The sequence below is a fragment of the Simochromis diagramma genome, unplaced genomic scaffold, assembly GCF_900408965.1.
Source record: "Simochromis diagramma unplaced genomic scaffold, fSimDia1.1 OVJJ01000641.1, whole genome shotgun sequence".
NCBI lineage: Eukaryota > Metazoa > Chordata > Actinopteri > Cichliformes > Cichlidae > Simochromis > Simochromis diagramma.
In genome coordinates this window covers 197559-339294 of record NW_024387440.1, presented here as the reverse complement: position 1 = coordinate 339294, position 141736 = coordinate 197559, and the positions used below count along the sequence as shown (strand labels likewise).

General features: G+C 42.2%; 11 protein-coding genes and 1 long non-coding RNA gene across 14 annotated transcripts; 6 read left to right on the top strand and 6 right to left on the bottom strand.

Annotated features, from left to right (window-relative positions):
* Positions 1 to 26926: 26926 nt before the first annotated feature.
* LOC120722526 lies at positions 26927 to 39535 on the top strand. Its single transcript, XM_040013539.1, has 6 exons — positions 26927 to 27122; positions 31157 to 31483; positions 33787 to 34110; positions 37239 to 37571; positions 38419 to 38463; positions 39462 to 39535. Exons 1-6 carry the CDS (start codon positions 26984 to 26986, stop codon positions 39533 to 39535), a joined length of 1242 nt encoding a protein of 413 aa, XP_039869473.1. The 5' UTR covers positions 26927 to 26983.
* A 2566-nt stretch (positions 39536 to 42101) lies between these two features.
* On the top strand, positions 42102 to 44846 carry LOC120722517. The gene is made up of 7 exons (XM_040013532.1): positions 42102 to 42297; positions 42378 to 42437; positions 42691 to 42783; positions 43190 to 43231; positions 43328 to 43357; positions 43433 to 43594; positions 44097 to 44846. The coding sequence occupies exons 1-7, from the start codon at positions 42244 to 42246 to the stop codon at positions 44337 to 44339; spliced, it is 684 nt and encodes a 227-aa protein (XP_039869466.1). The 5' UTR covers positions 42102 to 42243; the 3' UTR covers positions 44340 to 44846.
* A 333-nt stretch (positions 44847 to 45179) lies between these two features.
* Positions 45180 to 51039, bottom strand: LOC120722510 (zinc finger protein 239-like). Its single transcript, XM_040013521.1, has 2 exons — positions 50841 to 51039; positions 45180 to 46800 (listed from the first exon to the last, which is right to left on the bottom strand). Exons 1-2 carry the CDS (start codon positions 50910 to 50912, stop codon positions 45742 to 45744), a joined length of 1131 nt encoding a protein of 376 aa, XP_039869455.1. The 5' UTR covers positions 50913 to 51039; the 3' UTR covers positions 45180 to 45741.
* Positions 51040 to 52178: 1139 nt separating this feature from the next.
* Positions 52179 to 54871, bottom strand: LOC120722516 (motile sperm domain-containing protein 1-like). 3 transcript variants are annotated; one of them, XM_040013529.1, is made up of 6 exons: positions 54762 to 54871; positions 53714 to 53993; positions 53556 to 53631; positions 53260 to 53477; positions 52996 to 53151; positions 52179 to 52470 (listed from the first exon to the last, which is right to left on the bottom strand). In XM_040013529.1, the coding sequence occupies exons 2-6, from the start codon at positions 53916 to 53918 to the stop codon at positions 52442 to 52444; spliced, it is 684 nt and encodes a 227-aa protein (XP_039869463.1). In that variant the 5' UTR covers positions 53919 to 53993; positions 54762 to 54871; the 3' UTR covers positions 52179 to 52441. The 3 variants fall into 3 exon arrangements, with proteins under 3 accessions (XP_039869463.1, XP_039869464.1, XP_039869465.1); XM_040013530.1 differs by lacking the exon at positions 54762 to 54871 and adding an exon at positions 54457 to 54747; XM_040013531.1 differs by lacking the exon at positions 54762 to 54871 and adding an exon at positions 54251 to 54432.
* Positions 54872 to 55790: 919 nt separating this feature from the next.
* Positions 55791 to 61931, top strand: slc25a11 (solute carrier family 25 member 11). The gene is made up of 9 exons (XM_040013525.1): positions 55791 to 56052; positions 58058 to 58210; positions 58302 to 58419; positions 58556 to 58644; positions 58736 to 58826; positions 60402 to 60492; positions 60573 to 60672; positions 60750 to 60801; positions 61558 to 61931. Exons 1-9 carry the CDS (start codon positions 55988 to 55990, stop codon positions 61711 to 61713), a joined length of 915 nt encoding a protein of 304 aa, XP_039869459.1. The 5' UTR covers positions 55791 to 55987; the 3' UTR covers positions 61714 to 61931.
* Positions 61932 to 66679: 4748 nt separating this feature from the next.
* On the top strand, positions 66680 to 67354 carry LOC120722518 (nuclear factor 7, ovary-like). Its single transcript, XM_040013533.1, has one exon. The coding sequence runs from the start codon at positions 66730 to 66732 to the stop codon at positions 67279 to 67281; it is 552 nt and encodes a 183-aa protein (XP_039869467.1). The 5' UTR covers positions 66680 to 66729; the 3' UTR covers positions 67282 to 67354.
* Positions 67355 to 80420: 13066 nt separating this feature from the next.
* LOC120722525 (zinc finger protein RFP-like) lies at positions 80421 to 82215 on the top strand. The gene is made up of 3 exons (XM_040013538.1): positions 80421 to 80616; positions 80718 to 81262; positions 81521 to 82215. Exons 2-3 carry the CDS (start codon positions 80735 to 80737, stop codon positions 82121 to 82123), a joined length of 1131 nt encoding a protein of 376 aa, XP_039869472.1. The 5' UTR covers positions 80421 to 80616; positions 80718 to 80734; the 3' UTR covers positions 82124 to 82215.
* Positions 82216 to 94042: 11827 nt separating this feature from the next.
* On the bottom strand, positions 94043 to 95984 carry LOC120722509 (nuclear factor 7, ovary-like). Its single transcript, XM_040013519.1, has 2 exons — positions 95622 to 95984; positions 94043 to 95520 (listed from the first exon to the last, which is right to left on the bottom strand). Exon 2 carries the CDS (start codon positions 95501 to 95503, stop codon positions 94115 to 94117), a length of 1389 nt encoding a protein of 462 aa, XP_039869453.1. The 5' UTR covers positions 95504 to 95520; positions 95622 to 95984; the 3' UTR covers positions 94043 to 94114.
* A 14672-nt stretch (positions 95985 to 110656) lies between these two features.
* Positions 110657 to 114289, top strand: LOC120722514 (interferon-induced protein 44-like). Its single transcript, XM_040013526.1, has 10 exons — positions 110657 to 110674; positions 110959 to 110994; positions 111166 to 111192; positions 111289 to 111306; positions 111434 to 111467; positions 112208 to 112409; positions 112591 to 112740; positions 112969 to 113137; positions 113462 to 113562; positions 113675 to 114289. Exons 2-10 carry the CDS (start codon positions 110967 to 110969, stop codon positions 113837 to 113839), a joined length of 894 nt encoding a protein of 297 aa, XP_039869460.1. The 5' UTR covers positions 110657 to 110674; positions 110959 to 110966; the 3' UTR covers positions 113840 to 114289.
* Positions 114290 to 121913: 7624 nt separating this feature from the next.
* Positions 121914 to 123481, bottom strand: LOC120722505 (nuclear factor 7, ovary-like). The gene has a single exon (XM_040013516.1). The coding sequence runs from the start codon at positions 123376 to 123378 to the stop codon at positions 121984 to 121986; it is 1395 nt and encodes a 464-aa protein (XP_039869450.1). The 5' UTR covers positions 123379 to 123481; the 3' UTR covers positions 121914 to 121983.
* A 7672-nt stretch (positions 123482 to 131153) lies between these two features.
* LOC120722519 lies at positions 131154 to 133760 on the bottom strand. The gene is made up of 4 exons (XR_005693499.1): positions 133497 to 133760; positions 133033 to 133134; positions 132299 to 132493; positions 131154 to 132063 (listed from the first exon to the last, which is right to left on the bottom strand). It is a non-coding gene; the product is annotated as an uncharacterized LOC120722519 (long non-coding RNA).
* A 4967-nt stretch (positions 133761 to 138727) lies between these two features.
* On the bottom strand, positions 138728 to 140350 carry LOC120722508 (nuclear factor 7, brain-like). Its single transcript, XM_040013518.1, has 2 exons — positions 140307 to 140350; positions 138728 to 140205 (listed from the first exon to the last, which is right to left on the bottom strand). The coding sequence occupies exon 2, from the start codon at positions 140186 to 140188 to the stop codon at positions 138800 to 138802; it is 1389 nt and encodes a 462-aa protein (XP_039869452.1). The 5' UTR covers positions 140189 to 140205; positions 140307 to 140350; the 3' UTR covers positions 138728 to 138799.
* Positions 140351 to 141736: the final 1386 nt, after the last annotated feature.

Genomic DNA, 141736 nt, shown 5'->3' with positions numbered 1-141736 from the left:
TGTTAATAAAGTTGGATCAGTTCAAACAGTTTGTTGCTCTGCTTGAAAGCAGCAGTTTTTCTAATGCACCACCTTCATGTTTCCTTCATATTTGAATCCCCCTGTAGATGCTGACAGGTAACCATGTCACACAGAGCTCAAGCCTTTGAATCCAGCTGTGACTGTTGATTTTCTATTGAATGGACTTTTTCAAATCCAGCTGTAGGCCTGTGTTTGTGAGCTCATTAACAGCTGTTTGTTTAGAGAGACGTGGTCCTCACAGGACAGCCACTACAAACATATGATTTTATAGAATATGATGCATTACTGCAGATTCAACACAATAGAAAGGATTTGAAATGAGCTCAGCCTTAAACATGTGCAGCAGTAATATTGATCCACAGACACTGATGGGAACATTTTTCTGCACAATAAGTACTTTGACTTTTCATACTTTATGTACAATTTGCCAGTACTGCAGTTTTGTGTGTAGTGAGGTGTTTTCATGGTGTTTTCTTGGTGCTTTTACTAAAGGAAGGCTTCTATCAAATTCTTCCACATGTTGTCAAACTGAGCTGTGTGATGAAGTGAGTGTGACAGAAACACTCAGACTGTGTTTCTCTGCTTCATCAAGTCAAATCTGGTCCTCAGAGACTGAATAAAGTCCTGTCCCACTAACAGCAGCTCCAACAGTCTGTTCACTGCTTTCTTCCTGTCAGTCTTCATCTTTCTGCTGCGTCTCCTCTTCACACTGACCACTTTCTATCTAACAGTGAGCTCCCAGTGAAGCAGCAGCATTCAGCCTGTTGGAGGCAACACAAATGTCTCCATCCAAGCTCATGTTGTGCTTTGTTGTCCTCTCAGTCCCCCAGGTGGAGGTGGATTCAGGGGTGGAGTCTGTCCAGCTGCCCTTCAACACCACACTTCACCTGCCTGAAGACGCTAAAGTGGAGTGGAAGGACAGTGATGATGATAAGGTCCACGTGTATGAGAACGGCTCTGACCAGCCTGAAGAACAGCACCAGGTTTACAGAGACCGAACGAAGATGAATGAAGACCTGCTGAAAACTGGAGACCTCAGTCTGACCCTGAAACACCCCACAGATGGAGACACCTGGACCTACACCTGCACCGTCTACAGCAGGGAGGGAAACATCCTGCTGAAGAGAAAGGTGGAGCTGAAAGTCAGAGGTCAGTGCTGTAGATACCGGTCAAAGGTCAGAGGTCATGCAGGAGTTTATTCTCTAAAAGCTTTTAGTTTGAATCTATTTTCAGTTCATTCAAATAAAATAAATTCTTTGATGTTTTGATCTAAAAGCCAAAAATGTCAGGCGGAGCAACTGTGTGTTTAAATGAACTAAGAAGACCATTAAAATGATCCTAACTTCAAAATAAAAGCCTCTGGCATGATGTGAGTTTGGATCAAATCAATAGTTTTGTTAGTTTAGTCCAAATCAATGTAAATGTATAAATATCAATAGTTTTAAAGCTGCTGAGATCATTCAAACACTTTGATCCAGTCATTTGGATGTTGTCACATGTCAGGGTGGAGCAGCCATAAATACGAGGCTTTTATTGTGAAAATGCTGAGTGTGATGATCCAGAGGAGCCCATGGGGTGTTTGTGGCTGGATGCAAAGGTTTGTAGCTCTCCTTGTAAAGAGAAACAGCTTGAAGCTACAGAGGAGCGTCTGCAGAAGAAGACAGGGGAAAGAGGAAGAAGCTGAGGCCGCTGGAGAAAAGACAGGAAAAGGAAATCAGCTTCATTTGTTGGAGGCCGTTTGTTCATCACACTGAAATATTCCCACTTTAGAGACAGGAAACAAAGTGAAGTGTGGATTGATGTTTGTCTCCATGATTTGGGCCCTGGAGTCATTTCTTCATCTCCCACTTTAAGACATATTAATGTCAGCCTCACACGTCCCACAGTGTTGAGGAGCACTTGGTGAGGGCTAGTTCTTTAAGGTTCAGCAGCTAATAAGATGGTGTATCGGTCAGGATACAGGAAGGAGGACAACAGGCTTCCACTTTGCCGGATTGTCACCGCCAGCTGTTTTATTGCCACCTAGATGCTCAGTGTTGCCAGCAGTCTGTAGTAACAAACAAGTTGCCATGAGTATATAAATATATACAGCAACAGCTTCACTAAGATAAACATAAAGTGTTCTCCAAAAGTTCTGCTCTAAAAGGAAACTTTGAGCTGGCTCTGTGATTGTTGTAGTCAGAAGGATGGAGGCTGGATCTTTGATGAGTGCTTGCACACAGGCTGTCTTTAAGTATTCTGGGACACAGCCAGAGGACAGACAAGTGTTCATTATTGGAAGCAGCCGAGGGGCAGGGACATCCCAAACTTCACTCAGCAACTTTGGAGGAATCATATCTACACAGCTTGATGAGCGTTTCAGTTGTGCCACAGTCCTTCAAAGCTCCTCCACAGAGACTGGCACAAAAGAAGATCAGATATGGTGGCTGGGGTCGGGGACATCAAGAAAAGAATCAGGAGCTGCTGTTTTGGATTTCCTCTCATTCATTTGATGCTTCAGAAAGTTTAGAAAGTGAAGACGTTCCTCACTCGATGCCGTAATCTGATGAAAACTTGCAGGATTTCAAAGACGCTCCACTGAGCTCCAAAGAGCTCTGGGCTGTGCTTATTAGAATGAATTAAAGGAGAGAAATAGCCTCGCCTCCTTCACCTGTTCATTGAAAGCAGTCATTCATGCTTTCATCTCTTGATGACGCAGCTGAAGATTCACCTTCTTCCGTCTCCTTTCTGCCCTCCGGCATTGTCTTTTCAGACTGTGAATGTCTTTGTGGATCCAGGGCAGCGAGCGAGCACCACGTTTAGTCCTGATCTTAAAGGTGCAGTTGAATCTAAAGTGGATGTACAAAGGAGGTTCAGATCATTCAGAGTGTTTGTGTGTGTGAGGGAGGAGGAACACCAGTGGTGGTAGAAACACTGATGAACATGTTTCTCCTGCTTCCTCATGAAAAGAGCGTCAGCGTACTGACACAGCTGCTTTTGCCTGATCACTTGGAAAAATGATCTCAAACAGAATCCATCAATGATCAGATAGAAACACATCAGCTCAAAGCCTGGAGTTCATACTGAAGCCCACAGTTATATGTAGGCCAACAACACGCTGTTTGAAACCAATGAATTTACTGTACTGAGGAACTCAAATGAGTCAGTAAGATCATCAACATGGATCTTAAAATCAGCAGCTCAGATCATGTGATCACACATAAGAACCATGGAGCAGGAAACATCTGAGAGTTCAGCTGCAACTCTGATGGAGTCTTAGGAGGGCGGAGATACCTGCACAGATAGGAGCTGTTTCACACTTTAACAAGCAGCACCTCCAAACTACACCCTTCATCCACCTTAATAGGGGAGCATTTGAAGCCAAAGCTCCACCCACCCAGCCACTTTCTCTGGGCTGACTGAAACAATCATAGGTGGGGTCAGAGTTCACAGACTACACAGTCCTCTCCAGATTTCATCATGTTTCTGTTCAAAACATCAAATCAAGCTGATGGGAAGTTGTAGAATCCTTCAGAATAAAAGCCTGACTATTCAGAGCTCCAACATTAAGAAGAGCAAAGTGAACCAAGGTGGATGGAGGCAGCAGAGAAACTGTAGGGTGGAGCTGAATGCTTCATCAGTGAGATGATGCAGCAGATTTCCTCCACCTTGCACAAACTGTCCTGTTAGTTATTATGACTGGAACATCCAAAATGTCTCCAGAGGCTCCGAGTCCAGCTGAACATGTATTAGTGTTTAGAGTGGAACTGAGGTGATAGGGACTAGGACCTGGGGGACGTCAGTCAGTGACGGAGCGGTCAGCAGGTGTGGGCAGGTGTGGACAGGTACTTGATGGAGTGTTTCCTGCTGGACTCCATATGATATGTTAGCAGAGAGGATCTGGCTCCTGATTGGTTGAAGTGGAGCCCATCTGCTGCAGAAAGATGCCTCCTGTCCCAGAAAACATTGAAGTTGTCTCTAAAGCCCAGGCTGTGGGAGTCACACACAGAGGAGAGCCAGGTGTGGAGGCCGAGCAGCCGCCCAAACGCCCCACGGCCACAGGTGGGAGTGGGGCCGCAGATACAAACACTACGGTGGGCTTGTTTCACAGCCTCACAAAGACACACAAAGTCCAGTTTGAGGAAGTGGGAGCGCTGTTTGGAGTCCAGTTGGTGCCCATGTGGATAAGGATGGTGTCGGCCTCCGGACGGGATCGTATTCTGCCAGGAAACTTGTCTAAAATGTCCCAGAGCGTCGGGCCGGGAAAAGACAGAGCGCACGCCTCCTTTATTGTGAAATTCCTCACCATGGTAACTGAACACATCAGCTGGTCTGCAGCAGGTCATGTTCAGAGTTTGAGGCTCAAAGTGTCCCATTTTCACTGATTGTTTCCCGACGACATGCTTCAAGTGTGATATGGATCCTCTGCTGAAGGAATCTGCTTTCTATCCACAACCTGTTGATCCGTGTCTGACTAACAGCAGCGCAGGAAGCCCTGCAGTTACAGAGAAACTGTCTGAGTCGCATTGTTGCTGCAGTTTACCTGCAACTGCTGTGAAGAAAAAGTCTCACTGTGTTTGTGTTTGGTCCTAATCTGCTGCCTGTCTGTTTGACATGCTGGATTTCCAGCTGATAGATGACAGATTAGAAACTGATCAGTCTATTGATCACACAATATTCCATCAATAGAATTGATTGGACTTTGATTTGTGTAACAAAGTGATTTCCACGTCTCCTTCATGATGTGACAGTGTCAGAGCTGAATGCACTTGTAGAGTATCATGTTTTTATGGCTCACATTTAAAGTGTTGCAGCTCTAATGTACAGCTGTCATATTAGAAATAGAAGCAGCTCTGATTTTAGTGCTCAAAGAAATCTATGAAGTGATGAATTCACACATGAACAGTTTTCTGCAGCGTTCCTCTCGGCCTTATTTGCAGCTCCACTCTTGTTTTTGCTCTAATAATTATTTCTCTCCATGAGCTGTTTCTCTGCCTGAAGGAGGCGCCACTCCATCGCTTCATTTAGTGCAGAACAAGAGTCACATGATGCTGCTCTGAACACCAATCACACTTTGTACAGCTCATGTTGTGCTTGTTGTCCTCTCAGTGTGTCAGGTGGAGGTGGAGGAGGGGGCGGAGTCTGTCCAGCTGCCCTTCAAAACCACACAAAACCTGCCTGAAGATACTAAAGTGAAGTGGTGGGAGGTGGGTTCATACAACAAGCTTCACCTGTATAAGAACGGCTCTGACCAGCCTGAAGAACAGCACCAGGTTTACAGAGACCGAACGAAGATGAATGAAGACCTGCTGAAAACTGGAGACCTCAGTCTGACCCTGAAACAGCCCACAGAGAGAGACAGTGGGAGATACAGATGTGGAGTCTGGAGTCATGGAGACATCTTCATCTTCTTCACCAGGAGATACAAAACAGTGCAGCTCAAAGTCAGAGGTTTGTATGTCTGCGTGGGTGTGTGTGTGTGTGTGTCTGTGTGTGTGTGTGTGTGTGTGTGTGTGTCTCTGACTGTGTTGTGTCTCCTCTGCAGGGAGAGTTCAGGTCCAGGATCAAACAGGGGACATCAGGAACAGAAGCAGCTCCATTGATCGAACTCCTCTGATGGCTGATCAATCAGTTTGATCTGTGTGTTCTTTGATTATTGATCAGTGATGTCAGAGTGGAGTCAGTGTGATGTTGTTGTTGTGTGTTTGAGACTTTTAGTGTCCATGAAGGTCTCTGCTGCCGTAGATCCTCTGAACTGTGACAGAGGTCTCACTCTGGAGGAAACTCTCAGCACTTTCCAGCAGCTCCTCCATCATGGAGGACGTTCCCTCACTGTAACAGGTGGAGGAGAGAGGAGAGGAAGCACAGGTGGATCCTCTGAGGAAGAGGAGCGTCCTACAAACCACATGATCACATGACCAGAGGGGCGTGGCCTTCAGTGGTAGTAATAAAGGAACAGTCCACATGTTCCACTTTGAAGGCTCATGTAGTTGCGAATTTCTGTTCCAAGCTTTGAAAAAATAATTCTTCCACTTCTTAATGTGAGCTGTTCAGATTTATGTCTGACTCGTACATACAAACAAAAGATGTCAAGGTCAAAAAATATTTGCTGCTACAGCGCACATTTCCATTGCCGTCCTGGCTCACTCTAACCTGCTACCACACATGCACTGTAATGTTTTCTTACCCGACACAAATTAAACGCGCAGCATTTATTCTCTAACAACATATTATACAAAATCAAACATGTAACATAATAACTGAAACAGTATCAAAAATATTTCTCTATAGATTGGCTCCAACAGCTCATCTCCAACAAAGCAGACCTGTGATCACTTTGACTCAGTATGATGGATTGTTTGGATTTGTCTTTGTTTCTCTGGCTTTTCTTGTGTGTCTGTGTGTCTTTGTATGTTGGACTGAGTCATGTGACCTGCCCAGGGACTACACATGGAAATGAGCAGTTTAGCTCATTATCCAGATGTCCATGAACATGAACACTGTTAGGGAGTTTTTATTGTTTTATTTGCTTATGCTTCAAAAGTTATGTTACACATATTTCACCAGACACAGTTTTCTGAAGAAACAGGAAGCTGACCCTGTGACACTGGGATTTACCGCAAGAGACCAGCACAGAAATACATATCCGCAGAAGTTGACTTGCATTATATTATTCTTAGAAATTGACTTGCAACACACATACTTTGTGACACACACACACACAGCTTGCATGCAGACAGCATCAGGACCTGCGTAACAGGAAATGTGATTATATTTGCATATTGACGATGTAACCTATAAAAATAAATGAATACTGCAGTTCGGTGTGATTTGCTCTGAGCTTTTCACCCGTGCAGCACGTTAACCTACACAAGTGTCTCAGTGTTGATTATTCACCTGACTGTTTGTTAACTGAAAATCTCTGACAAACACTGTCCCTGTCAAACAAATCCAGATACAAAGATCAGGTCTGCTGAGCATCATCAGCGTGTCAGCCGCTAACTGCATCTTCAAATGAATAAATGTGTCTGATCAGCGGTGATAAGAGGAGAGACGCTGAGCGAGTGACATGACAAAGACCTTCATTTATTTGAATATCAGAGTTTTTAATGAATTACTGCATAAACACTTGAATTACTGTCTGAGCTGCTGCAGTTTCCTGCTGCGTCCACTGGGTGTCAGTAAAGCTGCAGGTTCCTCACCTGGTGTCCCTCAAAGTTAATTCAGGGTGCAGTTTTGGCTCCAACATTTTGAGGACTACACGGTCGTGCTCATTGTTCACTTTATTAGGAACCTATTCCTGCTGTAAAGCTGAAGATTATGTAAAAATATGACGAATGAAAATATGAAACCTTCTGATCAACTAATGTAGAACAAATTAGTGTATAAGAGACACTCATTTCATGCTGATAATCAACCAATACCAACACTGCTGTCAGTACTATTGATCCATGGATCGATACAGCCACTCATATCCTGGACCTGAACAAGCTTTATAGAGGAGCTGGTGATCACAGTGAGTGAAGCTGCAGCTACAATGGCAGTGGACAAATAACAGTTATTAATTTTCACAACACATGAAAGGCAATAACTGTTTGAAAAATGTATTTTTTCCTCCTTCCTCTGATTATTGTTTCATGGATGTTATCAGCTTGCTGTTCTGATGAGTTCACAGCAAACATGAAGCAAAGGTCCTCCTCGTCAGTCATGCCACTAATGGAATATTCTCTCCGAACAGCCAACAGGACAAGGAGAACTCCGACCGACAGCTGGAATCAAGTTCCACAAACATCTTTTCACTTCTTACAACTTTGGGGTCCTTAGGGACTAAAAAAGCGCCATACAAATACAGGCCATTTACATCTCTGTCCTCTATTTCTGTCTCTGTGATTCAGCTTCTAATATAATATAATATAATATAATTAGGAGTGGGAATTTAAAGCGGTAATTATGATTAAGTCATTTGAAAAATATAACACGTAAAAGAAAATAACGCATTTAATGACACTTTGCATTCCGAGCAAAAGGGAACTTTTGACAATGCTAGATGTCCTGGTTATGCTGATTATGCTGATGCACACATAGGAGCTGCAATAATCTCAGAAGAAGTATTGTGAGTCCGATGGGTTTGTTATTTTTTGCACTAAAATGTTCAATGATCACACTGTTTTAGCCTAATGTACAAAATAATGTTGGCTAAGGTTACTCACTTAAAGGTGAAGTTGGTCAAACAACCTTTTATGTTTCTGTGTTATTTTTTAAGAAGAAAAACTCCAATTTATATTCAAATTTTAATCATTATTATTTAAAGGCAATATCATTTTTAAAATGTACTTAAAGCACTTGAAATAGCACTTTATTTTTAAGTCTGCCCGATTTTGGCCAGAAATATTATTTTTGTTTCTCTGCTTTGAATTGAAATGCTATTTAAATGCTTTGTTTACGGAAATTTTAACAATAACCTACAACACAACCTTCATGAGCATTATTTGAAGTGGGTTTAATAAACACAAAACAATGTGGAGAGAAATATCCCAGCCAAACACTAGGATGATCTCTGCCCAACAGCCGCCGCCCTGGCATCTTATATACACACAGAGAAAGAAAGACCTTGTTTTCTGCTTAGCGGTCACCTAGAGATTATCCCTGATAAGCAGAAGGAGTCTCACTATCTGTCTAAGGAGCATGGAAAGAAAAAAGCACCTGGACTTCATTAAGTCGCTTAAAGACGTTTCACCTCTCATCCAAGAAGCTTCTGCAGTTCTAGGGTCAAATGGTGGAGAGTCAGAGAAAACGGGTGTAGGCCACAATCAGCCAAGGTACCTTGGCTGATATAATGTAATATAAATGTTTTACATGTGCTGCTGTTGTGTTGATGGTGCAGAGATGCTGCAAAGAGTGTTTATGATATCGAGCACAAAGATGTCTCCGTGCTTCAAGATTCAAGATTCAAAGTGTTTATTGTCATGTGTCACAAGAGAAAAGGCACTTCTTTGTGCAATGAAATTCTTTCTTTGCTGTCCACCCACAGATGCAGATTAATATATACAATAGAAATAAAACATATAAATACAAATAGTACAAATAAATAGCTGAAGACAGAAAAGGAGACAAAATATGGAGATTTGAAACAGATGTGTGCAAAAGACCTGTAGCTTAATATGCTGGCTTAATATGTAAGATGACCTGATGTGCAAAAAGAATTATTATTACTGTTCAAAATGGGTCAGCTGTTCAAGAGTCTGATGGCAGTGGGGAAGAAGGAGTTAGTGAGTCTGGATGTTCTGGATTTCACGCTTCTAAACCTTCGTCTCGAGGGTGAGGTCCTTAGTGATGTAGACGCCAGGTACCTAAAGCTGCTCACCCTCTCCACTTCAAGGCCCTGGATAGACAGTGGTGGGTGAGGCCTCCTCTTCTTCCTCATGTCCAGTATCGTCTCCTTTGTCTTGTCAGTGTTGAGGGTGAGGTTGTTGTCCTCACATCATCACACCAGACCGGCCTCCTCTCTTCTATAAGCCGCTTCATCTCCTCCAGTGATGCGACCAATCACTGCAATGTCGTCTGCGAACTTCAAAATGATGTTGTCCTTGTTGGAGGTGAAACAGTTGTGGGTGCACAGGGTGTAGAGGATGCAACCTTGTTGGACACCAGTGTTTGTAATAATGCTGGCTGAAGTCCTGTTGCCGATCCTGACAGACTGAGGCCTGCCAGTCAAAAAGTCCTGTAGCCAGTCACATAGGGTGGGGTGCAGGCCGAGTGTCGCCAGCTTGTGAGTGAGTTTGTGTGGGATGACGATATTGTTTTCTTTGTCTTTGTTTTCCGAGTGGGAGAGTGAATAGTGAAGGGCAGCTGCGATGATGTCTGACGTGGACCTATTGGACTGGTAGGCATACTGCAGGGGGTCCAGAGTGTCTGTGATGTTGCTCTGGATGTAGGCCAGCACCACTCTCTCAAAGAACTTCACAATGATTGGAGTGAGTGCAACTGGTCTATAGTCGTTCAAGTCCTTCAGTCTGTGGCTGGTGTCCTCACCGAGTGTTGTTCCTGCTGTTTGAGGTGGATGAAGCTCCTGAGACGGAGCTGTGAAGGAGCACAAACACCTTCAGACTGTTTCTCACATAAATGGAGCCAGAGTGCAGATGTGTTCCTGATGTTCACTCATTTGATGTTTGGAGGATCAGTGAGTTCAAGTCCACACTGAACCTCTTTAAACAAAGTCCCAAAGCAGCATCCAAAGCTCACTTATTCTACTTTGTATTTTCTACTGACTTTTAATTGGATTTCATTTGGACTTTTTCTTCGGCTTCACTTCAGTTTCAGTGAGTTTCCTCAGAGGATTTTCTTCTTTCACTTTAGTTTGGATTCTTTCAAATGTTTCCTTTTGATTGGTTTCAGTCTATCTCCAAATAAACCTTACCTTGATGACTGAGTAGCTGGGTAGTGCAATGGTAAAACTACACATCTTTGAAGCAGGAGTTGCGAGTTTGATTCCCACCCAGTATCCAGTAAGGATCCTGGCTTCACCCCTCATGCTAACCAAAAAACCCTGGAATGGCGTGGCTTTGTCTGCAGCACACACACAAGAACATTTCACTACACATCGTTCTCTGTACGATACTGTATATGACAAATAATAAAGCTTGTTTGTTTGAGCATGCATCAAGACAGTTTAAAAATTCACATTTTTATTTATTATGGCAGAATGATTGATAGGACCAGATGGCCGTGCAGTATAAAGTGATCTGGGAGAAACACCACTGTATATCAGTGAAGCAGCAACATGTTTTTGTGGTGTTGCACTTTGTAGACGGTCCCTGAGCACTTCTCTCAAACTCAGCTGCACCTGGAGACAAGCAGGGTTTCTTTCACCTCCACCTTAATGTTGGGATTCAGATGCTGATGGTGTTCTGATAACCTTTCTTATCTGTTATTGATCCAGTTCAAATATGTGGCATTATTTCAAACTTATGTGGTTCTTTCAATAAACTCAAACCAAATGGAGGCTCTGCTCTTTCCACGGTGAATCACGCACCCACGCCCTGGAGGGTTTATCAACTTCTAGTTCAGCCTCTGAGCATGTTGAACCAGTTTACTGGATCACAGCCCAGCAGGAAATCCTCTCTGTTCGTTAGCAGTGAGGCAGGAATGGCAGAGTTTTGAGATGTGGATTCACTCAGTTATGAGCGGAGTGATCAGGACTCTGTGTTTGCTGTCCTTCTTTGAAGGATGATGAAAAACTTGCTGCCGTTCCTGCTCCTCGGTAAGAAACTCTGTATATATTTAAAAGTCTTGAAGTGAGTAAACTGCCTATTTCAGGCAGGAAATGTTTACAGCAGCCATGGAAATATGTTTCATGGATACCTGAGTAAGAGTCAGTTACTGGATTGGAGTCTGTTAACTGTTTATTGGTTAAATTATTTAGTTTTAAGCAATTCTACAAAGTTTTTTTTTTTGTGCAGATGCATCACAGTCAGTCAAGTAGAGGTGAAGAGGGGGACGTGTGTGTGTGTGTGTGTGTGTGTGTGTGTGTGTGTGTGTGTGTGTGTGTGTGTGTGTGTGTGTGTGTGTGTGTGTGTGTGTGTGTTGGGGAAAGATCATGAGTAGCAGAAAACAGAAACAGGTTTATCCACTTGAGAAAGAGCAAGAGGCTGAAAAGACATTTAACATTTAATTTCACTAATATTTTCTTTTTTGTGTTTCTTAAATCTGCACAGACATTGAGATAAGAACATTGTCAGGAATTCTTGTGATCATGATAATGTGGGCATGTGGTAATCTGATATTGTGACAGTCCTAATCTACATAATTAGTGTTTTTGCCAAGGTCCGGAGTCTGGTGACTCCATGTTTGTGTTTTTTGATTACTAAAATGCTTCGTTTCATTCGTTTCTGGATATATTTTGGTAATTCCTCCTCCTTTTGTTCCTGTGCTGTTAAGTGTTTCATGTCTCTAGTATAGGTTTGGTTCTCTTTATTGATTTCTGCTTGTGTTATATTTATAGTTCCTAGTTGCTAGTTTTCTGTCCCACGTTTAGTTATTCTCATGTTGCATCTGTTTCCCTAGTCAGTCATGTCTCCACATCACAGTGTGAAGTCTGCGTCTTTGTAAATGCCTCTTGCTTCCTGTTTTATTTAGACAGTCTTGCATCCCACGTTCAGTGTTTTGAGTTTTGCTTCCTTTGGTTCATCATGTCTGATTATGTTCAGCTATGTCTCCCTCTGTTGTGGAAAATCTTAAATAAAATTGCAACCACCAGATGAGCATCTGTTTTGAAGTGAGGTTTACTAAAAAAGAAAAACACAGCAGTGGAGAAAACATTCAGGTCAAACACCAAAATGGTTGTCTGAATATTGACACCGCCTGAAACTCTTTTATACCTTCCCAAACACTCTCAAAGAAAGAACATCATGTATCCACGTGCCTGCAGTCCAGCTCATCCTTGACCCCCTCCCACTCTATGGATGGATGTCTTGAACTTTACAATGGGCCCTCTGTGAAAGTGCAATAAACCCACTTGTGATAACATCATACATGCATACATACAACTGGTGACAGGAGTGATCTTGCTTTACTAAAGTGATATGATTAAAATATGTGATTAATACATCAGAAAAGAAATCTTCCACCACACCTCGTAGCCCTCTGTGTATATATTGTGGGTGTTTCCTTTGTTCCTCGTTGGGTTGTCTGCTCATCGGCCATTATTTGATTCCTCATGGTTCCAAGTCCCCAGGTTGCTCCAATTTCCTCTATTGTGGTTTTCTCGTGTTTAGGTTTTAGTTCGTTTTTCTCAGCTCCCCTTCCTTGTTGTTTTAGTAGCTTTTTTGTGCAGTTTTTTTGTTCTGTTTATCTGCGCTTGGGTGTACTTCTCTCCTCTCCACATGACCTGCCTTTGCCAATCATGAGTAGCCTGGGATGATTTCTTGCCCTAAATTATTTTCCAACTTCTTATGCAGTTCAACAAACTGACCACCAGTGGCGTGCACAGACATTTTGGGGGGCAAGTGCTCCAGGGGGGGAAAAGGGCACTTTTTGCATATGTGGAAAACCTTTTCTTTTTATAATAAAAAAATCGCACAGGTTAAATGCAATTTGACTTTTATTTCAAAACATTCTCTAAAAATCAAAAATCACACCACAAAAAGATAAAATCTGTATCCAACTCTAAACCATATACATACATATTCTCAAGTGTCCATTAAATGGAGTGTACTGCTCTAAAGAAGCATCCTTCTTGGTGCCATGTCTTTGTAGATGTTGATGACCTCGTTGTAATTGATCTCCACATCTTTCTCAATGGCCAACAAGAGGAGATCAGACAACCTTTCTTCTCCACACAGACTTCTTAGTTTATTTTTGATTATTTTTAGCTTTGAAAAGGATCTTTCAACTGTCGCAGTTGTCACTGGTAGTGTTGCGTAGATCTGAATCATTTTGACAAAGGCAGGAAAGATCAGCTGGCCATTGTTTTCCCTCAGTATCAGAAATATTTCTCTGAGGTCTTTTGAACTAAAGCTGGAGTGGAAGACCTTTAATTCTGTTTTGAGCTGGTCCTCATCTTCTCCATAGAATTCACAGAGGATGTGGACAGCTTCAATGGCTTCTGGGTTTGGTGGGCCTACCCAGTTAGCATGCACAGTTAAGGGCTGGAAGGACTGAATGATTCTGGCCATTGGGCTTCCAGTATTGTCCCCTTTGAACCTCCTGTTCAGTTCCCCAGTCATGATGTCCAGAAAGGTGAAATATACACCACTCCTGAAATATGCCTCCACTGACTCAAACTGAGCACCTACTTGAGACACTGTGGTGCTGTGTTGGAAACGCACTGGAACTTTCCGCTTTCTCTCCTGACCAGGCACCACGGTAGGTACTGGAATGTTGAAACTCTCTGCCTTCTCTGATGCACATCTAAATATCTCTCCAAATTTCTCCTCAGACCTCATGGTTTGCAATGTGTGAAGCACACCATCAATTACCTTGTAGGCAGTGGAATGGTCCAACCCTTCTTCCTGCAGAGAATCTGATGCCAAAGCAGTGACTTCGAATACTGGTGTGGTGATTTCCATGCAGAGAATGAACATAAAATTAATGGCATTTCTGTACATCTGAGCATCACCTTGGGCCAGGTTAGGTGGGTCACTGTCACTGATGTCATCAAGGAGCATCAAAATGGCTTTCAAATTTCTCTGAAGTGCCTTCAGTGCTTTTTCCCTGCAAGCCCATCGAGTATCTGACAGCTACTGGAGCTCCATAACACGTTGTCCAGGAAAGAGAGACTCCTGAAATTTGACCAAGGCAGCATGACGCTTTGGGGAGCCTGAGCAAAAGGCATACAATTTCTCCACCAAGTTGAAAAATGTCACAAAATGCTTGCTGGACTTTGATGCCTCCACTAGTACCAAATTGAGGCAATGGGCTTTGCAGTGCACATAGAGGGCCTTCTCATTGTGTGCACGGATTCTAGCTTGGAGACCTTTATACATGCCACTCATGTTGGCTGCTCCATCATAGCCTTGACCATACATGTTCTTCATCTCTAGGCCATTCTTTTGCAGAAGCAAGAACACTGTATTCTCCAGCTCCTGGCCTGTAGTTGTATCAACATTGCACACTTCGATGAATCTCTCCTTTATTTGCATATGATGAAAATATCGCACAACAAATGACACTTGCTCTTTGTGTGAAACATCAGAGGTTTCATCAAGTAGAATGGAATACATTTCAGCCTCTTTTATTTCACGTTGTATCTCCTTCCTGATGTAAGTTCCTAGTGCTGCAATGATGTCATTTTGACTTCTGTTGGAAAGCAGTGACACCTGGGGCCTTGTCTTGGTGGCTTTAACTGTGGCAATTTTTTCCAAATGCATTTTCAGCACACTATCGTAGCGGGAAAATACATTGACTAATTCACGAAAATTGCCACGGTTATCACTGGACTCACTCTCATCATGACCTCGGAATGCTTGTCCCTGACGTGCAAGATACACTGTTAGGTCAATTAATCTTGTCAGGATTTCTTTGTTTGTCTGCCTCTCTCGCTCTCTAACTTCCACCCCTTTTACATCTGAAACATCAAATGCAGACTGAAGGGCCTTTTTCTGGAAATTGATCCATCTAACCATGCTTGTCATGTGCATCTCTGCGCTGGAGTGTTGTTTGATTTTTTCAAGAGCAGTACTCCACTTTCTGATGCCATCAGTTGTCCAGGCTGTTCTGCTTTTATATTTTTCATCCGAGAGGAAAAGCCGACAACTAAAACAATGCATTGAATTAGCAGTGGGTGAGTATTCCAGCCACACATTAGCAGAAAACCACTGTTTCTGGAATGATCTCCCCTCAGTTTTTGGGTAAGGTATATCAGGCTGACATGGGCCCACATTGCAGCACATTGAAACGTATCTGTCATTGCGCTTTATTTTAAATGTATGGATGTGTGTTGGATCTGTTGGGTATTGTAAAGCTGCTAACTTTGACATTATGTGATCGATCTGTTCTTCCTCATTGTGGTCTTCAGAGAGCACTACATCAGTGTCTGTAGGCCTAACTGAACCTGTTGCTGCATTGGTCGCGGCTTCATCTGTTTCTATATCTCCCTCTTCTGCTATGCTGGTAGATGGCATAGAGCTGCTTCCCTGCTGTGACTGACTACAATGGAACAATAATAATAATAATAGTATTATTATTTATCATAATAATAAGCTTAAACAGATAGTTTTAATAATAACCCATACTGCAAGTCTTGTAACATAGAAATAACTTTCGTAGGTACAAAATAATAGTTAGCTCAATGCCTGCTGATTAAGTTCATTAAAAACTAAGTGTGAACAGCTTTTAAGATTTTTCAATAGAATTAACTGCAAGGAGCAGGTTACATTAAAACATTAAAATAGAACCTGACTCTGCCCTTGACTCTGACCTTTCATCTTCATTTTCCTTTGCTTTCATCCAGGAGAGCAGAGAACTGCTTACCTGGGCTGCCTGTTGTAGATCCCTTTCTTTCTCCTTTCTCAGCCTCTCTTTCCTAGGCATTATGCTTGCTGAAATTAGTAAATAAATAGACCAAAATGTATGAGAACGAATAAGACTGACTGTGGTCATTACAAGAACAGGGCAGAATGGTCGTTTTCACAGGCAATTGGGAACTGCCTATTTTTCCTTTAGCAAATTAATGTGTTAATGTTGCCAATATGTTACACCAAAAAAAATTAACATGTCTAACCAGTGCTTCTCAAAACTTTTAACATGCACCACCCCCAACACCGTACCCTTCAAACTACCAATAACAACGTCACTGTTCTGTCACAATCAGGTCACAACACAGTGCGTAAATGTCTGCGAGCATCGCTGAGTCAGTAACAACCAGTTAGGCTAAAGACTGCATCTTTAGACAGTTGGACGGTGTTCTAACTTTCTCACAGGAGACACCTACTAAAGACAGTCAAAGACATTAATTTCAATCTTACCAAAGTAGGACAGTAGTTGACGTTAGTTATGGAAAGGCTAATCCACAAAAACGGAGAAACGTCCATAATTCTATTATTCATAATCATGTCAAGGTTTTAGGTTTTTCTGCAGTTCCATCTCTAAAAAGTGTGATGTCTTCCCGTCACTGACTTCAGTTTGAAAACTTTGTATTTATTCACAGATTTCCGTGAGATCATCCTAAAATTTGTAACGAAAAATAGGCTCAAAAGAGCCCTCTGCCTAACGGCATGTAGCCTATAGCATAACGTGATATTTTCAATAGTGTATGCAAAAAGGTCGGAATTGATGGAGAGTGGGGTTGCCTAAATGGTTTAGGTTACATTTTAAATGTGTCGTTTTTTTGTTTATCCATATGGATGGATGGAGGGGGCAAACTGGCAAAGTTTGTCATGTGCAGTTTCTGACAGGCTACTTCACAACAAAACAATTGCAGGTTGGTCTTAGAGGGCAAACAGAATAATTTCACCCGATTCATGGGTTACCTGACTGGTTGGGAAGGGAAAGAGCTGCCGTGTTGTCCGCCGTGGCTCCCAGTCGCTATAGTTAGCCTACTATGCCTACTCCAAGTAGTCCTATGTCATGCCGCTGCTACACGCCTCACAACAAATGAACTGCAAGCGTGTTCACGTGACACGGTGACAGTGAAAAAGCGACAGGGTTCGGGTGTCTTTGAAGAAGGGGCACAAATCAAGCCATTATTTTCACACCTTTTTAAATCGCGCAGCTTTAAAAAAAATAAATACAAAATCACGTCTTTCAAAGGGGCACTTTTTTGGACTGAGGGCAAAAGGGCAAGTGCTTCAGCACCACCTCGTCTCTATCTGTGCACGCCAGTGCTGACCACATTCGAAAAGGGAAAGGTTTTTTTGCCTTTGCCATCAGAGCTTCATGACAGTGAGATTACCAGACAGAAAAAACAGCAAATCCACATTTTTGCACAGATTTGGCCTCTTAAAGGCATGTGGGCCTAAACTATTGATCAGCTGTTAAACAGCCTGTTTCACTTTAAGCGTTGTTTTCAATAAATCAAATGCTCAAAAAATGTTTTGTCTCATTCCCATTTCTTCTTGTTGCATGTTGAAGCTCAACTTGGAACCTTGTTAAGATCCAAACATGAAAAATAAGATTTTTTTGCCATTTTTGAAGTGTCTTAAACTTTGGATCAGGACTGTAAAATAAAGACCAGGAAGAGGTGTATATTCCAACATTAACTGTAAACTTAGCAAAAACCATTTATAATTAAATACACCAAATGATTTTACTCTCCTGAAATGAATAACAGACCATGTTTTGCTTTGGTGGAATACAACCTACAGACTTCCTGCACAGCATGGAGTTCATTTATGTTTCTGTTCCTGTCCTCAGTTTCCCAGCATGCCCTGTCTGTGGTGGTGGAGGTGAATGAGGGGGCAGAGTCTGTCCTGCTGCCCTGTGAGTTCTCAGGTTTAATACCTGAGAATGACTCCACCGTGATGTGGACTCACAAAGATCTTTATAACAAATCTGTCCACCTACGACGAAAAGAAGGAGATGATCTTGGAGAGCAAAACCAGGGTTACAGTGGGCGCACATCAATGAGGCCTGATGCTCTGAACACTGGAAACTTCAGCCTCACTCTGAGAAAACCACAACTGACTGACAGTGGCAACTACACCTGCTCCATCAGTGATGGAAGAGAAGAAAGGAGACTGATAGATATACAGCTGCAGGTCAAAGGTCAGACACAAACCCAAATATTTGCTGTACTTATAGGTCAAAAGTCAGCGCTATGGACAAAGGTCAGGGGTCAAACTAAAGGGAATAATTGGTCAAATGTAAGGCAAAAAAAAAGCAAAGACAAAAATGACTGGGTAGGTGGAGAGATTGAGTTGGTTTTTCTTTGGTGTTTATTCTTCGCTCACCTAGTTTTACACCACTCTGAGAGCCTGATTCTGCTGGAGGGTCTTTACCTTTTAATATTAAGCACCTTGAGATGATTGTTGTTCTTCTCTTGTGGTGAGTGAAGAGTGAATGATGGCAGAGATGAGTGGAAGTAAGGAAGAGAGCCAATATTTCACAAGTGCTGTAGGCAGAGGATCAAGATGAGATGTGGCCGGCTTTGATTTATATATGAACTGAGAAATGTCAGATATATTAGGAACATGAAAGGTGGGAAAAGGTTCAAAATGGAGAAAAGGTTCTGAAGAGGGGATAGACACAACATTCGAACTGAGTTGCTGATGAATGTTATTAATGTACGTGGTGAAGAACAGCATCAATGAGTTAAGGGTTTCAGCTGAATAGAGTGTGGTGGGTTAACCTCAGGGCGTTGAAGACGTTTGTTGAGAAGCGAAAACAGGATCCTGGTGTTACCCTCATAAGAACTGAGTTGACGCTTTGTTATTGTATGATTCTCAAACACGTAGCTTAAAGCAGATAACTGATAAGCTGGAGAGGAAATGGCACAATATTAGAAGATCATCATTTAGCCTGGAGAAATAGTTTGTTGCTTTATAAGAAAGTTAGAACACCTTAGTATTCACACACAAGTCTGTGAATATATTTATAATTTCTTATTTACTTTTTCCATTGGTCAGCAGTTACATGAAACTGTTAAGGGTTTTTGTGTGTGTGTGTTTTGTTTTGTTTTAAGAAATGTGTCAGAATCAGCGTTTCTTATTCTAACCAGAGATTTTAATGATTTGACCCCCAAAACATTTATTATGATCTCTCAATTGTTGGTAACCATAGCAATGGTTCATAGAGTTTAGCTGCCATTCAAAACAAAAAGAGTCAGAGAATATTTTTATATGATTAGAGGATAGAGTTAGAGATCAGGAATGTAGCTGTAGGTCAAAGGTCATGTTGCTATTTTCTTTATGTTTCTCTACAGAACAGTTTCCATCCTGGGCCACAGCTCTCTTGGTTCTCCTGGTTCTCCTGGTTCTTCTTGTAGTTTCTGGAGGTCTCACATATCATTTCCGGCACTATCTCATGTCAGGTGAGTGTCTCCTCCTACACTACCCATAATGCCGATGGTCAGCAGGTGTCCTCTGGTGGCTCCTTGACTGCGGCTCACACAAACTTGTTCCAGAAGCTGAAAGAGTTGAGAGTTACAAACAGCTGATACAGAGAGCTGAAGAGAAACTTCCAGGTTTGTTCCAGAAGTCAGAAAACCTCCTTCAGACTCAGTCATTGATCAGTGAAACAGCTCCACAACATGACTTTACTAAACAGTGTGTGTGCTTCACTGCATTGATCTGACACAGAGGCTGCATGTGGACAAGCTGTTCTTCTTCTGTGGTGGTAAACAGCAGCTGACATGGAAACATGTGCTGACAGTAAATGTTGCAGCAGCTTCAGTAAATGTTCCTCCTTGAGTTGTGCTCAGTCATGTGGTGGAGAGCTTCAGATGTTCAGACACATGAGATCTTCATGGTTTCTGTGCTGATGTGTGTGAGACATGGCCGACTGTGGAGGCTCAGTCTGTCTGTTCTTCTTCATCCAACATGTCTGCAGCACTTTACAGGACGCTGCAGACTAGTTACCAAAGAACGAGTCAGGAACACATCAGGAACAAACTGAGACTGAACTGAAACTGAAATCTGACTGAGACTAGCTTCTTTTCCATTAGTTACTTGTCCATTAATCGGATCGACTGGTTTTACATTGCAATCCAGTACTACCCAGAGTGTGTGGTTGCCATCATAGTAATGCTGCAGATACAGATACAGCATCTTTCACTGGCTGCCTCACTCTTGACAGGACCATCACAGATAACTGGTGGATTCCTGACTGATTTCTGGCTGACCTGACTCTAATGACATCCTCCACTTGTTATGTGAACAATGTTAACATGAATGTTAACAGCATTTATGAAAACCAGTGGTAATCTTGTGTGCATCCACTAGGGAGAGCAGTGCTAATTAAAGTTAATTAATTAATAAAGTTCATTCATGAGTTCTATAAATATAACAGGGGTTATGCACACTGGACAAGCAGAAAGCAAAATGTGATGTTTGCATTCTATGGTTATTGATAAATAATGTTTCATGAACATGAAAGCATGGCATGGCAATTTTTCCCCCAATAAATTAACAGTCATAGGAGTAAAAATCACAGTCCTGCCTGCTTACTCAAGTTGTCTGCCATGTAATCTTAGTACAGTATAATACTATTGTGATTTATTTTTATACTCTGTTTCAAAAACCCACTCCAAATCCAACAACTGGTACATGTCCCCCAAATAAGAGCCCAACCTCCAGTATGTATGTATTTAGTTATGATCAGAATCAGAAATACTTTATTGATCCCGAAGGAAATTATGGGTTACAGCAGGCAGCATGCTGGTTGGCGCATGCTCACTCACAAAGGAACCGTCCGACCAAACATACTTACACAACATCACATTGGGGAGACAGGTCAGAGAGGTAGGCTGAAAAGAAAAAGAGCAAAAATACACAACATGAGGTAAGAGGGGGAGAAATAAGCTCCGCCCAGACTGAGCTCCTGATGGGAGAACAGTTTGAGAACAGAAAAAAACACCTCAGCACAAAAGCACATGACAAACAACAGGGGTGGGCGAGAGTAAGCCAGTGTAGACAGCACATCCAGTTCTGCAGCATGCGCTGGGCCCAGACCTGCCGTCTGACCTCGGCTTTGGAGATAAGCGTTCATCATATGCATCATATCATCATCATATGCAAAATTTGTGGGGAAGAATCGTCTGAATCCTGAAGATGAATAAATAAATAAAAACTTTAATAACACAATTTGCTAAAATGTATTAAATAAATGTCTTAACAGTAATTTTACTAATAATGCATGGATTGCATTGTTTTAAAATGCAGTAAACTGATGACTGTGAACCCTTGTATTTTTGTTTAGCTTTTCTTACTTGCTCTGTACATCTCTAACTTAAGTGTAACTTAAAAATATATACAAAATATACCAAGTAGAAATTTCTACTTGGTGAAATGACCTGACAAAACATGCTGACACACCTTTTAACAAAAAAACTTTCATATATAAAACATGTACTACATGAAAGACAAAAAAAAAAAAAAAAACACCCAGAACGACACAATTAAAAACAAGTTTTTCGTTGTTCCCATTTCCAAAGACCCAGGCCAGCCCCCATGAAACATAGCTCAAAAAAGCTGATAAGAGTTACACACCCACGCACATCTATCAAGCTCAATCAGAATCAGCATCAGAATCAGCAAAAAGCACAATATATACAAATCACTCAATAATAAATATCAAGGACTGGTAAGTTAACACTGGTCTAATGCTTTCATTTAGCTTGAAAAACATTCTCCAAAGAACAACTTTGAAACACCTTCATTTAGACAGCAGAGCACTTAAAAGAAGAAAAACTAGATAAAAGTCTGGCCTCTGAAATAAACAATATAGAAAAATTATAAGTTGCTGAAGACTTTTAAAATTTGTAAGAATTTAAATAAATCTAAAGAATAATTTCAAATATTAAATTGAATCTAACAAAAAAATGAAGGCCATGCTCATGATTCAAACCGGTGTCTTAGCAAGTAACAACTCAGAAAACAATTCAGAAATGTCTGAATTGTCAAACTGCCTGTAAAGTTTTATCAATTTATTTTACATTTTCAAAACTTGAGTTTTGTTAACATCACCTCATACACACAACTTTTGTTATGTTTTATTTGGTGACAAGGTTTACATTGAAAGTTCAAAACATATGAAATTCAATTCATTTTTATGTAGTCCCAAATCAAAACAGTGGCATTAATATTTTTTTGTTTTTTTGTATTATAAGGCAAAGAGCCAACAGTGATACTGAGAAAAATCTTCTATAGCGAACCATCCAAGTCAAAGTATTTTTCAAGAATGTGCCATTTCTCTGTGACACTCTACAACTGAGTAAATGTTTATTTTGAAAAGTAGACACGTCATAAGGGATAAAGTCGGCCTCTGGCCGAGCTCAGAATGCTTTATTGTACTTAAAACCGTACAATAATTTGGAGGAAACCCCAACAATTAGATGATCTTTTTAACAGCAAAAATGTGTCAGAAATGTCATATCCTGGTTAAAAAGACGACTCCAAGGTTCTTCACAGTGTTACTGGAGGCCGAGGTAATGCATTCAGCGTTACTATCTATTGAGACACCATGTTTTGTTGTGTTTTTTAGATTTTTAGGGCACATTAACCTTCGTTTTATATAAATTTGGGAAAAGGAAATTAAAGTTAATTTAGGCCTATGTCATTAAGGCGTGGCTACAGTTTAATTGTCATCTTTCATTATACATGAAAAAAAATCTTTGTATCGTCTGAAATGAAAAAGTATGCAGTGTTTTCTTTTTTTAAGACTTTTATTTAACTTTTTTTCCCCCCAACAAATACAAGACTGCTTCACATCCAAAACAGTAACACTGCACAGCACTAGAGTATTACACATTCTCCAGAGTCCACAGAGAACTTGTGATAATTTATGTCCAGAATTGTTGTCCATTAGAATCCAGTTTACAGGTTATTCCCAGTGCTTCCAGTGGTTTCTTCCATTTGTCCACAAAAATTCGGGAGCTCCCATCAATATAATGTCCCAGCCTGATCAGAGTCATAACTTCAATGATGGGCGACTTCCATAGAGAAATGGAGGGAGGCTCAGCCCCCACCCATCTCAACATAATGCTTTTCCTGGCCAACATTAACAGTGACTGAATTACATGCTCATGTTGTACCAGTGAGACAGGAATATATCCCAATATACACATTAATGGGTTTTCTGTCACCTGATGACCAATGGCTGTACTAATATTGGCGCAGACCTCTTTCCAAAGTGACTGAATAATAGCACATTCCCACAAGCAATCTAGTGCCCACTCTGGCCTTACACTTGAGACAATTTGGAGATGTTCCCATATTATACTTATCATAAATATACAGAGAAATATGCACATTGTGCAGGATTTTGTACTGCAGTTCTTTTAATCGGTTACAAACAGAGATTTTAGATGGAAGGAGCAGGATTTTGTCCCATGCCTGTATATCTATTTCACATTTAAGCAGTGTCCCCCAAGATTTTCTCAACCATGCCAGTTTATCCACAATTAGGGCATAAATCTCTGAATAAAACTTTGATACAAAATGTTTATGCTCCCTATTATCCAGAAGAAATCTCCAACTGAAAAGAGGCTGTTGAGATTTGTAATGATTTAGCATTTTTTAACACATAATTTCTCAATTGCAAATACTTATAAAACTCAGTCTTTGACATAGAATACTGGGACTTCAAGGATTCAAATGATTTAAACTCACCATGTTTAAAGAGGTCATAAAACCTCTTCACACCTACTTTATGCCATCCCACAAAGCTCCACCCTATGTTTTGCGGCAGAAGGTCTGGATTATTTATAAATGTTGACAAAATATTAAACGGAAGGCAGTTTTATGTTGTCTATCCCCAATTTTAACTCCATGAACACTTGGATTTTGTCTAATGGCCAAAGGCTCAATGGCCAAAGCAAATAATAGTGGTGACAATGGGCTACCTTGTGCTGTACCTCTGCTCAATGTAATTGGGGAGCAGTGTTGGGGAGTAACGGAATACATGTACCGCCGTTACGTATTTAAAATACAAAATATGAGTAACTGTATTCCGTTACAGTTACCGTTTAAAAAGGTGGTATTTAGAATACAGTTACTTTGTTGAAATAAATGGATTACACTGCGGTACTTTCCTGTTTCATATTGTCGCGGGTCAGGACTGTTTGGGTTTTGTTTGACAGCTACGTGCTGTTGTTCCAGGCGGCAGCGTTACGGTTGCCATGGTTACAGGGCGACGCTCTCACTCTCTCTCTCTCTGCTACTGTGTGTTTCCTGGGTGACAGAGCGCCTTTTCGTTGTTGTTGTTGTTGTTGTGCTAAGCTAACAGGCAGAATGCTACAAGCATAGCTCTAAAGAATGTAGCATCATGGGCAGTGTAGTCCGTGCTGCAGGGAGAATGGACTGCCGTACACGTTATGGGTCTGTGAGCGCGAGGAGGGAGAAAAAGGGGAGTGGAAAGGTACGAGTTGTCATCGAGCAAAAACGGGAGCTGGAAGCATGTAAATATAATAATAACCACTGCAGCCAAGAAGAGTGCCTGACGAGCCCAGTTGTAAGTAAGCTATTAAGACTCGACTGTACACCGTGTTCGTGTTTTCCTCCGAAAACAATAAGTTCTGTTGGAGCAGCCTTTCAACGCCTCTCTCTGTCTCTCACAAGAAAAGTTGACCCACACAACAAAGTAAAGCTATTTTTCGGCTACGAGCCGACAGGGACCCCGCCGTATTAGTCAGAGGTCCCTTTACTACAGTTCGGAGTCGCAGACCTTCAGTAATAGTAATAAATCACACAGCAATAGTACATTCACGTTGTTGTAAAAAGCATGATAATATATTAAGTAATCCAAAGTATTCAGAATACGTTACTGTCATTGAGTAACGTAACGGAATACGTTACAGAATACATTTTGGGGCATGTATTCTGTATTCTGTAATGGAATACATTTTAAAAGTAACCTTCCCAACACTGTTGGGGAGGATAACAAGCCGTTAGTTAACACAGATGCTATTGGTGATTTATATATAATTTTGATCCACCCCAAAAACTTTTTCCCAAACCCAAATCTTCCTCCCCTTAATAAAGCCTGTCTGATCAGCATGCACAATAGAGCACATTACGTTTTCTAGCATGAGAGCCAGTATCTTTGAAAGTATCTTATTATCAGCACCAAGAAGGCTACTAGGCCTGTAAGATGAGCATGACTCCGGATTTTTTTCTTTTTTAGCTATCAATGTTATATTAGCCTGGTACATAGATTCTGGGAGTTTCGATTCCTCGAATGCTTTATCAAAAACCCTTAGTAATAAATTATTTAACTTCACTTTCATTACATTAAAAAAATCTACTGGGAAGCCATCTGCCCCAGGACATTTCCCTGACTGGAGTGCAGATATAGCTTTATCCACCTCCATCAATGTGTGGGTGACTCCAGCAGCCACATGGACACTCCAGCAGGCTAACCTGATCTTGAGAGAGCTGAGGGAATACTAAGTCGTTTAGGAAAAAGCCTGAGTTAAGCCTTGTTAGGTCCATCTCAGACTGGTATAAGTTTGTATAGAGTTCTCTAAAGCACTCATTAATCTGACGGTTTGCTACTTGCCTTTCACCATTCACATCCACAATAGCTGTGATAAAAGAACTTGATGGAGTATTCCTTGCAAGACGAGCCAGAAAGCGGTTAGGCTTATTAGCTGATTCAAAAAGCCGTCGTCTGGCACAAACATCTCTTTCAGCCTTTCACATTATCAAATTACGCAAAGATGTCCTGGCAATATTAAGCTCACTTAATGTTTCAGCTGATTTTGTTACGTAATATTGTTTCTCCAGCTTTCTTTTATATTATTCTCGACCTCTAACTGCCTTGTTAATCGTTGTTTTCTTTCATGACTTGTGTATGAAATAATCATCCCTCTCATGTAAGCCTTATAACTATCCCATAAAGTTCTCAGGTATATCTCCTCTTTATCATTTATTTCTAAAAATAATGTTGTTTGCTCTGTTATGAAATGTATAAATATCTCATCCAAAAGAGACAGTGTGCTCATCTTCCAAGACATGGAGGCTCAATATGTCTCATGGGTTGAACGGTTAGGACCACAGGAGCCTGGTCAGAGAGACCTATATGACCAATATTTACCTGCTGAACTAACTGACTGATACACTTGGACATAAAAATATAATCTATACGAGATGCTGACAAGTGAGGGTTAGAGTAGAAAGTGTACTCCCTAGATAATGGATTATAGTGTCGCCAGACGTCCACAAGGTTGAGCTCATTTACAATCTGCCAAAGGGCTTTGGAATTTATGTCAAAGTAGATTGTGGGGGAAGTTTATCCATTTTTGGGCATAAAACACAGTTAAAGTCACCCGCTAATATTATATTAGCACAGTCCATGTCCACTAACCCTCTCAGATTATAAGGTGGAGGTGCAGTGTTTTCAAATAATGTTTCCTCAGGAAAGTATCTATACAGTAAAAAGTCCCAGCATAGAACCCTGTGTAACTGTGTGATTAAGTTGCAGAAGACAGTTCATTTACGTTAAAAAAAATTAGAGCCTATCAAACACACATGATTAAACCCACAGCAGTGGAATTACCATAATACCCAAAGTGTGTTCTAGTTAGAAAATGCTGTGATCATTTTTTTCAAATGCCGTATTGAGGTTGAGGACAGAAATAATTTCTGTGTCAGAAGATGATGATTAGTAACGTTCACTACAGCTCATGTTCTGCTTTGTTGTCCTCTCAGATTATAAGGTGGAGGTGGATTCAGGGGTGGAGTCTGTCCAGCTGCCCTGCAAAACCACAGTTAACCTGCCTAAAGACGCTAAAGTGGAGTGGAAGAACAAAAACAACAGGAAGGTCCACGTGTATCAGAACGGCTCTGACCAGCTTGAAGAACAGCATCATTTTTACAGAGGGCGAACAAAGATGAAGAGAAACTTACTGGAACCTGGAGACCTCAGTCTGACCCTGAAACCCCCCACAGACACAGACACCTACACCTGCACCGTCTACAACAACAGGGGGGAGGTTCTGATGAAAAAAGAAGTGCTGCTCATTGTCAGAGGTCAGTGCTGTAGATACAGGTCAAAAGTCAGAGATCAGACTTATGGATAAGACAACGACCAAATCCACCTGAAAAGTCTGCAAAAAGAATTTTCACCTGTTCACAGTGGGGGACTTTGAGTAAGCCCTAGTAAATAGTTTTAGAGTATATGTACTTTACATATTCTAATTTTAAAATTATTATTTTGCTAGCTAGCAAACTCACGGGATAAATTTTTGAAATGCACTGAGTGTGATGCAATACAGCGCTATTATAGCAGTTAGTTATGGCATAACAGCAGTGTTAGCCAGGTACTTAACTAGCCAACTCAAGGCATTCTGATTAAAGGCTCAAAGTGAAGTTGTCACCAAGTAGAATATGGTCTAGAACTGGTTTATAACTAACTGGTACCAAACGGAGAGAGCATATAACCCCACTTTTAGCTTCTTTACACTGGCTTCCTGTCTCCTACAGGATCCAATTTAAACTTCTACTTTTTGTTTTTAAGTCACTTAATACCCGAGCCCCTCCTTACCTGTCTGAGCTCCTCTCTGCCTATGCTCCAGGAAAAACCACGAGGTCTAGATCAAAACTAATGCTGTCCATCCCACGGACTAACCTCAAATCACGTGGTGATAGATCCTTCTCTGTGGCAGGTCCCAGACTTTGGAATAGTCTCCCCTTAAATATTAAATCTGCACAAACACTTGAGCAATTTAAATCTTTACTAAAGACACATTTCTATGCCCTGGCCTTTAACAAACTATGACCCAAGCATTTTGGTCTTATTTGAATCAGTTTAGTTATTGTTTTAATTCTTTTACTGTCCTTTTATTGTTTTTTACTGTTATTATTGTATTACATTGTTGCTTGTTAATACCATTTTTATATTGTTAAGCACTTTGTGCAGCATCGGCTGTTTGAAATGTGCTATATAAATAAATTTGACCTTGAGCTTGACCTTTATATTTTTGTGTATTGCTGCGGCTTTTTCAACTATTAACTTGGAACCTTTGACAACACCTTTGGGGGAAATAATGGTAAATGCCTGATGCATATGTGCACAAAGAATAGAATTTTGTGCTACTGAAGTTCCCCGACTTTCATTCCAAATCTGTTTATTGTGAGCACCTACACGTTAAACAACTTAAGCATTATAAATGGCTTCAAGCTCACACTGAGGCACTATCAGCCACTGACACAATAGACAAATATGTTTGTATGTGAATATTTCATACTTTAAGGCTCCCTGTTTTTTTTAAGGGAGATGAACATTACATTATAATTGCGCATAATAATATCACAGATGATCGATTAAATAAATAGATTTTAGATAGATGCCTGTGCATTCTTAAAGTCTTATATGTTGAACTGAAGTATGTCATCTGTTCACAGCCCCTCCCAGTCAGTGCTGTTATCCACGCCTGTCTTACTGTGTATTATTGTGTATAATAGGCAGTGTATTATTGTCTTCAACAATAATACACTATATGCATATAAGGCAAACTTTTCCTTTTGCAGTATTTTTGTGTGGTGCATTTTTCTATGTTTTAACAAAAGGGTAACAAAGGTATTTAACCCTTCATATATGAAGGAAGGATGATGACAGGATTTTTTTTCTTAAGTATTTTTATTCTTCTTTAGGCACAATTTACATGTCCACTTTGGTGGACAACATATGTTTTGACTTATGAATTGAATATGGAGTGACACATCAGTGTCCAATGTAGTTGTTTATGTGCAAATATACCATCAACATTGACACAAATACAAGAAAACAGCCTGTAAATAGCTGTCCACTGAAGTGACCACTGTGCGTGAAAGGGTTAATGACCTTATAGTACCATATCACCCCATTAGCTAACTCTCCCTCTCTCTCCTTTACCCCATATCATGTCTGCTGCAGATGTACAAAGTCATTTACTGGGCGTTAATGTTTGCACTAAATTACCACACTGTAAATACTGTTATATTATCTTATACTGTTTGCGCTCAAACTATCATATTGTAAATACTATTATATTTTCTTTGTTATTTACTGTGCTAAGTGCCTTCCTTTTACTTTATATCGTATACTTTTACTACAGTTATTTATTACCATGCTGCTTCTTGTTTTATTGCTGCTGGCCTTTGTGAGCTACCAAACAAATTTCGTTGTATAACTACAATGACAATAAAGTTCTTCTTTATCTTATCTTTATCTTCGCTCTCGCTCTGCAGGCCTACTTGTTGTTCCTAGAGTATTTAAAAGTAGAATGGGCGGCAGAGCCTTCAGTTTTCAGGCCCCTCTTCTGTGGAACCAGCTTCCAGTTTGGATTCGGGAGACAGACACTATCTCTACTTTTAAGATTAGGCTTAAAACTTTCCCTTTTGCTAAAGCATATAGTTAGGGCTGGACCAGGTGACCCTGAATCCTCCCTTAGTTATGCTGCAATAGACGTAGGCTGCCGGGGTATTCCCATGATGCATTGAGTTTTTCTTCTCCAGTCACCTTTCTCACTCACTATTTGCTTTTTTTGTTTTTTTATTTTGTTTTGCTTTTCTTCAGTCTGTCCCATTTGGTTCTTTTGCCATCAGAATTATTGTCTAAAGGCAAAGACAGATGCCCAACAGATTTACTTTACCAAATGGACCAACCGGCCTTGCCGTATTGGTCTATTTGATTCACCTTTGCTTTTATTTTTTATTTTATTTTATTTTCACTTGCTACACAGGACAGACATGAACGTGATGAAAGGCAAAACAAAAAACAACAAAACAAACAGACAAAAAATACATATATCGATCACCTGGATCACCTGTTGAGAAAGAAAAAAGAGAAAACAAGCAAAAAAAGAGAACAATATAATAAACAACAACATCGTGATGATCTATGTGAATATAACAGTAAATACTAAATATTAAACATTATTGTGCAGCACGTAATATCGACAGCGCACAGTGTGCTTTAAGGTAGGAGCCAAAAAGGGTGTAGTTTGTGTGTGTGAGCACCCGTGTGTACACCTGTGAGCATGAGCGTGTTTGTTTTTAAAAGGTTCCTTCATGTAATGATCTGCTAGAGCACAGGTGTCGAACTCCAGGCCTTGAGGGCCGGTGTCCTGCAGGTTTTAGATGTGTCCTTGATCCAACACAGCTGATTCAAATGGCTAAATGACCTCCTCAGCATGTCTTGAAGTTCTCCAGAAGCCTGGTAATGAACTAATCATTTGATTCAGGTGTGTTGACCAAGGGTGAGATCTAAACCCTGCAGGACACCGACTCTCGAGGCCTGGAGTGCGACACCCCTGTGCTAGAGGGTGTGGGGGGCCACAGCCCCGTCCTCCAGGGCATGAAGCAAGTATGGAGGAGATCAAGACTCCAGACATCCAGAGGCCCTCAGAACACAAGAAACCATGGAAGACCAACAAAGGGGCAACTCACTATTTGTTAATAGACCTCTCTGCAGTGAATCATCTCTCTTCCACAGCATGTCTTTTAATACTGTCTCCCATCTCTCGCCCCAACCGGTCGCAGCAGATGGCCCCGCCCCTCCCTGAGCCTGGTTCTGCTGGAGGTTTCTTCCTGTTAAAAGCAAGTTTTTCCTTCCCGCTGTCACCAAAGTGCTCGTAGGGGGTCATATGATTGTTGGAGCTCACACTGTGTGTATTATTGTAGGGTCCAGCTTACAATATAAAGCGTCTTGAGGCGACTGTTGTTGTGGTTTGGCGCTGTATAAAAAAATGATTCAAATTGTGTCTTAAATGCTGCCAGTGCCTCTCTTTGCTTTAACCAACCTTTCTCTTTATTTCTGAGCTTTTTAAGGACTTTAACTGATGCATCAACCTTTGAAAATGGAAAGAAATCAGTCAGATTCATGGCTGCATCAAAGTGTCACATGTAGTTCTCCACATCAGCTGGATTATATCTATAGCAGCAAACAGCAGCTGATGCACAAATCTTTGTCTGTGTTAATAAAGTTGGATCAGTTCAAACAGTTTGTTGCTCTGCATTCAGCCTGTTAGAGGCAACACAAATGTCTCCATCCAAGCTCATGTTGTGCTTTGTTGTCCTCTCAGTCCCCCAGGTGGAGGTGGATTCAGGGGTGGAGTCTGTCCAGCTGCCCTTCAAAACCACACTTCACTTGCCTGAAGATGCTAAAGTGGAGTGGAAGGACAAAGGCAGCAGGATGATCTATGTTCATCAGAACGGCTCTGAGCAGCCTGAAGAACAGCACCAGGCTTACAAAAACCGAACGAAGATGAATGAAGACCTGCTGAAAACTGGAGACCTCAGTCTGACCCTGAAACAGCCCACAGATGGAGACAACAGGACCTACACCTGCACCGTCTACAGCAGGGAGGGAAACATCCTGCTGAAGAGACAAGTGCAGCTAAAAGTCAGAGGTTAGTGCTGTAGATACAGGTCAAAGGTCATGTAGTGTGATTGAGAGTGAATCAGTGTGAGTGATGGAGGCAGCAGGAAACTAACAGGCTGACTATCTCAGTGAAAGACCATCTCTGAATTGAGGACTAAGGGTACATTCTTTGCCATCTTACTGTGATTGCAGCCATTCACCAACTTTCTGCAAATGGTACTCATGGCCATTGATCAGTGGTCTTTGATCAATGGTCATGAGAATTTGAATATTAATGATCAAGGAACTGACCTCCCAGCCCATTGTTCCTTCAGTGAGCTGGTTTCAGTCATTATGCAAATGTCCTGTTTATAAGGTTGGGGAAACCTACAGTCAGCTGAGACTGAAGAAGTCACTTGGATGAGTGACGAAACGTTTCTCCCACCAAAAAATGCTACATCCACTTAAACAGAATCAATCGGTCTTTTTCTAGGAAAACTCCCTGAAATGTAAATCTCATTGAAACAAGTTCAGTGTTTCACAATAAAAGCCTCTTTAAAGCATTGATTCTACTCTGCTGTGGACACAGACAGCTAGAGACCCACGGCTGAGGAGTCCTTCCTGTTAGACCTCTTTGAAATCCGCTTGAAATCTGCCCGGTAACAAAAAAGGGAAAAGTGGATGTCCGCACAGCCCCTCACACTCCCCGTCTGATGACATTTAAGATAAGATAAGATAAGATAAGATAAGATAAGATAAGATAAGATAAGATAAGACAAGACAAGACAAAATTGATCCCACAACGGGGAAATTTTTGCGTCACCTCAGCTCAGGTACAGATATATGAAGGAAATACAAAAATACTTAATTTATGTCGCTGTGACCACGCAAACACCACAGTGTTTGTGTCCACTGACATGTTAGAGTGCTTGTACTTTGAAATGCACACAGGAAATGATGTGTTTCCATAAAGAGTGTAGTGCAGTAAATTTAAGAGATCAGGGCCAAAACAGACTGATGGATTATTTTGACACCACTGTTTGATTCTTCTATCAAATAGAAGAAGAAGAAAAGTTCTCTTCAGCAGGGGAGGTCAAAGGTTAAAGGAGAGAAAACACACAGTTCATGGAAATGAAGTAAAGGCCTTCCTCATTGTGATGACCTTTGACCTGCTGCCTGTTATTTTCACTCATTAACGTGTGAAAGCAGCAGCTAGCAGCAGCTTTTAAGGTCCACTGTTTTCTTGCATGTTACTTAATGCAGGCGGTGATGTTGTAAAGCAATGAACACTTTAAGGGCAAATTTCCAAAGTGGGAATATGATCATGGAGACAGAGGTTCAGGTTTAGGTGGAGTAATGACCCACCTGCCTCTCTTAAACAGCTACTGCTTGATGGCTGTTCAGTCATGTCCATTAATCCGTAAATGCCTGTTTCTAATCACTGATTTATTCCATACATTTATCCCACTTTACACAACAGTTACTGAGAGAAGTTAATTTCAGAAGATGTAAATCTGTCAGCAACTGTGTCACATTTCAGAGTTTAACTAACTTCCTTACAGTACATGTGCATTTCTTCATAGTCAGAATAAGTCAGCACATCAGCCTGAGACAAGAGTAAATGTAAAAAAGAAGAAGTTTTCATCCAGAGGTCTGTGGTCCAGACAATTTCCAGATGTATTGATATATAAAATTTGGTTATGCTATTCAGTGGTTAGACACCAATTGCCTGTTACATCAGTATAGAATAACAGAATAGAATAGAATAGAAACAGGACCTCTGCAGTCTAGACACTGATGGTGGTGAAGATAAGGCATGGATGGAGCACTGAGCCGAGGTTGGGATGGGGAGGAGGTGGGTTGCATAAAGGAGTCTGCAAAGGAGAACAAAAGATGAGCTGTGAGATTTATATCACACAGAGGAGGCTGATTGGCCTGAAGAGTGTGGGCAGTGAGATAATTGGACTAGAATAATGATGGCAGTTTTGAGTTTGATGGTATGGGAAAGTGGAAGTTAAGTAACAAGCAGCCAAACACCTGGAAAGCAGACAGATGAGTGAATACAGATGTTCCTTGTTGAACTTACACATGAGCTTCATTTCATGATCTGCAGAGTCAGTATGAAGTTTATTCTGTTTAGCGTCCAAAGAAAGAAAAGAGCTTCCTGTAGATCCTTGTAAATGTGATGTCTGTAAGATGTCTCCTCTCTCTTTGTCTGAATGAATGTTCTTGAGCAGCTCAGCTCTGTGCTAATAACTACTTTATTCCACATCTGTCTTCATAAAAGTGAATAACAGTGGATCATCTCTCATCTAATCAGCATTTCTAATGTTGTGTTTGTTGTCCTCTCAGTCTGTCAAGTGGAGGTGGATTCAGGGGTGGAGTGTGTCCAGCTGCCCTTCAAATCCACAGAAAACCTGCCTGAAGACGCTAAAGTGGAGTGGAAGGATGTGAGATCCAGAACGGTCCATGTGTATAAGAACGGCTCTGATCAGCCTGAAGAACAGCACCAGGTTTACAGAGACCGAACGAAGATGAATGAAGACCTGCTGAGAACTGGAGACCTCAGTCTGACCCTGAAACACCCCACAGACTGGGACAGCGATGATTTCATATGTGAAGTTTGGAGGAGTGGAAACATCCTTAGAACAAAATCACTACTGCTTAAAGTCAGAGGTTTGGTCCTTTGTTTGTCTTGTTTTCCTGGCTGCCACTGAGGACAGACTTTCTGGACTCTGACTCACACATCATTTCTTCTTCTCATGTTTCATCCTCAGCTCACATGATTGCAGACATGAGCATGAAAAGCTCTGACAGGAAACTATGTCCGGGCTTTTCATGCTCATGTCTGTGTCCATAAATATCTAAAAATCCTCTGTTCCTAGTCACCAAGGTGATTTCAGTTGCTGTTGAGAAGGATTCAGCCCACTTGTATTTGTGGACACACATATATATATATATATATATATATATATATATATATATATATATATATATATATATATATATATACACACACACATATATATATATATATATATATATATATATATATATATATATATATATATATATATATATGTGTGTGTGTGTATATATATATATATATATATATATATATATATATATATATATATATATATATATATATATATATGTGTGTGTGTATATATATATATATATATATATATATATATATAAATTCAAATTCAAATTCAAATTTTATTTGTCACGTACACAGTCATACACAGTACGATATGCAGTGAAATGCTTGGACAACTGCTCGTGACCCAAAGAAAACAAAAAAAGGAAAGGCTATGAATAAGATAGGAAATAAATATGAAAATTTAAAAAGAAAAATTAAAAAGGGTAAATTTAACTAGGAAGGAATAAAATATAAATTAAGGTTAAAAATGAAATAACTGTACAACACAAATTAGAATGAAGGGTAAATTTAACTGGGAAGAATAAGATAAAATATATAAATTAAAGTTGAAAATAAAATAACTGTACAACAAAATACACAATACACAATATAGAACTATATAAGAATGTATGAAGAAATCTAAATATAAATAAATATATACACAATAACAGCAGCTGTACAAGTATTAACCGGAAATGAAGAATATAGTGACCAGTGTTGTGCAAAAACAAAGTCCAGAAAGTCCAGTGTGTGTGTAAGAACCATATGTGTGGGTCAGTAATATATATATATATACACACACACATATATATATACACACACACATATATATATACAGTGGGGCAAAAAAGTATTTAGTCAGCCACCGATTGTGCAAGTTCCCCCACTTAAAATGATGACAGAGGTCAGTAATTTGCACCAGAGGTACACTTCAACTGTGAGAGACAGAATGTGAAAAAAAAATCCATGAATTCACATGGTAGGATTTGTAAAGAATTTATTCGTAAATTAGGGTGGAAAATAAGTATTTGGTCACCTCAAACAAGGAAAATCTCTGGCTCTCACAGACCTGTAACGTCTTCTGTAAGAAGCTTTTCTGTCCCCCACTCGTTACCTGTATGAATGGCACCTGTTTGAACTCATCATCTGTATAAAAGACACCTGTCCACAGCCTCAAACAGTCAGACTCCAAACTCCGCCATGGCCAAGACCAAAGAGCTTTCGAAGGACACCAGGAAAAGTATTGTAGACCTGCACCAGACTGGGAAGAGTGAATCTACAATAGGCAAGCAGCTTGGTGTGAAAAAATCAACTGTGGGAGCAATCATCAGAAAATGGAAGACATACAAGACCACTGATAATCTCCCTCGATCTGGGGCTCCACGCAAGATCTCATCCCGTGGGGTCAAAATGATCATGAGAACGGTGAGCAAAGATCCCAGAACCACACGGAGGGACCTGGTGAATGACCTGCAGAGAGCTGGGACCAAAGTAACAAAGGTCACCATCAGTAACACACTACAACGGCAGGGAATCAAATCCCGCAGTGCCAGACGTGTTCCGCTGCTGAAGCCAGTGCATGTCCAGGCCCGTCTGAAGTTTGCCAGAGAGCACATGGATGATACAGCAGAGGATTGGGAGAATGTCATGTGGTCAGATGAAACCAAAGTAGAACTTTTTGGTATAAACTCAACTCGTCGTGTTTGGAGGAAGAAGAATACTGAGTTGCATCCCAAGAACACCATACCTACTGTGAAGCATGGGGATGGAAACATCATGCTATGGGGCTGTTTTTCTGCCAAGGGGACAGGACGACTGATCCGTGTTAAGGACAGAATGAATGGGGCCATGTATCGTGAGATTTTGAGCCAAAACCTCCTTCCATCAGTGAGAACTTTGAAGATGAAACGAGGCTGGGTCTTCCAACATGACAATGATCCAAAACACACCGCCCGGGCAACAAAGGAGTGGCTCCGTAAGAAGCATTTGAAAGTCCTGGAGTGGCCTAGCCAGTCTCCAGACCTCAACCCCATAGAAAATCTGTGGCGGGAGTTGGAAGTCCGTGTTGCTCGGCGACAGCCCCAAAACATCACTGCTCTCGAGAAGATCTGCATGGAGGAATGGGCCAAAATACCAGCTACTGTGTGTGCAAACCTGGTAAAGACCTATAGTAAACGTTTGACCTCTGTTATTGCCAACAAAGGTTATGTTACAAAGTATTGAGTTGTATTTTTGTTATTGACCAAATACTTATTTTCCACCCTAATTTACGAATAAATTCTTTACAAATCCTACCATGTGAATTCATGGATTTTTTTTTTTCACATTCTGTCTCTCACAGTTGAAGTGTACCTCTGGTGCAAATTACTGACCTCTGTCATCATTTTAAGTGGGGGAACTTGCACAATCGGTGGCTGACTAAATACTTTTTTGCCCCACTGTATATACACACACATATACATATATATATGTATATGTGTAACAAAGTGATTTCCACGTCTCCTTCATGATGTGACAGTGTCAGAGCTGAATGCACTTGTAGAGTATCATGTTTTTATGGCTCACATTTAAAGTGTTGCAGCTCTAATGTACAGCTGTCATATTAGAAATAGAAGCAGCTCTGATTTTAGTGCTCAAAGAAATCTATGAAGTGATGAATTCACACATGAACAGTTTTCTGCAGCGTTCCTCTCGGCCTTATTTGCAGCTCCACTCTTGTTTTTGCTCTAATAATTATTTCTCTCCATGAGGTGTTTCTCTGCCTGAAGGAGGCGCCACTCCATCGCTTCATTTAGTGCAGAACAAGAGTCACATGATGCTGCTCTGTGAACACCAATCACACTTTGTACAGCTCATGTTGTGTTTGTTGTCCTCTCAGTGTGTCAGGTGGAGGTGGAGGAGGGGGCGGAGTCTGTCCAGCTGCCCTTCAGAACCACACAAAACCTGCCTGGAGATGTTAGAGTGGTTTGGGAATGCAAAGAGCCTGAACCAGTAATGTTGGTCCACGTGTATGAGAACGGCTCTGACCAGCCTGAAGAACAGCACCAGGTTTACAGAGACCGAACTGTGATGAACAAAGACCTGCTGAAAACTGGAGACCTCAGTCTGACCCTGAAACAGCCCACAGAGAGAGACAGTGGAGAATATGCATGCTACGTTGTGAGGAATCGAGCTGTGGTTAGAAGGAAGAGAGTGCAGCTCAAAGTCAAAGGTTTGTGTGTACATGTTTACACATCTTTGTGAGGACAGAACATTGGCACTATACTTGTGGGGACAAAATGTCTGGCCCAACAAGTTTTAAGTCAAATGTGGTTTTACTGTCAGGGTTACAGTTAGCCTAAATTTTACCATGACCTAAGGGTTCAAGTTTACTTTATTTATACCTATAGATAAATTGGCTTTATGAAAATAATTATAACATTTGGCATCCCCTCACAAAACACACACCCACCCATTAAACCCTCACAAACACATTTGATTATTACACAAGCAATAAAAAACAATATAAATGAGATCAAGATGAATCAAATAAAACAGTTCTTATTGTGTTTAGTGACGGCAGCAGAGACAAAACTGTTTTCTTTGGAACTAGAAACCTTCGTCTAGAGGAAAGAAGCTACAGAGGCCAGGGGAGTCCAACCTGTTGTCTCCTCAGACGCAATTTGACACCTCTGAGTCTCCCTCTTTTTCTTTTCCTTTTGTCACTTGTTCTGTTAAAATCTCTCCGTATAAAATCCGGCATACATGAAGTAAGGTCTTTACCACCATACGAGACGTTAAGTTGTAGCAGCTCCTCACGGGAGTAAACAATCTTCAGCTCACACCCTCACATGCATCAGGGGAAACAAGCCAGCAAAATAAAAATCCAACAACAATGAATAAAAAAGAATCCATGTCTCACTGTTAGTGGAGCAATTATCACCTTGAAAACCCGTCACTTGTGTGTGTGTGTGTGTGTGTGTGTGTGCGCGTGTGTGTGTTTGTGCGTGTGTGTGTGTGTGTGTGTGTGTGTGTGTGTCTGTGTGTGTGTGTCTGACTGTCTTGTGTCTCCTCTGCAGGGAGAGTTCAGGTCCAGGATCAAACAGGGGACATCAGGAACAGAAGCAGCTCCATTGATCCGACTCCTCTGATGGCTGATCAATCAGTTTGATCTGTGTGTTCTTTGATTATTGATCAGTGATGTCAGAGTGGAGTCAGTGTGATGTTGTTGTTGTGTGTTTGAGACTTTTAGTGTCCATGAAGGTCTCTGCTGCCGTAGATCCTCTGAACTGTGACAGAGGTCTCACTCTGGAGGAAACTCTCAGCACTTTCCAGCAGCTCCTCCATCATGGAGGACGTTCCCTCACTGTAACAGGTGGAGGAGAGAGGAGAGGAAGCACAGGTGGATCCTCTGAGGAAGAGGAGCGTTCCTACAAACCACATGATCACATGACCAGAGGACAAGCATGTGCAGAAACACATTAAAGTCAGCCTGTAAACACGTTTGTGTAAATTCTAGTCGTGTTTTTCTGTCACATTCAAATAAAAGCAGAGAAAGCAGAACAAATGCTGAAGCTGTCTGTGTGAAATAAAGGAGTTACAGTACTCACACACACACACACACACACACACACACACACACACACACACACACACACACACACACACACACATCTGTCTCCAGCAGCTGTCTGAGCTGCAGTCTGTATTGCATCAGTCTAGTGTGTGAATGTGAGAGTGAATGAATAGTGGCATTGTAAAGCGCTTTGGGTGCCTTGAAAAGTGCTATATAAATCCAATCCATTATTATTATTATTATTAGTGTTTATAAATGAATCTTTTGTGTCACTGTGAAGTCAGTAATGCTGTATTAAAAAGTATAACGAGTTAAAGTGCTGCTAAAGTTAAACTCAATGTGGTATTTTCCAAAACTCTATGGTGTCATTGTGATAGTTGCAGGCAGTGTTGGGTGTAATTACGCTAATTAAATTACTTTTCCACTGAAAAAGTAGAGTAACTGATTACTGTTCATTTTTAGGTATTTTAATTACAGTTACTTACAATGTACTTGCGTTACATTGTAAAATAAGAAGTAAACTCTGCCGCTTTAACGTCGCTGTAGTGCAGCTTCACGTCATTTCGCGCCAGTTTGCTGCACAGTCGTATTCTAAAGCAGAAGATGTCGGACTCGGATGAAGCGAGTGGCGTTTTTATGACATGGACATATTCCCGTCGCTTCACTTTTCTGAAACAAGCAGACAAGAACATTACAGCAATATGTAAGCTATGTCCTGGGGAGAAAAAACTATCGGCCACTGTTAATAGCACGAGTAATCTACTGAAGCGCCTGACACGAGAGCATAGACGAACACTTCTGAGTGATCCTTGTTCATCATCCATGGAGAACACCGCAGCAGCTCCTGCTAAGCAGACGAAACGTGATTTTACTTCAGCAGCACAGAAAGCGTCTGAAGGTGAGCTTAAAAAAATGATTGCAGGCTACACTGTGGAAGAGATGCTACCGCTGCATACTGTAGAGTCTCCGTCTTTAAAAAAATGTATTTATTAGTTAAAGAGTTTAATTTCTATTGTTTGTCCACTCAAGGTTTATAGGGAAGGTGAGGAGGCCAACTTTTTCATCAAAATGAATTCGGTTTCCTTCACAGAAGAAGAAGAACAGGATGATGAAATGTCTGCTGTGATGCTGTATGATGCGAGCCGCTGACAGACACTTCAGTGTGTGAGTTTATGTGTATGTGGTTTGTGGCAGGCAGATAAACACTGCTTTGCATCCAACGCACTGACTTAGAAATAGATCAGAAACACACGCACACACACACAGATGTTTTCAGAAAGCTGATGGTGAAATCTGACCGCAAAGGGAACTTTCAATGTCCGGGTGTTTGAGCCTTCGCCTCTGCGCTGTCAAATCTGTAACGGGGCAGTGATGGGACGCTGGCCGCCACCTCGCTCCAGTTCCTGCTTTTATTCTGAGGGTGGTTCAGAAGCAGTGATGCCAAAAACCACACAGATGTCTCAGATCCCAGCAGGAATGAGAGTACACCATGTACTTTGTTTTCTCCAATCCTCCAAATCTGACACCCAAAAACTTCCATCCTTTCCATCCAGCATCCATCCTGAAAGTCCATTTTCATAGAGCCATGTAATGGAGACCCAGGTGTTCCACTACGCTTGCCTGTATTTTAATTGTAAATAAATAATAAATAAATGAATGTATTTTTATATGTTTGAGGGACTTAAAAGGTTACATGAAAAAGAAACGTTTATGGTTTGGTGATTCTGTATTAGGTTTATCGAATTTGACATTTTTATGGAAGGTGAAGAAACATCTGGAGGGACCTGACATCCATCCTGTGTCAGGAAGAAGAACCTGAGTGGCAGCTGATTGCAGTTCATCATTTGTCTTGTAAACCTAAATTCCTCAAACATGTATTTAAGAGAAGTGTGTTTGCTGTACTCATCTTTTCCTGGTCACTTCTTTTACAGGAGCAAACGAGTAAGAGCAGCTCAATCAGCTGCTTATGAGCTCTTAGAATAAACCAGTGGGCCAGCTTAGGGGAGTTTGGTTAAGGTGTTTCTAATTTATATATAATTGACTGAAGTGTATGTGTAATTGAATTATTTGTGGGACTTTGTGCGTATATAAATAAGTCTTCCATGGGTTGTGCTTTGATGTTTGCTTACGTGGATGATCAGTGTGTCATTTGGTTTGCTTGGTTTCCCAGATATGGGTTATACAAGAGGCTCACCTGAATCAGGTAGAGTATAAAAGCAAGCCAGTTGCTATTAGAAAGGTTTGGGTTCTTTGGTGTGTAAACTCGTGCTTTTCATAATAAAGACCACATGTTGGTGGATAAAGTTTATTCCAGCAGGCCAAACTCACAAGTCACATGACCAGATACTCACCATGAAACGGGAAGGACTGGACTCACAAAGTTTTCTACTTTCAATGGGATTTTAAAACAATTCTAAAAAACAGCCGCACCTTCATTCATTTAAATAAATTATTTGAACTGCAGGATCTTAAAATTCCCATCATTCCTACTAAGAAGTCAGACCTGAGATGATTAAAAAAAAGGTGAACTGTGATAGGACGATGAATATTAAAGTAGAATTTATTATGAAACTGATGGTTGTGTCTAATCTGGTTTATTGTTGAGCCTCTTCTGTAACACTTGGCTTCCTCTCTCTCTGGTGTCGTGTGGTTATGTGGCAGGAAGTCCTGCTGGTTGTGAAATGTGTTTACTGCCAGCTGGATGTGTTGTTGTGTTGGTTCACCGCAGCTCCATGAATCTGACACACACACACACACCTCATCTGGAAGTACTTTTAATCCTGATACTTTTTCTTTATCTTATTTCGCTTCCTCTGACATCATCAGTTAAATAAAAGTTAAACTATACAAAATAAACCCAAAGTCCTGGATCAGAGGGCGGAGCTCTGGACTAATGAAGGGCCTCGACACACCTGAGGAACCACAAACATCCAAATGTGTCCTGAGGTTTGATTTCTCCCCATTAAAGCAGGATGGAAGCACTTTGAGCTTCGCCATGTTAAACAGCTGCTTCCATCAGAAGAAACAATAAAACATCTGCATGACTGCTTTCACATCACACCCTTACTGCAGTGAACACTTGCTCTCACACACAGAGACACTCCCTGCCAGTATAAATCAGCCTGTTGTTGTTGTTGATGTTTCTCTTGATGGGCGTAACATCCGTGGGAGGGGGGCAGGGACTGAGGGCGACATGATGACATGACACTTCCTGCCAAACACGCAATAAAACAGACGGAGCAGAGCAAGACTCGGTCAGAACCTGCAGGACCCCCCACAGGACCAGGATTACCCCGGACCTCCAGGACCGCCCCGAGAGCTTGTTACGATGTGGCTGCTTCTGATGATCGTCAGCCTGCTGGATCAGAACCAGGCTGTGCCAGTAAGGCTGGATCATACTGGTCAGTTCATGAGACATGAGGCTCATCTGTGACTCTGAGACGTGTTTGTTTTTGTCTGCAGCTTCCAGGAGACCTCCACAGCCTTCAGCTCCTCCTGCAGAGCCAAGTGGACCAAACAGCAGTGAGTCAGTGCAGTACAAGTACACAGAGTACTCTCAGTTCTATGTGGCTACAGCTAGAGCAGTAGAGTCCATCAGAGTTGTAGTAAACTTGTATTTTGAGGTGTTTTCTTCAGGCAGATATTGATGCAGCTATTTCTTCAGCCTGAGCCTTGTGTTTCCCACACACGCTGTAACATCTGTATCCAGATGAAACCCTACTGCCTTCCTTACATTAAAGCATCTTCAGTTTCTAACATCACTGTGTGTCTGCAGCCTTCGGCCCCTCCTGACCCCGCTCAGAAGATCACTTCCTCCTCCTCCTCCTCTTCTTCATCAGTTTCCTCGGAGTCAAGCCAGAGTTCAGAGGTGACCTGAGTTACAACACAATCTCACTGTATACTCTGAGTCTATTTGCAGCTTTGAGGTTAGAGTCTGGTAAAATCTTTAATTTGGTAAAAACTGAACGGAGTCTGGTCCTGCAGTCCAGCTAATGCAAATATCTGCTATATCTTGTTAAATGATCACAACATAAAATGGTACATTATTCAAAAACCTCAGCAGCATCCATCAGAAATAATTTTATAATATGTCCTCCATCTGCAGTCATTACGTCCTGACACGTGCTGAGTTTTTTCTTATTTGTAGTTTTTTACCTTGTAGATGAAAAGAGAACCTGCAGTGTTAAAATGAGCGTCACTGTGCCATGTGACCAATCAGCTGTGGTTATTAAGGACAGAGTGACTGAATCAGTCCGTTTGGTTGATGTTTACAGGGTCCACAAATGGTGCGAGAACGGCAGAACCTGGAGAACACGGTAACACACACACACTCAGCTCCGTAAACAAATATCGTCACTCTTACTGTGCTACAATGTGTGATGTCATGACGTGTGTTATGTCATATCCTGCAGGCTGTGGAGCAGGTGGACTCCTCTCAGGAGGTGAGCCGTCACTTTGATGTAAATAAAGCTTATTTTAATGAGATTAAATGTTAAATGTGTGTCTGTGTGTGTCAGAGTGAGGAGCTCCTCCAGCCTCCCAGTGACACCAACAGCACCACCAGCACCAGCCTGTGGATCAATGAGCTAGTTTTACTGGGAGAGAGAGCGGGCGAGCAAGAAGGCGACGGAGAGAGAGACACCAGAGATGGAGAGGACAGCGTGGAGAGCCAACACAGGGTGACATCACAGTGACATCACACACACCTGGGCAATACTTTAAACAAGAATGTTTGATCTGATCGTCTGGAAGATCAGATGAGTGAGACTCTGGGGCGCAGACAGCTTAAATTATGTTATATTCTATTACATATTATATCTATTATATTTTGTTACATTGATGTTGATGGATGCTAATATAAAAATATACACCTGTCAGGTTTTAGGTTATTTCTGTCTGCAGTCCTGTGCAGGTCACATGACTTACAGCAATAAAACTTTAAAAAAAAACGAGCTGAGACGAGACTGAAAGCACAGCTGGTTCAAACTGATCTCTGATTGATGAAAGTGTAATGATAACACATTAGGTGGGCTTGTCCCAGGTCTCCTGGTTGGGTCTATGAAACTAACTCAGCCTCCCCCTCAAGTCAGCTCGTCGTCTTCTTGGCTCCTTTAGGTTCTACAAAATAAATCAACTCTAGTGTGACTCCCCCCTTTCTTTTATGACCCCGCCCCCTACCAGCCTTTGCTGATGACCTTCCACCACCTCTTGACACGACCTCGGCACAGAGAACCCGGTCTGATTTCAGAAGTGGCTGCAGAGGGAGGCGTGTCTGAAGTTGGCGACGTGGGCGGTGCCAGAGAGGAAAACTCTGAGTTCCTGCGACTGTGGGGTGACAGCATTGAGCGAGAGGCCGGGCTGACCTTTGACGTGCCTGACCAAGGCCTCCATGAAAATGAGGCGGGGCTTGAGCTGGGGCTGTAGAGACTATCCCCCCATTGTTATGATCACTTATTAACCAGTAAATGATGCGATTATTATTATTATTATTAACTACTGAAGCGTCACAGAACATGGAGCTCCACATGTTAAATGTTTAACTGTCCCAATCAATCAAGCTCTGAAGTTTTAATGAGCACTGAGCATGAAAGCAGATCATCACACAGTGAATTGACGCAGAGGTATCAGCCTCTGTTTGGATCCCAGCAGTTTAACCTGAAACAATCAGCTGAGTTTGACTGTAAATAAACGTGTTCCCATGTTTTGTTTTTTCTGTTTGAGCCTGAACATTTATTAAACTAAACTTCACATCTGTGCCTTGTCACTGTTTGGTAATAAAAAGTTTAAATTTTTCATGAACTCCAGTCCTGTTGCTTTTCCATTTAAATATCACCATGCTTGATCCACTGTAATTATTGAAATTGTTAATAAAATTGTGGAGTCTCAAGCAGCTGCATGTTTGACTGCACTGTGATTTAGACTCATTCACCTGAATCTTTTTGGTTTATTTTTAGTCATTTTGCTGATTTCAGGTCAGTTTTTATTAGTTTTAGATATTTTTTTTCTGATTTTTTACACAATAAAACTCAGATGACAAAGAGAGCTGTGACATGTTTAGATATTTAGGTTATTTTCTTTGAAACTTACAGAAAGGACCAGACTGGTTCCCATCCCTTTATTTTTTTGTCAACAAACATTATAATAAACATTAATGAGGTTAATGATTTCATTTTACAGGCCCTGAAAAGGAAACAAACTTTACTTTGCAGCAGAAAAAACAAAGTAAAATAAATGCAGTTTTACTTCGTTTTAGGGTTTTTTTTCTCCAGGTAGTGGTTCAGTACTGTAACAACATAGCTTCAGAAAAAGGCAGGATCAGGGCAGCTTCTACAGGAAGCACAAGTTTGTGGTCCTTAAGGAAGAAGTGTGCCATTTATCGTCCTAACAGGAGCAAAGGGTTTTGATTGGGGGCTCTGAAATGCCCGATATGCAGAACTGTGAGCAGCTCCTGGTGGTCTGTGGATCCCTGAGGACATCTTCTCCTCTGGTTTTACAGCAATTTTGTGGAGGTGGGTTCTGGTCAGTCTCATTTTCTGTGCCTACATTAAATAAAAGTTTTTCGTCTTTAATTGGGTGTTTGTTTGTTTGTTTTTAAATCTCCCATAGGTATTATTCACAGTATTAATTTAAGAGTGCAACAGAAAGTTATTCATTTCTGTTGTTCCGCGTTTTTTCCCCCCTCACAGCAGCACACTGCAACAAGCAGACCACACAAATGTGTTTATGATGTTCTGAACAATAGAACAAACTCATACAGAATTCCACTGCAGACAGTAAAAAGGAAGAAGACCTGAAAATCTTCTACATGAAACATGAAATGGTTCTTTTATAAAGAGACTTCTGCTGATCCCGGCTCCAAGTTCTCTGTCCTGTTCTGATGTTGTTCTTGGTGTTGTTTGAAGGTGCCCTTGTGACGGAACATTTGCCCGCAGTCCTCACACCAGTATGGTTTTTCTCCTGTATGGATTCGCATGTGACATGTCAGGCTGAACTGCCGACTGAAGGCTTTCCCACACTCATCACAGCTGTACGGTCTTTCTCCTGTATGGATACGCTGATGTTTCCTCAGAGAGCACGGGCGGGTGAAACTCTGCCCGCACTCCTCACAGTTGTATGGCTTCTCTCCAGTGTGAGTTTTTCTGTGTTTTTGTAAAATACATTTCTGCTTGAAACTTTTCCCACACTTGTCGCAGCTGTACGGCCTTTCTCCAATGATAACTCTTTGATGATTTTTAAGGGAGCACGTGTGAGAAAAAGGTTTTCCACACTCCTCACACCAGGGCGGACTCTCTCTGGTGTGGATTTGCTGGTGGACTTTCAGGGAAAATTTCAATGCAAAACTTTTACCACACTGGTCGCAGCTGTATGGTTTCTCTGCTGTGTGCAAACGTATGCAGTGAGTGTTCAGACTACATTTTAGAGTAAAAGTCTGACCACACTGATCACAGCTGTATGGCCTCTCCCCGGTGTGACTTCGTTTGTGCTTCCTCAGATGGGACGACTGAGTGAAAGCTGAGCCACATGTGTCACAGCTGTACGGTCTCTCTCCTGTGTGAACACGCTGGTGGATCAAGAAACCACTTAGTTGAGTGAAAGTGGAAGGGCACTGATCACACCTGTATGGTTTCTTCCCAATGTGACTTCGCTCGTGCCTCCTCAGATGAGACAACTGAGTGAAAGCTGAGCCACATGTGTCACAGCTGTACGGTCTCTCTCCTGTGTGAACACGCTGGTGCGTTAAGAAAGTCTGCAGTCGAGCGAAAGTGGATGGGCATTGATCACAGCTGTACTGTTTGTCATCCATGTGAATCTTCCGATTCTTGTTTGAGGCGTTGTCATGGTGCTGGGAGCCATGATGTCTGGGTCTCTTGTGGCCACCACGTTTCTATGGCAAAAGAGGAAAAAAGAAGGACAATTTGGTACAACAAGGTGAATGTAATTACAGAGACAACACACAGGTTCATAAAATGCTGGGACTGAGCTTTGAAACCTGGTGGAGGAGGGCGGATGGAAAAAGGGAGGAGAAATACATGTGGAACTTGAAAAATTCGAATATCGTGCAAAATTTCATTTATTTCAATCATTTAGTTTAAAAGCTGAACCTAATAATAGGATAGACATTGCAAAGCAAGATATTTAAAACCCTTTATTTGTTATAATTTTAATGATTATGGGTTACAGCTTATGAGAAGCCCAAAATTAGAAAATTAGAATATTACATGAAATCAATAAAACAAGGATTTTAAATACAGAAATGTCAGAGCTCTGAAAAGTATAATCATGCTTATGTACTCAGTACTTGGTTTGGGCCCCTTTTGCATGAATTACTGATTCAATGCGGCGTGGCATGGATGCAATCAGCCTGTGGCACTGCTGAGGTGCTGTGAAGACCAGGATGCATTGTTCAGTCTCATGTCTCTCATCTTTCTCTTGGTAATGCCCCATAGATTCTCTATGGGTTTCAGGTCAGGTTTCAGGTTTGCTGACCAATCAAGCACAGCATTCCCACGGTCATTGGACCAGGTTTTGGATCTTTTGGCAGTGTGGGCAGGTGCCAATTCCTGCTCCAAAATGAAGTCAGCATCTCCATAAAGCTCGTCGGCAGAAGAAAGCATAACATGCTCCAAAATGTCCTGGTAGATGGCTGCATTTACTCTGGACTTAATAAAGCACAGTGCACCTTTATCTTCCACACTTTTCCCTTCCACATAACTTTCTATTAATGTGCTTTGAAATAGCACTTCAGAAACACCCAACTTCTTATGCAATTGCTTTTTGAGGCTTTCCCTTCTTATGGAATGTGTTAATGATGGTTTTCTGCACAACTGTCAGGTCAGCGGTCTCCCCCATGATTGTGATTCCTACTAAACCAGACTAAGAGACCATTTCAAGGTTCAGGAACCCTTTGCAGGTGTTTTGGTTTAATAAGCTGATTAGAGTGTGACACTTTGAGCCTAAAATATTGAACAATATTCTAATTTTTTGAGCTTTTGAATTTGGAGTTTTCATAAACTATAAGCCATAATCACCAAAATACTAACAAATAAAGGCTGGAAATATCTAGCATTGCATGTAATGAGTCTATATAGTACAGTATAGGTCCATCTCTACCTCCTCATTTCTTTCTCTCTCTCTCCATGTTTACTTCTCTCCCATCTCACCCCCTTTCCTTCCCTGTTCCCTCCCTGCCTAATTTCTTCCTCTCTCCTTCATTGTAGAACATGTTTAGCTGAGGGAGGATAACCAGAGCTGGGCGATAGAACGATAACGTTATGTATTGCGAAATAACTTTCTCGATAGAAAAGTTAAACTATTGCGATAGGCCACATCTCTCTTGTCCTCTTAAAAAAAAAAAAAAAAAGAACAACAGCCAATCCAAATTAAGTAGCGCAGACCCGAACCAATCACAGCCGCAGCGTCACGTCACGTGACTTGTTACGTACAGCACAAGTGCCAAGCTGCACATGTGTATTTATTTGGGAAGCAGCCAGCCGCCGTACCGCCCGGGTAATGGAGGAAATGAGTGTGCCGACTAGAGAAAAATCAACCAAAAGCGTGACTGAAGAGAAAACAGATGATGGTTCCAATGCCGGAGAGATTGTCGAACAGAAGAGCCATAGAAGTTCCGTAGTGTGAAGGTATTTCGGCTATTTCAAGTCTGACAAAAAACAGAGTAGCGTGCACTGTAAATGTGCCGAAAGCAAGTCTGGAAATACAATAAAGCGGTGCAGCTCAGTCTCTGACTGGAAGCGCTAATTCGTCATTCGGCTTTTGTCAGAATAAAGTAACTGTTAAAACTGTTTGAAAAGCTAAGCTATACAACAAGGAGAGATTGAGAATTTCCTTTTAGTTCTCAGTTTATTTGACATTGACAAAAGTTAGTCAGTTTTGTCTGTTCTTCTGTAAAACAAACTAAGATTTATTTTTAGAATTAATATTTTGTTTTTAAGTGAAATTGACAATTTAGTAGTCTGTTTTGTTTGTTCTATTTTGAAACTTAAACGTGATATGAAAAAATCTTATATCGCCCAGCTCTACATAAAACTGAACACAAAAGTAGTTTGGCTCCCAGGCTGAAACAATGTTTTTGTTTCTGACTTTCTCTCGAGTCCAAACTCAGAGATCCTCCACTCACAAACTTTGGAACAGCTGACCACAAAGTAATTCACACTGGAGTATTTAAAGTTAATAAATACTGTAAGATTACAACAGAGTAGCTCTACGGGACATTTATTTATGGCCTCACCTACTGAGTATCCATCTGATAACAAACAGGGTGTTGTGTTCAGAACATCCTGTTCTAATCTAATCTACTTTTTGAGTTTGTGCACTAGTGGAGTGATGTGTGTGTGTGTCTGACTGTCTTGTGTTTCCTCTGCAGGGAGAAACTAGTGCGAGTACATTATGTGTGGACATCACCCCCCGCTCTATTATTATATTTATTATTTATTTGTTTAGTTTTGTCTGAGCTTCTCCACTTTCTCTAAGCTGTTTTCTAATAAACTATTGTTGAAGTTCGCCAACTTCACAGATTGTTTTGATGGTAGAGATCAAACAGAGACAAGAACTTCATATAACACTCTTTATTTTCCAAGCATTCAGTGAACACATATCTGGAGACCAAGCAGCTAAGAGCTCTCTATGGGCGAGGTCTGGCTAAACAAAGGGATGCACTCTTCGTGGAAGCTGCTCTCTATGACAAACTCCTAGTACTTTTCTCTCTCCATCTCTATGGTGACACCACTGTCTCCCCATCTTATCTCGCTCACCTTGGTCTACTCCCCTTTCTATGCTAGCTGCTCACATTCTTTGACTACACAGAAGCAGGCCTGAAACTAAAGCAACCTGAAACACAATTAATACAGCATGGAATCAACAGAATTACTTTATTCAATTTAAAAAGAATAATTATCATTAGCTTTGTCGTTTCCATTACTTCATTCCACTCTATTTTGTGCAATTTTCAAGCTGCATCTCCAGCATTTTTGTATTGAACCATGTGTTCTCGCTACATTATTAAGAGTTTTGCAAGTTTAGCTCAGAGATCATAAACTCAGTCCTTGCTGCCAGTTTTTTGACACAACAAAACTCTGTGGATGCTCTTAGAGACTGCATTGTGGAGAGCACACTGACCAGCTGCATCACTGCATGGTACAGCAGCACTACTGCTATGGACTGCAAACGCCTGCAGAGCGTGATAACAACTGCAGAGACGATCATCTTGCATATTAAGCGCATAGCTGTTGGTGGCATTAAAAACTGTCTTTAGTGATTCAGGATTCAAGCGTTTATTGTCATATGTACAAAGAATTTCTCTGTGTATTGAAATTCTTTCTTTGCTATCCACACACAGATGCCTGGTTAATATTTATAAATAGAACAGACAAAATACAAATAGTATAAATAAATAAATGAAGACAAAATTTAAGTGTGAAATAGATGTAGTGCAAAAGAGCTATAAGAACAATCTGACTCTTTCTCCGTACAGATGCACTAACCTGTAGTTATAGAGCAGATGCAGTTTCTTCATCAGCCTTTCCCGTGTTTTTATTATGTTTTATGGCCATGAACACATTTGAATCTAGAATTCCAATATTATCCATTCAATTCCGCATTAAAACATTAAAAAACTCAAATTGTTACCTGATAATAATAATACCACTTTTAAAGCCGTTTAAATAACCACCACGGCTTCTGGGAGGACGATTGCTGAGTTTACGAGGTGCACCTAAACGCCCCATGCATTCCTGACGGAGTCTACAGCTTGGACCGTAAGTTCTGATGCAGACGCGCACATCGTTTTCTTAAACTGCGCGGCTGTGTCCCGATGGTTGTTTTGTCTCCTTTCTTCTGTCAAAGTTAAAGCCTGAACAGGAAGTCCCTCGTGTCCCTTCACGTCCTCTTTCAGCTGTGATAACCTCTCACCTGTAGCTCAGCGCGAGCTGAGGAGAACTCCTCTCCGTTGCTGTTCTCCGTGTCCCGGCTTTCCTCCTCCATTATTCCTACTCTGCTCCTGTTCCGCCAAAACTCAGCAGCTCGTCTCAGTACTCTCTCCAACTCTCGCGGTGACTAAAAAATAACGCGAGAAGAACAAAAACACTCCCATGGCCCTTCCTCAAGTACGCGTGTCCCAAGAGTCCGGCACGCACAGACTAGCGATTTGTACAGCGTACTTGATGATGTCACAGGTCCGGAGTTTTTACTCTCTTAATTCAACTGTGATTAACATGTTATGAAGCTTAACTTTAATCTCAGCCAAACCGATTGACTCAGGAACAAAGAAAACACTGAAATAAACCAAACATTAACATTTCGAAGTTACCTAAGAGACTCATATATCATGTTTAACCTGAGTAGTGAAAGACCATGGGAGGGTTGAAAACGATGTGCCGACCTCTCGGTCTGCTATGGAGCTGGTGGGCAGTGTTGGGAAGGTTACTTTTAAAATGTATTCCATTACAGATTACAGAATACATGCCCCAAAATGTATATGGAGCTGGTGGGTAACCGATGTCTCGGAAAACGTCGGAGCACGTTTGGAAATATGTGATATGTTGATAAATCGAGCAGATATTTGAAGCTTACACAGCTACATTCTCACTTCAAAATAACTTAAAATTTTATTTTGCGACCCAGAAAGAGTAATATTTAAAAGTTTTAGCCGCGCTCCTCCGCCATTGCCGCGTTTGGGTTCTGGACTGATGACGTATCACGAGTACACGAGAATGCAAGTACGCACAAGTACACATATTGAAACAGGCCCCTTGTGTATTTCTTTATTGACAAACATCTCCGATGGTAAAGTGTTGGAATCTCATTCTGGACTTATTTCCTTCCTTCCTTCCTTATTTCCTTCTTCCTCCTCGTGTGCTTCACTCAGCAGGTGTAAATCACCTTCTAAATGAGGTGAAAATAAATCTGAGAGTTTGTTTCTTTACATTAATCTGGAGTGAGCCTCATCTGTGACACAGATTATAATCTTTTTTTATTAATTCATTGTTTTTCTTTCCTACGTTTATTCTTTTAAATGTTTTTAACCTGTCAGAACGGCTCCTTGTTTAATATGAAATATCAGACTTCAGGGGAAACTTGTCCTTCAGAGCCATTGTGTGTTTATCACTGCATTCAGGGTTCAGGTTCATGGATGGGAAATCTGCGGCTCACTGAGCTTCTGTAAAAACTTTATTTAAACGTGTGAGTACACTCTGGTCAAAGATGATGTTGTGTTGTTCTGTTTACAGTTAAATAAAGACTTGAATCCTCTTAAAATCATCACTTTCTGTTTTTATTTACAATCATTTTATTTACGCAGCATCACAGCTTTGTCACACGTTCGTCGGTTTAACGTCCATTTCTTCTCACGGCGCTCGTATCCAACTGTTCGTCAGTGGTCGATGACTCCGTCCGCTCCGTCGACACGTTTAAATAAAGCTTTTTTGAACACGCTACTCGCTGTCCCATGACAATCGTTTGAGGGCTCCTCCTGTGTGGACGACGGTGAGGCCACAGGTCGCTGCAGCATGACGTCACCGTAGAAACACCATGGTAACAAGACCTGCGAGACAACCACAGCATCACTGCTTCATTCTCTACCTCCTCATTTCCTTTTCTGCCTCCTTCTTTGTATGTTTTTATGTACTTCTGAATCTTCAACTTCTCGTTCCCTTATCCACCATCTCATTTCCTTTTCTACCTCCTTATCTCCTTCGTTTTCCCTCCAACTACATTCTTGTTTCCTTTTCGTTCCTGCCCTTCTCTCCTAATTCCTTCTCTATATCTAGTTTCTTTTCCGCTTCCTTATTTCCTTTTCTATTTTCTTGTTTGCTTCTTTATCTCCACATTTCCTTCTGAGACTCCTTCCTTTCTGCTCTGACTTCTCATTTCCTTAACTGTCCCTAGATTCCTCCTTTCTTCACCTATAACTGTTCTTCTCTACTTCCTTGTTTCCTTCTCTATCTCCTTCTTTACTTTCTTTTTGCTTACTTTCCCACTGTCTCATTTGCTCCTGCCTCCCCTCTCTCTCAGGTCATACAGATGTGTGTGTGTGTGTGCGTGTGTATGTGTGTGTGCATGGTGTTACCCAGTGTGTAGGCGCAGACCAGCTTCTGATTGGTGGAGACGTGCAGCCAGCGTGGAACCAGCGAGTTGCTGTCAGTGTGCAGGGGGAGCATCAACACTGTGACACACAGCACCGCCACAGCCACACACACCGCCCACTGAGACGCGCTGCGCACAGCTGCAGACGCAGACACACACACAGAAACATCATTAGTAAGATCAACTCACTCTGAACCCGCGAATGCACTGCTGCAGGAACCAATCAGAGCACTCCATGGTGCCTTACCTGTGCAGGCAGGCAGGTGTGCCTGTGTGGGCAGGAGCTGAGAAGTAGGATGGGGCAGCGCCCTTTGTTGACCTCCTCTTTGCTCCTCTTCCTCTTGTCCTCCTCTAAGCTCCGCCCAAATCTCCCGTCGTCCCACCTGGCCTCCACCCCTCACCTCCATGCGGAACCGGTCCCTGCGGCCCCAGTGTCTGGGGGAGACGTCCAGGTGACGCACGACCCTGACAGGAAAACAAAATACTTGATTGCATGTGAGCGTCGTTATGGATTAAGTTTTAAACAAAGTTTGAAACACTCACAGGTCGACGCAGGACTTGGCCCGGATGTTGCCCTCTGCTTCCACCACCCTGTAGAACGAGGGCGCCGTGCACCACACTGTGAGGACAGAGAGAGAGGCTGTTAGAGGCTGTTAGAGCCAGTGGCGGCGTGACCAGGGCCTAAACATGGCTGCACTCACTCTTGAAGCTGAGGCTGAAGTTGTAGGGGTTGTAGAGGGTCAGCACCCTCCTATGGGAGCTCCTCTGCTCGGCGTAGAACACCATCTCCGAGGGGAACAGGAAGACGGCAAGACGTGGCACGCCCCCCACCGCCACGCTCTGCTCCCCTGCCACCGCCGACCCCCCCTCGTCTCCTCGCCCGTCATGGCTCTGCCTCCTCCTCATTAGTCCGCTCTGTGTGGAGCCCCGCCCGCGGACATGATCGGAGAGCTGTCATTGGATACCTAGAGGTAACACCGCCTACCACCACAGCGAGACAAAAAAAAAATCATTTAACGAGGAGAAAAAAAGTTTCTCTTTCCTAGGTTGTGGCTCCTTGGTTCCTCCTCTGTCTCCTTATTTTGTACAATGCCTCCTTGTTACCTCTCCCTACTTTTTCCCCTCCTCCTCGTCCTTTCTGTGTCCTCATTTCCACCCTGCCCCCTTTATTTACCAACTCCTTTTTTCCTTCCTCATATCCCTCCTTCCTGCTCTTTCTCTGCCACCATGATTCTTACCCGATACCTTGCTGCCTTCTGTACGTCTTTCCTTCCTTCTGTTTCTTTGTTTACTTCTCTACCTCCTCTTATCCTTCTGTGCTTCTTCCCTTCCTTCTCTGTTTCCGTGTTTACTTCTCTAGCTCCTCGTTTCCTTCCCTAAACAAACAGGACCCAGCATGTAAACAGTGGAGAACAAACACAGGTAACGCCTCATAAATAAGTACCTCAGCTCCTGTGTATCCCTCCGCTGCCAGCCTGTAGTATAAATTGTTTATTTCTGGATCTCTGTGTAAAAGACTCCGAAAAACTTCACTAACAGACTTTCTGTTAGTGAGCTTCCTGCTGTTTGCTAACGCTAGCTGCCCAATCACTCGCCAAAACACCGGTAACGTGACGCAGCAGAAACTGTCGCCAGCTCCGCGATATGATCTCCGGCAGCCGGACGGTCACACCGAGGCGTTTTATGGGAGTTTAATCCGGTAAAAAAAAAAAAAAAACAGAAATAAAACTGCTCAGTGTTTCTACTCACCGCTGCCCCGGATCTACTTCCTCAGCAAGCTGTTGCTTATAATAAATCCCTCCCCCTCTCTAGCTCTAAACCAATGAGCGTTCGGAAAGAGTCCCAGCCTTCTGTTGTTTTGTGTGTCACATCAGACTCCTTAGTTTGACGCTGTGTTTAAGCTGATATGATGGTGGCAACAGTTGTAATTCATTTTTAATTCTGAAACTAAACAAGAAATCATTTTGGATGTATAAAAGCCATAATATTCAAGAAAATGGTACAACAATGGTTGCTACAATGTTTCAACCATGCTACAAGAAAATGCTTTCTTTCTTTGGCTCTCGGAGGGGGCGGACGCGTCTTTCACCGTCTCCTTCCCTTATCTTTCTGGATTATCCTTATGTGTTACACATTTCACTGTTTTTTTCCTTTGCTACCTCCCTGACCTGTACGGTCGGCAAGGTCTGTCTTCTCGGTGGGCAACTGCAACTGACAAATAAAGGCTATCATCTCATCTCATTACAATGGTACAACATTATAAGCAATAAATTATTTAACAAATAATTGTGGCTTTTAGTTTCCTTATTTAAAAAAAACTAAACATTTATATAACGTCCTACCAGTTATACACTTTTAAATTTATGTTTTCTGCATATTTATAGATATACTTAATTTAAATAACTAGCGTTGTAGCATCTGCGGCATTCAAGTTCTCTCGGAAATGAAAGACATAAGAATGCCATGCACGAATTTTTAGTTGAGTAGGGCCTCTTTATCAAAAGGCTCGTCATCGTTTCAAGTATCAGTCTGTATAAACATGTTTTTGGTCAAATGATGACGAATTCATAATCAACTTCACGTGTGTAATTTATTGCATGCCAAATGCCAAAATGTTTAAGATAACATTTTTCTTTTTAATATAACATCAGTAAGTTAAAGACTACAGCCTTCTAAATATCTGATATACGCTGTACGTCATTAACTTCGCTGTATTAGTTGATTAGTAGAGTTCGGATGGAGGAGTTTAAAAGGAGACCATGAACGGAGCACGTTGATCGTTCCTCGCCTCCTGATTGGTCCGTTGCTCTTCGTGTCTCGGGACGCGTCCGCTTTATAGAGTCACCTTGCTGCTCTTGCTGCCGCCGCTGCGACGGGGAGAAAGCAGGCGGAAAGCTCGGCTCAAAGGCACACAGGCAGGCGGGCGGCAGAAATCTGAACGCAGACTCTGCGGCCACTGACCGATCGGGGGAAACATGGCGGATGCGAAGCCCAAGACCTCCCCGAAGGCCATCAAGTTCCTGTTCGGGGGGCTGGCTGGGTAAGTGATGCGGCTAGCTGCCATGCTATCGCGCTAATGTCAGGGGTCAGAGGAGAGCTCTGGTCAGTTTAAACCCGCTCTGTGTCAAACCTCTGTGCGGTTTAAAGGACAGCACGGAGGCCGTTACTGCGGCGGAGCGACACGCTGATAGTTAGCTGTTAGCAGCTGATGCTGGCTGTCACAGGACGGGCTGCACCCCGATAACTCCGAGGGGACGTTTTTCATCAGCACACCGGTGTCATGACGAAATCTGGGCACCTGTCTACATGTGTTAGTTAGCCATGTTCGAGTAGAGCTTCCTGCCCCTTTTTTCTCACCAGAACACATTTAAACATGCAAACTCGTAGAAGTCCTGCAAATGTTCCGCTTGTATCCCCGGGAAATTATTTGTTAAAACCTCCCGCCTGGGCTTTACAACGAGGAGCTAACGCTAACGCTGGATTAGCAGCGAAGCTTCCCTAAAGTAAACTCTGACAGCAGATAAGGGGAGGTCGCACCAGTCAGGGGGACCTGACGTCTGCTCCCCGGTCTGAGCTCGGCCCTGGCCGAGTTCCCGTTAGCATGCTAACTGTTAGCCGGGATGGATGACAGCTTTATGATGATGATGATGATGATGATGATGATTATGATATAACCTGGTTTAGCCTCTAAACTCTGAAATCAGGTTCAGTTAAACTCTGATCCATGTTTATCACAAAACATTTACAAATTTAATCATGTATCATAAAAGTTAGGGTTCATTAAGCCAATTAATAATTTGATGAATGAATTAAAATTATAATCTCAATAATTATCTCACACTGCGCCTCAGTGATTGGATGCCCCTCACTCAACAGGGTGCGTGACTGTCTCTGACATCATACTGATCCAAAAATAGAAAAAAATGATAAACTGAACAATTTGACCTTTTGGCTCACAGGGATTAGTGAACGTATGCTGACATGAAGGTTAACATGAGTGTATGAGAGGAAACATGGAGAACATTACTCACACACACACTTTAAGGTGTGTGTGTGTGTCTGTGTGTCAGGTTACCTTAGCAGGTTAAACAGCCTCATAATAAACAGTTGAAGGTTACCAAATGTTGACAGTATGGCTGCTTCTTACAAACTCAGTGAGATGGTGTCAACAGTTGACTTTATTTCAAACCTGCACACCTTTTTTTCATAGATAGATATCTATATATCTCTCAGAAACTATAAAAGTTAAAAATAATGACATGACTAAATGTTAGAGCTGTAGGTTTGCAGATTAGGCCTTCATTTATATTTTAATCCATATTTGGTGTGAATCAGAGATAATTTAGAGGTATTTCTGCACCATCTCTAATTTTACAGTTCGTAATTTGTAATTTGTCAGGATCCCAGCACGCTCTTCTGTGAAGCTTCATTTGAGATAAATAAATGGACGTGTTCTGATTTAAAAGACAAGAATCGCTGCCCCAGGCAGGTTTTCATCATCGTGAGTTAATCTGTGCTCTCACCTGCTGCCGTCGGTGTTTTCTAAGGGAGGCTGAACTCTCACCTCCTGATAAACTCACAGTACCAGCTCTTCCAGTCCCTGATAACTTATCACTGCAGAGTTACCACATCGCTGCAGCTTCACTGCTAACAGAAGTGTAAATTCATCAGAGCAAACACCTCTGTTCTCGAACTGCGCTTAAACAACCTGCCATGTTTTAGTTTTTACTGTCTCCCTTAACTGTAAAACTCCTCCCTGATGTTCTTTTCAAATAAAAAGAACTTTTCAAGTGAACTTTGATTTATTTTGATCACATTGTTTGGATTTCAGTGGAAGTCGTTGGAACGGTCAGTCCAAAGGTCTCATTTTATAAGTTATGATTTAAATCTGTTCAGACATCTGAAATAAAGTGTCAGATATATGATAACAAGTCTGCGCTCCCAGGTTTTGTTGTCTTTGACTGTGCCAAAAAGTTTTTGCTTTCAAGGTTTCTCAGTAATGCTTCAGCTTTAATAAACGTACCTGTGCTGTTCCCTCTCTGCAGGATGGGCGCGACAGTCTTCGTGCAGCCGTTGGACCTGGTGAAGAACAGGATGCAGCTGAGCGGTCAGGGGACGAAGGCTCGAGAGTATAAAACCAGCTTCCACGCCTTGTTCTCCATCCTGAGAAACGAGGGCGTGGGAGGCATCTACACCGGGTACCAGCGCTTCGCCCCATCCTGATTTTTATCATTTTAACTCACGTTTCATCTCCCTGCTTCACTGCTAGTTTCTTTGTGTGTTTGTCAGTCTGTCAGCAGGTCTTTTGCGTCAGGCGACCTACACGACGACCCGTCTGGGAATCTACACCATCCTGTTCGAGAAAATGACCAGCAGTGACGGCCGGCCGCCGAACTTCTTCCTCAAGGTGAGCTGAAAGAGTGAAAGGCTTATGAGCTCTGAAATCATCTAAGCAGAAGCCTGTAGAAAGCTTTTAATCAGTGTAAAGATGTAGATGCCACAGCACCCTCCATGCTGCTGAGTAACAGTGTGCTCCCCCACAGGCTCTGATTGGTATGACAGCTGGAGCCATTGGAGCATTTGTGGGGACGCCAGCAGAGGTGGCGCTGATCAGGATGACAGCCGATGGACGGTGAGACTCTGTTTACCTTCGAGCAGCTTTCTCTGCTCGGCATGGACACAAAATGACTCGCAGGCGTTTTCCTCACCGTTTGTGTCTCCAGGTTACCTGCAGACCAGCGGAGAGGATACAAGAATGTTTTTAATGCCCTCTTTCGAATAACCAAAGAGGAAGGCGTCACTACGCTGTGGAGGGTGAGGCTACCATCATCACCATCATTTTCTTCACTTGGGCCTGAATGAGTAGCCATCAGTCCAGATGCAGTAATTTAATGTGGACATTTTAATTGATAAAAAGGTTTGTCCTGAAGTGGTCCTTCACCCAGAGTAGATGCTGCCCGATTTAACATCACACAAACATTACATTAGTTCTTTTTTATTTTTCTTATTTGTTTAATTATTTAGTTTTTCAAGCCGTTGTACTGTTATTAATGTGTGAAAGTAGTTAATGGGAACTGTGAGCTACTGCTGCAGCTTTTATTGAAGGGGAAAAAAACTCTTGCAGTTCACTGGTGCGAATCCTGAGCAAAAACAAGAAAAATGACCTCAGTTTTGATTCTGATATTTTTGAATTTGGCTTTTTCACAGCTTATCCTCATGTTTCCAAAACATTTATATTCTCAGTTTGTCTTCTTTTAAAAAAAAAAAAAAAAAAAAAAAAAAAAAATTCCAAACTGAAGAATGTCACATGTTTTAAATCTGGGTCTCTTTATCAAACACAAATCTCTAATCTAATCGTTGCGCGAGACTGTGGTGCAGTATTCGCTGTGGGTTTTTTTTTTTTTTAAGAATAATTTTAACTCCTCAGGTGACGATTGAATAAACGCTCATGGATTTAGTGGCTTTGTTTTGTTAGTTTTTACAGCCCTTGTTAAAAATGTGTCTACAATTTTTAAATAATTTTAAACTGAATTAAAACATTTAAATGATCTTTTTATTTTTATTAAAAATATTAATTGAATTTTTTTAATTTGCAAAGGATTTTACTGACCATCTGCAGTACTTCCATGGGGCAGCAGAGGGCAGTGTCGCAGTCTTTTTCAATGTATCAGAACACTTTATTATTCCCAGACGACATTACGTGGTCACAGTTGCTCCAAGACGGGAAGGACAGGGATCTTCTTCTTTTCTGATCTCTGCATCTTTTTTCTGATTTTGCAACAGTTTTCCCACCAAAGATGGTGCAAACATAGGTCAGATAAACTGAATACGGAGTCATTGCAGTGCCTCAGTTTTTGTTCAGTTATAAACACTTGGTAGTAACATTTTAAACTTTTCACTTAAAAAAAAAAAAAACAAAACAAAAAAAAAACAAAACAAAAGATTCTGCTTGCAGGAATCTAAAAGCTTCATCCATGAAATTCTCACTATGATTAACAAAATTTGACACTTGTCCTTTCATTCTCTGGAGTAATTTGTGTGCGACTGCTGTAATATCAATAACAAAAGTTAATTGATTCTTTAAATCAAATTTCCTGATGAGTGTTAGTAATAAAATGAGGATTTAAGTGCTGGAACCTAAACTGGGACTGATCTCAGCTATTCTGCTGAATCAAAGACGATAAAAAGCTGAAACTGTAAATCGGAGCTACAGCATGCTCTGAGGGTCGCTGACATCCCTCCACCTCTACCCTCGCTGGTTCATTTCCCACAGAAAAGACTCCAGACGTCATCTGTGGAGCGTTCACGTCGGTTTGTTGGTTCAGCAGCTTTATCGAGTCTCTTTGGGTGTTTTTAATAACTGAGCTGATGACGACTCTGTTGTTGCAGGGTTGCATTCCCACCATGGCTCGAGCGGTGGTCGTGAACGCTGCTCAGCTGGCCTCGTACTCTCAGTCCAAACAGGCGCTGCTTGACTCAGGTGCCCAACGCACGCACGCACTCACGCAAGCACAGTCTTGCAGTGACGCGCACTCTTCATGAATATGTTTGTGTTTTCAGGTTATTTTAGAGACGATATTCTGTGTCACTTCTGTGCCAGTATGATCAGTGGTCTGGTTACCACGGCAGCCTCGATGCCTGTCGACATCGTAAAGACCAGGTGAGACTGAAGGCGTTTGATGAACTCTTCTTCTGTGGTCGAGCCGAGTCTGACCACCTTCTCCTTTTTCTTGGCAGGATCCAGAACATGAAGATGATCGACGGGAAGCCAGAGTATAAAAATGGTTTGGTGAGTCGCCAATTTTATTTGTTTTTACTTGTTTTTGTTATTACATTTTGGTCATTTAAAATTTTTTTTTTTTTTTTTTTTTTTTTTTAGCATGAAAGTTAAATAATGCTCTGAAAGTAGATGAGCTGATGAATAAATGCAATATTGTTCCTGGTAATACTGTGATTTTGAAGTATTTGTACAGGTTACTTCTGTATCTTTGATGTTCTTTGTGTAACATTTAGATTTAGAGAATCATTTTCTTGTACATAATCATTTTCTGACAATCTCCAATACACGTTGACAGGCCTCTTTATTAGGTACACATCGCTAGTAACAAGTTTTATCTTCAGAACTCTTTAAGTCTTAATAAATTTAACGAGGATTTTGCTCCATATTAACATCATATCATCACACAGCTGCTGCAGGTTTGTCAGTTGCTCCTTGATGAGGAAGATGCTCCATTGGAGTCAGGCCATTTGAGTACAGTGAACTTATTTTCTTATGTTAGAGATGAATGGAGCTTTTTGACATGTGTTATCCTGCAGAAATCAGGAAATGTGGTCATGACAGGATGGGCACGGGCATCATGTCTAAATGCACTGAGTCAATGCCAAGTGATTGGCTGATAAAACACAAGTCAAAGAAGTTTAACAGGTGTTCCTAATGAAGTGGCCAGTGAGAGGACTGTTATATTAATACTGTATTAATAGAACTTGTTCCGGTAATAAGTGTTTATATTCTGGGCACCGACTGAATTATCTGTGTCATGATCAGGAGGTGCTGGTTCGAGTGGTGGGGAAAGAGGGCTTCTTCTCTCTGTGGAAAGGTTTCACTCCGTACTATGCCCGCCTCGGCCCGCACACCGTCCTCACCTTCATCTTCCTGGAGCAGATGAACCGCCTCTACAAGACCTACGTCCTCGACGTTTAGCCCACGCGCACACAGTGTTTGAATTCTTTCTGTAAAGAGAAAAATGTAAATTAAATGTAGTTCAGACATCATTCACAGATGTTTTGAGTAATTAAGTCTTATTTGTAGAAACCCTACCCCACTGTCTCCCTGACAACACGCAGCATCATGATGGGTAACCATGGTAACAACCATGGCTGAGCAGAGACTCGTGGTTGAATAAAGACTTTTTGACCTTGCTTTGTTGTCATTTCCATCACTTCCTACTTGGACTCCTGTTATTAATTACATCAATACGTCGGCTAAACTTTATTGTAGTCGATACTGATGTTGATGCCTCTCAATGTAACATCTGGCACAGGACAGCTGTTATGAAAGTAAGGGAGAAAGTTTGTCCAGATCTCTGGACCCAGGAAACCCAGCTTGGTCCTGATGGTTTTCCTCACCATTTTTTCTGCCAGGGTGAGTTTAGCTGTTAATAATGTAGACTCTATTATTAAATTAAATGAAAAGAATAAATTACACTTTTATGAAACCACCTGCTATTTTTATGTAGTTTCCATGTTAGCAGGCTGCAAAGTGCTCTATAACTGTAATGGATCTAAAAGTGTTTAAATCTTCAGTTTTAGATAATCCTCAGCCTAAACTTAAAATCATAAAGGACAGCATTACATTTCTGATATTAACAGTAACTCTGGGCCTCTGGAGTGTACAGCTAATGCCATCTCTTTCTAAATATGGATAACAAAAGCTAAGGAGTGCTGCGTCATTAAAAAATACAGACTATTAGAGTAGCAGGTGTGTAGTGTTGCTAACTAGCTAGCAAAAAGCCTCAAACAAAGTGGGTATGCTAGCAGCTAATCTAGCAAATGAATTAACAAGAGTGATTTTAGATGTTTTAAAACTATAACATGATAAGCTGTGTGTCTTCATAAGTGACGTGGTTTTATTTACCTTAATTGAACAAGTCATCAGTTGCGGTAAACCTATCACCAGGTAGACTGGTCAGAATGCTCTGGTTACAATCCATTTCAGTTTGTCTTTTGTACAAGTGAATCCACCTGTGTTTGCGTCGGACCACAAGCCACTAGAGTCCATACTCAAAAAGCCACTAGTATCAGCACCACCACGGCTACAGAGGATGATACTACAGCTGCAAAAGTATAACATCAGCATCATCCACAAGCCAGGGAAAGACATCCCGGTAGCCGACTCGCTCTCCCGGAAATCCATAGAGTTCTACGATAAATCACTATGTGACGGAATGGATGTGCAGATCCACACAGTCCTCAGCAACAGGCCTGTCACTGATCAGATAAGAAACAAAACAGGCCAGGACCCTCAGCTTAACACTCTGAGAAGGACCACATTGGGTGGATGGCCGGATAAAAGGTCTCAATGTCCACCTGACATCCAGGAGTTTTGGAACCACAGGGATGAGATCATGTTTAAAGGAGAGAAAATGATCCCAAAAAGGTTCAGAAAGGACATGATAGATCGGATTCACTCCAGCCATATGGGCATAGAAAAGAGTAAAAACAGAGCCAGAGACCTTCTGTTTTGGCCAAGCATGGGAAAGCAGATTGAGGAAGCAGTTGGAGACTGCAGCACATGCCAGGAAAGACAAACTGCTAACCCCAAGGAACCCCTGCTGTCAAATGCAATACCAGAAAGACTGTGGCAGGTTATAGCAACTAATCTGTTTACTTGGAACTCGGAAGACTACATCATCATCGTAGATTACTATAGTAGGTTCTTCGAGTTGGAAAGACTGTACAGCTGCACTGCAGAAGCAGTGATCCGCAAACTAAAGTCAGCCATGGCCAGGCATGATTCCAGAGTCAGTGATTAGTGACAACGGCCCGTGCTATGCTTCAAGTAATTTCCAACAGTTCGCAAAGTCGGAGTTTCACCCACAACACTACTAGCCCCCATTACCCACAGAGCAATGGCCTAGCCAAAAAGACTGTCCAGACAGCAAAAAAACTACTGGACAATGCCAAAGCTGAACATAAGGATCCCTACTTGAGCCTATTAGAATACCGGAACACCCCCGTGGACAACTTAAAGTCGCCTGCATAACTACTCATGAGCCGGAGACTCCGCTCCATCCTCCCTGCAACACCAAAACAGCTGGAACCACAAGTAGTTTGCCAGCAAACAGTACGTGTGAGGAGAGAAGTCTGCCAGCAGCGCCAGCAGACTTATTTCAACAGAGCAGCCCGAAATCTGCCTCGACTATATCCTGGCACACCGGTCCAGTTCCGTCAACAAGATGGTTCCTGGAAACCAGCTGTGGTCACGAGTTGTGCAGACACGTCCAGAAGCTACAACATAACCACAGATACAGGACAAGTTTATCGCCGTAACCGCCGACACCTCGGCAAAGGCAGAAACAGCGTAGGAGGTGAGGAGTTCATTCAACCGACAGTCAACAGCAATGACAGCGCTGTGGTTTCTCAGCCCCCGCCTGTGGATCCCCTGATAAAGACAACACCTGGATACACAACTCGATATGGGCGCGTTACTAAACCAAGACAGGTCTTGGACCTGTAATATTGTAAAGGCTGCAGCCGGGGAAAAAAAAAAAAGGCTGTTCACATGTTTGTTGTTCCAATGATGTCACTAAATGCATCTATTTATTATGTTAATGATGTAGCCAGTATTGAGCCGAATGCTATGATATTAATGGATGTTGCTCAGGATGTTTATTCCCGTAATTTCAGTTGCCTGACAAATTTTACAAGCCTGAGTTGCTTTGTTGTTTTGTTCTTTTTTTTTTTTAAAGAAGGAAGATGTAACTTGTTGACCTATGTTTGTATCAGCCACTAGATGGCACTGTGTTGCTGCAGAGTATGTATGTTACCGGCTAGCAAGAAGCACCGGAAAAAATGGAAAAAGAAAATAAAGTGGAATCGGAGCAGAGAGCACACAGGTTCTCTCTTCCCTAACCTTCCTTCACATAACACAACAACTCACTTTTCCGGCACTGGACTGGCAGCTTCTGAAATCTATCATTTGCCCAAAAAAACCCCAAAAAAACAACAACAATTTATCGGCACTGGGTTGCCGGTTATCGTCCTACCATCCCTCCAGGGCCAGGTTCTGTCCTCTAAGACTCCTTTTAATACATCTGAACTTTGCCTTCTGTTGCATTTGGTTCTGACAATATCCCAAATGCATTATCATTTTCTATGAGGTCCAGTTGTTCAGATTGGTGGTATTGTACTCGGCTCTCTGCCGGTTTTGGGGGTTATCATTATAGAAGGCAGTTCTCCTCTAATGATTCTTTCAAGTCAGCCAACCCTTCCAAAACTGCTCACCATCACCTTTGTTTGTTTCAGAAATCGGCACAGTAGTTATTGCTACCTTACCAAAAGTAAATTAAAGAGCCAGGTACCCCCTCTCTGTCTTCTACTCTAAGACAAGCTCACGTAAATGTTTATGAACAATCAAGCCATTACCACACGTCTCAAATTTCCAGCATACGTCACTGTTTCAATTCAGAGTTAAGCCATGTTGCTACCTAATTGAGGGTTCCCTTCATTTATCTATAGAGGTCTTTAATTGTCCAGAATTGCCTTTGATCTCTTCTCCTGCCAATTCTGCCTAATTTTGTGTAGTCATCCACAATCCTAGACCATCTTATTGAGGCAAGGGGCTACTTATCTTCACCAGCCTGCCTACCACTTACATTACTGCAGAGGTCTTTGACCATCGTAACGCACAGTTCTTACAGCTTGTAGGGGATGCATTCATGGGGATCTGGCTAATCAAGGGAGCTGTCGCCAGTTCCCTTCGAGGCCTTCCCCAAACCGTAGCTCAGTTCTTGTTTAAGCCACTTGCCTTTGTCTACTAAAAACATGCTGCCAAACCTAAAATGAGGATATGGGCCCAGCTAGTGAAAGTCTAAAATAAAAGCTGCTAAACAGCTGCACAACTGAGTAACATTGTATTTTCTCAGCTTCAGAAAAGGTTTCATTCTGTGACCTGTGCAGCTAAAATGGAGCAAAATCTATTTTGTAGCTTGTTAGCTTGTGACAGGATTACAGTTTAACTCTGGAATGAAACTCACCTGAGTTACAGGTGAAGCAACATTTTTCTCCTCCCCTCATGGTTATCAAATGCAGCAAACCAGGAAACAGGCTGTTGTTCTTCCTCATCTAAGAGAGACGCACAGGCTATCAGACTGAGTTCAGTCCAAACTTGCAGTTTCCTCTGAGTAAATCCAGCCACAGGAGAAAGAAAGTGGAAAACTCCAACACTGCTGCTTCAAGCTGCTGACGCTCCACACACTGAATGTGAGTTTGAGCAAAAACACGACTCAAAGGAAGTTTCAGTGAAGGTGGTAGAGGAGGGAGGGGAGCCAGGACTGACTGTACTTCCTGTCTGCTGTTTTCAGCTTCATGCACAGACTCAATGGCTTCCAGATCAGAGGAGGATCTCTGCTGTCTGCACCCCCAGGAGATACTCAGACTCTACTGTCTGGACCATCAGCAGCCAGTGTGTGTCGTCTGCTGTACCTCAGAAAGACACGCCACGCACAGATTTGGACTCATTGATGATGTTGCACGACAACACAAGAAGGAACTTCAGGAAACTCTGGAGCCCTTAAAGAAGAAGTTAAAGGTTTTTGAAGAAGTTCAAGTGAAGTTTGATCAAACAGCAGAACACATTAAGGTCCAGGCCCGACACACAGAGAGGCAGATTAAGGAGCAGTTTAAGAAGCTTCAGCAGTTTCTAGCAGAGGAAGAGGAGGCCAGGCTGGCTGCACTGAGGGAGGAAGAGGAGCAGAAGAGTGGGATGATGAAGGAGAAGATGGAGGCTCTGAGCAGAGAGATAGCAGCTCTTTCAGACACAGTCAGAGCCACAGAGGAGGAGCTGAGAGCTGAAGACGTCTCATTCCTGCACAACTACAAGGCTGCAGTGGAAAGAGTCCAGCGCTGCCCCCTGCTGGATGATCCACAGCTGCCCTCAGGAGCTCTGATAGACCAGGCCAAACACCTGGGCAACCTGACCTTCAACATCTGGAACAACATGAAGGACATGGTCTCCTACACTCCTCTCATTCTGGACCCAAACACTGCTCATCCAAACCTCATCTTGTCTGAAGATCTGACCAGTGTGAGACGAGGAGCAGAGAGGCAGCAGCTTCCTGATAATCCAGAGAGGTTTGATTATTCCTGCTGTGTCCTGGGCTCTGAGGGCTTTAACTCAGGGACTCACAGCTGGGATGTTGAGGTTGGAGACAGTACACGGTGGGTACTGGGTGTATTTGCAGAGTCTATGGAGAGAAAGGGAAGCATACTGTCTGGATTGTGGGGAATATTGTTCTATCAAGATAAATACTCAGCACACTCTCCATCAGCTCCATCAACTGCTCTCTCAGTCCAGAAGAAGCTCCAGAGGATCAGAGTGAATCTGGACTGGAACAGAGGAAAGCTGTCGTTCTCTGATCCTGATACTAACACACACATACACACCTTCACACACACTTTCACTCACAGGATGTTTCCGTATATTAGCACTGATGGTAAAGTGAAGGTGTTGCCGTTGAAGGTGTCAGTGTCAGTGCAGCAGATGAGTTGAGGATGATGATGTTTCTAATGTTGTTTCCTGTCAGTGAGTTGAAGCTGTTAAACTGCAGCTGTCCTCCTGCTGCCTCGTTGTTCCAAAGCTCTTTGTTTCTCTTTTAGTTCTCACTGTTTCTTTCTGTTTCTGCTGTCCACCTTTTCACATGGAAAATCATTTCACTGTTTCTCACTGAATGACTCCCCAAACTAGATTTGAAATTCTATCCAGTTTCTAATCATTACAAGTGATTCATGTTTCTATTTGATGTGTAAATGGAGATGATTTAGTTTGCTGGGATATGGACTGACATGTGTTGAATGGGAGGAGCAGTTTGTTGTTGTCTTCTTGTCTGTTTATGACAACAATAAATATGTTGTTGAAACAATGATTCATGTTTAACTCCATATATGAAATGTTTCTGATCTTTGAATTCTGTTCTTTTGTTTACTTTATTTAATTCCAATAAAAAATGATCATTCCAGTGTGGAAGTAAAGAGTCAGGTACTTGTGAAAGAAAAATGTAATCATATTCAGGTATAACAATTATTTAATAAACCCATTGTGTAACAAGAAAACAGCTTTCTTTTAATTTTCATGTCTCTGCTAAGAATGAAGTGAACAACAGTGTTATTTACAGTCATGTTGTGATAGCAATATTTACAGGTGCAAAAGCTAGGAATGAGCCTAGGATGAATGAACATGAACTATGAAGTCTTAGACAGAGGCAATTGAGAACCAGTAGGTTAGCAGACATTCTGGCGAAGGCTGGTCTTAAATACAACCAGCTTCATTAGTCTTAGGAGTGATGAAGACTCTGCCTAGATGACAAGAGCAGGGACTGTGGAAAATTACTGTGACTCACCCAGAACATGACACTATTTTTATCCGCTGGATAAACCGGTTTAAGATCAGAACACGGTGAACAAAAACAGCATAAATGAAGATGTACAAAAAGTCTCCATAAAAGGTTGATGATGTTTAAGAAAGCCTTCATACACTTGATGATTTGACAGTAGGACTGCTCTTATGAAGTTATCATGAATGCTTTAAAACATTTTTGAATCAGTGAGCTCAAATGACTAAGCTTTACACACTTATCTGTAGATTATCATCATTTCATGAACATGTACAAAGGTTAAAAAATTAAAACAAGAAAAAAAAAGCGACTTTACCGCATTTTGTGGTGAATGGGAATTCCTAGGTGTACAAGTGCAGTAAAATGTACCATCAGTACATTTACTGCTGCACTTGCTGTAAAATTTGCTTGTGTGTTAGAGGAAAACAAAATAAAATAAACCTTTTCAGGCTGGATGAGTCATTGTAGTTTATTAACTAATAACGTGGGCTAATAAAATGGTTATGAAATAGTAGTTCATCTAGTTTTTTCTTTTATTACGCTATCTAATTAAACTACTCTAAACTAACGCTAATTTTTTTTATGATCCTTGAGAGGAGAGAGACTGGAGTAGAGAAGGAGCACATCCAGGTTGTTTCGTATAATAAAAAAAGATCCAATAGAAAAGCAGCATCCCTTGGAAATTAAGTCCCCAGTGGATTATAGTGGAAATCTTCTCAAAGTTATAACCCACAAAACACTGAAAATTCCTGAGAGTTGTACTCGAGAAGGACAACAATAGTGATCCAAATGCTCTTTAACTTTATAATAAAATAAGACAAAAATGGAGCAGAGGAAAAAGCAAAAAAATAAGTAATCAATTTGTCCACAGTCCACACAGTCCACGGTTTAGGCAGCAGTTTATCACTCTCTGTGTTGATCCCATCTCTGCTGGAATTCCCAACTGTGAACTTCTTTAAGCCAATCTTCTGAACTGTTCAACTCTCAGAAGACAAATAGAATAACAGCTGATTTCTTCTACATAAAACTTTTATACCCAGTAATCCTTACTCGCCTCTCCCCTTCTGGACAGCAAAGGCAAGAAGGAATTAATGACGATGTTTATCAAATGTGAAGCGTAGCTTTGATCTTCTTTTGCTGCCGGTTCAGTAAATTTTGGTTAGAGAGTGAAAAAACCTGCAGCTCAGGATCTGTGAGCTGTCAACACAGACACGCTGTCGGGGCTGAAAGTTTACAGAATGCCAATATCTCCGATTTTGATGTGTCAAATCGCGCTTTGTGTTTACGTCTTTGTGCGGAATCCGTTTACCTCCTATCAATTGGTAAGTTATTCCAGTGTCCAAGTGATGCAACTGCAAAGACCCAATCTCCTCCATGCCAAACTGCATTGTTCCTCCTGTATCCGAGGTTCGACTAACAGATGGAGTATCCTTTCCAGCATTTTATTTTATTTTCAGTTGTTACAGATGGGAAAGACATGGCTGGAGGATAAGAAAAGGGAGAGAGAAAGATGAAAGAAAAGAAAAACAGAGGGGAAGAGGGGCAGTAAGAAAGGGCACTTAAAAAGAAAAAATCTCCCGGATCGCCTGTTGAGAGGAAAAAAGAAAAAAAAACAAAGAAAACAAGCAAAAAAAAAAAAAGAGCAACATAATAAACACAACACCATTAATCTAGTTAAGTGTAAATAACAGTAAATATTAAATATTGAATGCTGCTGTTCAGCACACAGTTTTCAGTTTTATTTGTCATATGCAAGTTAGCACAGGGTCAACATTGCAATGAAATGTGTTTGACGAGCAGCAGTCACTCTGCAGCATGGTACAGATACAAATATTAGAGAGACGTGGTAAAAGAGAAAAGATGACTAAATATATATGTATCTATAAATATAAATATATGTACACTAGTGATTAAATAAGAAAATCTTGAAAAGAAATATGACGGGAGGGCAGATGGGATATTGCACAGGAATACGAAGCAGAAAATCACAGTATTGCACTTTTAAATAGAAATATCAATGACAATAAAGTGGAGTGACCAGTGCAGATTATACAGAGTACTTGTGAAGCTGCAGGGTAGCTTCTGAGTGCGTCCTGTGGACTGTGTTGTGTGTGTGTAAGTGTTGTGGTTGAGGTGTCGTATGGTTTGGTGGTAAAAACTGTTTTTGAGTCTTGTAGTCCGAGCAGACAGGCTCCTGTAACGTCTGCCAGATGGTAACAAGGAGAACAGCTGATGTGCTGGGTGGTCCTTGATGATGCTGTGTGCTTTACGGAGGCATCGCTGGAGATAAATGTCCTGAATGGCAGGAAGCCTCGTGCCAGTGATGTGCTCTGCTGCCTTCACCACCCTCTGTAGTGATTTACGGCTGCTGGCAGAGCAGCTTCCGTACCAAACTGTGATGTAGCTCGTCAGCAAGCTCTCAATTGCAAACCTGTAAAAATTTGAGGTGATGTTGGCGTTCATGCTAAACTTCCTCAGCCTCCTCAGGAAGTAAAGCCGCTGGCGAGCTTTCCTGATAGCAGTGTCTGTGTGAAGGGTCCAGGAGAAGTCCTCGGTGATGTTGACTCCAAGGAATTTGAAGCTGCTGACCCTTTCGACCTTGACACCGTTGATGTGGATGGGCTGGTGTTCTCTGACTGGTTGTTTCCAGTATTCCACTATCATCTCTCTAGTTTTGCTGATGTTGAGAGTCAGGTTATTTTCCAGCCACCACTCGTACAGCGCCATCACCTCCTCTCTATAGGCCGTCTCATCATTGCCTGTGATGAGGCTGTTGAAATTTCCCAATTCTTTTAATCTTTGGGCTGAAGGAAGGACAGTACTCGGTGTAAAAATGCTCAATCAACAATCATTTATTTCCATACAATTCAATACTTATGAGCATTAGAACCATCATGATGGGGAGACCTGCCTGCAGAGGGTCACAGCAAGTCTCAAAATGGTGACGGGTTACACAGCTTCTTATAGTCTCTAGTGGCCCCCACCTAGTCGTAAAAGCCTAAACATTTCACATTCTTTCTCTCTTACGGCGCCTAAGTTATGACCTCGGCTCCCTGTCTTTCTGCTCTTCTGAAAAGGTGGGGGTCTGTCTCTTCTATTATCTGCACAAGGTCCTCTGCACACAACGTTCTCTTCATGATTCAGCAGTATGAAATGTCAAGAAACAGTGTAACACATTCAACAGTGTCGAGTAATACAGGTCAATCCAATAGATCTAATGATTTTCACACTCTTTTAAGTCAGAAGTATAATGCAAACTAAGACTACATACTGATCACACACTCTATGTTAAAGGGTATAATATGATCTACAGCAGTATCATACTTCAACTACTTTGATTACATATATAAGGTAACATATAATAACAGAATAATCTCACAAGGCCTATGATGGTTGTGTCATCCGCAAACTTGATGATGATGTTGGACTCTTGTTTAGCAACACAGTCGTGTGTGTGAACGGGGAATATAGGAGGGGCTAAGCACACAACCCTGTGGCGTACCTGTGTTTAGGATGAGTGATGAGGAGGTGTGCTTACCAACTCTCACCACCTGGGGCCTGTTTGTGAGGAAGTTTAGAATCCATCTGCAGATCGGTGTTCCCAGCCCAAGGTCGACGAGCTTCATGGCAAGTTTCGAGGGGATGACAGCGCACACTGTGCTTTGAGGTAGCAGTCAAGAAAGGTGTAGTTTGTGTCTATGAACTGTGCACACCTGTGTGGATCAGCGCGCTTGTATTCAAATGGCTTCTCTATGTAGCGTTCTGTTTGAGGATTGTGTGGGGAGCCATAGCCCCGTCCCCCAGGGCATGAAGCAGGCATGGAGGAGATCCAGGCCCCACAGTGCGAGAGCCCGAGGAGGACCACCGGAGAGGCATCTGTGCCACCCTCCTGGGAAGAGCTGAGGAGAGCCCCAAATGAGGGGTCCCACAGCAGCCACGGAGCAGAGGCCAGAGGGGGTTGCAGTCGTGTGCCCACGGGCTCTGCCGGCAGCCAGCTGTGCCAAAGTGAACCGAGCTGCAGGCCCAGAGGCCTGAGGCCCCCCCCACTCCCCGGAAGAGGCCTGACTGAGCCACGGGCGCCAGGCTTCGCCAAGCAGCCACAGGCAGTGAGCCGGTACATACCTGAGCCCCGGACACCAAGAACCACCAACACACTGACGCCTGAGGGCATCAGCCACCAGCAGGCGGTGTGATGAGGGGAGATAGGCTTCCATACTTTGGAGGGCCTGAGATGTTCCCAGAGAGGTGGAGTCTAAGACCTGACCTGACATATGGACACAGACAGACAGGCACAAAGAGACACAAATGTGCATTTCCATCCCCGTGCACACATATACAAATACTCAGCATTCACCCAACGCAAATAATAATAATAAACTTTCTTTGTAAAACACACTAAAAAACCCAAGGGTATACCAAGGTGCTTGACAACATAAGACAGGAAAAAGGAGAAGGGAGCGATAAGAGAAAGCATTTGGCACGTATCAATTATAAAACCATGACAACCATAATACATAAAAGTAGTTAAGAAAGCATAATGGATAAAAATGTATCAACGCACACCAAATATTAGCTAGGTGGAAAAGCAATATTAAATAAATAAGTCTTTATCCGTGATTCAAACAATGGCATAGAGTCAGACGCAACAGGAAGATTGTTCCATAAGACTGGGGCAGCTACAGCAAACACATGGTCGCCCCGAGACTTCAGCTGAGAATGAGGATGCTGCAGAAGAAGCTGAGTAGCAGATCTAAGTGCTCTGACAGGAGTGTGTAATCAAAGACACTCACTGAGGTAGCTCAGCGCCAAATTATTGATAATTTTGTACGTGAAGAGTAGTATTTTAAATTGAATACGGTATTTAACTGGCAGCCAGTGCAAGTCAGCAAGAACAGGAATAATGGAAGAAAATTTCCTACTACCCGTCAAAAGGTGTGCCACAGCATTCTGGAGAGTCTACAATCTAAGGAGAAGGGAGGAGAAAAGGCCAATGTAAAGAGAGCTGTAGTAACCCAACCTGGAAGTCACGAGTGCATGAATACGTTTTTCCAGGTCATTATACGGAATATAGTGCTTGGCCTTAGAAATGAGGTGCCAGTGATGGGATTTCCGGCTCTTTTTAGAGAACTGGCTCTTTCAGCTCCCAACCGGCTCTTCAGGTTGTTTTGTTGCTGCAATTAATTTATGATTAACAAGAACATAAAATTATGCACAAAAGGAATTACTAATGTAAAAAAAAGGTGGTTTTATTTATATATGTTTATATATAAATATATATGGTGGCCCCTAGAGACAAAGCACGTACAAACTCCAAAACACATTTCTAGGGTTAACTGAGCTTCCAAAACAGAGCTACCTAGATCACTTAAATTACACAATTGAAATATTGCATATGTGTATTGTTTGTGTAATTTAAGAAAATGTTCATTTACCTGTTACTACCACACACCAAATCTGGTCGTTGGTACTTCCTGGGTTGTGTAGCCACTAGGTAACAAAAGGACATCACTGCGCCTAGCATCCTGGAGCACTTCTGTTGTGTTTTGTACGTGCTTCACAATTTTTACGTGTTTTGGAGTTTTTAAGTGCTTCAGGGTTTATACGTGTTTTGGAGTTTGTATGTGCTTTGTCTCCAAGGCCTATGGTAAATATACTTTTATTTATTCACTACGGTGGCCCCTAGAGACAAAGCATGTATAAACTCCAAAACACTTACAAATTCCAAATAGCACGCACAAACTCCTCAACACATACAAAATCCAAAACACATGCAAACTCCAAAACACATGCAAACTCCAAAACACGTACAAAATCCAAAACACGTACAAAATCCAAGACACGTACTAAATACAAAACACATGCAAAATCCAAAACACGTGCAAAATCCAAAACACGTGCAAAATCCAAAACACGTGCAAACTCCAAAACACGTACAAAATTCAAAACACGTACAAAATTCAAAACACATACAAAATCCAAAACACATGCAAAATCCAAAACACATACAAAATCCAAAACACGTACAAAAACCAAAACACATGCAAAATCCAAAACACGTACAAAATCCAAAACACGTGCAAACTCCAAAACACGTACAAAATCCAAAACACGTGCAAACTCCAAAACACATGCAAAATCCAAAACACGTACAAAATTCAAAACACATGCAAACTCCAAAACACATACAAAATCCAAAACACATGCAAAATCCAAAACACGTACAAAATTCAAAACACATACAAAATCCAAAACACGTACAAAATCCAAAACACATGCAAACTCCAAAACACGTACAAAATCCAAAACACGTACAAAATCCAAAACACGTACAAAATACAAAACACATGCAAAATACAAAACACGTACAAAATACAAAACACGTGCAAAATACAAAACACGTACAAAATCCAAAACACATGCAAACTCCAAATCACAACGGAAGTGCTCCAGGACGCTAGGGGCAGTGTTGAGCTCGATTTGTAAAATAAACGGCAAGTTTGTTGCAAACACATGGGCTCTAGTCTCCATTGCGCTTCCCAGGTTGCCTAGCAACTATGATACTAACAGCTGAAAACGTGTCATACCACTTTTTTTGACAGAAATGAAGGAGAACATTTTTTTTTCATTTGTTTGTTTGTTTCTACAAGAGCTTTGCGTGATTTGATAAGTATCTGAGGCTGAGACCACAGGACAGTAAAACATGATTTTTGGGCTTCATTTCTGTACTGAACAGTCATTTAAGATTAGCTAGTAAATAACAATTAGCTAATGTTGTTCATGAGACTAAAGTCATATCACTTTGGTAATGTAAATATAATATGGCCAATATTATGGTTATTATATTAGTCATTATTAGGTATTACAGCAGTGAACATGAACTCTGTGTCAAATACTGAGCTTCAGTACAGATTCAAGTTGCAGTTATTTACATGTCTTACCACCTTAAATCTTCACTCAAAGACAAGTATATAGGAATGACTGCCAAATTTATTTGCCACTGAAGCCGAAGGATGGCATCTGAATAAAACCTCTCTTGACATGCCTAGATGACATTAAAGCTTGGTTGGCTCTAAACTTTTTAAATTTGAATGAAAAGAAAACAGATTTGTTGGTGTTTGGACCCAGTGGCCCCTGTGAGTCCTCTTCTTTTCATTTGGAACCCCTGGAGGTTTATTTTAAACCTGTTGTTACTGCCCTTGGTTTTAAGTTGGACCAGTCCATTTTTATCATTTAAGGCGACTGGCAAGAGTGAAATCTTTTCTTTCTAGGCAGCACTTTGAAACCGTGATCCATGCTTTTATTTCTTCCCCTGTGGACTACTGTAACGCACTTTATGTGGGGGTCAGTCAGTTGTTACTCTGACATCTGCAGCTGGTTCAAAATGTATATTGACAGTACATATATAGGTGTATCATATATAAGAGACAAATGTTGTTCCTTCAGTATGTTGGCATTACTAAATTTGGCTCAATGCTTACATACATGTGTAAAAAGAAAATGTACAAGCTGTGATAACCGTTTCAAATCAAATCACTTTTATTGTCACATCACATGTGCAGGTACATTGGTACAGCACATGTGAGTGAAATTCTTGTGTGCGAGCTTCACAAGCAACAGAGTTATGCAAAATACAATAATGTAAACAAGCAAAATACAAGAATGGCTACATCTGAAACTAATAAATATATGTACAATATATAATAGTATATATATGTTTCTGATAAAATGAAGAGTAGACTGATGTATTAAATATTCCTTTATTGGGTGAGAAAATCAGACCATGTCATAACTGCTTTAAGTCATACAGAATAGATATCAGAGCTTTAAACAGGCTGACGTCTGCTAAATGGGTCAAACTGGGCAGAAAGTCTACAAACACATAACATCCTTATAGAATATGATGTAACACTATAGATCAACTTACCTCAGAATATATAAAGCATATAAACAATTACAGCAATATGATACAACAAACACAGCAGTGCTACTGATCCAAAATACTCAAAGCTTCATAGAACTGAAACATTTATTTTTAGTTCCATTCTGCTGCTGATACATACTTTAGGTTTCTGAACATTAAACTTGTTGCTGCCTTTCATAGTGCGTAACTTGAAGGCCCTGAGTACTTTCTCCCACACTGGAAACACTGGAATGATAAAATTATTTGAACATTACCTAATAAGACTGATTCAGGACAGACAATTAGGTATTTTAAACTTTTCTAGCAGTCCTTCACAAACAGGGAACAGTCTGTCTATTCTCTCCATCTGTCAGCTGCTGCTGGCTCTTCCTCCTCCTCTTCCTCACACACTGCTGAGTTTGTCCTGGTGGATCATCAGGGGTGCAAAGCCTCACAGATGATGTGCAGCAGTGGGTCCCTCAGTCTGTCCTCACTCTGGACACTTGCAGGTGTCACACATAGAAATCAAATGTGTGATAAGCTGCAGGATTCAAACACAAGTGTGACTTATAAATACATGTTCATACTTTTATTCCACAATCAGAGAGAAAGAAAAAGAGAGAGTTCAGGACAGACAGACAGGTGACAGTCTCAGGTGTACACACTGCTACAAACAGGAGGATTTAGTGTTTGTGTTATTACGAGTGCTAAACAAGAAGAGTTCCCAGATGGTACAGTGGACACATGTGTGACTCCTGTGATTAAAGCATCTTTCTTTCAGCTTAAGGAGTGAACTGTCAGCTGACTGACATGACTGACTTTAATTACGCATAAAATCATCACATTCTCTGTAAGATTAAATTCAGCTATTGAACGGCGAATATTTTGAAGTAAAGGCTTTAAAACCAAGTTAGTACAAACGTCGCTAATGTCACATAACTTTCCCGACATGTTGCCAACAGTAATGTTTTAATGTTCTTCATTATAAAAACATTTGCGCATAAATAAGTGACATAATATTCAGTACTTACTTCTGGAAGTTTACTCTTCGTCCGCTCCGCTTCCGCCGTTTTTTTTCGGCAAAATTATCCAAACCACGGCCGCGCTATGAAGTCTGGGATATATTGGGCCATGAAGGCTACACAGACCCATCCTTAAAATTCAGGGAAATTAAGGACGCATTTGAGGGCCGCATTTCGAGCAGCCTTTGAATTGGGACAGTCTTTGTCGTGTCGCTGTGACATAATCGGCCTTAAAATGCGGCCTTTAAGGCTGCAGACCCCAAATCCGGTCATTGGTACTTCCTGGCTTGTGTAGTTACTAGGTAACAAAAGCTCAACACTGCCCCTAGCGTCCTGGAGCACTTCCGTTGTGTTTTGGATTTTGCATGTGTTTTGGAGTTTGCACGTGTTTTGGAGTTTGCACGTGTTTTGGATTTTGCATGTGTTTTGGATTTTGCACGTGTTTTGAATTTTGTACGTGTTTTGTATTTTGCATGTGTTTTGGATTTTGCACGTGTTTTGGATTTTGCACGTGTTTTGTATTTTGCATGTGTTTTGGAGTTTGCACGTGTTTTGTATTTTGTACGTGTTTTGGATTTTGTACGTGTTTTGTATTTTGTACGTGTTTTGTATTTTGCATGTGTTTTGTGTTTTGTATTTTGTACGTGTTTTGGATTTTGCACGTGTTTTGTATTTTGTACGTGTTTTGTATTTTGCATGTGTTTTGTATTTTGCACGTGTTTTGTATTTTGTACGTGTTTTGTATTTTGCATGTGTTTTGGAGTTTGCGCGTGTTTTGTATTTTGTACGTGTTTTGTATTTTGCACGTGTTTTGTATTTTGTACGTGTTTTGGATTTTGCATGTGTTTTGTATTTTGTACGTGTTTTGGAGTTTGCACGTGTTTTGGATTTTGTAAGTGCTTTGGAGTTTGCACGTGTTTTGTATTTTGTACGTGTTTTGGAGTTTGCACGTGTTTTGTATTTTGTAAGTGCTTTGGAGTTTGCACGTGTTTTGTATTTTGTACGTGTTTCGTCTTTTGCATGTGTTTTTTATTTTGTAAGTGTTTTGGAGCTTGCATGTGTTTTGGATTTTGCACGTGTTTTGGATTTTGTAAGTGTTTTGGAGTTTGTACGTGCTTTGTCTCTAGGGGCCACCGTAATTCACTCCACATAAAATGTAATAAATAAATCATATAATACAGAAATGAACTATTTCCATTTCCATGGCCCCTCCGAACTCCTCCCACACCCGAGTTTTTGCTTCAACCACTGCCCGAGCTGTGTTCTGCGTGGCCTTTCAGTACCCATCAGCTGCCTCTGAAGTCCCACGGGCTAACCAAGCCCAATAGGACTCCTTGTTTAGCTTGGTGGTTCCCTTCACTTCTGGTGTCCACCATTTGGTTCGGGGTGACCACCACGACAGGCACCGACCACCTTGTGGATGTAGGTCAGTGCAGCAGCTTCGGCAATAGAGGTGCTGAACATGGACCATTCAGACTCAGTGTCCCCAGTCTCCCTCGAAATGCTGCTGAAGGTATGTGGAGGTGTGTGTTGAAGATCTCGCGGACTGGGGCCTCTCCTAGGAACTCCCAGCAAATCCTTACTATAGGTTTAGGTGCGCCAGGTCTGTCCAGTGTCCTCCTCGATCACCTGATCCAACTCCCCACCAGGTGATGATCAGTTGACAGCTCAGGCCCTCTCTTTATTCAATTCAATTCAATTCAATGTTATTTACATAGCCCAAAATCACAACAAAAGTCACCTCAAGGCGCTTTATATTGTACAGTAGATACAGAGAAAAGCCCAACAATCATATGACCCCCCTATGAGCAAGCACTTTGGTGACAGTGGGAAGGAAAAAATCCTTTTAACAGGAAGAAACCTCCGGCAGAACCAGGCTCAGGGAGGGGCGGAGCCATCTGCTGCAACCAGTTGGGGTGAGAGAAGGAAAACAGGATAAAGACATGCTGTGGAAGAGAGACAGAGGTTAAAAACAGATATGAATCAATGCAGAGAGGTCTATTAACACATAGTGAGTGAAGAAGAATCACCCAGTGCATCATGGGAATCCCCGGCAGCCTACGTCTATTGCAGCATAACTAAGGGAGGATTCAGGGTCACCTGGTCCAGCCCTAACTATAAGCTTTAGCAAAAAGGAAAGTTTGAAGCCTAATCTTAAAAGTAGAGATAGTGTCTGTCTCCCGAATCCAAACTGGAAGCTGGTTCCACAGAAGAGGGGCCTGAAAACTGAAGGCTCTCCCTCCCAGTCTACTTTTAAATACTCTAGGAACAACAAGTAGGCCTGCAGAGCGAGAGTGAAGTGCTCTAATAGGGTGATATGGTACTACAAGGTCATTAAGATAAGATGGGGCCTGATCATTTAAGACCTTGTATGTGAGGAGCAGGATTTTGAATTCAATTCTGGATTTAACAGGAAGCCTATGGAGGGAAACCACGCATTACCCGAGTGTCCAGAAAATAGAGTGTCCTTATGGGCACTCTTATGTTTGTTTTGGCCAATCTGTGGTTTGTACAGTAGTCCAACAACAAAACACTGCTCGAATTCCGATCTGGAGAGGCAATTCCTCCTAATAATGCCTCTCCAGATCTTACTGTCGTTGCCCACATGAAGTCTCCCAGTAGGACAAAAGAGTCCCCAGGCAGAGCGCCCTTCAGCACTCCACCTAGGGACTCCAAGAAAGCTGGGTACTCTGAAGCACAACTCGGCGCATAAGCGCAGACGACAGTCAGGACCTCCCCGACCAGAAGGAGCAAGCAACAAATCCTCCCCTCCACTGGGAGAAACCCAAATATACAGGCAGCAAGCTGAGGGATACTAGAATTACCCATCCCAACTCGTCGCATCTCACCAGGGGCAACTCCAGCCCATGGACAAAATAGCCTCTTGGATCCCTGGGACACACAAACCTCTCCACCACGATATGGTAGCGATTCACAGCAGGAATTTTTAATATTATTTAACGGTAATAAACAACATTTCTGACTAAAATCGTCTATGAATTAGTGAAAGTCAAATTGAGGGAATAAAGACGAGGACTTAAACTCAAAGGTTAAACTCCATCTTGAGCCGTTGTTTGTGTCAGACAGAATTTGATGTTGATGCTGTTACAATAACTGCTAGCACTTCAGTGAGAGGACCCAAAATCTGCAACAAATTAAATCCACTTTAACATCACCTGTATTTGTGTGACAGCACTACACTCCAACTAAAGGGGACCTGACAAATAACCAGAACAGTCTAAAATAAAAACTGCCAAACAGCTAAGTCACACTTTATTGTATGAGATTCAAAAAAGATTTTGTTTCCTGACTTGCAGTGAACATCTGCACTCTGCTGTCATACTCACACATTTATAACAGGAGGTGGAAAGAAGCTCGATCCCTCACGTCACTTACATGCAACAAACCAGGAAACAGGATGTTCTTCTTCATCAGTGCAGAGAGACGCACAGACGATCATACTGAGCTCAGACCAAACTAGCAGCTTCCTCTGAGTGAGTCCAGCTACAGGAGAGAAACGTGGAAAACTCCAACACTGCTGCTTCAAGCTGCTGACGCTCCACACACTGAATGTGAGTTTGAGCAAAAACACGACTCAAAGTAAGTTTCAGTGAAGGTGGTAGAGGAGGGAGGGGAGCCAGGACTGACTGTACTTCCTGTCTGCTGTTTTCAGCTTCACTCACAGACTCAATGGCTTCCAGATCAGAGGTGGATCTCTGCTGTCCGGTCTGTCAGGAGGTCTTCAGAGATCCTGTTCTTCTGTCATGTAGCCACAGCTTCTGTAAAGACTGTCTGAAGAGATGGTGGAAAGAGAGACCAACACACGAGTGTCCAGTTTGTAAGGAAATATCAGTGAATGAACCACCTTTAAACCGAGCTTTAAAGAACCTGTGTGAGTCGTTCTTACAGGAGAGAGATCAGAGAGCTTCAGAGGCTCTCTGCAGTCTACACTTTGAGAAACTCAAACTCTACTGTCTGGACCATCAGCAGCCAGTGTGTCTCGTCTGCAGAGACTCAGAAAATCACACCACTCACAGATTCAGACCCGTCGATGAAGCTGCACAACAGCACAAGAAGGAACTTCAGGAAACTCTGGAGCCCTTAAAGGAGAAGTTAAAGGTTTGTGAAGAAGTTCAAGTGAAGTTTGGTCAAACAGCAGAACACATTAAGGTCCAGGCCCGACACACAGAGAGGCAGATTAAGGAGCAGTTTAAGAAGCTTCAGCAGTTTCTAGCAGAGGAAGAGGAGGCCAGGCTGGCTGCACTGAGGGAGGAAGAGGAGCAGAAGAGTGGGATAATGGAGGAGAAGATGGAGGCTCTGAGCACAGAGATAGCAGCTCTTTCAGACACAGTCAGAGCCACAGAGGAGGAGCTGAGAGCTGAAGACGTCTCATTCCTGCACAACTACAAGGCTGCAGTGGAAAGAGTCCAGCGCTGCCCCCTGCTGGATGATCCACAGCTGCCCTCAGGAGCTCTGATAGACCAGGCCAAACACCTGGGCAACCTGACCTTCAACATCTGGAACAACATGAAGGACGTGGTCTCCTACACTCCTGTCATTCTGGACCCAAACACTGCTGATCCAAACCTCATCCTGTCTGAAGATCTGACCAGTGTGAGAGAAGGAGAGAAGCAGCAGCTTCCTGATAATCCAGAGAGATTAAATGGATTAATCTTCTCAGTTCTGGGCTCTGAGGGCTTTAACTCAGGGACTCACAGCTGGGATGTTGATGTTGGAAAGAGTACATGGTGGGGACTCGGTGTTTTAGCAGAGTCTGTGCAGAGGAAGGGAGACATACAGTCTGGATTATGGGTAATAGGGTGCAGTTTAGGTACGTACTACACACACTCGCCATCAGCTCCTCTCACTGCTCTCTCAGTCCAGAAGAAGCTCCAGAGGATCAGAGTGAATCTGGACTGGAACAGAGGAAAGCTGTCGTTCTCTGATCCTGATACTAACACACGCATACACACCTTCACACACACTTTCACTCACAGGATGTTTCCATACATTAACACTGATGATACAGTGAAGGTGTTGCCGTTGAAGGTGTCAGTGTCAGTGGAGCAGATGAGTTGAGGATGATGATGTTTCTAATGTTGTTTCCTGTCAGTGAGTTGAAGTTGTTAAACTGCAGCTGTCCTCCTGCTGCCTCGTTGTTCCAAAGCTCTTTGTTTCTCTTTTAGTTCTCACTGTTTCTTTCTGTTTCTGCTGTCCACCTTCTCACATGGAAAATCATTTCACTGTTTCTCACTGAATGACTCCCCAAACTAGATTTGAAATTCTATCAAGTTTCTAATCATTACGAGTGATTCATGTTTCTATTTGATGTGTAAATGGAGATGATTTAGTTTGCTGGGATATGGACTGACATGTGTTGAATGGGAGGAGCAGTTTGTTGTTGTCTTCTTGTCTGTTTATGACAACAATAAATATGTTGTTGAAACAATGATTCATGTTTAACTCCATATATGAAATGTTTCTGATCTTTGAATTCTGTTTGATTAAAGACTTTCTTCATGACACAAATGAGATTTCAGTGTATTAATAGAACTAAATAAGCTCAGAGTTGAAAGGCTGGAGTATTATGTACGTGCTTCACTGTCAGGATCTTCAGGGGGATTCAAAGAGAAACATCAAACTGCTGTAATGAGATAAACTAGTTGGGCTGAACACACTTATCTGTAGTTTGTCTCCATCCAGGATCATCAGAATATAATGAACATGTGTGAAGAGCCAAAAAATACTGCTGCCCTCTCAGCACGATGAGCTCCAGCCTTTGTTAACAGGACAACAGGAAACATGAGACAACTTTCAGAGACAGTAACCAACTGTGGCCACAAGATGGCAGCAGCTGATCTGAGATCCTTTATTGGACAGAAGGACTCTGCTCTGTGACGTCATCAGAGAGACGGCCTTCACTTTGATGGATCTGAAGTCATGTCTGCACTGCCTGCCTTGTTTGTCCTGAGCTCCTATATGTGAATGTAAGGAGAGAGAGCAACAGCACAGTGGATCAAAGCTGCAGATGATGATCACACACACACCTCAAAGTGTCACGATCTTGGGTCTTATGACCCAGCGTTTTGAATTTTAGTTTATTTTGATGTTTATAGTAAATGGTAAATGGCCTGTATTTATATAGCGCTTTACTAGTCCCTAAGGACCCCAAAGCGCTTTACATATCCAGTCATCCACCCATTCACACACTGGTGATGGCAGCTACATTTTAGCCACAGCCACCCTGGGGCGCACTGACAGAGGCGAGGCTGCCGGACACTGGCGCCACCGGGCCCTCTGACCACCACCAGTAGGCAACGGGTGAAGTGTCTTGCCCAAGGACACAACGACCGAGACTATCCAAGCCGAGGCTCGAACCGGCAACCTTCCGATTACAAGGCGAACTCCCAACTCTTGAGCCACGATCGCCCACATAGTGTATGGTTAAGCTCATTAGGTTTCCTTTTTTCATTTGCTTATTAGTCTCCCCTTGTCTTTTCAACCCCTCTGTTAAGTCTCTCTTGCCCTTCATGTGTTTCATGCCTGGATGTCTTTTGTTAAGTTCATGTGTCAGGTTTGCGTTTCAATATGTGTCCTGTTTTATCTTGAAAATCTGGGAAAGTCTATGCCAGCACCCTGGCATAGACTTTCCCAGGGAGGCTGAGGAGTGTGCGAGCTGCATTCCACTTGGCCTGTCGATACCTGTCGGCTGCCTCCGGAGTCCCACAGGCTAACCAAGCCCGATAGGACTCCTTCAGCCTGGTGACTCCTTTCACCTCTGGTGTCCACCATTTGGTTTGGGGTTACCACCACGGCAGGCACCAACCACCTTGCGGCCGCAGCTCAATGCAGCAGCTTCAGCAATGGAGATACTGAACATAGTCCTTTCGGACTCAGTGTCCCCAGTCTCCCTGGGAATGCTGTTGAAGCTCTGCCGGAGGTGTGCGTTGAAGATCTCGTGGAATGGGGCCTCTGCTAGACGTTCCCAGCACACCCTCACTATGCGTTTAGGTGCACCGGATCTGTCCAGCGTCCTGCCCGCCACCTGATCCAACTCACCACCAGGTGGTGATCAGTTGACAGCTCAGCCCCTCTCTTTACCCGAGTGTCCAGAACATATGGTCGCAGGTCTGGTGATACGATTACAAGATCGATCATCGACCTACGGCCTAGAGTGTCCTGGTGCCAGGTGCACTTATGGACACTCTTATGTTCGAACAGGGTGTTTGTTATGGCCAAACTGTGATTTGCACAGAAGTCCAATAACAAAACACCGCTCGGGTTCAGATCAGGGAGGCCGTTCCTCCCAATCACGCCCCTCCAGGTCTCGCTGTCGTTACCCATGTGAACATTGAAGTCTCCCAGCAGGACAACAGAGTCTAAAGGTGGCACTCCTGCGGGTGGTGGGCCTGCGGGAGGATTGGCCCATGTCTCCTCTTCGGGCTGTGCCCGGCCGGTCCCCATGGACTAAGGCCCGGCCACCAGACGCTCGCCCTCGGGCACCCTCCCCGGGCCTGACTCCAGGGCGGGGCCCCGGTAACCCTATCCCGGGCAGGGTAAACTGTTCCCTCGATGTTCTCTTCATTAGGGTCTTCTGAATCGCTCTTTGTCTGGTCCCTCACCCAGGACCAATTTGCCATGGGAAACCCTAGCAGGGGGCAAAAGCCCCCAGACAACATAGCCCCTGGGATCCCTGGGACACACAAACCCCTCCACCACGACAAGGTAGCGATTCACGGAGACATAAACATAAAATAATTAGAACACCATACATTACAAATTTTCACAATATTACACTACAATTATGCCAAATACCTTGTAGTGTTGGTAGACTAACCAGGCTTTTGCAGATAGCTCGCTGAAGTCCTTAGCGTGATTATTAAAAGTGGACCTCACAGCCTATATTATCACGCCCAAACCTCGTGATAATAGTGGTGCAACAAAACCTTGTTCTTTGTGACAAGATAAACATTTATTATTGTTAAGGTTCAAATATTGAGGAGGGATACAGGAGGAATCCAAATAACAATACTGGTCTGGCCGGTTTAAGTCAAACGATGATTTTTAATGAACACACGTGGGGAGATGTACACTGCACAGTTGTTTTGTATCATCAAGGTATTATTTGTGACGCCCCCTCATGCGTCAAAGCAGATACAATATATGCATAAGTCTCAAAACCACAAATGTTCTATTGACAACTTTTGGCACAGTTTGAAAAGAACATTCTCCTCGCCTAAAAGCCAGGTGCTTCCTGTTCATCTTCTGACTCTCGCTTATTGTCTGGAACATCAGCAGCACGTCCTACAACAAACTGTCACGTATGCCAGCACAAAATGCAGCTACAAGCAAAATATGTCTGAACTCTTACCTAGACCTAAGTTCACCTACTCTGCATGGGTGTATATGTGTATGTGTGTATGTCACGACCTCAACTGCACTGTCTCACCTCTCACCAGACAGAGGCCACTCTCATATGTGTAACAATCTAACTAAATCTATGTATGTAATATGTTGAATAACTGCTTTAATTAAATGCCACTACTGAAAGCTTAATCAGAAGATATAAATGAATAAAAGATAATAATGAATAACCTGATTATTCAAATAGCATCATCCAAACAGCTCCTCAAAATAAGTTACACTTACTCTCTCTTAGTTTCACTTTCGCAAGCACGCTCTGCAAAAGCATGCGTTTCCTGTCAGCCTGCAACCTAGTCTTTCACACTGACGTCTGGGCCTCTCCCATACAAACCAACATAATCAGCATATAAACATTTAAGATTATAAAAAGCATTTAGGATTATAAATTAAACTCAACAGTTTAAAGTGGTTATAACTGCACCTGCAATAAAGGCTAATTGGGTGCCAATATGTTTAAACATCTGAATGCAATATCTATACTGTAGACTGTATTATTAATGCAATGGTAATGATAATGATTATGAAAAATAGCAGTAAAATATTTCCCTTATCTCCACATTATACACAAGATTAGACACACCTTTACAATATTGTCCACAGAAATGTACAAGCAAAAACATTTTAACTGCTGGAACCAACAATTAACCTTCTTTTTAACCTACATAAGCCTTTTCTGTGACACTTACAAAAACAATATTTCACAGAGCTTCACAAATGAGTGTAAACACCTTAAACAAATTATCCATAATGACTGATAATGCAGGAAAATGGCTCTTGAAGATTTCAGAGTTTGGAGCTTCTTTAGTTCATTCCTGGGATTCCGCCTTCCTCAGTTTGTAGTCTGTCAGCTTTAGTCAGACAAGATGGCATCCAGGCAGGTTCAGTTTCAAAATGCTCCTGAATGAAAAAATTCATGGATATTTTTGTGTTTTGTATATATTTATAGATATAAATCTTTAGAGGTTTGACATTCAGGCACACTGGGAAAAAAAAGCTAAATTCTCTGTATCACAATAATTTGGGCCCTGGGCCTGAATTCAACATCAAAGAATTTATTGACAAACAAAATCAATAACATTTGAAGGATTCTTTGATGTTCATGTAGACTTTTGTTTCATTATCATTCATGTGTTCATACACATATTGTATACAAAGACCATTTGTTAAGTTGTTAGAGCTGTGTACATCATGCAATCTTTTGTATAGACAGCATACAAATGCAAAATAGGCATGCTACAATAAAGTGTTACCACAAAGGAAACTGAGGACTCATCACAAGACTTTATTTAATCATTCATTTTGACATGAACACCTACAGTATGAGCATTTTCATTTATTTAATTGTGACATTAAATCTCATATTGTAAAGACTCAACATTGTAATAAGCATTATGTTGTTCATTTAGACTATTTAGGTTTATCCTTTTTTCATGCAAAGTGTAAATCTCAGCTAAAACTATTCTCAGCTAAACAGTCTTTGTCATTGTCAGTGTCACCAGCTGTCTTACTACATAATCAAACATCCATTTTGATTATGTAGGATATTAGGTCCCTGCCTCTGTGGAACAGGCAATCTCTCACTTTGGGACGGGGCCAAAGGACCCTGTGCTCCCACAGTGTTGTTTGGTTCACTAATATCATTGTGTTTCTGTAATCCTTGTTGTATCTGACAGACTGCCTGTGCATTCTTCTGACATCTCAGTAATCCTCTCTCAGTCTCATGAAAGAGAACATCAACATGCAGGATTACATTTGGAAATATCTGAGACCATCCTGTCCCACTTGTTGAGTAGTTTGTCTTTCGGGTATGGTGCATCACAACCAGGATGATGTCTTTATTACCTGCACACAGCAGAAACATCCCTAAATAAATAAAATCAAATAAAAAGCCATTGCATTGTTACTGTTTTGGATGGTTAAAGGGCTGAAACCATAAGAAAAGATGTTTCCATGATTATCTTGAAAACTGAATTAAAATATTCATATGTATATTGATAGTGAGTAAAGTAAAAGAGAAACTATAAAACTATAAAAAACTGAACATACTTTATATTATTGTGACCAAGCTTTATGATACCTGGTGCTTTAGCCATGGCTGCCTCCACATCTGACCTAACACGAGAGTTGATTGGGCAGAAAACAATGACAGTGTTGCATTCCTGTAGGTCTATGCTCTCCACCAGTAGCTGTTGAGACAAATTTACTTGGTACAGCACATCTTTGTCCGCCCCGAAGGTCTCAGCTGTACAGTAACTGTAGAACTTTACTGCATCTGCACACATTTTGAAAAGAGGAAAAACTTAACAGAAAAGCTTTAAAACTTTTTTTTACTTTGATTGGACGCTCACTCAGACACATGACTAGATGGCAAATTTTGTCTTCTTGAAAAGAAACGAGGTTGTATTTACCATGTAATGAAGTAATGCATACTGTGGTACACAATGTGGTGTGATTTGTTAAAAAAGGGGGAATTGGCAAGAGGTTGGAACTCTTCTTTGTCCCTCCCATGGAAAATACTCTGGAAGCACCGTTAATCTACCAATTATTTAATTATTTTGTACAACTTTCAGTGTCATGTAGAGAATATTTATGAAAGTCATCTAAACAAGTTCAGAGGGTAAATGTATAACCACTGCATTTACAAGAATATTTAAATTTATTTATCAAAAAACAAATGAAATCATTTTAGTAGCTGTCTTTTATTAAAGAGATAAGAAATCTGATAAATGCTGTTTTATCATACCATTTTGGCCTGAAATTGTATAATGAAAAGGTGAAATGTATATAATTCATACAGGTATTTATGCACATACCTGTATGAGGGTGTTTCACGAAATCAACCAAGCATTTGAAGAATTTGTTGATTTTATCATCCTCATGGCGTTTTTGATAGGCCACCAACAATTTTTTAGCAGCTGAAAAGATAAATGAGAGTTTCAGGCTGCTTCACTGTGAATGGTTTTTAGCTGCTTCAGCTGAAAAGTAGAAAAGTATTTAGTTTTCGCTTCCAATTGTTTGTCCAAGGTATACCAGGAGGCATTACTGATGGAGCTTTGGAAAGCGAAGGTTTTCTGTGTCAGAAATTCATTAACAAATTCTTACAGTGTGACAGTTACACGACAAAATGAGCAGATTAATATATGGCATGAAATGATTCAGAACATACTGACCAATAGGACATGTGGCAGAGAAGAAAACTTTGCATAATTTTATTTAGAAATGGCAATACGGTTTAAGAAGTCGAAGAAGAAATACCCTTTAATTAGTTGGTACATACCCTCCCTGTATTCTTCTGGAAGATTGTTAATGTGTTTGTGCAGCTTCTGGAAGAAATTGCAGACAAATTGATTTATTTACAAATCAAACTACTGTTGATTTGCTGCTTTGACTCACTTAAAGGAATGACAGCTTTATTTTTGTTGTTTTTAATGAAGTGAATACTAATTAAAACTCCTGTTTTTTGCATTTACGTGTGGACGAGGAATACAGAGTTCGTCACGCAACGTCACAGGTACGAGCATTTTTTCACGTCACGCTGTGGCCACGTTATTGTTTACATGAGATTAATTGCAGAATGGCAGATAGTCAGATTAACAGTATTTTGTCACTATCTTCAGGTTTTACATGCTTGCACACACACACGCAGTTACTGTGCCTCCATTTAGAAAGTCAGAGGCGTTATGGTGTAATTATTTTACATGTAGTTGTTTTTTCCCTGTGTAATAATATTCAACATTGCTATCAATATATTTTTCAAAAAATGCCTCTCTGTGTAAAATGGGCTTAAAAACATAAACAACTGTGGGATACTGTTTGTCCATGATTTGAACCGGGGGAACAAATCGTGGCAGGATCAGCGTGATGTTATTTGTATCCCGCTGTAACTTTACTGTATAAAGAGCAAACATCTCCAACATGTCAGGAGTAGTTCGTCATTATGAGAAGTGTTTGTGAACTAAATATCAAGAATGTGGGATCCTGTTTGTCCATGATTTGAAGAGCCCAGCACGTACTCCCGACGAAGGGAAAACCAATCCTGCAGGGAGACCTACCTTGGCACTTGTGCAGGTGAAACCAAAGGGAAGATATGCTTCTTCATATTTATAGTCTTTGGCTTAGAATGAAGTTGGTTTGGAAACATATTCAGCGATGCTTCATCTCCTGCTTTGCATTTCTGTGGGCGCTAGCAGTGTCCAAGCGTTTTGTTTTGTTCCTTTTCATGGCCCCCCCTGCCATGGGGGGGCCATGAAAGACCATCAAAGTGTGGGGCCCGTGAAAGGCCATCAAAGTGTGGGCGGGCCCCACACTTTGGGAAGGTCTGGTCTAGCACAACACCTGGAGCTAATGGGGCAGTGTCCAAGCGTTTCACTCCACATATTTCACACACAAGGGTCAGTTCTACAGGCAGAAACATGGGTGTGCCATGGGCTCCCCAGTTTCACCGATCGTGGCCAATTTGTACATGGAAGAAGTGGAAAAGAGGGCTTTGCCATCCTACCCTGGAACACCATCAAGCCATTGGTTCAGATATGTGGATGACACCTGGGTGAAAATCAAATCTCAGGACGTACCACAATTCACGGATCACATTAACTAGGTGGACCGACACATGAAATTGACCAGGGAGGATATGAAAAGTGGCAGATTACCCTTCTTAGACAGTATGATTTCCATCAGTAATGGGGGACATCTAAAAGCTGATGTTTACTAGGTAAAAACTGGGTGTCATCAGGACGCTACAACACAGAGCGAATACCATCCCCACTGACACAGCGGCCAGGGAGGCAGAAGAACAGCACATCAAGAAGGCCCTGAGTGAATGTGGATAAAAGCTGGACTTTTGTCAAAGCTGGAAAGACACCTAAAGAAAGCTCCAGCCGATCCAGGAGAGAAGGACGACCGCTGCCTAAGAGAAAACCTGTAGTGATCCCATATGTGTCAGGAGTATCGGAGCAGTTGAGATGCATTTTTTCTAAACTCTCTGTGGCTTTTAAACCCCAAAACACGCTGCGCCAAAAATTGGTCCACCCCGACACAGACAGAGTAACATAGTGTACGCTGTTAAGTGCCAGGACGATTGCCAGGATTTATACATTGGGGAAACCAAACAACCTCTGTCGAAGCGGATGGCACAACACAGAAGAGCCACCTCATCAGGCCAGGACTTTGCAGTCTATTTACACCTACAGCCCAGTGGACACTCTTTCAATGATGAGGATGTACACATCCTGGACAGGGAGGAACGCTGGTTTGAGCGCGGAGTCAAGGAGGACATTTATGTGAAAAGGAAAGACCATCTCTGAATCTGGGAGGGGGCCAAAGGGTTCATCTTTCACCATCTTACAATGCTGTGATTGCAGCCATTCCCCAACTCTCTGTGAATGGTACTCATGGCCATTGATCAGTGGTCTTTGATCAGTGGGTTTTGGTCATGAGAATTTGCATAATTGTGATTAAGGAACTGACCTCACAGTCCATTGTTCCTTCAGTGGGCTGGTTTCAGTCATTATGCAAATGTACTGGTTATAAGACTAAGGAGCTTGGAAAGAAAACCGCCTGGACTTCTTGAGTTGCTTGAAGACGTTTCACCTCTCATCCGAGAAGCTTCTTCAGTTCTAAGGATCAGTGGTGGGGAGTCCCAGATTTAAACCCAGTGGGAGTTCCCCCCCAAAGGGGGACAAAGGACCCCCTGATGATCTTCTACCTAATCACATGAGCCAAGGTGTGAAAGCGGGTGTGGGTCCTAATCAGCCAGAGTTTCGGGTGTGCTCATTGTGAAACCTGGCCCCACCCTATCATGCAAATTCCTGAGGTCAAATGGCCCAGGATGTGAGTGGGCGTTAAGGCGTCTGGGAAGGGATCTCAAAACTGGATTATAGATGGCAGAGAGTTGGTGTCGTAAACCCCCGCCTCTGTTCAAAGATGGTCGCTCACAGTGGACATAGATGGCTTCTTTCACTCCTCTTTCAAACCATCTGTCCTCTCTGTCCAAAATGTGAACCTTGGCATCCTCGAAAGAGTGTCCTTTATCCTTAAGATGCAGATGGACTGCTGAGTCTTGTCCTGTGGAGGTGGCTCTTCTGTGTTGTGCCATGCGCTTGTGAAGTGGCTGTAATCGAACCTTTCCGTCGCGTTTGGGTGAAATCATAAATACTGTGTTTTACATCTGATTGCCTCAAGGCCTTATGATATCATCCACACTATGCACTTAAACATATAAAAGTGATGATCACCTGTTTTTGAGTGTTTTAATCAACTTTCACGGGGTTTGGGCAGGTAAGGGCAGCAGAGGATGGAGCTGATCATCCACAGAAGCACAGAAATCCAAGGATGAATGTTGAGTCATTTTTCCAGGAGATAACAGGCATTTTTATGGTAAAAAATATTTTGTACTTGTAAATCAAATGCGTTGTTGTGAACTTTTTTAACCTTGCAAACCAAAATGTCTGAAGGTTTTATGTTTGTGCATCTATAGATAAAAAGAAGTTACATTTCGTTTTCTTAAGGCCTGATTAAATATACAAAGCAAAACCCTACCTGTAAAACTCCGCAATCAAGTTGCCTGGCTGTGTGTGAGCTTCAACTTGCCAGTACGACCCAATTGTTTTTTTGTTTTGGTTTTTGTTACCCAATATTTTCTTCCTTTCAGCTGATGGTTCATGTCAATCCCAAATGTAAAACTCCAAAAACAAGATTCAGGCATATCTAGTACACACAGAGCTGCCACACAAAGAAATGACAGAGCATAGAGCGTAGCCAGCACTACAAAATTTGGATCCTCAGCTCTTAGTGGTGAGCGCAGTGCATGCTACGTCCGCTGTGAAAGGGCCTTTACCCTGCGTAGTGTGACTCACAGCAATGGTCCCGGGTCAGTCCTGACTTTGTGTTAAACTAACCCTAAAGCAATAATAGCATTTCTAACCACTGATATACCACAACTTCAACAGCTAGCAAAAGTTAGGGACCTAGCTTGTAAGAGCCTTGTGTGACCAACAAGGGAAAGATGGTTCACAACTTCACCTGAGAGTAAAAAGATAGAAAGAGTGAAGAGGTGGCGAGAGACAGAAAGAAGGAAGAACACTCCAGGCCAGCCAGGACTAAGACACTATTAGATTTAAAGGTCCAAGATTCAGCTGCTTAGCCTTTTTCTTCTGTGACACCAGGAAATAAACATCTTTTGAAAACCACAGCTGTTACTTCTCCACCTTCTACTCAGGTTGTTACTTATGAATGTTTTAACTGGGCTGGTTCTTTTCTATCTGAGCGTTTACAACACTTTATATAACATACCTTGTTCAGTTTTATTCTTTGTTTAAATGCTTTCTGTGTAACATTCACACTCTAAACAAGTTTCTTGTTGTTCATTTAATAATGTCTTGATTAGATCTTTAAGAAGTTATTACCTTATTACTTACTACTATACTGCTACATTGAAAGTGCTTTATAAAACTATCATTATTATTGTCATTATTATTGTTATAAATTAGGCTTTGTTCATACTAAGTGAAACTGTTTGTTTAATCTGCAAAATTAGTGGCTGAAAGTTTAGATAAATGAAATGAATCGACAAACAGCAGCATTTTTTGCTGCAGCAGGAAAACTGAACAGAATGTATGTAAGAGGTCAGAGTGAGGATGACGTCACTTAATACAGGAAATACATGCTTGTCTGTTTTGATGATGAAGGACTTCTTCAGCTCTGTAAACAACTACACTTGAGAGGACAGAGGTGATTTCATGGATCAATAACAATGTGTTTATCAGCTTTCATCATCGCAGTGCAGACATGACGTCAGATCTATCAGAGTGAAGGCCGTCTCTCTGATGACGTCACAGAGCAGAGTCCTTCTGTCCAATAAAGGATCTCAGATCAGCTGCTGCCATCTTGTGGCCACAGTTGGTTACTGTCTCTGAAAGTTGTCTCATGTTTCCTGTTGTCCTGCTAACAAAGGCTGGAGCTCATCATGCTGAGAGGGCAGCAGCATTTTGTGGCTCTTCACACATGTTCATTATATTCTGATGATCCTGGATGGAGACAAACTACAGATAAGTGTGTTCAGCCCAACTAGTTATCTCATTACAGCAGTTTGATGTTTCCCTTTGAATCCCCCTGAAGATCCTGACAGTGAAGCACGTACATAATACTCCAGCCTTTCAACTCTGAGCTTATTTAGTTCTATTAATACACTGAAATCTCATTTGTGTCATGAAGAAAGTCTTTAATCAAACAGAATTCAAAGATCAGAAACATTTCATATATGGAGTTAAACATGAATCATTGTTTCAACAACATATTTATTGTTGTCATAAACAGACAAGAAGACAACAACAAACTGCTCCTCCCATTCAACACATGTCAGTCCATATCCCAGCAAACTAAATCATCTCCATTTACACATCAAATAGAAACATGAATCACTTGTAATGATTAGAAACTTGATAGAATTTCAAATCTAGTTTGGGGAGTCATTCAGTGAGAAACAGTGAAATGATTTTCCATGTGAAAAGGTGGACAGCAGAAACAGAAAGAAACAGTGAAACTAAAAGAGAAACAAAGAGCTTTGGAACAACGAGGCAGCAGGAGGACAGCTGCAGTTTAACAGCTTCAACTCACTGACAGGAAACAACATTAGAAACATCATCATCCTCAACTCATCTGCTGCACTGACACTGACACCTTCAACGGCAACACCTTCAGTTTATCATCAGTGTTAATGTATGGAAACATCCTGTGAGTGAAAGTGTGTGTGAAGGTGTGTATGTGTGTGTTAGTATCAGGATCAGAGAACGACAGCTTTCCTGTGTTCCAGTCCAGATTCACTCTGATCCTCTGGAGCTTCTTCTCTACTGAGAGAGCAGTGACAGGAGCTGATGGTGAGTGTGCTGAGTATTTACCTGTAGAAAACCACAATCTCCATAATCCAGACAGTATGCTTCCCTTCCTCTGCACAGACTCTGCTAACACCCCCAAAGCCCACCATCTACTGTCTCCAACCTCGACATCCCAGCTGTGAGTCCCTGAGTTAAAGCCCTCAGAGCCCAGGACACAGCAGGAATAATCAAACCTCTCTGGATTATCAGGAAGCTGCTGCCTCTCTGCTCCTCTCACACTGGTCAGATCTTCAGACAGGATGAGTTTTGGATGAGCAGTGTTTGGGTCCAGAATGAGAGGAGTGTAGGAGACCACGTCCTTCATGTTGTTCCAGATGTTGAAGGTCAGGTTGCCCAGGTGTTTGGCCTGGTCTATCAGAGCTCCTGAGGGCAGCTGTGGATCATCCAGCAGGGGGCAGCGCTGGACTCTTTCCACTGCAGCCTTGTAGTTGTGCAAGAATGTGATATCTTCAGCTCTCAGCTCCTCCTCTGTGGCTCTGACTGTGTCTGAAAGAGCTGCTATCTCTCTGCTCAGAGCCTCCATCTTCTCCTTCATCATCCCACTCTTCTGCTCCTCTTCCTCCCTCAGTGCAGCCAGCCTGGCCTCCTCTTCCTCTGCTAGAAACTGCTGAAGCTTCTTAAACTGCTCCTTAATCTGCCTCTCTGTGTGTCGGGCCTGGACCTTAATGTGTTCTGCTGTTTGATCAAACTTCACTTGAACTTCTTCACAAACCTTTAACTTCTTCTTTAAGGGCTCCAGAGTTTCCTGAAGTTCCTTCTTGTGTTGTTGTGCAGCTTCATCGATGGGTCTGAATCTGTGATTGGTGTGTTTTTCTGAGTCTCTGCAGACGACACACACTGGCTGCTGATGGTCCAGACAGAAGAGTTTGAGTTTCTCAGAGTGCAGACTGCAGAGAGCCTCTGAAGCTCTCTGATCTCTCTCCTGTAAGAACGACTCACACAGGTTCTTTAAAGCCAGGTTTGAAGGTGGTTTTGACCGTGAAGATCTGCTCTTACAAACTGGACACTCACGTGTTGTTGTTTCTTTCCACTGTCTCTTCAGACAGTCTTTACAGAAGCTGTGGCTACATGACAGAAGAACAGGATCTCTGAAGACCTCCTGACAGACCGGACAGCAGAGATCCTCCTCTGATCTGGAAGCCATTGAGTCTGTGAGTGAAGCTGAAAACAGCAGACAGGAAGTACAGTCAGTCCTGGCTCCCCTCCCTCCTCTACCACCTTCACTGAAACTTCCTTTGAGTCGTGTTTTTGCTCAAACTCACATTCAGTGTGTGAAGCGTCAGCAGCTTGAAGCAGCAGTGTTGGAGTTTTCCACGTTTCTCTCCTGTAGCTGGACTCACTCAGAGGAAGCTGCTAGTTTGGTCTGAGCTCAGTCTGATCGTCTGTGCGTCTCTCTGCACTGAAGAAGAACAACATCCTGTTTCCTGGTTTGTAGCATTTCAGTGACATAGAGGCCGGAACATCATTCAGCGTGAGTGTGACAGCAGAGTGCAGACGTTTGTTGCAGATCAGAAACGAAACCTTTTCTCAAGCGTAGAAAATAAACTGTGACTCAGTGGTGCAGCTGCTTGGCAGTTTTTTTTTCAGACTTTGTTCTGGTTATTGTTCAGGTTCCACAGCAGTGGGAGTGTAATGTAGTCACACAAACACAGGTGGATTTACTCTGGAGAACTTCAAGACATGGTGAGGAGGTAATTTAGCCATGTAAATCAGCTGTATTGGATCAAGGACACATCTAAAACCTACAGGACACCGGCCCTCAAGGCCTGGAGTTTCCCCATCCCCGAGTTACTGTAACAGCAGCTACTTTTCCATCAGACCAACACCAACATCAAATTCTGTCTGATACAAACAACACTTCTAGATGGAATTTATCCTTTGACTTTAAGTCCTCCTCTTTATTCTCTGAAACACACTTTCATTCATTCATTGATCATTTTAGTCAGAAATGTTGTTTGTTACTATTAAACATGAAATATTAACATTAAAGAAGATGTGATGAAGGAATATTTGGAATATCTGGAGCTCTATTAAGTCACGTAATAACAACATGTGCATCATAGTGCAAAAGTAACATAACAAAGCTTTGTTCAGACAGTTACCTTTCAGTCGATTCACTCGGTATAACACATAAATATTAGAGATGGACCGATCCGATATTACGTATCAGTATCGGCCCGATACTGACCTAAATTACTGGATCGGATATCAGAAAAAAATAAAAAATGTAATCCGATCCATTAAATATCATGAAAGCACCTCACAAAACTTGCAACACGCCGTAACTCGCCTCAGAATGTTAGCAGGTCGGAGCAGTATGCATCACGTGATAGAGCGGCTGTGGCCTGTCGGTGGTCTGGATAGTTTTGGAGCTTCGTTAGCAAACCGGCATTTCATCGCCGACAAAATCATCCCCGAGAGAAGTAAAGCAAGTGTGTAAGTCCATCTCTGAATGTTTGTAAAGCATTCCTGCGTTAAGCTTAACAAGCGACTGCCTCTTCTTGCTGCTACTTCAATCATGAAACTGCTTAATGATCAGCTGATCGGCTGTCCATCTCTCTTGTTGGTTTTTGGCCCACTTTGCACCAGAAAGAGGAAACCAGTGGATAAACAACAGCAGCACGTTTAAGCTTGATAAGCTGTTGTTAGAATGTATTTAATATTACCTTCTACACCAGGATCTTTTTCTACGTAGCTGACGCTGGTAACTGTGCAGGGGCGGATCTAGCAAAGTTTAGCCAGGGGGTCCGATAGATATTAACAGGGAAAAGGGGGCACAAAGACATGCTTTTATTTCTTATTCTCATTTAAAATGTCCAGCTTTTAATAAATAATTATCTGACACCCAAAGTTTTAATTTGATGTAAAATGAATAGAAGTCAATTACTGTATATAGTAACTATTAAGTCTAATATACCCTAGTAAGCTATAGTACTTTTTCCTTTGGGAAGGTACCATCTGTGCAGTCTGCAATTTTGTTGAAAAAAAATGTTGAATCTATTTAATATTTCTTGAAAAATAATTGATTTCTGTGCATTTTTTTCCCACACTGCATCAAATTAAGGTTGATTACGTCGATTAAGCATCATGAGGTGGAGCGTGAGGGGTGGTTCCCTATTTTTTATTTATTTATTTTTGTTGTTGCTGGGAGTTGGAACCCTATTAGTTAGGTTGCCTAATATTTACGTTAAGTACTCTTTAAAATACCAGAATAGGGAGGATGGTGTAGGTTTAAGTTTATTAGATTGATCAGTATTGCTGAACTATGAAATATTTTTTTTTGCATACAGGTATAACAGAATAGCTTTAGTGTAGTGTTGTTGTTTTAAACTTACACAACTTATACAAAATGCAGCAAGATATTAAAAAAAACAGTTTTGTTGATTAAAAAACACTATATCGGGTTCATATCGGTATCGGCAGATATCCAAATTTATGATATCCGTATCGGACATAAAAAAGTGGTATTGTGCCATCTCTAATATATATGGGATATCACGCTCCTTCGCGTGTCCTGGCTGAAGAAACCTTTATTCATGCCTTTAAGGCAGATGACGTGTGATGACACGCACACGGCCCCGCCTGCACATATAGCCACTGTCATCACAGTCATCCCTCAGTTCTTACGCTCTTCAACTCGCCGAGAACACCTCTGCTGAGTTGGGCTAGCTAACTGCTGCTAGTTAGCTCCGTTGTCTGCAGACTTGAACTTTGCTTAACTGCCCTTGTTGGTGTTAGCCTCCACCGCGCAGTTGGTGTGTAGGCTGCCCGTGGAGCGCTAATTTCAAGTTTTTCCCGTGCAGTGTTTTGCTTTGTGTTTTGTTATGGACTCCAAACCGAAGCGAGCAAAGCAGAAATCTTCTGATCACCCCTGTCCTCAGGGATGCCCTTTCTCTTTGCACGACAGCGACTAGCACAATGCCTGCCCTGTCTGCCTGGGGATCGTCCATGATCGGAGAGCGTTGACGGAGCCCGAAGCCTGTGTGTTTTGTCGCCAGCTCCGGCGCTCGACCCTGGAAAGACGGGTGACATTTGTGGAAAAAGTCGGCTGTCGCAAGGCAAGACCCTCACCTTTCCGAGTCTGGAGCCCCAGCTTTCTCTGAGTCCAAAGACGAGGATTTTCCGGTCGATGTCCCTGCAATTAGCTGGGCTGACCACATGGAATATGTTGACGGGTTAGCCGATGACGAGCCGGAACCATGCAGGAGCGCTGACGGGCTTCAGCAGATGGAAGCTCTGCGCGACATCATCCCCAGACGTCAGCCCAAGCCCGCAGCCAGCTCTCACAGGCCCGCCGCTCCTCTAACGACTGGCAAGAGACCAGCGCCCACTGCTGAAGTGGGTGTGCCGCCAGCGAGAGCACATCCTCCGGCCCGAGCTCCACGCCAGTCGGCCTGGAGCAAAGGCCCACCCTCACGCCCCCGGCTGGACCTGACGTCCAGGAGGAAGAAGCCTCAGCCTTCCTAGCTGTGGCTTTGAGTGGAGAAGGGGTCTAGCAGCAGGGAGACGCTGTTTTTACCCCTCTGTTGCCGCACAAGAGGTGCCGCTTAAGTTCTGTTCAGGTTGTCAGCCCCAGAAGGTGTTGCACTTTCCTAACAATGTCTCCCAAGCACAAAACCTCTGCACACAAAATGCCTCAGGTAACCCTCTGTTCAGGTGTGCTAAATGTTCAGGTGACCACATCGAGTGTTCCCGCTGTTTTTCATTGTTGTGTCCCAGAAAAGGTGCCTCCAACAAAATGTATGAATGTACATGTGTCATGGTCCGTGGTCCTGTGCCTGCGGAATGTGTGATGCTCGGGTAGCCACACCCCCGGGCTGGGCCATCACCGACACACCTGCTCTCCATCGCGGTGATTACATGAAGAGCTACTTAACCCGGCGCTGACGTTTGCTCCACGCCAGTCCGTTACTCACCTCACAGTGGTAACTAGACTTCCCCGAAAGCGTGCGTTCACTTCTGGTTGGAACTGTGTTTAATCCGCCTACTTGTGTCCAGGTTTTGACACCTGCCTGTCCTCTGGCTCAACTGGATCACTCGGTGCATCATCTGGCCCATTCGCTATCCCCACGGACTTCCTGCTCACGGACTGCCACACTTCCCTCCCGAGCTCCCACGGTCCCGCTCTATCATAAGCCCCCCTACTCTGACTCAGTCCTGAGGTGTTTTCCCTAATTCCCGGCTCCCTAGTAATCCTCTCCCCTTTCTATTGCAGCCTCCCACGGTCCCGATCCCGGCTTCCTCGTGTCATTGTTTCCCCGGGTTTTTAGTTCCTCATTTTGCTCCCTAGTTTTCCCGGGTCGCCTTTCGTTATTATAATAAAGTGTCTTTTTCTGTTAGCGCTGAGTCTGCGACTGGATCCTTTTGTGCACACGCAGCGCGGCGCATGACAGTACGGACTGGCCAGAATGGATCCAGCAGAACCAATACGTTCAGCTATTAATAAGCAGGGTGCCATGCTCGGCCGACACGATCAGTTACTTCTCTTACTTCAGGATCAGTATCAAGAGCTTAGCGAGAAACGGGGAGAAATGCGCGCTAAACATCCTGACCCCGGCATACCGTTGTGTGACGTTGTGTTTCCACGGCGAATTGGACCAGTGTGGGGTTTCCTTTTTCAGTGTACCCTTTTCTTCAGTCGCTCGCCACTCGCCTTCCCCACTGACATGGCCAAGATTTCCCACTTTGTGGGACTGCTGAGTGGAAGCGCATTGGCGTGGGCTGAAGCCTATTTATCTTTTAACCCGATACAGAGTTGGGACTTCGATGACTTCCTCTAAGAATTCAAAGCAACTTTCTCCCCGCCAGTTTCCGAGGATGACGCTGCTCAAAAGCTAGTGGCGCTCTGCCAGGGCCGGAGTTTCGCACAGTGGCAGCCGCTGTTGGCTGGCCCGATTCGGCCCTAAGGGGCATTTTCCTACGCTCCCTGAACGATCAGATGAAAGATCAGCTCGCGTTTCACGAGGCAGCTAAATCATTCAAGGATTTGGTGTCACTCGCCCGTAGAATTGATAAGCGTCTACGGGAGAGAGAGGCTGAACGGCGGTCCAAGCCACCGAAACCCGTGTTGTACCCAGAACTTCGCGTGTCACCGCCCCTGCCCCCATTTAGCTCTCCAGCGGCGTGCGCTCGCTCACTGTCTCCTCCTCCGCCGGAGCCGATGCAGATCGGGCGCTCTCGGCTCTCGCCGGAGGAAAGGGAACGCCGTTTTCGGGCCGGGGACTGCTTATACTGTGGGAAGCCGGGACACCGCATCGCCGGCTGCCCGGTTCGCCCAAACGGACCAGCTCACCGGTAGGTTCGGGGATACGGGTGGGCAGCACATTAAATGCTATTAGACCCCGATTAGTTGTGTCCGTTGCCATAGTAACCAACAAAAAGACTGTTACATTCAGCGCATTAGTGGATTCTGGGGCGGAGCAAAATCTCATAGATGAGAAGCTGGCTAAAGAGCTGGAAGTACCACTCACTCTGTTGGAACCTCCCCTCCCTGCGTCAGCGCTGAATAAACAAGTATTTGCTTACATCACCCATCAGACTGCGCCTGTGAAAGTAATCACTTCCGGGAATCATAACGAATCACTTTCATTCTTTACCTTCCTGTCTCCCGACACCGCGCTCGTGTTAGGTTACCCGTGGCTGCAAAGACATAATCCCCACATTGATTGGGCAGGGAGCAAGATCGCCAGTTGGAGTTTGTTCTGCCTAGCTAATTGCCTGAGATCAGCAGTTCCCGCTGCACCAGCTAACCTGACCCCACTTGTTACACAAGCACATGACCTTTCCTCCATCCCACCCGAGTACCATGACTTACAGGAAGTGTTTAACAAGGACAAGGCTATCTCTCTGCCACCTCACCGCCCCTATGACTGCGCCATTGACCTGCTACCTTGAGCCCCGCTGCCCTCCAGCCGGTTGTACAACCTGTCTCGCCCTGAGAGGGTGTCGATGGAAAAGTATATCCAAGAATCACTTGCGGCCGGTATTATTCGACCCTCTTCTTCCCCTGTAGCTGCAGGCTTCTTCTTCGTGGGGAAAAAGGACGGTTCGTTGCGGCCATGCATTGATTACCGGTGCTTAAATGACATCACTGTAAAGAACAAATACCCTCTTCCGCTGATAAACTCTGTTTTTGGATGTCTCCAGGAAGCCACCGTTTTCACGAAACTGGATCTGCAAAACACGTACCATCTGGTCCGGATAAGGGAGGGGGACAAGTGGAAGACTGCTTTTAACACACCACTGGGCCACTTTGAGTATTTGGTTATGCCATTCGGCTTAACAAATGCCCCTGCAGTTTTTCAAACTCTAGTGTGCTCTGAGACTTTGCCATTGTGTTTCTTCAATTTGTACAGTCTTAGTTTAAGCAGTAGGATCAAAGCCATTCCTTTGATCCTGACCACCTCTCCAACCACTCTGTGCTGGGGGAGGTTTTATTGTAGATACATCCTATCTGAAAGATCTGTTTCTTTTGATGTAAACTTCCTGGGTTTACGACCCTTTGGTCAGCAGGAGGTCTGACACACACACACACACACACACACACACACACACACTCTTACAGAAGTTCACACATATACATAAAATGCTTTGTCTTAGAACAAAGGGTGCGTGGCTTTGTTCTGACGTGTTTTGTGTGAACTGTCTCCCAATAAAAGGTAGCAGGAGGAGGTCAGATCTGGGGGTCATTGTCGTGCTGCACACAGATGAGAGGCCTCCCTTGCGCAAATAATAAATCGATCGACTGTCTTGTTTTCTTCATGATGAATAAGTCTCTAGAATTAGCGGGGCTTGTGGAAACACAGACCTTGTTGTCCTTCGGAGCCGGAACCTTGCATCCACCGAGGAGAGGGAGAGGACGCCACCGCAACGTCTGGGATGATTGACGTAAAGCCCTGGTGTTTCACTTTGCTTTGTCACCAGGCCGGGAAGTTTGCGCCTGAACTCCCCTCGGGATGGATGACGATTGACGGGATCCAGAGACTCTTCCCATGAACGTAAACAAACAGTTAGTAGAGAAGGCCTTAGAGAGCGGCTACATGACCCTGCGTTGACCGCAGGTACGGGAGCGCGCTAGCCGCGTGAGAGAGACGCAGGCTTCTCCGCCGTTTGGGGCGTGGAGACAACCTAGGTTCGGTAGCTCCGCCGTGAGGAGTGTTCGGAATCTCCGCCATTTGGGGCGTTTGGAGAGTGTCCGACGGTTGAATTCTCCGCCATTTGGGGCGTTTGAGAGTTTTCAACAGAGAGCGCTAGCTGTGCGTGCAGGCGCTAGCTGTGCGTGCAGACGCAAGTGATAGGCCTATGTTGTGTGTGTGTGCGGGCCAGACGTGGTCTGCGTGAGTGTGGCTGATTGTTGTCTTGTAATGGAGAATAAAATGTGTAAGTCTGCCTTAGAAGGGAATGTAAAATTTATGGAGAAATTTTTACCAGGCAGCACGCAGTATGTAGGTTGTTGGTGTGAGAAATATGGATTTGAAGGGACATTAGTGGAAGTTCAGTGTAAAATGCTTGTAGAAAGAATAGCTGTAAGTGTAGCAGGTAAAACAGGGAAAGCGAAGCAGAGGAAGGAATTGCAGTTAGCAGTTGCTAAGTTGTGGCTGGAGCAGGCTCAAAAGAGAAGAGAAGCACAGAATGTTAAAAGAGCAATATTGCAAGCAGTAGTTGTGAAACCTGAGGATGAAACAGCTCAATCCACTGCAACTACTTTAGAACAACACAAAATTTCAGAGTTTGGAGTTTCTTTAGTTCATTCCTGGGATTCCGCCTTCCTCAGTTTGTAGTCTGTCAGCTTAGTCAGACAAGATGGCATCCAGGCAGGTTCAGTTTCAAAATGGTCCTGAATGAAAAAATTCATGGATATTTTTGTGTTTTGTATATATTTATAGATATAAATCTTAAGAGGTTTGACATTCAGGCACACTGGGAAGAAAAAGCTAAATTTTCTGTATCACAATAATTTGGGCCCTGGGCCTGAATTCAACATCAAAGAATTTATTGACAAACAAAATCAATAACATTTAATGGATTCCTTGATGTTCATGTAGACTTTTGTTTCATTATCATTCATGTTTTCACACACATATTGTATAAAAAGACCATTTGTTAAGTTGTTAGAGCTGTGTACATCATGCAATCTTTTGTATAGACAGCATACAAATGCAAAATAGGCATGCTACAATAAAGTGTTACCACAAAGGAAACTGAGGACTCATCACAAGACTTTATTTAATCATTCATTTTTACATGAACACCTCCAGTATGAGCATTTTCATTTATTTAATTGTGACATTAAATCTCATATTGTAAAGACTCAACATTGTAATAAGCATTATGTTGTTCATTTAGACTATTTAGGTTTATCCTTTTTTCATGCAAAGTGTAAATCTCAGCTAAAACTATTCTCAGCTAAACAGTCTTTGTCATTGTCAGTGTCACCAGCTGTCTTACTACATAATCAAACAATTTTGATTATGTGGGGTATTAGGTCCCTGCCTCTGTGGAACAGGCAATCTCTCACTTTGGGACAGGGCCAAAGGACCCTGTGCTCCCACAGTGTTGGTTGGTTCACTAATATCATTGTGTTTCTGTAATCCTTGTTGTATCTGACAGACTGCCTGTGCATTCTTCTGACATCTCAGTAATCCTCTCTCAGTCTCATGAAAGAGAACATCAACATGCAGGATTACATTTGGAAATATCTGAGACCATCCTGTCCCACTTGTTGAGTAGTTTGTCTTTCGGGTATGGTGCATCACAACCAGGATGATGTCTTTATTACCTGCACACAGCAGAAACATCCCTGAATAAATATAATCAAATAAAAAGCCATTGCATTGTTACTGTTTTGGATGGTTAGAGGGCTGAAACCATAAGAAAAGATGTTTCCATGATTATCTTGAAAACTGAATTAAAATATTCATATGTATATTGATAGTGAGTAAAGTAAAAGAGAAACTATAAAACTATAAAAAACTGAACATACTTTATATTATTGTGACCAAGCTTTATGATACCTGGTGCTTTAGCCATGGCTGCCTCCACATCTGACCTAACACGAGAGTTGATTGGGCAGAAAACAATGACAGTGTTGCATTCCTGTAGGTCTATGCTCTCCACCAGTAGCTGTTGAGACAAATTTACTTGGTACAGCACATCTTTGTCCGCCCCGAAGGTCTCAGCTGTACAGTAACTGTAGAACTTTACTGCATCTGCACACATTTTGAAAAGAGGAAAAACTTAACAGAAAAGCTTTAAAACTTTTTTTTACTTTGATTGGACGCTCACTCAGATGGCAAATTTTGTCTTCTTGATAAGAAACGAGGTTGTATTTACCATGTAATGAAGTAATGCATACTGTGGTACACAATGTGGTGTGATTTGTTAAAAAAGGGGGAATTGGCAAGAGGTTGAAACTCTTCTTTGTCCCTCCCATGGAAAATACTCTGGAAGCACCGTTAATCTACCAATTATTTCATTATTTTGTACAACTTTCAGTGTCATGTAGAGAATATTTATGAAAGTCATCTAAACAAGTTCAGAGGGTAAATGTATAACCACTGCATTTACAAGAATATTTAAATTTATTCATCAAAAAACAAATGAAATCATTTTAGTAGCTGTCTTTTATTAAAGAGATAAGAAATCTGATAAATGCTGTTTTATCATACCATTTTGGCCTGAAATTGTATAATGAAAAGGTGAAATTTATATAATTCATACAGGTATTTATGCACATACCTGTATGAGGGTGTTTCACGAAATCAACCAAGCATTTGAAGAATTTGTTGATTCTATCATCCTCATGGCGTTTTTGATAGGCCACCAACAATGTTTTAGCAGCTGAAAAGATAAATGAGAGTTTCAGGCTGCTTCACTGTGAATGGTTTTTAGCTGCTTCAGCTGAAAAGTAGAAAAGTATTTAGTTTTCGTTTCCAATTGTTTGTCCAAGGTATACCAGGAGGCATTACTGATGGAGCTTTGGAAAGCAAAGGTTTTCTGTGTCAGAAATTCATTAACAAATTCTTACAGTGTGACAGTTACACGACAAAATGAGCAGATTAATATATGGCATGAAATGATTCAGAACATACTGACCAATAGGGCATGTGGCAGAGAAGAAAACTTTGCATAATTTTATTTAGAAATGGTAATACGGTTTAAGAAGTCGAAGAAGAAATACCCTTTAATTAGTTGGTACATACCCTCCCTGTATTCTTCTGGAAGATTGTTAATGTGTTTGTGCAGCTTCTGGAAGAAATTGCAGACAAATTGATTTATTTACAAATCAAACTACTGTTGATTTGCTGCTTTGACTCACTTAAAGGAATGACAGCTTTATTTTTGTTGTTTTTAATGAAGTGAATACTAATTAAAACTCCTGTTTTTTGCATTTACGTGTGGACGAGGAATACAGAGTTCGTCACGCAACGTCACAGGTACGAGCATTTTTTCACGTCACGCTGTGCGCCACGTTATTGTTTACATGAGATTAATTGCAGAATGGCAGATAGTCAGATTAACAGTATTTTGTCACTATCTTCAGGTTTTACATGCTTGCACACACACACGCAGTTACTGTGCCTCCAGTTAGAAAGTCAGAGGCGTTATGGTGTAATTATTTTACATGTAGTTATTTTTTCCCTGTGTAATAATATTCAACATTGCTATCAATATATTTTTCAAAAAATGCCTCTCTGTGTAAAATGGGCTTAAAAACATAAACAACTGTGGGATACTGTTTGTCCGTGATTTGAACCGGGGGAACAAATCGTGGCAGGATCAGCCTGATATTATTTGTATCCCGCTGTAACTTTACTGTATAAAGAGCAAACATCTCCAACATGTCAGGAGTAGTTCGTCATTATGAGAAGTGTTTGTGAACTAAATATCAAGAATGTGGGATCCTGTTTGTCCGTGATTTGAAGAGCCCAGCCCGTTCTCCCGACGAAGGGAAAACCAATCCTGCAGGGGAGACCTACCTTGGCACTTGTGCAGGTGAAACCAAAGGGAAGATTTGCTTCTTCATATTTATTGTCTTTGGCTTAGAATGAAGTTGGTTTGGAAACATATTCAGCGATGCTTCATCTCCTGCTTTGCGTTTCTGTGGGCGCTAGCAGTGTCCAAGCGTTTTGTTGTCGTTTTGCCATGGCCCCCCATGACATGGGTGGGAGTCCCCCCCCCCTCCTCAAAGGGGGACAAAGGACCCCCTGATGATCTTCTACTTAATCACATGAGCCAAGGTGTGAAACTGGGTATGGGTCACAATCAGCCAGAGTTTCGGGTGAGTTCATTGTGAAACCTGGCCCCACCTTATCATGCGAATTCCTGAGGTCAGATGGCCCAGGATGTGAGTGGGCGTTAAGGCGTCTGGGAAGGGATCTCAAAACTGGATTATAGATGGCAGAGAGTTGGTGTCGTAAACCCCCGCCTCTGTTCAAAGATGGTCGCTCACAGTGGACATAGATGGCTTCTTTCGCTCCTCATTCAAACCATCTGTCCTCTCTGTCCAAAATGTGAACCTTGGCATCCTCGAAAGAGTGACCTTTATCCTTAAGATGCAGATGGACTGCTGAGTCTTGTCCTGTGGAGGTGGCTCTTCTATGTTGTGCCATACACTTGTGAAGTGGCTGTTTGGTTTCTCCGATGTAGAGGTCTGGGCATTCCTCGCTGCACTGTACAGCATACACCACATTATTCAGTTTGGGTTTAGGAGTTTTGTCTTTCGGGTGAACCAGTTTCTGTCTGAGTGTGTTGCTGGGTCTGAAGTACACTGGGATGTCGTGTTTGGAGAAAACTCTCCTGAGTTTCTCTGATACACCGGCTACATAGGGAATGACAATGTTGTTGCGTCTGTCCTTCTTATCCTCCCTCGCTGGTGTCTGATCTTCTTTTCTGCAACTCAAGCAACTCAAGAAGTCCAGACGCTTTTCTTTCCAAGCTCCTTAGTCTACGATGGCCTGGATGACTGAGAACCTTCACAGACATACTGGTTATAAGGTTTGGGGAAACTTGCAGTCAGCTGAGACTGAAGCTGAGACTGAAGAAGTCACTTGGATGAGTGTGGAAATGTTTCTCCTACAAAACGCTACGTCCAGATGAACAGAGTCAACTTTTGGAGATTAAGATAAATAGATAAATCTAGAGATATAGGTATAAATATAAATATAAACATGTATATAAATATAAAAGGACAAGTACGTCTACAAATATATGTCATGGAGTACAAAAATGCACCCTGTGCACTGAGGTTTAATAATTCTGTTTCACATGTGTGGACCTGACCAAAGAACATTAATAACGAAGGAACAACCTCCTGCAACATTCCCTCAGACAGCAAGGTTGAAGGAACCTGCTGCTGAAACTTCTCTTTAGATTGTGCAGTGTGTTATGGGGGGTTCATTGTTCATGATTGCCAGCATTCTGTCAACATACATACATATGCAATATAATTGGCACTCTTGTTTTTGACATAAATACCTGCTCTTGATGCGCTGTGAAAAACTTTGTGATTTCTGATTGTTTGAACTCTGGTCCAACTTACATTACTGTTTTCTGTAAACTTCATATTTATTATTTTTCCGTCCTGTATGTACCGCATAACTTTGTACTTTGTCTATTTTCTTTTTGTATTTTAAAGATAGCAGAAACTTGCTTTGATTCTAAATGTCCACCTTGTCTTTTATTTTCATGTGTAAATGCTTCATATTATAATCATTATAATCATAGATAGTCCTCCTTTTAGATGAGGTCACATAAAATACTTAACAACTGTACCATGAATGGCAATAATTAACAATTATTTATAAAACCTCTATTAATATTGTATGTATACATGTGCATCTACATACTGTGTTTATATGTAATGTTAATTATGTACTTAGACTTTGCGAATGCTGCCATGAACCATTAACAGCTTATAAATAACTGGTTTGTACTTTCTGTTGAATCCATAATTCAGTAATTAAGTATGAAAACACTTGTGTCAAAAATATTGTTATATGTGAACTCACTAAAGACATTTACATTACATACATTGCAAGCATTTACAACTGTGCGATTACAAAAATGATGATTTATGTAATTTATAATAACTTAATAATTTTTGATAGCTCATTGTAGTTATTATAAAGTGTTACCCAAAAATCGTGCCATTATCTAACCTTGTATTTTTGTGGCCAGAGTACTGCACATTGCTCTTAAAGTTAATGAAAAAGTGTTTTTCTTAGCTCCATCATGATAGCTCCTGTTATAAAGTGAGTTCTGCGTGTGTATGTTTTATGTTAGTTGTGATGTGAGTGACCAAGGAGGTTTGCTAACCTGTACTTGTGGCGTTGGAGCAGCTGAAGGTGAATCTGAGGAAAAAATATTTAACAAATCAAAGAGTGTTGTTAACAATTGTTATATTATTTTGACTTGCATTATATTTCACACAAAGTAAACAAAAGATCAGTTAGCTGAGATTTGTATGGCCTTTTCCATCCTGTGCTATGATTGTGTGTGTAGTTCAGGGATGCCCAGTCCTCGAGAGCTACTGTCCTGCTGCTTTTAAATGCATCCTTGTCCCGACACACTGGAATCAAATGAATGGCTTATTACCGGGCCTTTGCCAAACTTGAAGCCATGCTGAAGACGTAATCAGACCATTTGATTCAGCTGTGTTGGAGTAGGGATGCATCTAAAAGCTGCAGGACAGTGGCTCTCGAGGACTGGACCTGGGTACCCCTGGTGTTGTGTATAGAAACATAATGTCTGAAACAGTTGAGAGTGAGGGATTTAATATGTGAAATAATATTACTGACTCTGCATAGCAGGCATAACGTGAGCACATTAATAATGTTTCAGCACTATTATTAAAATAAGGCATTATGATTATTATCATCATAAGAATTATATCAATGCCATCAACAGCAACATGAAAGCACTGCAGTGACTCCGTTAGATATTGCCATTAAACAATTTGTCCCTTACTCTTAGGGTCCATGATCAAATCTGAAGACCTGAAGGAAAGAAAGACAAAACTCAGAAGCAACAGGTAACAGATGTCAAACTCCACTATGTTAAGTGTATCCTAACATACTTTACAAGGGGCTACACTTTGGACAGATCATCAGTCTAAACAATCAGGTTTAATAGTGTAACCAAAAATATAAAAAAAATAAGAAAAGTGATACATGTCTCCAGCTAAGAAGCTGTTCTGTGTAACCCATGTTCTCAAACATCAGACAAACTAGAAAACAAAACCAACCAGACAGGAGAAAATGAAATTAAAATACCAAAACATATAAAACAACATCAGCCTGGTTTCCTACCTTGTGCTGCTGCTGTGACTGCTGCAGCGAGGAGGATGCAGTGAAACTACTCAAAGAGAGCACTCGGTCTTTTATACAGTAGCCTGCCCACTTTCACTTTCTGTTTTATTTTATGATAAAGCATGTGGTTTATAAGAAATCAACCCCCTGTGTCTTGGAAATCCTCTTAATTCCCCTGAGCTTTATGTTTTAGCACCTGACAACTTTTTGCAGAAAAACAATAAGTGAGCAGTCTGCTGGTTGCAGAGATAAAACAATAAAAAGACTAAATATAAATAATGTGAACAAGCATTTTTTTTAGTTGCTTTGTTCATCAGTAATGATAAATTATAGCCTGCAAACACTTATAAAGAATGCAAAGGTGGCAGGGATAGCTCAGTAGGTAGAGTGGTCGGTGGTTCAAATCCACTTAACTGCTATGCTGAGATACCCCTGAGCAAGGCACCATCCCTACACATTGCTCCCCGGTCACCTGCTTAGTGGCTGCCCCTAACAAATTCAAAGAAAGTAATTTACCCACGGGGATCATCTGTTATTATTAAAGAGGAAAATCTTGTGATTCACATCTCATCATTTTGTCTCATCACTCAGTTTCAGTTTCACTTTTTAAAAGCTAAATACATATTTCAGTTTTATCTTTTCTAATTATTGCAAAAGTTAAGTAAGAGAAAGGTCAGATGAGGTTTGCATCAAAAAGTACCAGGAAAGAAAAACATCAAGTAAGATACTTCCCAGAAGTGATTTTGGGAAGTACCTATTTATAACCGTCATGGTTTGTCATTAAGAAAGTGAAAGTATAAGATCTGATCAGTCTATATAAGACCGACTTTGTTCCATTCAACAGTTTCACTTGATCTTTGCCTCTGCAGCTGCATCACAATACAGGTAAGAATTCTTTACCATGTATGTTATCAGGTTAAAAATGAGCCTTAGTGATTCATACCAGTTCATTTTTATTATGTTTTCTTACTTTTCTCATTGCTCAGGAGTTTGGAAATCCCACACTAGTGAGTGGAAAGTTCAGTCTGCAGACCATATGCTGTAAAATCATTGCCACTACACTTTAAGTCTTACTCTCTAAAATGTTGCATTTTTCCCTCCTTCCCTTAATGAATTTATTGTAGAAGGCAACATTTGTGCAACGACTGTGGTTTTACGTTTAAGCTTTAAACTCATTTAGTTTAAGTTTATAATTATTTTATAAACTTTTTCTTTTTTCGGGTGTGGGCACCTGATCATTGAAATATTTGTGTGTTACTGATTGATATTAACTTTATCTTTACTTCTTCAGTTTTAGCAATGGGAGGTAGCTCTTCTTCTCCTACACGTAAGTAGTATATAGTGAAGAAATTGTTCTCTGTTGCAGAATAAGGCAAGAGCTGCATATTAGAATGCAATTTTAGTCTTTGTTGCACAGTTATATTCCCACTGCAAAAAAATCAGAAATATTAATGGAAACTGAAATTGTATTTTACTTTCTCTATGTTTTACTTTGTAGCACCTCCAGCTCCACCACGTCTTCCTAGTAAGTTATATCATAAATTTAACAACATAAATTCTACAATTAATTTGCACATACCTGTCTAATGCGTGTTTCATGTTGTTTGTTTTTATTTTCTAGCACCTCCACCTTCTCCTAGTAAGTTTCATTCTAGAACACTGGTTACTGTTATTTGCAGATTATTTTGAACAAAACTGATTTCTCCTGTTTACAAATAGAGTTCATCTTTTTTACGCTCTAAAATGCTTTTCAATTCAATTTTCAGCTTTGAAAACTCCGTGGAGACAAGTATCTTGGGGGTAAATCTACAGTTTCCAGTCTTGTGAACAGGACTGAGAATATCAGTTGCTGACTTAGACCAATTTTCTTCTGTTCAACTCTAACTACTGCAATACTTTTGGAAGGCTGTACTAATAAGTAATTTAAAAAAATGGGTTCCCTTCACCGACCATTTTATTTTATGAAAAATGCAAAAGAGATGTTTGATTTTCTCACACGAACAGAAAAGCTTATCAGATGTTGCAAACATTGCTCAGCCAACCACAGCCCTATTATTGTTAGCCACATCTCATACACAATTTCTATATGTGCATTCTTAGTTAATAATGTGTCTTTCGCTGGGTCTGCTGAAGTGCCTTAAGCATTCTTTGATCTTACACTGGATGTTAATGCTCTTGTTAAAAATGTAATATACAAAAATGTAGTTCAAACATGCAGTTTTTCCTCAGGATGAATTACTGTGGCTTCCGTAATCATCTAACTTTTTTCATATAGCTCCATCATGAGGTCAAAATTTAACTTGCATTGGAAAACTGACAATTTTTACTATCCCTTATGTCCCATTCAGAAAATGTTATCATGCTATTCTGATAACAGGCATTATCAAACGTCACAGAAAACATCCCATAACTAGCATTTTCCTGATTGAACAGCTGTGTTTAAAAAGCAGCCTCACAGAGCTGTTAGAATGTTTTAACCTCATCAGTCATGTTAAAACTACATCTTCAATGTATTAAACTTTTTTAACCCCATTTTACAGGAACCAGGCAGATCTGCAGTATGTGAAGAATTTTCAGCTTCAAAATGAACGAGTGAGACATGTCAGAGTTTTGCTCTATGGCCCAGTCGGTGCCGGGAAGTCCAGCTTCATCAATTCTGTCAGCAATGTCTTACGGAGAAGAATAACCTGTCCAGCTATGACCAACACAACAAATGAGGAGGAAGGAAGTTTCACCAAAAAAGTAACTTCCTTTTAGTTACACTGACTCGATGTATGGAAATTTAACAAGTGAAACTGTAACATATGGTAAAATATTAGCCTACACACCATGTTAAAGATTTAATAAGTAATTAAAACTTTTTCATCATGTTCAAAACAAATCGTATCTCCTTCCAAGTTGTTTGTAAACTTTTGTCATTCAGTATGAAACCCACAACATTAAGAAAGACACAGGGCAGTTTTACCCATTTGTCTTCAATGACCTGATGGGTTTGGAAGAAGGGAGTGGACGAGGAGTGAGAGTGGAAGACATCAAACTGGCCATCATGGGACATGTGAAGGAGGGTTATAAGGTACAATCATCAAACTGTGAACTTTGTTTATTCTTTAAGTAAAACTCTCAAATTTTCTTCAAGTTATTTTGTGAGAGAAAAAGTAAATCATATATTGATTAATTTATTGAAGTTTTTTTTTTTTTAAATACAGATTTGCACAGTCTTCTTTCATTCATGTTGTTAATGAGATTCTTGTTATACTATACGATGAGTGTGGGTTCACTGGATCTTTGTAACATATTGCAGTTAAACCCTGCTTCTCCATTGTCCACTTCTGATTCTGGCTACAACCCTTCACCTTCTCCAGAGGACAGAGTTCATGTTCTGGTTTGTGTCCACACTGGTAACGCAACAGAAATTAACAGCTCAGTGTTACAGAAGATGAAAATCATCAGAGAGGCAGCCAGCGACTTGGGTAAGAGGGGATTAAGTGTGTAACAGACTTACAGTGCATTTAAAGAACATCTTGGCTATTTATTCTAACACTTTACTTGTAAAAGAAAACAAATACATGTGCATGAAAAACACAGCTGAAGTTCTGCATTAGACTTGTTTGTCTTAAAACATCTGATAAGAGAAGTTTTATAACTATACCTGGTTAAATATGGACGGTCTCTGCTGGAAGACATTTCACTGAATGATTCACAGGCTTTTGAGTGGTATTTGTTCATATTGTATGCATAGTCAAAGTTCTTGTCAAGTTAACCCCAGACTTATCAGAAAATATCTCATATTGCAGGTATTCCCCAGTTAGCTGTTCTTACCAAATTTGATGAGGCCTGTCCTGAAACTGAGAAGGACCTGAAGAATGTGTACAAAAGCAAGCTCGTGAAGAGAAAGGTGAATTTTGGCTGGAAAAAATTAACATTACAACAATACTGGCTGGGTAAATGAAACATTGCAAACCTGAACTCAGATCTTACAGTAATTCATTTGTTTCTGTAAAAACCAGATGGGAGATCTGAGCTCAAAACTGGGGATCCCGCTTAACTTCATCCTTCCTGTGAAGAACTACAGTGAAGAAACAGAACTGAATGACGATGTTGACACTTTGATCCTGAGCGCAGTGAGAATGATGATTGACCTGGGAGAAGACTTCATTGACTCTAAATTATAAACTGACATACACAGTGATGTAATACACTCGATGAATAATACATAATCCCAGTAGAATAAGAGTCACTTTTTCCACACAGGGTGACGTTAATTACCAGATAGAATAAAAATCATGAAAGTTGTTACGGAAAGCTGATATGATTGAATGTGATTAATATGAAAAGAAACACAAGTTTCATCTCTCTCTTTTCCTTTTTTTAATATCGACTAACATCACAGAAATATATCGAAGAACATCTATAATCAAATAAAATAAAGCTGTCATTGTCTTTGCAGATGAATTTCACACATGCACTCCAGCCATGAGCTTGTGTAGCCATCACCCAGCTCTGCATGTTCGAATGCAAATGTGCACTGAAGAATAAATAAATGTCCCATACATTTGCATTAAACCTTGAAAAAGTACACTGTAAAATGTAATATTGTGTTTAATTAAAAATATTAAATAGGCTGAACTCGATTTTTATCAATTTGTTATTAGAACTCGATTTAAATAAGTTACCAGTACTTTTTATGCAAAAACGCCGATAAACTCAATTTATTTGAGTTGTCTTAACTTAGAAAAACTAAATAAGCTGGAAGTTTTGCTTCTCAGGGCGGAAGAATGAAAGATGTGTTTTGAAAATGCCACGTCACTACCGTCCTCCTCCCTCTCGGATCAGTCCGCATGTTCATGGTGCATTTGTTATGGAATATGTTGAGCAAACCTGGAGAAGCGTCAGCTCAAGAGATTATTGTCATTGCTGTGGATCTTTACCTGATACACTGACTTGGTGAGTAAATGTTTACTCTTATTCAAACTGATTTTGTGGCTTCTCTTAGTTTAGCACCAGGTTTATCATCTTGCTAGCTAGTTAGTGTTAGCCTAGCTTTGCTGCTGCCGCTGGGCTCATGTTACTTAAAAATTAACACCACAGCCTTAAAAACCTTACATAAAAATATGTCTGTGAAATTTTCTGTTGATTGTTTGAAATAAAAAAGTGAGAATAAGAGCCCAGACAATATTCTTCGGGAGGTGTAGCCGTTAGAGGTAGGGTGTGGTGTGGGGGGTATTTTCAATCCATAGCCATAACCAACTAACTAACTATATATATCATGTTTAACCTGAGTAGCAAAAGAGTGCAGGGGGGGTTGAAAACAATAAGCCAGGAGTTAGCTGTGCTCCCGGACTCTATCAAGCCTTGACCTCCCGGTCAGCTATCGAGCTGGTGGATAACAGAGCTCTCCGAAAACGTGGAAGCACTTTTGCAAATATGTGATATTTTGATAAATGAAGTAGATGTTTGAGCATTACACGGCTACATTCTGGCCTGAAAATATCTTAAAAGGTTATTTTGTGACCCAGAAAGGGTAGTCTGGGGAAAAGGAGGATCGCATTTGTCGGCCACGGTTGTCGGAGCCTGTGTACTTGTAAGCCCGGCAATGGCGGTGGAGCGCAGCTAAAAAACTTATTACTTTTTCTGGGTCACAAAATAAACTTTTAAGATATTTTCAGGCGAGAATGTAGCTGTGTAAAGTTCAAATATCTGCTCGATTTATCAAGACATCACATATTTGCAAAAATGCTCCGATGTTTTCGGAGACATACATTTTTTTCATGCTTTGTGGCAGCTTTTGAAGATCGGTGGCAAAGAGTTAGATGGGTTTATTTGTGGTGAGTACAATCTTTTATAGAAATCCCTGAAAATGTTGTTTATTTGTTTCGGGTCATATACTGTGTTTCCAGATGAATATTGGGAAAGTTACTCAGCAGCAAGAGGTGGGATTACTGGTACCTTTAAAGGGGGACCTGGGAAAGCCCTTGGGGCTTTTTCCTGCTGTCTCTCCGTTGGGGTTGGTCGCAACCAATGATCCCTCTAAGCTGCGCACGAGCGCAATTGCACACTGCTGGCACGGTCTCTGCGCACAGAAAATCTGCGTTGTGCACAAAAACAAAATCTAACCTGAATTGAACTTAAAATTAAAACTTTAACAATTCTGTTTTGCAATGTTAGTCAGTAAGTGACTGGCTGCTAGTGATGTGCGGATCGATCCTGAAATATCGATTCCTCCGATACCAATCATTTATGTTCTAGAATCGATTCTCACATTAAAATATCGATATTTTAGTAATTTAGAGTAAATTTGTAGTTTATCAAGCGTTTCATTCAAAATAGTCAACAGGGTCGCAAGAAGCGTGTGGAAAAACCAAGGCGCAAAATAACTGCCCATGAACTGAGAAAAGTCAAGCGTGCAGCTGCCAAGATGCCACTTGCCACCAGTTTGGCCATATTTCAGAGCTGCAACATCACTGGAGTGCCCAAAAGCACAAGGTGTGCAATACTCAGAGACATGGCCAAGGTAAGAAAGGCTGAAAGACGACCACCACTGAACAAGACACACAAGCTGAAACGTCAAGACTGGGCCAAGAAATATCTCAAGACTGATTTTTCTAAGGTTTTATGGACTGATGAAATGAGAGTGAGTCTTGATGGGCCAGATGGATGGGCCCGTGGCTGGATTGGTAAAGGGCAGAGAGCTCCAGTCCGACTCAGACGCCAGCAAGGTGGAGGTGGAGTACTGGTTTGGGCTGGTATCATCAAAGATGAGCTTGTGGGGCCTTTTCGGGTTGAGGATGGAGTCAAGCTCAACTCCCAGTCCTACTGCCAGTTTCTGGAAGACACCTTCTTCAAGCAGTGGTACAGGAAGAAGTCTGCATCCTTCAAGAAAAACATGATTTTCATGCAGGACAATGCTCCATCACACGCGTCCAAGTACTCCACAGCGTGGCTGGCAAGAAAGGGTATAAAAGAAGAAAAACTAATGACATGGCCTCCTTGTTCACCTGATCTGAACCCCATTGAGAACCTGTGGTCCATCATCAAATGTGAGATTTACAAGGAGGGAAAACAGTACACCTCTCTGAACAGTGTCTGGGAGGCTGTGGTTGCTGCTGCACGCAATGTTGATGGTGAACAGATCAAAACACTGACAGAATCCATGGATGGCAGGCTTTTGAGTGTCCTTGCAAAGAAAGGTGGCTATATTGGTCGCTGATTTGTTTTTGTTTTGTTTTTGAATGTCAGAAATGTATATTTGTGAATGTGGAGATGTTATATTGGTTTCACTGGTAAAAATAAATATATATTTGTTTTTTGTTATATTGCCTAATAATTATGCACAGTAATAGTCACCTGCACACACAGATATCCCCCTAAAATAGCTAAAACTAAAAACAAACTAAAAACTACTTCCAAAAACATTCAGCTTTGATATTAATGAGTTTTTTGGGTTAATTGAGAACATGGTTGTTGTTCAATAATAAAATTATTCCTCAAAAATACAACCTCTATGCCCCATCTTTGTTTACTATTTCCCACTGAGGCTTCTAGACTTCTGATTGGCCAACATTTCTACACAGTTAGGAATATATCGCCACCTGTTGCTTTGGGATGTTCCTAGCAGCGTTTTCCTTAATTTCTGCTTTTACATGTGGACGGGATTATTTTTTAAAACAAAAACGGAAAATCTCAGTTTTCAAAAATAACCGCGTACGTGTGGACGTAGCCTAAAACTAGAATGTTTAATGCTGAGCAAACCAATTTGAATAATGTGTATACTTTTTCTACCACTGAAAACCAGCAAGAAAGAACCGAGGTAGACTTTGATCAGACCTACTGTGGATCATCATTAATATGTCTGTGAAGGTTCTCAGTCATCCAGGTCATCATAGTCTAAGGAGTTTGGAAAGAAAAGCGTCTTTACTTCTTTGAGTTGCTTGAAGACGTTTCACCTCTCATCCGAGAAGCTTCTTCAATTCTAAGGGTCCATGGTGAAGAGTGTCTCAGATTTAAACCCAGTGGGAGTTTCCCCCCCAAAGAGGGACAAAGGACCCCCTGATGATCCTCTAATCACATGAGCCAAGGTGTGAAAGTGGGTGTGGGTCCCAATCAGACAGGGTTTTGGGTGAGCTGATTGTGAAACCTGGCCACACCCTATCATGTGATTTTCCTGAGGTCAGATGGCCCAGGATGTGAGTGGGCGTTAAGGCGTCTGGGAAGGGATCTCAAAACTGGATTATAGATGGCAGAGAGTTGGTGTCGTAAACCACCGCCTCTGTTCAAAGATGGTCGCTCACAGTGGACGTAAATGGCATCATTAATAATTTTCCTGTAATACATGTAGAGTTACGTGTGTGCCCAAAAAGGCACAATAAATACATCAATGCATTTAACAAGAACCACATTCAATATGCAATATAAGCAGTTTATTATAGTTGCCTGCCCAGTACATTCAAGGTGGCTGTAGCTCAGGAGGTTAGCGGTTTAATCGCTGGCTGCTCCATCACTGACGCATCGGTCAGAGCGTGAATGTTAGAAAGCTTATTTATCATTGTCCTGTATTTTTATCAAACTTATTTTTTACAATGTGGTTTATAAGAGATTTACGTCATCAGCTTATTATGGTAAATGAACTGGTTCTTATATAGCGCTTTTCTACTCTTCTGAGCACTCACAGCGCTTTACACAACTTGTGCATTCACCTATTCACACAAGCACATTTTTCCAGGTGCTTTCTACGTAACGTTCACACACACTCACACTCTGATGGATGCATCGGAGAGCAATTTGGGGTTGGTATCTTGCCCAAGGATATTTGACTAGGGGAAGCCAGGAATCAAATCACCAACCTTTCGATCAGTAGATGACCTGCTCTACCGCCTGATCTACAGCCACCCAGTACATATACTGAGACTAAGTCGAAGTTAAAAGACAAAAAATACAAAAAATGATAAATAAATATGTTCCATCTATCTGTTTGCTTCCTCATATCCTCTTCAGGGTAGTGGAGGTCGCTGGAGCCTATCCCAGCTGTCATAGGGCGAGAGGCGTGGTACACCCTGGACAGGTCGCCAGTCTGTTGCTAAGAAATAGAGAAATATTTTTAATGCGTATCCGCTCATTAGATTGTTTTATGTATAAAAGAAGGCCAGCTTTGAGACTAGGTCACAGGCTGACAGGAAACTGCATGTTTTTTGTAGAGTTATTGCAAGTTATTACAAGCTGCACAGGAAGTTTTAGTGCACAGGCATATTAATAGATAAGACACAGAAAAGAAGAACTTTGCCATATAAGCAATGTTGGTATCGAAACTGTGTGACGTGTAAAGTACAGAAATAACACCATATAAGACACATGTTGAGCTTGTAATGTTAGAGATCCTGCAACTGGCGTTTGGGCTGTGCAGGGGTCTCTCTCTTCCGGAAGATGATTGAATAAAAAGAAATAGAAATGCTTTAACACACTGAGTCAGTTTTCTCTGTTCTATCATGGGGACAAAAGAATCGGGGTTAATACTAACACACAGCGTCAGACAACATTGCGTACTCATTTACATTTACATTTACATTTACTTCTGCATTCACGCCTATGGGCAATGTAGATTGATCAGTTAACGTATCCCCACTAAGTGCAAGTCTTTGGACTGTGGGAGGAAGCCGGAGTACCAGAGGAGACGGGGAGAACATGCAAAGTGTTTTCATAGACAGTCAGTCATAAAGCGCTATACACAGTGACACATGATACACAGTAATATGGGTTTGAATGCAGCCTGTGCTGTACAGATGTGTTCATGTGTTCTGATTTAACGGCAGATTTCTCCACATGCAGGACAAAAAAATTCCTTCTTCTGTAACAAAAAATGAACCACATATTTGCTTTGAATTCTAATATGTAATCGAACCTTTCCGTCGCGTTCGGGTGAAATCATTACAACTTAAAAATCATAAATACTGTGTTTTACATCTGATTGCCTCAAGGCCTTATGATATCATCCACACTATGCACTTAAATTTGCTCATACTAAATGAAACTGTCTGTTTAATCTGCAAAATTAGTGGCTGAAAGTTTAGATAAATGAAATGAATCGACAAACAGCAGCATTTTTTGCTGCAGCAGGAAAACTGAACAGAATGTATGTAAGAGGTCAGAGTGAGGATGACGTCACTTAATAAAGGAAATACATGTTTGTCTGTTTTGATGATGAAGGACTTCTTCAGCTCTGTAAACAGCTACACTTGAGAGGACAGAGGTGATTTCATGGATCAATAACAATGTGTTTATCAGCTTTCATCACCGCAGTGCAGACATGACGTCAGATCCATCAAAGTGACTGCCGTCTCTCTGATGACGTCACAGAGCAGAGTCGTTCTGTCCAATAAAGGATCTCAGATCAGCTGCTGCCATCTTGTGGCCACAGTTGGTTACTGTCTCTGAAAGTTGTCTCATGTTTCCTGTTGTCCTGCTAACAAAGGCTGGAGCTCATCATGCTGAGAGGGCAGCAGCATTTTGTGGCTCTTCACACATGTTCATTATATTCTGATGATCCTGGATGGAGACAAACTACAGATAAGTGTGTTCAGCCCAACTAGTTTATCTCATTACAGCAGTTTGATGCAGCATGTGAGGCTGGGAAAGAATGTCTCGGACTCCCGGACCATCAGCACCGGCTCCCCTCAGGGCTGTGTTCTTTCTCCTCTGCTCTTCTCCCTGTACACCAACTGCTGCACCTCCACCCACCAGTCTGTCAAGCTAATCAAGTTTGCAGATGACACCACCGTTATTGGGCTCATCTCGGACGGGGATGAGTCTGCCTACAGGAGGGAGGTTGAACGTCTGGTGTCTTGGTGCAGCCACAACAACCTGGTGCTGAATGCCCAGAAGACAGTGGAGATTATTGTGGACTTCAGGAAGCACACAGCCCCACTCCCCCCCATCATCCTGACTGACACCCCCATCACCTCTGTGGACTCATTCCGCTTCCTGGGTACCACCATCACCCAGGACCTGAAGTGGGAGCCCACCATCACCTCCGTCATCAAGAAAGCCCAGCAGAGGATGTACTTCCTGAGGCAGCTGAAGAAATTCAACCTGCCAACACGGACGATGATGCAATTCTACACCGCAATCATCGAGTCCATCCTCACCTCCTCCATCACCGTGTGGTACGCTGGAGCCACTATCAGGGACAAACAGAGACTGCAGCGTGTAGTGCGCTCTGCTGAGAAGGTGATTGGCTGCAGACTCCCATCTTTGCAGGACCTGTACACCTCCAGGACACTGCGGCGTGCAGCTCGGATCTCAGCTGACCCTTCTCACCCTGGATACAGTCTGTTTGACCTGCTCCCCTCAGGCAGGAGGCTCCGGTCCATTCGCACCAGAACCTCTCGCCATAAGAACAGTTTCTTCCCCTCTGCTGTTGGACACATGAACAATAAACGTACGACTGTTCCCACCACTAACACATGACCCTACGCTGTGTTCACTGCATCATTCCATGTTTGGCACTGATCACCACCTGCACTCATGTATATATCATGTATATATCTTTCTACGTAGCACTTTTAATTCTTATTCTCATGTATATATCTCATGTATATCTCATGCATATATCTTTCTACGTAGCACTTTTAATTCTTATTCTTACTTTTATTTTTTCATGTCTATTTAAGCGCAATTTATGACAGTATGTTTGCACTGAAGCACCGCAGCAATTTCCTAATGTTGTAAACCTGCTCAACATTTGGCAATAAAACCCTTTCTGATTCTGATGTTTCCCTTTGAATCCCCCTGAAGATCCTGACAGTGAAGCACGTACATAATACTGCAGCCTTTCAACTCTGAGCTTATTTAGTTCTATTAATACACTGAAATCTCATTTGTGTCATGAAGAAAGTCTTTAATCAAACAGAATTCAAAGATCAGAAACATTTCATATATGGAGTTAAACATGAATCATTGTTTCAACAACATATTTATTGTTGTCATAAACAGACAAGAAGACAACAACAAACTGCTCCTCCCATTCAACACATGTCAGTCCATATCCCAGCAAACTAAATCATCTCCATTTACACATCAAATAGAAACATGAATCACTTGTAATGATTAGAAACTTGATAGAATTTCAAATCTAGTTTGGGGAGTCATTCAGTGAGAAACAGTGAAATGATTTTCCATGTGAAAAGGTGGACAGCAGAAACAGAAAGAAACAGTGAGAACTAAAAGAGAAACAAAGAGCTTTGGAACAACGAGGCAGCAGGAGGACAGCTGCAGTTTAACAGCTTCAACTCACTGACAGGAAACAACATTAGAAACATCACCATCCTCAACTCATCTGCTGCACTGACACTGACACCTTCAACAGACACACCTTCACTTTACCACCATCAACAGTGTTAATGTATGGAAACATCCTGTGAGTGAAAGTTTGTGTGAAGGTGTGTATGTGTGTGTTAGTATCAGGATCAGAGAACGACAGCTTTCCTCTGTTCCAGTCCAGATTCACTCTGATCCTCTGGAGCTTCTTCTCTACTGAGAGAACAGTGACAGGAGTGGATGGTGAGAGTGCTGAGTATTTACCTTCATAGAATAATATTATCCATAATCCAGACCACATGCTTCCCTTCCTCTGCACAGACTCTGCTGACACACCCAGTCCCCACCATGTACTGTCTCCAAAATCAACATCCCAGCTGTGAGTCCCTGACTTAAAGCCCTCAGAGCCCAGGACAGAGCCGTAATCATCAAACCTCTCTGGATTATCAGGAAGCTGCTTCTCTCCTCCTCGTCTCACACTGGTCAGATCTTCAGACAGGATGAGGTGTGGATGAGCAGTGTTTGGGTCCAGAATGAGAGGAGTGTAGGAGACCACGTCCTTCATGTTGTTCCAGATGTTGAAGGTCAGGTTGCCCAGGTGTTTGGCCTGGTCTATCAGAGCTCCTGAGGGCAGCTGTGGATCATCCAGCAGGGGGCAGCGCTGGACTCTTTCCACTGCAGCCTTGTAGTTGTGCAGGAATGAGACGTCTTCAGCTCTCAGCTCCTCCTCTGTGGCTCTGACTGTGTCTGAAAGAGCTGCTATCTCTCTGCTCAGAGCCTCCATCTTCTCCTTCATCATCCCACTCTTCTGCTCCTCTTCCTCCCTCAGTGCAGCCAGCCTGGCCTCTTCTTCCTCTGCTAGAAACTGATGAAGCTTCTTAAACTGCTCCTTAATCTGCCTCTCTGTGTGTCGGGCCTGGACCTTAATGTGTTCTGCTGTTTGATCAAACTTCACTTGAACTTCTTCACAAACCTTTAACTTCTTCTTTAAGGGCTCCAGAGTTTCCTGAAGTTCCTTCTTGTGTTGTCGTGCAGCTTCATCGATGGGTCTGAATCTGTGATTGGTGTGTTTTTCTGAGTCTCTGCAGATGACACACACTGGCTGCTGATGGTCCAGACAGAAGAGTCTGAGTTTCTCAGAGTGCAGACTGCAGAGAGCCTCTGAAGCTCTCTGATCTCTCTCCTGTAAGAACGACTCACACAGGTTCTTTAAAGCCAGGTTTGAAGGTGGTTTTGACCGTGAAGATCTTCTCTTACAAACTGGACACTCGCGTGTTGATGTCTCTTTCCACTGTCTCTTCAAACAGTCTTTACAGAAGCTGTGGCTACATGACAGAAGAACAGGATCTCTGAAGACCTCCTGACAGACCGGACAGCAGAGATCCTCCTCTGATCTGGAAGCCATTGAGTCTGTGAGTGAAGCTGAAAACAGCAGACAGGAAGTACAGTCAGTCCTGGCTCCCCTCCCTCCTCTACCACCTTCACTGAAACGTCCTTTGAGTCGTGTTTTTGCTCAAACTCACAGCTTGAAGCAGCAGTGTTGGAGTTTTCCACTTTTCTCTCCTGTAGCTGGACTCACTCAGAGGAAGCTGCTAGTTTGGTCTGAGCTCAGTCTGATCGTCTGTGCGTCTCTCTGCACTGAAGAAGAAAAACATCCTGTTTCCTGGTTTGTAGCATTTCAGTGACATAGAGGCCGGAACATCATTCAGCGTGAGTGTGACAGCAGAGTGCAGACGTTGGTTGCAGATCAGAAACGAAACCTTTTCTCAAGCGTAGAAAATAAACTGTGACTCAGTGGTGCAGCTGCTTGGCAGTTTATATTTCAGACTTTGTTCTGGTTATTGTTCAGGTTCCACAGCAGTGGGAGTGTAATGTAGTCACACAAACACAGGTGGATTTACTCTGGAGAACTTCAAGGCATGGTGAGGAGGTAATTTAGCCATGTAAATCAGCTGTATTGGATCAAGGACACATCTAAAACCTACAGGACACCGGCCCTCAAGGCCTGGAGTTTCCCCATCCCCGAGTTACTGTAACAGCAGCTACTTTTCCATCAGACCAACACCAACATCAAATTCTGTCTGATACAAACAACACTTCTAGATGGAATTTATCCTTTGACTTTAAGTCCTCCTCTTTATTCTCTGAAACACACTTTCATTCATTCATTGATTATTTTAGTCAGAAATGTTGTTTGTTACTATTAAACATGAAATATTAACATTAAAGAAGATGTGATGAAGGAATATTTGGAATATCTGGAGCTCTATTAAGTCACGTAATAACAACATGTGCATCATAGTGCAAAAGTAACATAACAAAGCTTTGTTCAGACAGTTACCTTTCAGTCGATTCACTCGGTATAACACATAAATATTAGAGATGGACCGATCCGATATTACGTATCGGTATCGGTCCGATACTGACCTAAATTACTGGATCGGATATCAGAGAAAAATAAAATATGTAATCCGATCCATTAAATATCACGAAAGCACCTCACAAAACTTGCAACACGCCGTAACTCGCCTCAGAATGTTAGCAGGTCGGAGCAGTATGCATCACGTGACAGAGCGGCTGTGGCCTGTCGGTGGTCTGGATAGTTTTGGAGCTTCGTTAGCAAACCGGCATTTCATCTCCGACAAAATTATCCCCGAGAGAAGTAAAGCAAGTGTGTAAGTCCATCTCTGAATGTTTGTAAAGCATTCCTGCGTTAAGCTTAACAAGCACTACCTCTTCTTGCTGCTACTTCAATCATGAAACTGCTTAATGATCAGCTGATCGGCTTTTCTGTCGCGAGTCCGTCTCTCTTGTTGGTTTTTGGCCCACTTTGCACCAGAAAGAGGAAACCAGCGGCTGAACAACAGCAGCACGTTTAAGCTTGATCAGCTGTTGTTAGAATGTATTTAATATTACTTTCTACACCAGGATCTTTTTCTACATAGCTGACGCTGGTAACTGTGCAGGGGCGGATCTAGCAAAGTTTAGCCAGGGGGGCCGATAGATATTAACAGGGAAAAGGGGGCACAAAGACATACTTTTATTTCTTATTCTCATTTAAAATGTCTAGCTTTTAATAAATAATTATCTGACACCCAAAGTTTTAGTTTGATGTAAAATGAATAGAAGTCAATTACTGTATATAGTAACTATTAAGTCTAATATATATACCCTAGTAAGCTATAGTACTTTTTCCTTTGGGAAGGTACCATCTGTGCAGTCTGCAATTTTGTTGAAGAAAGATGTTGAATCTATTTAATATTTCTTGTAAAATAATTGATTTCTGTGCATTTTTTTTCCACACTGCATCAAATTAAGGTTGATTACGTCGATTAAGCATCATGAGGTGGAGCGTGAGGGGTGGTTCCCTATTTTTTATTTATTTATTTTTGTTGTTGCTGGGAGTTGGAACCCTATTAGTTAGGTTGCTTAATATTTACGTTAAGTACTCTTTAAAATACCAGAATAGGGAGGATGGTGTAGGTTTAAGTTTATTAGATTGATCAGTATTGCTGAACTATGAAATATTTTTTTTTGCATACAGGTATAACAGAATAGCTTTAGTGTAGTGTTGTTGTTTTAAACTTACACATCTTGCTGCATTTTGTATAAGTTCTATATCATAAATTTGGATATCTGCTTCCGATACCGATATGAATCCGATATAGTGTTTTTTAATCAACAAAACTGTTTTTTTAAAAAACACTATATCGGATTCATATCGGTATCGGAAGCAGATATCGAAATTTATGATATCGGTATCGGTATCGGACATAAAAAAGTGGTATCGTGCCATCTCTAATATATATGGGATATCACGCTCCTTCGTGTGTCCTGGCTGAAGAAACCTTTATTCATGCCTTTAAGGCAGATGACGTGTGATGACACGCACACGGCCCCGCCTACACATATAGCCACTGTCATCACAGTCATCCCTCAGTTCTTACGCTCTTCAACTCGCCGAGAACACCTCTGCTGAGTTGGGCTAGCTAACTGCTGCTAGTTAGCTCCGTTGTCTGCAGACTTGAACTTTGCTTAACTGCCCCTGTTGGTGTTAGCCTCCACCGCGCAGTTGGTGTGTAGGCTGCCCGTGGAGCGCTTATTTCAAGTTTTTCCCGTGCAGTGTTTTGCTTTGTGTTTTGTTATGGACTCCAAACCGAAGCGAGCAAAGCAGAAATCTTCTGATCGCCCCTGTCCTCAGGGATGCCCTTTCTCTTTGCACGACAGCGACTAGCACAATGCCTGCCCTGTCTGCCTGAGGATCGTCCATGCTCGGAGAGCGTTGACGGAGCCCGAAGCCTGTGCGTTTTGTCGCCAGCTCCGGCGCTCGACCCTGGAAAGACGGGTGACATTTGTGGAAAAAGTGCTGGGACGCTCGGCTGTCGCAAGGCAAGACCCTCACCTTTCCGAGTCTGGAGCCCCAGCTTTCTCTGAGTCCAAAGACGAGGATTTTCCGGTCGATGTCCCTGCAATTAGCTGGGCTGACCATGTTGACGGGTTAGCCGATGACGAGCCGGAACCATGCAGGAGCGCTGACGGGCTTCAGCAGATGGAAGCTCTGCGCGACATCATCCCCAGACGTCAGCCCAAGCCCGCAGCCAGCTCTCACAGGCCCGCTGCTCCTCTAACGACTGGCAAGAGACCAGCGCCCACTGCTGAAGTGGGTGTGCCGCCAGCGAGAGCACATCCTCCAGCCCGAGCTCCACGCCAGTCGGCCTGGAGCAAAGGCCCACCCTCGGGCCCCGGCGGGACCTGACGTCCAGGAGGAAGAAGCCTCAGCCCTCCTAGCTGTGGCTTAGAGTGGAGAAGGGGTCTAGCAGCAGGGAGATGCTGTTTTTACCCCTCTGTTGCCGCACAAGAGGTGCCGCTTAAGTTCTGTTCAGGTTGTCAGCCCCAGAAGGTGTTGCACTTTCCTAGCAATGTCTCCCAAGCACAAAACCTCTGCACACAAAATGCCTCAGGTAACCCTCTGTTCAGGTGTGCTAAATGTTCAGGTGACCACATCGAGTGTTCCCGCTGTTTTTCATTGTTGTGTCCCAGAAAAGGTGCCTCCAACAAAACGTATGAATGTACATGTGTCATGGTCCTTGGTCCTGTGCCTGCGGAATGCGTGATGCTCGGGTAGCCACACCCCCGGGCTGGGCCATCACCGACACACCTGCTCTCCATCGCGGTGATTACATGAAGAGCTACTTAACCCGGCGCTGACGGATGCTCCACGCCAGTCCGTTACTCACCTCACAGTGGTAACTAGACTTCCCTGAAAGCGTGCGTTCACTTCTGGTTGGAACTGTGTTTAATCCGCCTACTTGTGTCCAGGTTTCGACCCGGCATCCGGCGTCTGCCACCTGCCTGTCCTCCGGCTCAACTGGATCACTCGGTGCATCATCTGGCCCATTCGCTATCCCCACGGACTTCCTGCTCACGGACTGCCACACTTCCCTCCCGAGCTCCCACGGTCCCGCTCTATCATAAGCCCCCCTACTCTGACTCAGTCCTGATGTGTTTTCCCCGCTTCCCGGCTCCCTAGTAATCCTCTCCCCTTTCTATTGCAGCCTCCCACGGTCCCGATCCCGGCTTCCTCGTGTCATTGTTTCCCCGGGTTTTTAGTTCCTCGTTTTGCTCCCTAGTTTTCCCGGGTCGCCTTTTGTTGTTATAATAAAGTGTCTTTTTCTGTTAGCGCTGAGTCTGCGATTGGATCCTTTTGTGCACGCGCGGCGCGGCGCATGACAGTACGGACTGGCCAGAATGGATCCAGCAGAACCAATACGTTCAGCTATTAATAAGCAGGGTGCCATGCTCGGCCGACACGATCAGTTACTTCTCTTACTTCAGGATCAGTATCAAGAGCTTAGCGAGAAACGGGGAGAAATGCGTGCTAAACAGCCCGACCCCGGCATACCGTTGTGTGACGTTGTGTTTCCACGGCGAATTGGACCAGTGTGGGGTTTCCTTTTTCAGTGTACCCTTTTCTTCAGTTGCTCGCCACTCGCCTTCCCCACTGACGCGGCCAAGATTTCCCACTTTGTGGGACTGCTGAGTGGAAGCGCATTGGCGTGGGCTGAAGCCTATTTATCTTTTAACCCGATACAGAGTTGCGACTTCGATGACTTCCTCGAAGAATTCAAAGCAACTTTCTCCCCGCCAGTTTCCGAGGATGATGCTGCTCAAAAGCTAGTGGTGCTCTGCCAGGGCCGGAGTTTCGCACAGTGGCAGCCGCTGTTGGCTGGCCCGATTCGGCCCTAAGGGGCATTTTCCTACGCTCCCTGAACGATCAGATGAAAGATCAGCTCGCGTTTCACGAGGCAGCTAAATCATTCAAGGATTTTGTGTCACTCGCCCGTAGAATTGATAAGTGTCTACGGGAGAGAGAGGCTGAACTGCGGTCCAAGCCACCGAAACCCGTGTTGTACCCAGAACTTCGCGTGTCACCGCCCCTGCCCCCATTTAGCTCTCCAGCGGCGTGCGCTCGCTCACTGTCTCCTCCTCCGCCGGAGCCGATGCAGATCGGGCGCTCTCGGCTCTCGCCGGAGGAAAGGGAACGCCGTTTTCGGGCCGGGGACTGCTTATACTGTGGGAAGCCGGAACACCGCATCGCCAGCTGCCCGGGTCGCCCAAACGGACCAGCTCACCGGTAGGTTCGGGGATACGGGTGGGCAGCACATTAAATGCTATTAGACCCCGATTAGTTGTGTCCGTTGCCATAGTAACCAACAAAAAGACTGTTACATTCAGCGCATTAGTGGATTCTGGGGCGGAGCAAAATCTCATAGATGAGAAGCTGGCTAAAGAGCTGGAAGTACCACTCACTCTGTTGGAACCTCCCCTCCCTGCGTCAGCGCTGAATAAACAAGTGTTTGCTTACATCACCCATCGGACTGCGCCTGTGAAAGTAATCACTTCCGGGAATCATAACGAATCACTTTCATTCTTTACCTTCCCGTCTCCCGACACCGCGCTCGTATTAGGTTACCCGTGGCTGCAAAGACATAATCCCCACATTGATTGGGCAGGGAGCAAGATCGCCAGTTGGAGTTTGTTCTGCCTAGCTAATTGCCTGAGATCAGCAGTTCCCGCTCCACCAGCTAACCTGACCCCACTTGTTACACAAGTACATGACCTTTCCTCCATTCCACCCGAGTACCATGACTTACAGGAAGTGTTTAACAAGGACAAGGCTATCTCTCTGCCACCTCACCGCCCCTATGACTGCGCCATTGACCTGCTACCTGGAGCCCCGCTGCCCTCCAGCCGGTTGTACAACCTGTCTCGCCCTGAGAGGGTGTCGATGGAAAAGTATATCCAAGAATCACTCGCGGCCGGTATTATTCGACCCTCTTCTTCCCCTGTAGCTGCAGGTTTCTTCTTCGTGGGGGAAAAAGGACGGTTCGTTGCGGCCATGCATTGATTACCGGGGCTTAAATGACATCACTGTAAAGAACAAATACCCTCTTCCGCTGATAAACTCTGTTTTTGGATGTCTCCAGGAAGCCACCGTTTTCACAAAACTGGATCTGCGAAACGCGTACCATCTGGTCCGGATAAGGGAGGGGGACAAGTGGAAGACCGCTTTTAACACACCACTGGGCCACTTTGAGTATTTGGTTATGCTATTCGGCTTAACAAATGCCCCTGCAGTTTTTCAAACTCTAGTGTGCTCTGAGACTTTGCCATTGTGTTTCTTCAATTTGTACAGTCTTAGTTTAAGCAGTAGGATCAAAGCCATTCCTTTGATCCTGACCACCTCTCCAACCACTCTGTGCTGGGGGAGGTTTTATTGTAGATACATCCTATCTGAAAGATCTGTTTCTTTTGATGTAAACTTCCTGGGTTTACGACCCTTTGGTCAGCAGGAGGTCTGACACACACACACACACACACACACTCTTACAGAAGTTCACACATATACATAAAATGCTTTGTCTTAGAACAAAGGGTGCGTGGCTTTGTTCTGATGTGTTTTGTGTGAACTGTCTCCCAATAAAAGGTAGCAGGAGGAGGTCAGAGGAGGGGGTCATTGTCGTGCTGGACACAGACGAGGCCTCCCTTCCGCAAATAATAAATCGATCGACTGTCTTGTTTTCTTCATGATGAATAAGTCTCTAGAATTAGCGGGGCTTGTGGAAACACAGACCTTGTTGTCCTTCGGAGCCGGAACCTTGCATCCACCGAGGAGAGGGAGAGGACGCCACCGCAACGTCTGGGATGATTGACGTAAAGCCCTGGTGTTTCACTTTGCTTTGTCACCAGGCCGGGAAGTTTGCGCCTGAACTCCCCTCGGAATGGATGACGATTGACGGGATCCAGAGACTCTTCCCATGAACGTAAACAAACAGTTAGTACAGAAGGCCTTAGAGAGCGGCTACGTGACCCTGCGTTGACCGCAGATACGGGAGCGCGCTAGCCGCGTGAGAGAGACGCAGGCTTCTCCGCCGTTTGGGGCGTGGAGACAACCTAGGTTCGGTAGCTCCGCCGTGAGGAGTGTTCGGAATCTCTGCCATTTGGGTTGTTTGGAGAGTGTCCGACGGTTGAATTCTCCGCCATTTGGGGTGTTTGAGAGTTTTCAACAGAGAGCGCTAGCTGTGCGTGCAGACGCAAGCGATAGGCCTATGTTGTGTGTGTGTGCGGGCCAGACGTGGTCTGCGTGAGTGTGGCTGATTGTTGTCTTGTAATGGAGAATAAAATGTGTAAGTCTGCCTTAGAAGGGAATGTAAAATTTATGGAGAAATTTTTACCAGGCAGCACGCAGTATGTAGGTTGTTGGTGTGAGAAATATGGATTTGAAGGGACATTAGTGGAAGTTCAGTGTAAAATGCTTGTAGAAAGAATAGCTGTAAGTGTAGCAGGTAAAACAGGGAAAGCGAAGCAGAGGAAGGAATTGCAGTTAGCAGTTGCTAAGTTGTGGCTGGAGCAGGCTCAAAAGAGAAGAGAAGCACAGAATGTTAAAAGAGCAATATTGCAAGCAGTAGTTGTGAAACCTGAGGATGAAACAGCTCAATCCACTGCAACTACTTTAGAACAACACAAAATTTCAGAGTTTGGAGTTTCTTTAGTTCATTCCTGGGATTCCGCCTTCCTCAGTTTGTAGTCTGTCAGCTTAGTCAGACAAGATGGCATCCAGGCAGGTTCAGTTTCAAAATGCTCCTGAATGAAAAAATTCATGGATATTTTTGTGTTTTGTATATATTTATAGATATAAATCTTTAGAGGTTTGACATTCAGGCACACTGGGAAAAAAAAGCTAAATTCTCTGTATCACAATAATTTGGGCCCTGGGCCTGAATTCAACATCAAAGAATTTATTGACAAACAAAATCAATAACATTTGAAGGATTCCTTGATGTTCATGTAGACTTTTGTTTCATTATCATTCATGTTTTCATACACATATTGTATACAAAGACTATTTGTTAAGTTGTTAGAGCTGTGTACATCATGCAATCTTTTGTATAGACAGCATACAAATGCAAACTAGGCATGCTACAATAAAGTGTTACCACAAAGGAAACTGAGGACTCATCACAAGACTTTATTTAATCACTCATTTTGACATGAACACCTACAGTATGAGCATTTTCATTTATTTAATTGTGACATTAAATCTCATATTGTAAAGACTCAACATTGTAATAAGCATTATGTTGTTCATTTAGACTATTTAGGTTTATCCTTTTTTCATGCAAAGTGTAAATCTCAGCTAAAACTATTCTCAGCTAAACAGTCTTTGTCATTGTCAGTGTCACCAGCTGTCTTACTACATAACCCAACATGGACTTTTGATTATGTGGGTTATTAGGTCCCTGCCTCTGTGGAACAGGCAATCTCTCACTTTGGGACAGGGCCAAAGGACCCTGTGCTCCCACAGTGTTGGTTTGTTCACTAATATCATTGTGTTTCTGTAATCCTTGTTGTATCTGACAGACTGCCTGTGCATTCTTCTGACATCTCAGTAATCCTCTCTCAGTCTCATGAAAGAGAACATCAACATGCAGGATTACATTTGGAAATATCTGAGACCATCCTGTCCCACTTGTTGAGTAGTTTGTCTGTCGGGTATGGTGCATCACAACCAGGATGATGTCTTTATTACCTGCACACAGCAGAAACATCCCTAAATAAATAAAATCAAATAAAAAGCCATTGCATTGTTACTGTTTTGGATGGTTAGAGGGCTGAAACCATAAGAAAAGATGTTTCCATGATTATCTTGAAAACTGAATTAAAATATTCATATGTATATTGATAGTGAGTAAAGTAAAAGAGAAACTATAAAACTATAAAAAACTGAACATACTTTATATTATTGTGACCAAGCTTTATGATACCTGGTGCTTTAGCCATGGCTGCCTCCACATCTGACCTAACACGAGAGTTGATTGGGCAGAAAACAATGACAGTGTTGCATTCCTGTAGGTCTATGCTCTCCACCAGTAGCTGTTGAGACAAATTTACTTGGTACAGCACATCTTTGTCCGCCCCGAAGGTCTCAGCTGTACAGTAACTGTAGAACTTTACTGCATCTGCACACATTTTGAAAAGAGGAAAAACTTAACAGAAAGCTTTAAAACTTTTTTTTACTTTGATTGGACGCTCACTCAGACACATGACTAGATGGCAAATTTTGTCTTCTTGATAAGAAACGAGGTTGTATTTACCATGTAATGAAGTAATGCATACTGTGGTACACAATGTGGTGTGATTTGTTAAAAAAGGGAGAATTGGCAAGAGGTTGAAACTCTTCTTTGTCCCTCCCATGGAAAATACTCTGGAAGCACCGTTAATCTACCAATTATTTAATTATTTTGTACAACTTTCAGTGTCATGTAGAGAATATTTATGAAAGTCATCTAAACAAGTTCAGAGGGTAAATGTATAACCACTGCATTTACAAGAATATTTAAATTTATTTATCAAAAAACAAATGAAATCATTTTAGTAGCTGTCTTTTATTAAAGATATAAGAAATCTGATAAATGCTATTTTTCATACCATTTTGGCCTGAAATTGTATAATGAAAAGGTGAAATGTATATAATTCATACAGGTATTTATGCACATACCTGTATGAGGGTGTTTCACGAAATCAACCAAGCATTTGAAGAATTTGTTGATTTTATCATCCTCATGGCGTTTTTGATAGGCCACCAACAATGTTTTAGCAGCTGAAAAGATAAATGAGAGTTTCAGGCTGCTTCACTGTGAATGGTTTTTAGCTGCTTCAGCTGAAAAGTAGAAAAGTATTTAGTTTTCGCTTCCAATTGTTTGTCCAAGGTATACCAGGAGGCATTACTGATGGAGCTTTGGAAAGCGAAGGTTTTCTGTGTCAGAAATTCATTAACAAATTCTTACAGTGTGACAGTTACACGACAAAGTGAGCAGATTAATATATGGCATGAAATGATTCAGAACATACTGACCAATAGGACATGTGGCAGAGAAGAAAACTTTGCATAATTTTATTTAGAAATGGCAATACGGTTTAAGAAGTCGAAGAAGAAATACCCTTTAATTAGTTGGTACATACCCTCCCTGTATTCTTCTGGAAGATTGTTAATGTGTTTGTGCAGCTTCTGAAAGAAATTGCAGACAAATTGATTTATTTACAAATCAAACTACTGTTGATTTGCTGCTTTGACTCACTTAAAGGAATGACAGCTTTATTTTTGTTGTTTTTAATGAAGTGAATACTAATTAAAACTCCTGTTTTTTGCATTTACGTGTGGACGAGGAATACAGAGTTCGTCACGCAACGTCACAGGTACGAGCATTTTTTCACGTCACGCTGTGCGCCACGTTATTGTTTACATGAGATTAATTGCAGAATGGCAGATAGTCAGATTAACAGTATTTTGTCACTATCTTCAGGTTTTACATGCTTGCACACACACACGCAGTTACTGTGCCTCCATTTAGAAAGTCAGAGGCGTTATAGTGTAATTATTTTACATGTAGTTGTTTTTTCCCTGTGTAATAATATTCAACATTGCTATCAATATATTTTTCAAAAAATGCCTCTCTGTGTAAAATGGGCTTAAAAACATAAACAACTGTGGGATACTGTTTGTCCGTGATTTGAACCGGGGGAACAAATCGTGGCAGGATCAGCGTGATGTTATTTGTATCCCGCTGTAACTTTACTGTATAAAGAGCTAACATCTCCAAAATGTCAGGAGTAGTTAGTCATTATGAGAAGTGTTTGTGAACTAAATATCAAGAATGTGGGATCCTGTTTGTCCATGATTTGAACAGCCCAGCACGTGCTCCCGACGAAGGGAAAACCAATCCTGCAGAGGAGACCTACCTTGGCACTTGTGCAGGTGAAACCAAAGGGAAGATATGCTTCTTCATATTTATTGTCTTTGGCTTAGAATGAAGTTGGTTTGGAAACATATTCAGCGATGCTTCATCTCCTGCTTTGCATTTCTGTGGGCGCTAGCAGTGTCCAAGCGCTTTGTTTTTTTCCTTTTCATGGCCCCCCTGCCATGGGGGGGCCATGAAAGACCATCAAAGTGTGGGGCCCGTGAAAGGCCATTAAAGTGTGGGCGGGCCCCACACTTTGGGAAGGTCTGGTCTAGCACAACACCTGGAGCTAATGGGGCAGTGTCCAAGCGTTTCACTCCACATATTTCACACACAAGGGTCAGTTCTACAGGCAGAAACATGGGTGTGCCATGGGCTCCCCAGTTTCACCGATCGTGGCCATTTTGTACATGGAAGAAGTGGAAAAGAGGGCTTTGCCATCCTACCCTGGAACACCATCAAGCCATTGGTTCAGATATGTGGATGACACCTGGGTGAAAATCAAATCTCAGGACGTACCACAATTCACGGATCACATTAACTAGGTGGACCGACACATGAAATTGACCAGGGAGGATATGAAAAGTGGCAGATTACCCTTCTTAGACAGTACGATTTCCATCAGTAATGGGGGACATCTAAAAGCTGATGTTTACTAGGTAAAAACTGGGTGTCATCAGGACGCTACAACACAGAGCGAATACCATCCCCACTGACACAGCGGCCAGGGAGGCAGAAGAACAGCACATCAAGAAGGCCCTGAGTGAATGTGGATAAAAGCTGGACTTTTGTCAAAGCTGGAAAGACACCTAAAGAAAGCTCCAGCCGATCCAGGAGAGAAGGACGACCGCTGCCTAAGAGAAAACCTGTAGTGATCCCATATGTGTCAGGAGTATCGGAGCAGTCGAGATGCATTTTTTCTAAACTCTCTGTGGCTTTTAAACCCCAAAACACGCTGCGCCAAAAATTGGTCCACCCCGACACAGACAGAGTAACATAGTGTACGCTGTTAAGTGCCAGGACGATTGCCAGGATTTATACATTGGGGAAACCAAACAACCTCTGTCGAAGCGGATGGCACAACACAGAAGAGCCACCTCATCAGGCCAGGACTTTGCAGTCTATTTACACCTACAGCCCAGTGGACACTCTTTCAATTATGTGGATGTACACATCCTGGACAGGGAGGAACGCTGGTTTGAGGGCGGAGTCAAGGAGGACATTTCTGTGAAAAAGGAAAGACCATCTCTGAATCTGGGAGGGGGCCAAAGGGTTCATCTTTCACCATCTTACAATGCTGTGATTGCAGCCATTCCCCAACTCTCTGTGAATGGTACTCATGGCCATTGATCAGTGGTCTTTGATCAGTGGGTTTTGGTCATGAGAATTTGCATAATTGTGATTAAGGAACTGACCTCACAGTCCATTGTTCCTTCAGTGGGCTGGTTTCAGTCATTATGCAAATGTACTGGTTATAAGACTAAGGAGCTTGGAAAGAAAACCGCCTGGACTTCTTGAGTTGCTTGAAGACGTTTCACCTCTCATCCGAGAAGCTTCTTCAGTTCTAAGGATCAGTGGTGGGGAGTCCCAGATTTAAACCCAGTGGGAGTTCCCCCCCAAAGGTGTGAAAGCGGGTGTGGGTCCTAATCAGCCAGAGTTTCGGGTGAGCTCATTGTGAAACCTGGCCCCACCCTATCATGTGATTCCCTGAGGTCAGATGGCCCAGGATGTGAGTGGGCGTTAAGGCGTCTGGGAAGGGATCTCAAAACTGGATTATAGATGGCAGAGAGTTGGTGTCGTAAACCCCCGCCTCTGTTCAAAGATGGTCGCTCACAGTGGACATAGATGGCTTCTTTCACTCCTCTTTCAAACCATCTGTCCTCTCTGTCCAAAATGTGAACCTTGGCATCCTCGAAAGAGTGTCCTTTATCCTTAAGATGCAGATGGACTGCTGAGTCTTGTCCTGTGGAGGTGGCTCTTCTGTGTTGTGCCATGCGCTTGTGAAGTGGCTGTAATCGAACCTTTCCGTCGCGTTTGGGTGAAATCATAAATACTGTGTTTTACATCTGATTGCCTCAAGGCCTTATGATATCATCCACACTATGCACTTAAACATAAAAGTGATGATCACCTGTTTTTGAGTGTTTTAATCAACTTTCACGGGGTTTGGGCAGGTAAGGGCAGCAGAGAATGGAGCTGATCATCCACAGAAACACAGAAATCCAGGGAAGAATGTTGAGTCATTTTTCCAGGAGATAAGAGGCTTTGTTGTGGTAAAAAATATTTTGTACTTGTAAATCAAATGCGTTGTTGTGAACTTTTTTAACCTTGCAAACCAAAATGTCTGAAGGTTTTATGTTTGTGCATCTATAGATGAAAAGAAGTTACATTTTGTTTTCTTAAGGCCTGATTAAATATACAAAGCAAAACCCTACCTGTAAAACTCCGCAATCAAGTTGCCTGGCTGTGTGTGAGTTTCAACTTGCCAGTACGACCCAATTGTTTTTTTGTTTTGGTTTTTGTTACCCAATTTTTTCTTCCTTTCAGCTGATGGTTCATGTCAATCCCAAATGTAAAACTCCAAAAACAAGATTCAGGCATATCTAGTACACACAGAGCTGCCACACAAAGAAATGACAGAGCATAGAGCGTAGCCAGCGCTACAAATTTTGGATCCTCAGCGCAGTGCATGCTACGTCCACTGTGAAAGGGCCTTTACCCTGCGTAGTGTGACTCACAGCAATGGTCCTGGGTCAGTCCTGACTTTGTGTTAAACTAACCCTAAAGCAATAATAGCATTTCTAACCACTGATATACCACAACTTCAACAGCTAGCAAAAGTTAGGGACCTAGCTTGTAAGAGCCTTGTGTGACCAACAAGGGAAAGATGGTTCACAACTTCACCTGAGAGTAAAAAGATAGAAAGAGTGAAGAGGTGGAGAGAGACAGAAAGAAGGAAGAACACTCCAGGCCAGCCAGGACTATGACACTATTAGATTTAAAGGTCCAAGATTCAGCTGCTTAGCCTTTTTCTTCTGTGACACCAGGAAATAAACATCTTTTGAAAACCACAGCTGTTACTTCTCCACCTTCTACTCAGGTTGTTACTTATGAATGTTTTAACTGGGCTGGTTCTTTTCTATCTGAGCCTTTACAACACTTTATATAACATACCTTGTTCAGTTTTATTCTTTGTTTAAATGCTTTCTGTGTAACATTCACACTCTAAACAAGTTTCTTGTTGTTCATTTAATGTCTTGATTAGATCTTTAAGAAGTTATTACCTTATTACTTACTACTACTGCTACATTGAAAGTGCTTTATAAAACTATCATTATTATTGTCATTATTATTGTTATAAATTAGGATTTGTTCATACTAAATGAAACTGTCTGTTTAATCTGCAAAATGAGTGGCTGAAAGTTTAGATGAATGAAATGAATCGACAAACAGCAGCATTTTTTGCTGCAGCAGGAAAACTGAACAGAATGTATGTAAGAGGTCAGAGTGAGGATGACGTCACTTAATACAGGAAATACATGTTTGTCTGTTTTGATGATGAAGGACTTCTTCAGCTCTGTAAACAGCTACACTTGAGAGGACAGAGGTGATTTCATGGATCAATAACAATGTGTTTATCAGCTTTCATCATCGCAGTGCAGACATGACGTCAGATCTATCAGAGTGAAGGCCGTCTCTCTGATGACGTCACAGAGCAGAGTCCTTCTGTCCAATAAAGGATCTCAGATCAGCTGCTGCCATCTTGTGGCCACAGTTGGTTACTGTCTCTGAAAGTTGTCTCATGTTTCCTGTTGTCCTGCTAACAAAGGCTGGAGCTCATCATGCTGAGAGGGCAGCAGCATTTTGTGGCTCTTCACACATGTTCATTATATTCTGATGATCCTGGATGGAGACAAACTACAGATAAGTGTGTTCAGCCCAACTAGTTTATCTCATTACAGCAGTTTGATGTTTCCCTTTGAATCCCCCTGAAGATCCTGACAGTGAAGCACGTACATAATACTCCAGCCTTTCAACTCTGAGCTTATTTAGTTCTATTAATACACTGAAATCTCATTTGTGTCATGAAGAAAGTCTTTAATCAAACAGAATTCAAAGATCAGAAACATTTCATATATGGAGTTAAACATGAATCATTGTTTCAACAACATATTTATTGTTGTCATAAACAGACAAGAAGACAACAACAAACTGCTCCTCCCATTCAACACATGTCAGTCCATATCCCAGCAAACTAAATCATCTCCATTTACACATCAAATAGAAACATGAATCACTCGTAATGATTAGAAACTTGATAGAATTTCAAATCTAGTTTGGGGAGTCATTCAGTGAGAAACAGTGAAATGATTTTCCATGTGAAAAGGTGGACAGCAGAAACAGAAAGAAACAGTGAGAACTAAAAGAGAAACAAAGAGCTTTGGAACAACGAGGCAGCAGGAGGACAGCTGCAGTTTAACAGCTTCAACTCACTGACAGGAAACAACATTAGAAACATCATCATCCTCAACTCATCTGCTGCACTGACACTGACACCTTCAACGGCAACACCTTCACTTTATCACCAGTGTTAATGATTGGAAACATCCTGTGAGTGAAAGTGTGTGTGAAGGTGTGTATGTGTGTGTTAGTATCAGGATCAGAGAACGACAGCTTTCCTCTGTTCCAGTCCAGATTCACTCTGATCCTCTGGAACTTCTTCTCTACTGAGAGAGCAGTTTCACATGATGGTGAGTGTGCTGAGTATTTACCTGTAGAAAACCGTAATCTCCATAATCCAGACTCAATGTATCCCTTCCTCTGCACAGACTCTGCTAACACCCCCAGAGCCCACCATGTACTGTCTCCAACCTCGACATCCCAGCTGTGAGTCCCTGAGTTAAAACCCTCAGAGCCCAGGACACAGCAGGAATAATCAAACCTCTCTGGATTATCAGGAAGCTGCTGCTTCTCTCCTCCTCGTCTCACACTGGTCAGATCTTCAGACAGAATGAGTTTTGGATGAGCAGTGTTTGGGTCCAGAATGAGAGGAGTGTAGGAGACCATGTCCTTCATGTTGTTCCAGATGTTGAAGGTCAGGTTGCCCAGGTGTTTGGCCTGGTCTATCAGAGCTCCTGAGGGCAGCTGTGGATCATCCAGCAGGGGGCAGCGCTGGACTCTTTCCACTGCAGCCTTGTAGTTGTGCAGGAATGAGACGTCTTCAGCTCTCAGCTCCTCCTCTGTGGCTCTGACTGTGTCTGAAAGAGCTGCTATCTCTCTGCTCAGAGCCTCCATCTTCTCCTTCATCATGCCACTCTTCTGCTCCTCTTCCTCCCTCAGTGCAGCCAGCCTGGCCTCCTCTTCCTCTGTTAGAAACTGGTGAAGCTTCTTAAACTGCTCCTTAATCTGCCTCTCTGTGTGTCGGGCCTGGACCTTAATGTGTTCTGCTGTTTGATCAAACTCCACTTGAACTTCTTCACAAACCTTTAACTTCTTCTTTAAGGGCTCCAGAGTTTCCTGAAGTTCCTTCTTGTGTTGTTGTGCAGCTTCATCGATGGGTCTGAATCTGTGATTGGTGTGATTTTCTGAGTCTCTGCAGACGAGACACACTGGCTGCTGATGGTCCAGACAGAAGAGTTTGAGTTTCTCAGAGTGCAGACTGCAGAGAGCCTCTGAAGCTCTCTGATCTCTCTCCTGTAAGAACGACTCACACAGGTTCTTTAAAGCCAGATTTAAAGGTGGTTCATTCTTTGAAGATCTTCTCTTACAAACTGGACACTCGTGTGTTGGTCTCTCTCTCCACCATCTCTTCAGACAGTCTTTACAGAAGCTGTGGCTACATGACAGAAGAACAGGATCTCTGAAGACCTCCTGACAGACCGGACAGCAGAGATCCTCCTCTGATCTGGAAGCCATTGAGTCTGTGAGTGAAGCTGAAAACAGCAGACAGGAAGTACAGTCAGTCCTGGCTCCCCTCCCTCCTCTACCACCTTCACTGAAACTTCCTTTGAGTCGTGTTTCTGCTCAAACTCACATTCAGTGTGTGGAGCGTCAGCAGCTTGAAGCAGCAGTGTTGGAGTTTTCCACTTTTCTCTCCTGTAGCTGGACTCACTCAGAGGAAGCTGCTAGTTTGGTCTGAGCTCAGTCTGATCGTCTGTGCGTCTCTCTTTACTGAAGAAGAAAAACATCCTGTTTCCTGGTTTGTAGCATTTCAGTGACATAGAGGCCGGAACATCATTCAGCGTGAGTGTGACAGCAGAGTGCAGACGTTTGTTGCAGATCAGAAACGAAACCTTTTCTCAAGCGTAGAAAATAAACTGTGACTCAGTGGTGCAGCTGCTTGGCAGTTTTTATTTCAGACTTTGTTCTGGTTATTGTTCAGGTTCCACAGCAGTGGGAGTGTAATGTAGTCACACAAACACAGGTGGATTTACTCTGGAGAACTTCAAGACATGGTGAGGAGGTAATTTAGCCATGTAAATCAGCTGTATTGGATCAAGGACACATCTAAAACCTACAGGACACCGGCCCTCAAGGCCTGGAGTTTCCCCATCCCCGAGTTACTGTAACAGCAGCTACTTTTCCATCAGACCAACACCAACATCAAATTCTGTCTGATACAAACAACACTTCTAGATGGAATTTATCCTTTGACTTTAAGTCCTCCTCTTTATTCTCTGAAACACACTTTCATTCATTCATTGATTATTTTAGTCAGAAATGTTGTTTGTTACTATTAAACATGAAATATTAACATTAAAGAAGATGTGATGAAGGAATATTTGGAATATCTGGAGCTCTATTAAGTCACGTAATAACAACATGTGCATCATAGTGCAAAAGTAACATAACAAAGCTTTGTTCAGACAGTTACCTTTCAGTCGATTCACTTGGTATAACACATAAATATTAGAGATGGACCGATCCGATATTACGTATCGGTATCGGTCCGATACTGACCTAAATTACTGGATTGGATATCAGAAAAAAATAAAAAATGTAATCCGATCCATTAAATATCATGAAAGCACCTCACAAAACTTGCAACACGCCGTAACTCGCCTCAGAATGTTAGCAGGTCGGAGCAGTATGCATCACGTGATAGAGCGGCTGTGGCCTGTTGGTGGTCTGGATAGTTTTGGAGCTTCGTTAGCAAACTGGCATTTCATCTCCGACAAAATTATCCCCGAGAGAAGTAAAGCAAGTGTGTAAGTCCATCTCTGAATGTTTGTAAAGCATTCCTGCGTTAAGCTTAACAAGCGACTGCCTCTTCTTGCTGCTACTTCAATCATGAAACTGCTTAATGATCAGCTGATCGGCTGTCCGTCTCTCTTGTTGGTTTTTGGCCCACTTTGCACCAGAAAGAGGAAACCAAGCACGTTTAAGCTTGATAAGCTGTTGTTAGAATGTATTTAATATTACTTTCTACACCAGGATCTTTTTCTACATAGCTGACGCTGGTAA

Coding starts and splice junctions, on each gene's coding strand:
- slc25a11 (XM_040013525.1), top strand. CDS start 55,988: ATGGCGGATGCGAAGCCCAAGACCTCCCCGAAGGCCATCAAGTTCCTG. Junction 58,211..58,301: donor GTGGGAGGCATCTACACCGG/GTACCAGCGCTT, acceptor TGTGTTTGTCAG/TCTGTCAGCAGGTCTTTTGC. Junction 58,645..58,735: donor AGGATGACAGCCGATGGACG/GTGAGACTCTGT, acceptor TTGTGTCTCCAG/GTTACCTGCAGACCAGCGGA.
- LOC120722505 (XM_040013516.1), bottom strand. CDS start 123,378: ATGGCTTCCAGATCAGAGGAGGATCTCTGCTGTCCGGTCTGTCAGGAG.
- LOC120722518 (XM_040013533.1), top strand. CDS start 66,730: ATGAAGGACATGGTCTCCTACACTCCTCTCATTCTGGACCCAAACACT.
- LOC120722508 (XM_040013518.1), bottom strand. CDS start 140,188: ATGGCTTCCAGATCAGAGGAGGATCTCTGCTGTCCGGTCTGTCAGGAG.
- LOC120722510 (XM_040013521.1), bottom strand. CDS start 50,912: ATGGAGGAGGAAAGCCGGGACACGGAGAACAGCAACGGAGAGGAGTTC. Junction 46,801..50,840: donor CAGCTCGCGCTGAGCTACAG/GTGAGAGGTTAT, acceptor CTTTTGCCATAG/AAACGTGGTGGCCACAAGAG.
- LOC120722526 (XM_040013539.1), top strand. CDS start 26,984: ATGAAGAGAAACTTACTGGAACCTGGAGACCTCAGTCTGACCCTGAAA. Junction 27,123..31,156: donor AGTGCTGCTCATTGTCAGAG/GTCAGTGCTGTA, acceptor TTGTCCTCTCAG/TCCCCCAGGTGGAGGTGGAT. Junction 34,111..37,238: donor ACTACTGCTTAAAGTCAGAG/GTTTGGTCCTTT, acceptor TTGTCCTCTCAG/TGTGTCAGGTGGAGGTGGAG.
- LOC120722516 (XM_040013529.1), bottom strand. CDS start 53,918: ATGAGGAGGAGGCAGAGCCATGACGGGCGAGGAGACGAGGGGGGGTCG. Junction 53,152..53,259: donor ACACCTGCCTGCCTGCACAG/GTAAGGCACCAT, acceptor CTGCGTCTGCAG/CTGTGCGCAGCGCGTCTCAG. Junction 52,471..52,995: donor GGTCTGCGCCTACACACTGG/GTAACACCATGC, acceptor GTTGTCTCGCAG/GTCTTGTTACCATGGTGTTT.
- LOC120722525 (XM_040013538.1), top strand. CDS start 80,735: ATGGCTTCCAGATCAGAGGTGGATCTCTGCTGTCCGGTCTGTCAGGAG. Junction 81,263..81,520: donor TTAAGGAGCAGTTTAAGAAG/CTTCAGCAGTTT, acceptor TCAGGAGCTCTG/ATAGACCAGGCCAAACACCT.
- LOC120722514 (XM_040013526.1), top strand. CDS start 110,967: ATGGGAGGTAGCTCTTCTTCTCCTACAC. Junction 111,468..112,207: donor TGGAGACAAGTATCTTGGGG/GTAAATCTACAG, acceptor CCCATTTTACAG/GAACCAGGCAGATCTGCAGT. Junction 113,563..113,674: donor GCAAGCTCGTGAAGAGAAAG/GTGAATTTTGGC, acceptor TGTAAAAACCAG/ATGGGAGATCTGAGCTCAAA.
- LOC120722517 (XM_040013532.1), top strand. CDS start 42,244: ATGTGGCTGCTTCTGATGATCGTCAGCCTGCTGGATCAGAACCAGGCT. Junction 42,784..43,189: donor AGTCAAGCCAGAGTTCAGAG/GTGACCTGAGTT, acceptor TGATGTTTACAG/GGTCCACAAATGGTGCGAGA. Junction 43,232..43,327: donor GGCAGAACCTGGAGAACACG/GTAACACACACA, acceptor CATATCCTGCAG/GCTGTGGAGCAGGTGGACTC.
- LOC120722509 (XM_040013519.1), bottom strand. CDS start 95,503: ATGGCTTCCAGATCAGAGGAGGATCTCTGCTGTCCGGTCTGTCAGGAG.